The 144179-nt window shown below is 39.4% G+C and overlaps 3 protein-coding genes across 10 annotated transcripts in view; all 3 read right to left on the minus strand.

The window, feature by feature from the left end:
* Positions 1-3550, minus strand: part of lbr (lamin B receptor) — a 63181-nt gene extending 59631 nt beyond the window's left edge. For 2 of the 4 annotated variants that reach the window (XM_062044421.1, XM_062044419.1), the window contains exon 1: positions 2742-2770. In XM_062044421.1, coding sequence (XP_061900405.1) covers positions 2742-2755 — 14 coding nt within the window. In that variant the 5' untranslated portion in view covers positions 2756-2770. Of the gene's footprint in view, positions 1-2741; positions 2771-2852; positions 3036-3401 lie in introns of those variants that run through there. The other 2 variants (XM_062044422.1, XM_062044420.1) reach the window with 2 other exon arrangements.
* Positions 3551-21216: 17666 nt separating this feature from the next.
* LOC133647775 (zinc finger and SCAN domain-containing protein 12-like) lies at positions 21217-28753 on the minus strand. Of its 3 annotated transcripts, XM_062043466.1 has the most exons (3): positions 28323-28745; positions 22722-23013; positions 21217-22064 (listed from the first exon to the last, which is right to left on the minus strand). In XM_062043466.1, the coding sequence occupies exons 1-3, from the start codon at positions 28513-28515 to the stop codon at positions 22031-22033; spliced, it is 519 nt and encodes a 172-aa protein (XP_061899450.1). In that variant the 5' UTR covers positions 28516-28745; the 3' UTR covers positions 21217-22030. The 3 variants fall into 3 exon arrangements, 2 of the variants coding, with proteins under 2 accessions (XP_061899450.1, XP_061899448.1); XR_009825774.1 differs by having other exon boundaries at positions 21217-23013; positions 28678-28753; XM_062043464.1 differs by having other exon boundaries at positions 21217-23013.
* A 16298-nt stretch (positions 28754-45051) lies between these two features.
* Positions 45052-113354, minus strand: map3k7 (mitogen-activated protein kinase kinase kinase 7). 3 transcript variants are annotated; one of them, XM_062044427.1, is made up of 18 exons: positions 113124-113354; positions 111633-111739; positions 111451-111561; positions 86850-86915; positions 86627-86672; positions 84337-84475; positions 80491-80615; positions 79480-79608; positions 79256-79386; positions 77081-77162; positions 66567-66685; positions 66331-66478; positions 65791-65871; positions 58669-58736; positions 51262-51307; positions 51028-51089; positions 50545-50660; positions 45052-45832 (listed from the first exon to the last, which is right to left on the minus strand). In XM_062044427.1, exons 2-18 carry the CDS (start codon positions 111714-111716, stop codon positions 45652-45654), a joined length of 1734 nt encoding a protein of 577 aa, XP_061900411.1. In that variant the 5' UTR covers positions 111717-111739; positions 113124-113354; the 3' UTR covers positions 45052-45651. The 3 variants fall into 3 exon arrangements, with proteins under 3 accessions (XP_061900411.1, XP_061900410.1, XP_061900412.1); XM_062044426.1 differs by having other exon boundaries at positions 113105-113354; XM_062044428.1 differs by lacking the exon at positions 65791-65871 and having other exon boundaries at positions 113105-113353.
* Positions 113355-144179: the final 30825 nt, after the last annotated feature.

The following is a 144179-nucleotide window of genomic DNA, read 5'->3' on the forward strand; positions in this document are numbered from 1 at the left end:
GACATGAACTTCATCAAGAACAAACACAGAACACGCCTCACTGATGCACATCTGCAAGACTCACTCAGAGTTGCAGTGTCAAGTTACACACCAGAGTACAACTCACTAGTTAACAGCATGCAATGCCAGGCTTCCCACTAACTGACAAAGAAACAGATAACAGATTTGGTGTCCAGTTCAAAGTGTGACATGATTTAAAAATTTGAGAGTTTACTTTTGTATTTTACATGAGTTATTATTTGTACAAACATGGTGCAAAGTAATTCATGATTTGTTAAAAAAATGTTAGTGGCTAGCTAGTTAAAATGGGATATTGTGATTTCCCAAGACTGTCTTAGAAGTGATCATTTGAAAATGTTCAATTTGAAAAATGTGCACTTAGAGAAAATATAAAAATAAAGTGTTGCATATTGATATTTATCTGTTTCTATATATATTTATTGTGAGAAATCATTAAGATGATCAGTGTTTCCACAAAGATAAATATCATTAATTATTAATAATAACAGAGTTAAAGGTAAATTGAGCAAATTGGCTACTTCTGGCAATTTATTTAAGTGTATATCTAACTGGTAGCCCTTCGCAGTAATCAGTACCCAAGAAGTAGCCCTTGGTTTCAAAAAGGTTGGTGACCCCTGCTTTAGCATATCCATGTGGAATTAAATTATGGAATGGATTAACCAAATAAATCAAACAAAGCACCAATATAATTCAGTTTAAGAGACTGTTCAAACAGCAAGCGTTAACAAAGTACACAGAACAAGAATTTTGATGAACATCTTGAACCCTTTTTTTCTTAGATAAAGATTATTTATGTATCTAATACTTATTTACTTACTATGGTATATCATTTAATATTTATTAACTGTTCTGGCAACACTAAATTCGCCCTAGTGTGTGAATGCGAGTGTGAATGTTGTCTGTCTATCTGTGTTGGCCCTGCGACGAGGTTGTGACTTGGTGACTCCGCCTTACGCCCAAATTCAGCTGAGATAGGCACCCCCGCAACCCCGAATGGGACAAGCGGTAGAAAATGGATGAAAGGATGTTCTGTTACAGAGAACAAGGAAATGGGATACAATTGCTATGGTATGAAAAGGGGTAGAATTATTAAATAAGCTCTGCTTCTTCCTACTCTTTTTCGGACGTGCTGTAATGAAACAACTGGAAATATGTGATGCATGTTCGAAATAAGATAAAACTGAACTGAACTAAACAACACATCTTTCACCTGATCTGAGAACATAAAATAAAATCGCCACTGATTTTAAAATACTCACAACACCTTGGATAACTACGATGGCTGAACTCGGCAGGGAGAACTAAACATGGGTACACAGCCAAATTGACAATTCTAAAAATGACAGGACACACGGAAAAATTGGTCGCCTGTAATCTGCTCCAGGCTTATGTCCTGGTCAATGTGGGCTGTCAGGGAAGGATCGGGAATGCGGTTCCCCATCGGATCCGACCGTGCTAATGAATAGTTTGGGTGTCTATGTGTTGGCTTTAAACACACACAAAGCTTTACCTAGAATGCAGGGCCCCTTACAAATCCACCATGTGAATCAGATGAAATGGTCCCACTATAGCAGTGTTTTTCAACCCCTGTGCCGCGAGATACAGTCTGGTGTGCCGTGGGAGATGATGTAATTTCATCTAATTGGGTTAAAAATATTTTCTGCAAATCAGTAATTATAATCCGCAAATGTGCCGTTGTTGAGTGTCTGTGCTGTCTAGAGCTCGGCAGAGTAACCGTGATATACTCTTCCATATCAGTAAGTGGCAGCAGGTAGCTGGTTGCTTTGTAGATGTCGGGAACATGGTTTGTCGTGATCACAATATGCGGGAGGCAACGTGTAGGTAAAAAGGTATCTAACACTTAAACCAAAAACAAATAAAAGGCGAGTGCCACCAAGAAAAGGCATTGAAGCTTAGACATGGCTATGCAAAACGAAACTAAAACTGTACTGGCTGCAAAGTAAATAAAAACAGAATGCTGTAGGACAGCAAAGACTTACAGCGTGTGGAGCAGACGGCGTCCACAAAGTTCATCCATACATGACAATCAACAATGTCCCCACAAAGAAGGATAGCGTCCACACAACTTAAATAGTCTTGATTGTGAAAAAAAGCAGGTGCGGGGAATAGCGTTCAAGAAGACATGAAACCGCTACAGGAAAATACCAACAAAAGAGGAAAAGCCACCAAAATAGGAGCGCAAGACAAGAACAAAACACTACACACCCGAAAACACTGTGACATGTGACAGGTCGTGACAGTACACCTACTTTGAGACAAGAGTTATAGTGATGCATGCTTATGGCTTGAATTAATATCCAACAATTGTGAGAACAACTTTTTATTGTCAATATCGGCTACTGAGTTTCATTTTTCAATTATTTCTGCCGGTTGTGTGCCTCTGGAGTTTTTCAAAGATAAACAAATGTGCCTTGGCTCAGAAAAGGTTGAAAAACACTGCACTATAGCTCTCATAACTTAAGAGTAGTTACCATGACAACTCTTTATGAGTCTTTTATGTACTTTGCAGTCTTTTGCCAATAGTGTTATAGTCACAATAACAGCAATTACATTACATAACGACTCAAAACAAACAAAAGAGATCGTGAACAATAACTCAGAGAAAAAACAATATTAACTGCTCGCCCCATAACGAATGTGTAAATGTTCAAATAACATCGAACCAACATCAACATAATACATGTAACAGCACGCTGTACCTGGTATATCTCATTCTTAGTAGCCAAAACGCAGCAACTTAAGTTGTCTTCTTGTAAAAAAAAAACCAAATACAGTAAACCTCCTCGTCTGTTACTTTAACGTTAGCTTACCTCATGTGGATAGCGTGGATCGCCCCACTCAGCTACAAGCGAGAGAAAGGAGGGAAAACGTCACGCATTCAAATGGCGTTCGAGAAAACCAAAAAAACTTTTCTGTCGAGTACCCACCCATTCGCGCCGTGGACAAACAACAATCCCTCGCGTGTACACTTTACAACCCGTGACTCGCTAGCAACACAGAAACCATTCGAGCTGTTATCGGCCATTTTCGATGCGGTGTAATCTGTATTTATTTGACTCAACCGCCGCCGTCTAATTCCTGAAATGTGTACGAACGTTATAACAGGGGTGACGCTACAAAGTTGGACTCACGCGACGGGCGCCAGAACACCGAGAGGAAACACGTTCAATACAAGTAAAAAAAATAAAAAACGTTTAAGAATGTTTCTTTCACAGCTTCAGGTTAAGAAAGTACCGCTCCAGGAAATAGTCCGAGACTAAGCTCGTTGCGCCAAGCTAACGTCAGCTAAAGCCAACAAAGAGAAACAGGAAGTAGTTTGTTTTTCGTATTACAAACATGTGTAGGACATCGGTGCTTACCTTATTGATGCAACAAATCCAATTTGGGAAATAAGTGATTACAAACTCCTCGCAGCAAAGTTCCGATACGACAAATCAATCCTAACGTCTGACGCAGACGTGCATCTCCCGCCCTCTCAACAAAAGTCACTGAAGGCGCGAATGCCTGTGATTGGCCAGTTGGACGTCATTTCAAACTGTTCTGTGATATTATTGGTTGACACTTTATTTTAACTGTTAGGAGGCGCGCGCCGACTGAACTGAACTGACCTGAAAGTCAAAATTGTTGTTGATCATGATTATAATTAGAGTAAAATAAACTGTTGAAAAGGGACGGTTTTCTCGTTAACTTGTTTAAACCAGAGGCCCCCAAACTACGGCACTTGTGAAATCCCAAGTAAAAAAAAAAGTTTTTATTATTTTTTTAAATCTGCCTTTCTAATCCATTTTCTACCGCTTGTTACTCTCGGTGTCTCCTAGCCGCTCAGGCAAATCATGTTGTCTAAAAATGCATTTTCCCATCGATAACGTAACATAACGCTCGGAATGCCCGGCCGCCGGTCAAATTTTTTTAACCCAAAGTTTGGGGACCCCTGGTTTAAACCAAAAACACATAAAACCACCGACCAGCTTATTGGTCTCCGAACTACAGATGTGTTTAACGCTGCCCCGTCCAGCCACTTAGGCAAATCAAATTGTTGATGCAAAACAATAACAGTGAAATACTTTTTCATAACATGGTCACTACTGCCTAGTTTCTCTTGTTATATTCTTATTTTACTGTTATATTTTTATTCTCATCGTTGCTTTTTATTTTTATTCTATTGTAATATTTTTCTATTTTGTCTCCATTTATACCCCCATTATTTACTTTTTACAATTTTGTACACTGTTGCTGGAATTTAAATTTTCCTGAGGGAACTCTCCTGAAGGAATCAATAAAGTACTCTCTATCTATAGATGCCCTTATCTTCTGTACAGATTTACTTTACAACAGAGAAGTGTGGGATAGTCTCTTGTTGCTTATTTGTATTTGACTTTATTAAATGTTTGTTGAAAGCTTGTTTTTGGAAGAGGGGGATGGAAAAAAGAAGAAAAGGAAATGAAAAAAATAATACTTAAGTAAAAGTTACTTTTCAAAAATCCAATCCATCCATCCATCCATCTTCTTCCGCTTATCCGAGGTCGGGTCGCGGGGGCAGCAGCCTAAGCAGGGAAGCCCAGACTTCCCTCTCCCCAGCCAGTTCGTCCAGCTCCTCCCGGGGGATCCCGAGGCGTTCCCAGGCCAGCCGGGAGAGATAGTCTTCCCAACATGTCCTGGGTCTTCCCCGTGGCCTCCTACCGGTCGGACGTGCCCAAAACGCCTCCCTAGGGAGGCGTTTGGGTGGCATCCTGACCAGATGCCTGAACCAATTCATCTGGCTCCTCTCGATGTGGAGGAGCAGCGGCTTTACTTTGAGCTCCTCCCGGAGGACAGAGCTTCTCACCCTATCTCTAAGGGAGAGCCCCGCCACCAAAATCCAATCCAATCCACTTTATTTATATAGCACATTTAAACAACAAAAATGTTTCCAAAGTGCTGCACAAAAATATTAAAAACAAGATTCAAATATTATTCTTAGCTCCACTAATGACTGAATAAAAACAAAATAAATACATATAAATAAATAAAAGTTACTAAAGTAACTGTCAGAGTACCGTAGTTTTAATGTACACTGAACAAAAAAACCCCCCCAAAAAAAAATATATATATATATATATATATATATATATATATATATATATATATATATATATATATATATATATATATATATATATATATATATATATATATATATATATATACACACATACATGTATATACTGTACACACACACTTTTGTTTTGAACTCAAAGATCTAAAACTCACTCTATACCCAAAATACCTATTCCTCTCAAATATTGTTCACAAATCTGTCTAAATCTGTGTTAGTGAGCATTTCTTCTTTGCCTTGCATGCCGCTACCGTAGCGGTGGTTGTGACGTCATCGGGCCGTGCCGCCACACTTTCCTCAGAGGTGGCGTGACGTCACCATGGTGCGATGGGTAAGCCCTTTGACCGCACTAGAAGACCCAAGCTGTGTGATCTGAAATGAGGGAGGCCTCACATATACCGGCCTGCGGGAAAAGCGCAGAGGAAGACTTTTGAGTGGTTTGTGATTGGGAAAAGTAGTGGTTTTCTGCCTCCGTCACCTTCGCCATAAGCTGCCACCATCGCGTCGGGAAGGAGGTCTTCTTCGGACAGCTCCACTTTGTCATCGCACTCCCATGGCTGTGTGTCCGCTTTAAGCTCCCAGAAGATCCCCTGCTTGTCCTTCTCGGAGAGGAACACTTCATTACGCTGGGCCAATCTGTTACACTTTAAATGTATGAAACCAAAAGTAAACAAAAAGAAAGAGGGTAGAGCACGGAAACAGACTAAAACATAGAAAAACAGCTTTTAAACTTAAAACGGATCAGGACAACTTGACTGTTTTTGTGAAGAAGGAACTCTACTTTTACTCTGTTACACTGAGTTTCAATCCGGTCGCTACATTTATTTACAAAACCCAAAACCAGCGAAGCGGGCACGTTGTGTAATTCATAAATAAAAACAAAATACAACGATTTGCAAATCCTTTTCAACTTGTATTCAATTGAATAGACTGCAAAGACAAGATATTTAATGTTCGAACTGAGAAACATTAAATATGCCCGTTAAAAAAAAGAAAAAAGGGAGGGGGGGGGACCAGTACTTTTTAGAGGCGGTATATTATACTAGTATATTATACTAGTATACCGTACAACCCTAGTGTCTATATATTTTAGTTTTGTTTAAAAAGTTTTTTGAACACATTCCACAATACTGGGATAATAATGATGATAACCTTGTTAATTGTGGTCGCAATAACCGTAATATGAAATTCTTATATTCCATCTAGATCTTACAATCCTACTGTATTATAACACACATTATTTCAATATGTCTTCTACACCTGGAAAAAAGACAAGCTATATGGAGACATTTTACGGTAGACAACAAGATACGTTGTAAACAATGTGGCTCGATTTTCTCCGGTAAAAATACAACCGACTTGAAGAGCCGTCTGCAGGCTAATAATCAGGACATCTACGCAACAATAAGTAGCAAATGACTCATACTGTACTGAATTACTGTTACTAGTACTGAATTACTGTTACTATTAAAGACAGTAGAGAAGGAGCAAGACTGCTTACTCAACCACTACTTTTGTAGTACCCATGGGCAAGCTTGCCCGCCAATCTAGAATAAAACTGGTTTGTTTCTTCATGTGACCATTTTAGTCATAAATTATTCAAAATTAGAAAAAAAATGGTTAATTTCAGATAAAATAACACACAATAGGGTTAGTGTAACATGTACTTATTGAAATATTTAAGGAATGCAGGTCTTGTTGTGAATTTAGTTTTTGAGATGCTCTGCAATAATAAATAATTAATAAAAATGCTTTCAAAACACGGTGGGACAGGGGTTAGTGCATGTGCCTCACAATACGAAGGTCCTGAGCAGTCCTGGGTTCAATCCCGGGCTCGGGATCTTTCTGTGTGGAGTTTGCATGTTCTCCCCGTGACTGCGTGGGTTCTCTCCGGGTACTCCGGCTTCCTCCCACCGCCAAAAACATGCACCTGGGTATAGGTTGATTGGCAACACTAAATTGGCCCCAGTGTGTGAATGTGAGTGTGAATGTTGTCTGTCTATCTGTGTTGGCCCTGCGATGAGGTGGCAACTTGTCCAGGGTGTACCCCGCCTTCCGCCCGATTGTAGCTGAGATAGGCTCCAGCACCCCCGCGACCCCGAATGGGACAAGCGGTAGAAAATGGATGGATGGCTTTCACAACAACTTCAAATATGCCTTTTCTGTTATACTTTATATTGTAATTGACCACATTTACTGTAATTATAGTCAACTAAAATGTTGAGGAATTTAGTCGACTAAAACTAGAGTAAAACTAAATCAATTTACATGACTAAAATATGACTAAAAACGAAAACACATTTTTGTCAAACGACTATGACTAAATTAAAAACTGCTGACAAAATTGACACTGGCAGATGGTATGATAAAATAAACCTACTTGTTTAACAAGTGTCAGAATGTTCCCAAAATAACAACCGGTAAGCACAGTTGACTATAAAAGCAATCTTTTCAGGCTAATAATCAGGGACATCTACGCAACAATAAGTAGTAAATGACTCGTACTGTACTGAATTACTGTTACTAGTACTGAATTACTGTTACTATTAAAGACACTAGAGAAGGAGCAAGACTGCTTACTCAACCACTACTTGTTTCTTCATGTGACCATTTTAGTAATAAATTATTCAAAATTAGAAAAAAGAAAGGTTAATTTCAGATAAAATAACACACAATAGGGTTAGTGTAAAATGTACTTACTGAAATATTTAAGGAATGCAGGTCTTGTTGTGAATTTAGTTTTTGAGATGACCAAATTGTCTCTAATGACCCTAATAACCACAAGTGTCACTGAAACACATTAAAACATTACCAACAACGCTAAATAGCAGTGGAAATGTGTACCGTATTTTTCGGACTATAAGGCACACTTAAAATCCTTTCATTTTCTCAAAAATTGACAGTGCGCCTAATGTACGGAATAATTCTGGTTGTGCTTACCGACCTCAAATCAATTTTTTTTGGTACATGATGTAATCATAAATGTGACCAGTAGATAGTAGTCACACATAAGAGATATGTGTAGGCTGTAATATGACGCCAGTAAAAAACACCAAAACATTACATGTTCCATCCATCCATCCATTTTCTACCGCTTATTCCCTTTGGGGTAGCGGGGGTTGCTGGAGCCTATCTCAGCTACAATCGGGCTGAAGGCGGGGTACACCCTGGACAAGTCGCCACCTCATTGCAGGGCCAACACAGATAGACAGACAACATTCATACTCACATTCACACACTAGGGCCAATTTAGTGTTGCCAATGTTCCATTGAAAATAAAGAACATTACACATGGCACTCAAAAATCTGTCAAAATGTTTTAGTATGACTTTGAAGCTGCGCCACTTGATGGATTGTCGGCCCTTTACGGGGTGTGTATAAGGACCACACCCTTTAGCAGACATTATCTGGCGTTTTTTCAATATTATGCAAAACCAACTTTTCGTACCTGCTGATGTGTATTTGAGATCGCATACGTCCTGAAAATTGTTGTTATTGCACTAGGGCGGTATGGCTCGGTTGGTAGAGTGGCCGTGCCATCAACCTGAGGGTTTCAGGTTCGATCCCCGCTTCCGCCATCCTAGTCACTGCCGTTGTGTCCTTGGGCAAGACACTTTACCCACCTGCTCCCAGTGCCACCCACACTGGTTTAAAAGCCTACTGAAATGACTTTTTTTTAATTTAAACGGGGATAGCAGATCCATTCTATGTGTCATACTTGATCATTTCGCGATACTGCCATATTTTTGCTGAAAGGATTTAGTAGAGAACATCGACGATAAAGTTGCAACTTTTGGTCACTGATAAAAAAAGCCTTGTCTGTACCGAAAGTAACGTGACGTCAAAGGTTGAAAGGCTCCTCACATTTCCCCATTGTTTTCAATGCAGCGAGAGCGATTCGGACCGAGAAAGCGACGATTACCCCATTAATTTGAGCGAGGATGAAAGATTTGTGGATGAGGAACGTGAGAGTGAAGGATTAGAGTGCAGTGCAGGACGCATCTTTTTTCGCTCTGACCGTAATTAGGTACCAGCTGGCTCATTGGGTTCCACACTCTCTCCTTTTTCTATTGTGGATCACGGATTTGTATTTTAAACCACCTCGGATACTATATCCTCTTGAAAATGAGAGTCAAGAACGCGAAATGGACATTCACAGTGACTTTTATCTCCACGACAATACATCGGCAAAGCACTTTAGCTACGGAGCTAACGTGACAGCATCGTGCTTAACTGCAGATAGAAACAAAAGAAAATAAACCCCTGACTGAAAGGATAGACAGAAAATCAACAATACTATTAAACCATGGACCTGTAAATACACGGTTAAGGCTTTCCAGCTTGGCGAAGCTTAACAATGCTGTTGCTAACGACGCCATTGAAGCTAACTTAGCAACCGGAACTCACACAGCTATGCTAAAAACATTAGCTATCCGCCTACGCCAGCCAGCCCTCATCTGCTCATCAACACCCGTGCTCACCTGCGTTCCAGCGATGGACGGCGCAACAAAGTACTTCACCCGATCACAGATGCGGTCGGCAGCCCGGAGACGGAGGAAGTCAAGGTGAGGTCGGCGGCTAGCGCGTCTGCTATCCATCTCAAAGTCCTCCTGGTTGTGTTGCTGTAGTCCGCCGCTAATACACCGATCCCACCTACAACTTTCTTCTTTGTTAATTAAACAAATTGCAAAAGATTCACCAACACAGATGTCCAGAATACTGTGGAATTTTGAGATGAAACTAGAGCTTTTTGTATTGGATTCAATGTGTCCGAATACTTCAGTTTCAACGATTGACGTCACGCGCATACGTCATCATACATAGACGTTTTCAACCGGAAGTTTAGTGGGAAATTTAAAATTGCACTTTATAAGTTAACCTGGCCGTATTGGCATGTGTTGCAATGTTAAGATTTCATCATTGATATATAAACTATCAGACTGCGTGGTCGGTAGTAGTGGGTTTCAGTAGGCCTTAAATGTAACATAGATATTAGGTTTTTACTATGTAAAGCGCTTTGAGCCACTAGAGAAAAGTGCTATATAAATATAATTCACTTCACTGCGTGGCGAAGTTGATAGAGTGGCTGTGCCAGCAATCGGAGTGTTGCTGGTTACTGGGGTTCAATTCCCACCTTCTACCTTCCTAGTCACGTCCGTTGTGTCCTTGGGCAAGACACTTCACCTTTTGCCTCTGATGGCTGCTGGTTAGCGCCTTGCATGGCAGCTCCCGCCATCAGTGTGTGAATGTGTGTGTGAATGGGTAAATGTGGAAATACTGTCAAAGCGCTTTGAGTACCTTGAAGGTAGAAAAGCGCTATACAAGTATAACCCATTTATCATTTATCATTCACTAGTGAGCCACGGATGAGGAGATGTTGCTCCGTTGTTGATTTAAATAAAGTCTGAATGTCATTAAAACAGTTAGCTCCATCTTTTGACACTTCTTCCACTCCCGTCCTTGCACGCTACACCGCTACAACAAAGATGACGGAAAAAAGAAGCTGTTGAGGGTGAGCCACGTAAATAAGACGGCCCACAAAACGGCGCATCCCGAAGCGACTGTCAGAAAGCGATTTGAAGATGATTTGTAAAACATAATCTATGCAACATTTTGACCAAGGAACCACCATTATATGTTATGTAGACCACAAGGAAGTTTTACATTTAGAAAAAAATCATAATATGACCCCTTTAATGCGTGTTATAATCCGGTGCGCCTTTTGTATGAAAAAAGACCTGAATAGACCCGCTCATCGGCAGTGCGCCTTATAATCCGGTGCGCCCTATGGTCCAATAAGGTAGTTAGCCGTTGTATACGGAGCTTGAAAGTTACTCGCGCTAACTTTTTAGCATGTAGCATTCTCTCTCCTACGGTGTTTACGTTATAACATAACTAAACAAACTGAAATGACTACAATCGTCCAAAGTGTAGGAGATGCACACTGCGTATGACCATCAGTCCATCCATCCAACAATCCATTTTCTACCGCTTATCCCTTTCGGGGTCGCGGGGGGTGCTGGAGCCTATCTCAGCTGCATTCTGGCACTGATAGACAACATTCACACACTAGGGACCATTTTGAGTGTTGCCAATCAACCTATCTCCGGGTGCATGTTTTTGGAAGTGGGAGGAAGCCAGAGTACCCGGAGAGAACCCACACAGTCATGGGGAGAACATGCAAACTGCACACAGAGAGATCCCGAGCGCAGGATCGAACCCAGGACCTTTGTATTGTGAGGCAGACGCACTCCCCTCTTCCACCGTGCTGCCTACCCCTACCAGCAGTCACATTAGAGATAAAAGCATGGAAAATACAACTCCACATGTAGGTGTGTAAATAGAAGAAACTGAATTATTTGACAAATCAGATTAGTGTATAGAAACATACTGACAGTAAAAAAAGACATGACATTAGAAAAACCAGCACAAAGCTTCAATCATTAATTTCAAACTAGTAAAAATAACATTTTTATCATGCGCTGTCATCTGTGTCAGTAGAAATTTTAACATTTTAGCCTACAACCATTCCACTTTCGACTTCCGAAAACATTTTGCAACATCCATCCATTTTCTACTGCTTGTCCCTTTCGGGGTCGTATTGTATATAGCAGATCTGGGCATTCTGCGGTCCGCGGGCCGCATCCGGCCCTTTGTACGTCCCTGTCCGGCCCGCATGAGGCCAATCATAAATTACAAAATAAATTCAAAAAAGTATCTATTTCGAGTGTGCAACACAACGGTGCTGCTTTTGTTTTGAAAAGTGTTATTTGTATTACTTCCGTGTGGACGTATGCTCGTGTGCGATTGTGAGTGAATGTGAACAGCGGCAATCACAAATTACAAAATAAATTTTAAAAAAACATCTATGTCGTGCGTGCAATACAACTGTGCTGCTTTTATTTTGAAAAGTGTTAATTATGGACGTATGTCCGTGTGTAACCTGTGAGTGAAGGTGCACAGAGACAAGTGATGCCCGGTTATCCCCGAGACGCTGAAAAAAGAAAAGTTGATGACGAATGGCGTGTTTTCAACAAGACATGGACTGCCAAGTATTTCTTTACATAAATTAAAGGTAAAGCCGTGTGCTTATTTGTGGTACACATGTTGCTGTGTTTAAAGAATATAGTGTAACGACCTGCTGAAGTTGATGTTGTGTTCTTGAGTTGCGGAAATGAGGAGTGAGGATAGACTTGCGTGTGGAAGAAACGAGATAAGTTGAGCTGTGTTAGTATAGGTTGCTCAATAAAAGTTTAAAAAGAGCGTCAGACTTGGTGTGTACTTCTTCTGGACGCTACAATTGGTGTCAGAAGTAAAACTTTGCGCATACTGCCGCTGCTTGTGTGCGCATACTGCGCTGCTTGTGTGCTCAGCCTGCTATGTCATCGGGAGGTACGTGCCACAATGTTTCCTGGCGACTTTGTCAAGATGGAACTTAATGCACCCCCGGCGTAGAATGCACCCTCTGACGGGAGTGTTATGTCAACTAAAGGCCACACTTAAAGTTTCCACGTGCAAGATTGAATCTATTTAAAAAAGTTATTTAATAAGAAGCCAAAAGTGCAAAAACAATAATGTTCGTGTTGGAGGAGTTGTGAATGAATGAAATATGAAATCCGTGCTGCAGTCGCTGCTGGGCCACAACATTAGGTACACCTGCAGACTGCAGCACGGATTTCATATTTCATTCATTCACAACTCCTCCAACACGAACATTATTGTTTTTGCACTTTTGGCTTCTTATTAAATAACTTTTTTAAATAGATTCAATCTTGCACGTGGAAACTTTAAGTGTGGGCTTTAGTTGATATAACACTCCCGTCAGGGGGTGCATTCTATGCCGGGGGTGCATTATCCGGCACAACACCGGACGTGAGGAGCTCGTCGCAAAGAGAGAGAGAGAGGGAGGAAGGAGAGAGGCAGCGTCTACAGGTGCAGCACACGCTGCTTGGCATGGGGGAATTCCGCCCTCAATGAAGACTCCCAGGTTTGATGGCAAGGCGAACTGGGAGGCATTTCATCCCACTTCTGACACCAATTGTAGCATCCAGAAGAAGTGCACACCAAGTCTGACGCTCTTTTTAAACTTTTATTGAGCAACCTATACTAACACAGCTCAACGTATCCCGTTCTTTCCACACGCACGTCTATCCTCACTCCTCATTTCCGCAACAGCAATGCTTCCTCCTTCTTCGCCAATCACCTTACAGGCGTGCTACGTTCACAACAAAGACGATGCGGGATAAAGTGACAGAAATCGACATTTTTGCATTGTATTATACATCAGGAAGTGTTGTGTAAGAAAGTGTTAAAAATAAACCATCAAAAGCCATCTGCTTTTGTACAAAGTTAAGTTAGGTTAAATGAAAATATTATTATTATTATTATTTATCTTATGGTATATCAAAAATAATTTGAGCAAAATTTAATTGAAATATTGTCGGTGTGGCCCTCCAGCAGTTCTCGGGTTGCTCATGCGGCCCCCGGTAAAAATTAATTGCCCACCCCTGGTATATAGTTTATTATGTTTTACACATGCATGCTCACATCAATTAAAAGTGTAGTCCAAGACCCATTAACAAATAGCTACTAAATAAATCAGAAGTTATTCACAAGTTACTCACTACTGGAGTATTTTTTTCATGGAATACTTACTTACTCTTACTCAAGTAATTATTTTGATGACTACTTTTTAGTTGTACTCGAGTCATTATATTCTAAAGTAACAATACTCTTACTTGAGTACAATTTTTGGGTACTGTGCCCACCTCTGGTAACAATGCGATTCAGAATCGATTCTCGATTCAAAAAGGATTCATATTTCAAAATCCATACTTTTTAATAACTTACAATTTGCAGTAAAATTTGGCAGTACATCTAACCGGCCTAATAACCGCAGACCATGTGTAACCACACAAGCCCAGGATCTCCACATCCAGCAGGTGCACCTCCATGATCGTCTGAGACCAGCATGGTTTGCATAACCAAAGAATTTCTGCACCAACTGTGAGAAACCGTCTCAGGGAAGCTCATCTGCATGCTCGCCGTCCTCATTGGGGTCTACATCTGACTGCAGTTCAGTTAATGTTTTGTCATAAACATCTACAGCGCTAAATATATATTGTGGCGTACCCCAGGGATCAATACTGGGACCAAAATTGTTCACTCTCTATATTAACGACATTTGTAAAACTACAATGGACTTAATGTTAGTATTATTTGCAGTCGACACAACTGCATTTTGTTCAGGGGAGAACACACACAAGCTAATACAAATAATTCATCCATCCATCTTCTACCGCTTGTCCCTTTTGGGGTCGCGGGGGGTGCTGGAGCCTATCTCAGCTGCATTCGGGCGGAAGGCGGGGTACACCCTGGACAAGTCGCCACCTCATCACAGGGCCAACACAGATGGACAGACAACATTCACACACTAGAGCCAATTTAGTGTTGCCAATCAACCTATTCCCAGGTGCATGTCTTTCGAGGTGTGAGGAAGCCGGAGTACCCGGAGGGAAATAACAGAGGAAATGAACAAATCAAAGGGATGGTTTGAATCTCAGTAAAACAAAAATAATGCTATTCGGTAACAGCAGAGCAGAGGAGAAAAGGCAAGTCTCAATACACCCCTTCGCCCTACTTTTTAGCCCTATCCCTACATTTTGCACGTTCCCTTGATCAATAGATTATACATAATTATGATATACAAACCCCAAAACCAGTGAATTTGGCACGTTGTGTAAATCGTAAATAAAAACAGAATACAATGATTTGCAAATCCTTTTCAACTTGTATTTAATTGAATAGACTGCAAAGACAAGATATTTAATGTTCGAATTGAGAAACAAAATAATCATTAACTTAGAATTTAATGGCAGCAACACATTGCAAAAAGTTGGCACAGGCGCATTTTTACCACTGTGTTACATGGCCTTTCCTTTTAACAACACTCAGTAAACGTTTGGGAACTGAGACCAATTACAATAACTCCTAACAGTAGCTCCTTGAATTCCTTCTAAGTCTATAACAAAATCTGATAGCTCAGTTACAGCTCTTTTTATTACCAAATATGTGTTATATGTGTTTTATGTTGCACGATTGCACCAAGAAAAATTCCTAGTTTGTAAACCCGTTCTCAAACAATGGGAATAAAACTATTCTGATTCTGATTAATCTAAGTAATAATCGACAGATTAATCGATTATCAAATTTGTTAGTTGCAGCCCTAATACACACACACACACATATATATATATATATATATATATATATATATATATATATATATATATATATATATATATATATATATATATATATATATATATATATATATATATATATATATATATATATATATATATATATATATATATATATATATATATATATATATATATATATATATATTGTGGAGTCTGGCTAGAAACCCCCGATCAAGTAAGAGTTCCCACAGGGCCAGCAGCCACAGTGACAGCAGAGCTCAACACAGCAGTAGGAGGCGGGGCCTGGGCAGTGTCATTGATATGTTGTATGTCCCAAATTTCCTCCTCAATCAGCATGATTCGTCAGCTCCTGCTCAGAGCACACCTGCTCTTAGTCTGGCAATCCAAATGTTTGCTACTTAAGCTCAGAGCTCTGCCTCACTGTGTCGCTGGCTCTCCTCAGAGAAGGAACTCCTGCATTGGACGATAAGCTAAACTCCACTATGTTCACCTCTGTCCAACATTTGCCATTATTTGACAATCTTACTAATAGTCGTCTCTCTGTCTCCTTTGTAGGCAAACTAGCCCTGCATGTGAGTGCAGGAAGAGCACTCCCATGTGCTATTGGAAATCAGTGGGTAAAGTGAAACTACTGTGTGATTTTGTTTTGAAAGCCCTGATTGGGAAGAAACTTTATTTCCCATTCAAGAGGAACGCCCCCTTGAATAAAAGGCGCCGAGTGCATTTTGTACCTGCAACCCCTGCTTCTCTGTGTGTGTGTGCTCATTATTTATCCATAGATGTCCCTGTTGTTCAGCAATGTTTGCTAGCATTATAAAGATTCAGTCTATGCTGTGGAGCCTACAAGAGATTTATTCATCTAGTCCAGGGGTGTCCAACTCAAATACAGAGTGGGCCAAAATTTAAAACTGAACAAAGCCGCGGGCCAAGGTTGAACAAATTAACCTTTTAACAGGGACCCAAACAAGTTTTGCATTGAATATTGAACAAGCAAAATTGACTTTCAAATAATAATAATTAAAAAATATAACAAATACAATTTAAATACAAATTGAATGCCTTATTTGCAGCCTTCTGAGGTAAATACCAATACTAACTTTTTCCACAGGCTAATAAATTTGAAAATAAAATAACAATGAATAAACCAACCATTCAGGACTTTAAACTGCTCAGTTTGCAACACACTGATCTAATCTGATGTGCCCAAGCCAGATACCTGGCATCTTTTCTTGGATGCTAGTTCATTAATGTCGGGGCTCAGGCTTTGAGCTGAGGCAACCTTCATTATCGAACGAAAGTGTTCATCAGTCATTATATATAGTTGTTTATACGGACACCCTCAGTGTAACCTGCATCGCTGTTGATCAAGTATGCGTTGCGTTCACTTGTGTGTGCGTGCAGAAGCCGCACATATTATGTGACTGGGCCAGCACTCGTTGGACTGGATGAAAAGCGGACGTGACGATTTTCGGGAGGGGCACTGAAATTTGTGAGTCTCCCGGGAGGGTTGGCAAGTATGAGAATTAGCTGTGAATGCGGTGTTACCGCGGCACCGCCGCTGTATATAATCGGCGGTCCAGCTCTAGTGTTAATTTGATATCGCCTCAAGGGCCAGAGTTTGACACCCATGATCTAGTTTATTAATATTATTAAGGACATTTTCATGATCCTAACAAATATCACCAAAGACATTATAATGTGGTCATCTGTGTAGAATAAAACACTTAACTTTCCTGCACAACAAGAACTAAGCCTTCAGTTTCTGTTAAGAAAATCGACAACAAAAATACGGTGGATTGGACCAAAAATGACAATATTTATTACTCGGACTAAACATGACATTAGTTTATTTGCACAACCAGGTCTTCGTAGTAATAGTTAGACATAGCAACCACAAAAGAACAAAAAATGAATGCGATTGTCATTTCTTTACGTTTAGTTCTGCTATCAAACTGACTAACACCTTTATGGGCCACTTCTTTCGGGACTCTATGAAAGGTATTTCCTATCTCTCCATTTGAACGACTGTAACCCCAAGGACAGAACAGCAATACGGCATTTTCTGATCTCACTTGTTTTAATGCTACGCTCAAGATGCTTTACCATCGTGTCAATTGAGACGTCAAGAAGAAAAACGGATGTGACGTCACATGCAACCTTCCTTATGAACATATGCAAATTTTTTTGAAAAACATCCAAACAATGCAGGTTAAGTTTTGTCTTTATTTCGAAAGCTTTTTTAAAACACAAACAAACTTCAGTTACATAGATTAACTGAAGTTTTTTTGTGTTTGAATTTTGTGAACTGATTTTTTTTTTTACATTAATATTGACAAATTCATTTGAAAATATTGGCACAGGCACATTTATAATATATTTTGCTCATTTTCAGTATTACAATGTTCGCTCTTTCCCTAAAAACAACTTCATGAGAACTAACAAATTTGCGAAAAATGGGGGATCCAGAAACTTATATTTTTGAGCCTGAATATACAGAGGATGAGCAACAAGTTTTCGAAACTGAGTAATAAACAGATCGAGCTGCAGTATACTGAAACACTAAGCATTAGGCCCTTTTCACACGGGGGTAACTTTATTTACCCGGATAAGTGGTAAAGTTACCACTTATCCGGGTAAATAAAGTTACCCCCGTGTTTCCACCAAAAACTACCTGGGTACATTTAGTTCTTCAGGAATCTTTCGGAGATCCTCCGAGCCAGGTGGGAGCTTTCGAAGCTACCCTGAACATTTTCGGGGGCTGGCTGTCTTGTCGAACGCTGATTGGTTGAACACTTTTGGGGTCGTTCCTGAAATTTTTTTTCAAACGCATGACTGCCAATGTGGAGTATGCGTGAACAAATTGTTTATTCCTTATTTCTTGTGTGTTTCTATTACAACAAACTTGACAATGGAGAGAAAGAAGAACAAAAGGAGCTTTTAAAATGCAGGAACTTTTGTGGGGCATCTGTGTGCTGGTTTATGTTGTTTATTATTTTTACAAACTTCATTTCGATACGCAAAACTATGAGAAGTGGACAGACTCTTTTAAACGTATTTACAGAGGATTATGAAGACGTCCTCGAAGCAACGACCTCAGCTACTACTCTGACTTTGTTGGATAAATGTGTAATAAAGGCAGCAGCACATAAGTGGATCAAAGGTAAATGGCATTAATTATTAACCATTTACTTTATTACATGTTGTAAAAGTAGTCAGTGACACTCCATTTGTGTTCTTATTAGCCTCCACCTGAGTAAACACATTGCTAATGCTAACAAGTTAACATTAAACCCGGTCGGTGTGAGATAAACTCTGACATTTATTATTTATGTATTGTTATTTACAGCTGAAATGGACCAGAAGGAATCACCTGACCTTCATGAATTCATCATATTTACCAAGAGGACGACTTTTAGACGTTGCGGACAAAAGACTGACTTTTTATAAACAATTCGGTACATTTTTTTTTTTTAAATCATATCGTTTTTTAAATTATTGCTTTGTAATCAATTGATTGCTATTTCCTTCAAAAACAACTAATACTAATTGTGACAGACTTTATGAACGCCAAGAAAGACTCACTCACTGCGATGAAGAAGCAGCCAGTCTGCGTCAGTTCCCACTGTCCTGGCTCTGGAGTCGACAGGTCCGTCCATGTCTTGATATTGTCTGGCCAGGATTTCCGTGGTCTTCCTTGCTTCCTTCCACCCTCTAGTGACAAAGACTACTTTGGGACAAAAGATGATCCAGAATCTTATACTTTTGAGCATGAATATAAGGAGGATGACTCTGAGCTACAAGTTTTAGAAGTTGAGTGATAAGCAGATCCAGCTCTAGTGAAGCACGAAGCCTTACATAGCACTATTGGTAAGTGCTAAACAAGAAATACAAAATATAAACAATCACTTACTGTACAATGTCTGCTCTCACTGGGATGCCGACTGATGGGATCTATCTTACTTTCTGGCAAGACTTGTGTTCCCCCGTAAAAATGTGTCATTATATTTATTCCTGTAAAAAAAAAAGGTGGGGGCAAACGTGCATCTTGTCGCATGATCCTTGCGACGTCTTCGGGTCTAAATTAAATTCTACATGTCACCAATTTCTGGGCTTATGGCAACAAAGTGTGATCATTTTGGAATAAAGCCGTAACATAACAAAATTGAGGGCAGCACGGTGGCAGAGGGGTTAGTGCATCTGCCTCACAATACGAAGGTCCTGAGTAGTCCTGGGTTCAATCCCGGGCTCGGGATTTTTCTGTGTGGAGTTTGCATGTTCTCCCCGTGACTGTGTGGGTTCCCTCCGGGTACTCCGGCTTCCTCCCACCTCCAAAGACATGCACCTGGGGATAGGTTGATTGGCAACACTAAATTGGCCCTAGTGTGTCAATGTGAGTGTGAATGTTGTCTGTCTATCTGTGTTGGCCCTGCAATGAGATGGCGACTTGTCCAGGGTGTACCCCGCCTTCCGCCCGATTGTAGCTGAGATAGGCTCCAGCGCCCCCCGCGACCCCAAAAGGGATAAACGGTAGAAAATGGATGGATGGATGGATAACAAAATTGAAGCGCTGCGAACACTTTTCGGATGCACTCTACTTTTAGTTACCCTGCAGATAGATTTAACTGAAGTATCTCAGTTAAAAAAATTACATTTATTAAAAGTACTCGTTGGGGGTTCCGTAACCCCCCCACGCCCATGCGTTATTCAGTGCAAAAATAGTGGAGTGAAATTGTGGTGATAAACAGCCTGATTTATTTTAAATCTAGTCATTGTTTATTTTACTATTGTTTTTCTTTTACCATATGGATGTTTTTTTTTTTAATACAAAACATGAATAAAACATTCCAAATGTCACAGCATGTGACACCATAGAAGCTCCTTTGTAAAAATTTCGAGAAAGGAAGTGACAAAGATTTTTTTGCATGCGTGGGCTGTTGGTGTCTCCCAGTAACGACTGTATAGGGACAAGGAACATGCCCATGCCGTGGAAGGAAGAGAGGATCCTTTTTGAAGGGGAACTGCACTTTTTTAAATTGATTTTGTATATATTTCACAATCTTTATGAGACAAAAACACATGCTTTTTTTGTTTTTTGTTAACTCGTAAATAAACAATAAAAGTGTGCTTACAATGGAGTCAATGGGAGGTCCTCTCTTCCGCCCAAAAGCCACCAACAGTACTCTATTTACATTTTGTGACCTAATATAAACCAAGTATTAGTGATATTGTTATTATAAGCGCTAACGCAGACTATCTATTTCTAGAGAGTTTAATTCCTTATGCTGCCATGTTGACATCATCAACTAGTGAGCTGCTTCCTCGCCTCGGAGCTCATGAAAGTTTATTCTAGATTATAAATCATGCCTATCACCTGGATAGTAAAAGGATGAGGACATTATCCGAGAGGTTGGTACACTTTGATAGCCATCTCAGACCAAAAAGACGTTTGGTTCCACCCCCTTTTTTCTTCGCGAGGATTATGGTCATCCTTCATCTAAACGGGAATATATGAACATCCTATCAGTCGGCGACCCAGTGGGAGCAGACATTGTACAGTAGGTGATGTTTTATTATGTTTGTTGGCTCTCATGAAGTCTGAAGTGAGTAGTAATCAACAGTGATGTTGTTGAAGGAAACCGCGATCGCTGTGATGCATTTTTAAAATGAATGCTTATTGTAAATATTACATGTTATTGGAAATGTGCCTCTTACTACATAACATATATACTTACAGTGTGTATATAAAACCTTGACGGAAGGGTGGTTTTAAAGCTCTTTATAGGCGCCATTTATTTACTAATTAGAATGCATAAAAAAAAAAAACATGTGTTCTTTTCTTACATAACTGGATTTATGAATGATAGGCAACATTCCAAAAAAAAAAGAGCAGTTCCCCTTCAAGCCCCAACCAACGTGATTTTAATGGTCGGGCCTTCCCCAGTCACAGCTCATACTCTGGACATAATCATGTGTCACTTTTCAGGAAATGTAGGATGACTTTCTTTTATCGGACTTGAATGACACAACATAGTTTTAATTCAACAACATGATTGGTGTACTGTACTTTATCTCCAGGACTCCACTGTTGTTGGAGCCGCCCCATTCTCCCTGCTTGTGATCAAGATTCAACCTTTGGTACGTATGAACGGTGCCAGACAGAAGTGCAAGCTAAAATGTTATGACCCTCCCTTGGAGTGACAATGACTTCTTTTCCATTTACAATAACACACAAAGTCTCTTTATAGTCAGTTACAACCACCATCATACATTGACACAGGAGTACAGTCAATAACGTTGGCAGAGCTGTTGGCATCTTTTCTTTTCACGTTCCTTGAAGTGAAGTGAATTATATTTATATAGCGCTTTTCTCTAGTGACTCAAAGCGCTTTTACATAGTGAAACCCAATATCTAAGTTACATTTAAACCAGTATGGGTGGCACTGGGAGCAGGTGGGTAAAGTGTCTTGCCGAAGGACACAAGGGCAGCGACGAGAATGGCGTATGGGTGGCACTGGGAGCAGGTGGGTAAAGTGTCTTGCCGAAGGACACAAGGGCAGCGACGAGAATGGCGTATGGGTGGCACTGGGAGCAGGTGGGTAAAGTGTCTTGTCGAAGGACACAAGGGCAGCGACGAGGATGGCGGAAGCAGGGATCAAACCTGGAACCCTCAAGTTGCTGGCACAGCCACTCTACCAACCGAGCTATACCGCCAAACAAAAATTTAAATTGGCCTTTCATGATGAAAAAAATAACACTTTTGTAGGACATGTAAATGTTACAAGCAAATGAACAACAGTTGCAGTATTTTATACGCACAGCAATGATATTACAATTGTTATCAAAGTATATTTCATTTACGGCTGCTGTTCTCATGAGCACACTTGTGATTGTTAATCTGGTACTTATAAAAGAATCTTTCATTGCACACGTTGCAACTGAACACTTTCTCACCAGTGTGTCTTCTCATGTGTACTACAAGTGCTGTTCGCTCACAAAAGCTTTTGTTGCAGCTTACACAAGAATATGTGTTTTCTCCGGTGTGTATTCTCATGTGTCTTTTCAAATGTTGAGAACGTACAAAACCTGCACCACAGACTGAACATGGAAACGGTTTCTCTCCAGTGTGTATTCTTGTGTGTATTTTAAAATCGGCCTTCTGATAGAACGTTTTGCCACAAATTGAGCACACAAATGGTTTTTCTCCTGTGTGTGTTTTCGTGTGTCTTTTCAGACTACAACGGTGATTAAACGTTTTGTCGCACTGAGAGCATTTGAAGTATGTGTGGTCAGTGCGATATGTCATGCCAGCTTTAGGGTCTTCATCATCAGTGTCAGGAGCGTTGGATGTTGGGTCGTACCTATCTGATAGTGGAGCTAAGAGATTGTCTGCCTGTGATCCTCCATCAGCTTCTGTTGTCATGTGTTGTGTTGAGCTGCTGCTTGAAGGCTGCACCTCTAGCTTCTCCTCACGTTCATCTTTGTCTCCATCATCTTCATTTTTTACAGTGACACTAATCTCTGGGAACTTCTCCAGGTCCTCTGGGCTGTGACGCTGGTCTTCTTCTTTAATGTGGCGAGGTTGTGGCGGCTCCTGCTCCACCCTGGCGATGAACTCCTGCTGCTCAGGCGAAAGATGTTCTTCATAAACATCTGCAGGACATAAGAACAACCACAAATACGTGCTTTAGGAAAGTCAAGCTTTGCTCTGTCACATTCGTAAATAAACATGAATAAAAGCGTGCTTACAATGGAATCAATGGGAGGTCCTCTATTCCACCCAAAAGCCACCAACAATACTCCATTTACATTTTGTGACCTAATATTAACCAAGTATTAGTAATATTATTATTGTAGGTGCTAACGCAGACTAACTATTTTTAGCAGTGCATTGTCACAGAGAGCTTACTTCCTTATGCTGCTTTTTTGACATCACCAGCTAGTGAGCTGCTTCCTCGCCTTGGAGCTCATGAAAGTTTATTCTAGATTATAAATCATGCCAAAAAGATGTTTGTTTCCACCCCCTTTTTTCTTCGCGAGGATTATGAGTCATTCGTCATCTAAACAGGAATATATGAATATCCTATCAGTCGGCATCCCAGTGAGAGCAGACATTGCACAGTAAGTGATGTTTTATTATGTTTGTTGGCTCTCATGAAGAGTAATCAGTGATGTTGTCGAAGGAAATAACGATCATTGTGATGTGTTTTTGAAATTAATGTGGCGCTGTATGCTTACAATGTACAAAATATGTACATTGTAAAATGAGGCATTTGGTCAGGTTGACACGGTGTGCGTGCACGGTCTGTGCGCTCCACTTTTTATCTTTTTATTCCCCCCCACCCCCGTTTTTGCTCTTCCGATAGACAAGGCCATATTTAGTACGGAAAGGATGAATTGTTGGATGTTAGAAATTAGTTTGGACTTTATGCACACCCACAACTAAATGTTTTTCCACTAGAGATTCAGCGGACTACCAAAGCCTCCATTATCCCATCTGAGGCGCTAGAGACATAGAAGACACCATAAATAAAAGCTGGGTTGCAGGAAGGGCCTGCAGGCTTGGCGACAAGCTAAGACACACAGACGGCATTTCCCAGGTTTTTTCTCCCCAACGTCCGGTCACTTGTCATTAGGTTGCACACAATTAGATAGAAAATCGCCTGAAGGACCCCAATTACCTGTAGAAGGCCCATAAAGCAGCCTACTAAACTGCCTGTTTTAAAAGCATTATAACTAGCTCATTGGTCAAAAGTACATCAAACAGTCAAATGGAACCAATCACCCAAGGATAACCAATTTTCCCTCTTATAGTGTGGAGGAGTGTATCCAATCAGAAAATGATTAGAGGTTGAGTGAGTACTCATTGACCATCCTTTGAAATAAGACCCATTCATTTGAAATGGAGTAAATAATCGCACAAAATATGGGTATGTTATAGGTTCCCAACGTGTCTGGAAAAGCTAAACATTTGGTCTTTGATCGTTGTAAATCAGTTGAGAAATGTGCGAGGAGAAGAGAGATGTGGCAATGTTGAAATTGTGTTTTTGTTTTGTTGTTTGTCTATGTATGCTAAATGTTTTTGTTTTTGATTGTGTTTTACTGTTGTAGCTGTATGAAAAATAGTGCTTTGAAGTGGCCGCTGGTCGCATCCGCTCTGTTCTCCTTTAATGTTTCCCACTTGTTTTCATACCAAGATGGCGTCACATAGGCCGCCACAGGACTGTGCTTTTTGATATTTGTTGCATTTTTGTTTGTTTTTACCAAGTTAAATTCCTTGTGTGTTAAACATACTTGGCCAATAAATTGGATTTTGTTATTGTAAATTACATGCACACAGGTGGAAGACTGTTGTGTCAGTCATGGCTTTCGTTCCAGAGACGCGAACAACAATTTTCATAGTACAAAATTATCTCCTGTTTTAAACATTATTTAACGACAAAACAAGAAGTTATTCATTTACGAATGTTTGTTTTATTTCGTACATTACCTTATGGCACACATGGGCGACTAAAACAACATTTCCTCTATGTAATCGTTCTTTGATTTTAAATATGATATACACATCATTGTAAATGTAAAATATTACTGTATATTGATGCACAGATGATTTATGTTGGGCATTTTTGGGCAATACACATCCGAAAATGACGCCATTTCTCCATAGGTCATGTAATAAGTAGATGCACGTTTTGCAAAACAAAACAAAAAAAAAACATTGTCTACACTAAAAACAAGAACACACTCATACTTATACAAACCATAATCTCACTTTTGACATATATTTAAGTTTCTCAATAACATTTTACACTACCCCCACTATTTGACTATGCCAAGTCTCATGGCAGAGTGAGACATCCATTCCACCTTGACTACATATTATCTTTGTGCTTGTCATGTCTGTGTGATCATGTTTTGTTTGGCTATGTGCTTTTTTGAATTTTGTCAGTTCCTGTTTTTTCACTCCCTGTTTTGTTTCCATGACAACCCATTAGTTTTCACCTGTCCTCATGTCACACACCTGATTCATTTGCACTCACGCACCTGTTGTTAATCATGTCTGTGTTATTTAAGCTTTTTATTTTCTGTTGGTCGGCCTGGCGACATTAACTCTGTGACCCCTGTTTACCTCTGATGACTTCTGCTACCCATGTTTCCATAGTTCCATGCCAAGTAAGTTTTTGTTATTAATGCCACAGTTAGTGACGTTTTGCTTCATGTTCATAGTTTCTGCCTTTGTGCAAGTTTTTGTTTCATTAGCCAAGTTTTTGTACTTCCGCCTTGTGTGCGCCTTTTGTTCCTTTTTTATAGTAATAATTAAAAGATGACCTTAACCTCACGCCTTGCCCGCACCAACTTTCCTTTGCATTCTGGGAAAACAAACCCCATAGTCTACGTCTTGACAGTGCTCATGTTGCTGCAGTCGTCTTTTGCTAGCTAGTCCTACGTCTTATAGAACATGGACAATCTAATATTATCGAAATTGTCCCTTATTATTATCGGAGAAAATTTATTTTGCGATATATATTGATATTGTTTTATCACCCACCCCTAATCACAGATTGTTTTTGCTACGTCTTCTTCTCTGGCAATTTGAGGCAAACCACACATGTATGAGGTGTGTTCAGCCGACTGACACTGCACCTTTAGTAATGATTCACTGCCACACTTCCATTAGAATTCGTTTATGAGCGAGGGCAAACTGGAAGCGTCAAATCCGCATTGTAACAGGCTTCTAGGAATAAAGAAATACATTGGAGACACTGGCTATTTTTTTTAAAGACCGTTGGCATTCGGACTGCACGATCAGTGTGGCTAGAGTGGCCGTGCCAGACACCTGAGGGTTGCAGGTTAGCTCCCCGCCTCTTGCCATCCAAATCACTGCCTTTGTGTCCTTGGGCAGGACACTTCACCCTTGCCCCACTCACACTGGTGAGATGAATGATGGGTGGTGGTCGGAGGGGCCGTAGGCGCGAACTGGCAGCCACGCTTCAGTTAGTCTACCCCAGGGCAGCTGTGGCTACAAATGTAGCTTACCACCATCAGGTGTGAATGAATGATGCACTTCTCTGAAGCGCTTTGAGTGTCTAGAAAAGTAAAATATATAAATCTAATCCATTATTATTATCAACATGTTTTCCAAGGTGTAAGAATGTTTGTTATCGTTATCGCTAGCGTCCAAAAAAATTAGGTCAAAAACACATGGAAACAAGAGGGAAACAATTAAGAACACAAAGGGCAAAAAATACATAAAAAGAGCAGAGCTGATGCACCCAGCTGCCACTTAAGCACCACCATTTCTATATACAACTACAAAGTAAAACCAAACCAAAAAAGTTGCAGTAAATACTACATACTGTGCACATACACTTGCACCATGCATAGACAAACTAAACTAAAACATAATTTTAACACCCACATAGTCTCTGGTGTTCTCCATGTCATTGTCTGCTGGGGTGGGGGGTGGGGTTGGGGGAGATAATGAGCGAGGAATATTGTTTTAATATAAAATGTCTAAAATAATAATTGTAGTATTATTTTTCATTTAAACAGAGCGTACCAAGCAGTTTCTTGAATCCAACACTACTTTTTAAAATGTTTCGAATAGTTACTTTTAGTGGATGTATACAACTACCTGACTCATTTTTTGCAGTCATAGGGATTTTCTACACTACATTTGTTACAAACACCTGGAAGGTTTCCTGTTGATGGTCATCATTTATTTATTGCAATTCTCTGTTCCAGGCAGCATTATTTGTAAATTTTTCACAAGAACACACTCATACTTATACAAAAACCATAATCTCACTTTTGACATATATTTAAGTTTCTGAAGAACATTTTACACTACCCCCACTATTTGACTATGCCAGGTCTCATTTCAAATCGGAAATGTTGAAGTAGTAACATTTTTAATTGAGAAGTGGTAAATAAGGAATTCCTGGAATTTTGGGAAAAACGGGAATTTTTGGAATGTCTGGACGGTGGAACGGTTGAAGTGGGTTGAAAAATGTGGAAAGAGTATTCGACATCAAAAAAAGAGTGAAAATAAGGTTTGAAAAAAAGCGATGGTTTGAATCGGTTGAAAAATGGCCAACTCATTTTGAATGGGAAAAATGTCCACTACAACCGGGAATTCTGGAAAATCTGGGAATTTTTGGAATTAGTTAAGGGAAAGCCCGCGATTCCCGAATAGGCCTAAAAGTTTGAAGTTGGAACGGTTTGAATCAGATAAAAAAATGTGGAAGGTAGACCGCATTTATGTATGCTAGGGAGAGATGGAAGATTCCAGATGAAGGCACTTTTGTGCGTGCCACACAGCAATGCATCATCAGAGAGGGTGTTCAGCATGGTTAGAAAGATAGTGACAGAGAATAGAACGAGGATGGACAATTCAACCCTAAACTCACTCCTTTCCTGCAAATTAAATTTCACAGATGCTGCCCATACCTATGCTCCTTCAAAGGCTGTGCTACTGTCTGCAAAGCATTGCACTTTCAAATACAACAATGAGTAGAGGAGTGTTATGTGTGTGTATATGTGTAAATAAATGAACACTGAAATTCAAGTATTTCTTATATATATATATATATAAGAAATACTTGACTTTCCGTGAATTCTAGCTATAAATATAGTCCTCCCCCCTTAAGATTTAAAAAAATAATATTTTTTTAAAAATGCTAATGGAGGTCCTTCAGGCATTTGCAGGGCAGCTCATTACTTGTTTATTACGAATATTTACCTCCTACGAGTTCGCTCAAACACGCAACTTCATTTTCCTTGGCTTTCACCCATCTCTGGCTTCTTCGCAGTCTTACCCCTAACGCACCACAGATGCCACACTGACCTCTAGTGGAGTTTTCTCGGAACTACATTATAAAATCCCTTTTTTCCCACCTGGCTACACTGTTATTGATCAAATATAAATGTAGTAAGCACTTGAGAGTAAGAATGAAACAAACCTGCTCTCTGTAACACAACCTGATTGTTGAAAACAGCGTCGAGTAGTTGACGTTGTCGCTCGTTGTCCTCTTTTGTTCGAGAAAGTTCCTTCTCGAACTCTGCTATCGTTCTTTCTAATACTATAAATATTTCATCGACAGCCACATTTAGTCGCTGATTCACCAACGTCCGCAGCATTTGTGTCTTGCACATGTTCACGCAGCCACGACACTACACTCACACGGAGCAATGAGCTGAAAACCCCCGGTTCTCTTTGTTGGCAGTTAACAAGCTAACCAAGCCTGAGAAGGTTCATTAAGTGGACTGAGACAACTTTATCCTGACATTAAGAATACAAACGTAGAGACGAATTACCCGGAAATTCCCGTTGCCGTTTAACTACTTCCGGTAACACACAGCTACTGCGTTACAGCGCATTACTGCCTTCTTTAGGTGTGGAGATGTCATTACCTCCTTGATCTATTAAGTATGTGGTGAGATAAGAGTTCTTGTCAACACAAATTAACAATGGACAACAATCATTCAGTTCAAAGTAAAAGCGGTGGCTGGCAGACATAAAAAAATAATACATTAGCACGAAATGCACTTTGTTTGTGCCAGTACAGTTTTAAAGTTATTATTATTATTATTATTTTTAAACCTTTATTTATAAATTTCAACATTAACAAACAGTCGACAAACAATAATCAAAATAAGTATGAAAACAGTACAAACAGTACAAAACAGCGCCAGGGGGTTGTAAATTCAAAGTACCTAAAGTGGAATGCAATATATATATATATATATATATATTAGGGATGCCCGATAATGACTTTTTTGCCGATATCCCGATATTGTCCAACTCTTAATTAACGATACCGATATCAACCGATACCGATATATACAGTCGTGGAATTAACACATTATTATGCCTAATTTGGACAACCAGGTATGGTGAAGACAAGGTCCTTTAAAAAAAATTTTATGAAATAAATTAAGATAAATTAAAAACATTTTCTTGAATAAAAAAGAAAGTAAAACAATATAAAAACAGTTACATAGAAACTAGTAAGGAATGAAAATTACTCAAATTAACTGTTAAAGGTTAGTGCTATTAGTAGTAGTAGCAGCACGCACAATCATGTGTGCTTACGGACTTATCCCTTGCAGACTGTATTGATCTATATTGATATATAATGTAGGAACCAGAATATTAATAACAGAAAGAAACAACCCTTTTGTGTGAAAGAGTGTGAATGAGTGTAAATGGGGGAGGGAGTTTTTTTAGTTGGTGCACTAATTGTAAGTGTATCTTGTGTTTTTATGTTGATTTAATAAAAAAAATAAAAATAAAATAAAAATAAAAACGATACCGATAATAAAAAAAACGATACCGATAATTTCCGATATTACATTTTCAAGCATTTATCGGCATAAACAAAGTGCAAAGCCATAGGTTCACTCAATTTCAGTAAATAACTTAAATTTGGAACATAGCATCATCGTTTTCACAGCTTTTTGGTTGTTAGAGGTAGAGAGTGTTTTAATGTAGAGTTCTTAATCTTTTTTAAAGGCACAAAAAACAGGTCGGGTATTGAGAAACTTACATTTATGAATATAAAACTTAGCCAATAGTATAATGAGGTTGCAAAGATAAAATTCCTTTTCAATTTTTTTTTCATACAGTGTAAATCCAAATAGCACCTCTTTAAAACAAAGCATAAATTTGTCATGAATATTGTCCAGGATGAAGCGACAGATGCCCTGCCTAACCTAACCTAACCCTAACCCTAACCCAGTTTTAAAGTTATTATAAAATACATGTTCTGACTGATGACGTCATCCAGTCCCCCGCCTCCTTTCCAAATCACCCCAAACTTGTTCCAGAATTCGTTTGTGCAGCAATTTTCGTTCGTCTATTATATTTTTTGTAATTATTGTTTTATTATTCATAACCACTGAAGCTTAAGGGTAATCCCTCTTACAACCATGATAGTTTAGGATGCCCCATGTTGCTCTCATATTGTTTTTGTTCCTGTGTGATATTATTCCCTGCATGTAACTTTATTTTTTCCTACCTTTCGTACTTATTGTCAGCCGCTATAGACCTTTGTGTTTTAAATCAAAGACTTCAAACGTTTTCTATATTCATTGTATTTTCTTGTTACAAGCATTTCTCAATCCTTTGGTACATGGGCTTCACATTGTGGTGCGCCAAATAAATACTCAATTAAATATTGTAATGACGTGACTCGAACTGTTATCAAAGCCTTCAATGGAAGTCGTTACAATCCAACTACTATAGGCCGTAGACGATGACAAAACAAGACACAAACAGACTTGATTTGATTCATTATTTAAGTAGAGTGTTTTGTTTCCCTATATTCAAACACAGTGTTACTGTGTGTACAGTTACAGTGGCCAAAAAAATTAAATGCACTTGTTAAATAATACATCTGCCTTGTTTTAATGAATTAAAACCTACTTTTATTGTTGGTTATTGTGGTACTAGGAGAGCAGAGTGTTTTCTGAGGTGGTACTTGGTGAAAAAAAAGTTCATGGCAACCTTCATATCAGCTTGGCATTGTCTTGCTAAAATAAGCGGGGGTGTCCATGAAAAAGACATTGCTTGGATGGCAACATAAGTTGCTCCAAAACCTGCATGTACCTTTCAGCATTAATGGTGCCTTCACAGAGGTGTAAGTTACCCATGCCTTGGGCACTAATACAGCCCCATACATCACAGTTATATAAATAAATGGGTTATACTTGTATAGCGCTTTTCTACCTTCAAGGTACTCAAAGCGCTTTGACAGTATTTCCACATTTACCCATTCACACACACATTCACACACTGATGGCGGGAGCTGCCATGCAAGGCGCTAACCAGCAGCCATCAGGAGCAAGGGTGAAGTGTCTTGCCCAAGGACACAACGGACGTGACTAGGATGGTAGAAGGTCGGGATTGAACCCCAGTAACCAGCAACACTCCGATTGCTGGCACAGCCACTCTACCAACTTCGCCACGCCTTCCAGTTGCTGGCTTTTGAACTTTGCGCCTAGAACAATACGGATGGTTCTTTTCCTCTTTGGTCCAGAGGACACAACGTCCACAGTTTTCAAAAACAATTTGGAAATGTGGACTCGTCAGACCACAGAACACTTTGCATCAGTCCATCTTAGACGAGCTCGGGCCCAGCAAAGCCGGCTGCGTTTCTGGATGTTGTTGATAAACGGCTTCCGCTTTGCATAGTAGAGTTTTAACTTGCACTTACAGATGTAACGACAAACTGTGGTTACTGACAGTGGTTTTCTGAAGTGTTCCTGAGTCCACGTGGTGATATCCTTTACACACTGATGTTGCTTTTTTGATGCAGTACCGCCTGAGGGATCGAAGGTCACAAGCATTCAATGTTGGTTTTCGGCCTTGCTGCTTACGTGCAGTGATTTCTCCAGATTCTCTGAACCTTTTGATGATATTACAGACCTTAGATGGTGAAATCCCTAAATTCCCTGCAATAGCTGGTTGAGAAATGTTGTTCTTAAAGGCCTACTGAAACCCACTACTACCAACCACGCAGTCTGATAGTTTATATATCAATGATGAAATCTTAACATTGCAACACATGCCAATACGGCCGGGTTAACTTATAAAGTGCAATTTTAAAATTCCCGCCACACTTCCGGTTGAAAAACTCTTTTGGATATGATTTATGCGCATGACGTCACAAAAGCAACGGAAGTGGTTGGACCCCATCGGACCCGATAGAAAAGCCTCTTGTTTTGTTCGACAAAATTCCACAGTATTCTGGACATCTGTGTTGGTGAATCTTTTGCAATTTGTTTAATGAACAATGGAGACTGCAAAGAAGAACGTTGTAGGTGGGATCGATCGGTGTCTTAGCGGCTAAGTACAATACTGTAATATCTGTGATATTTGCATTAGTGTACTGTGTCTTTAAGGGTTTGGGGAACGCGCATGCGCGAGTGAGTTGGCGGAGAACTTGAGTGTGTGTGAGCGTGACTTTTGGCTAACAGCAGCTCGTGTATGTGTGTGCATTACTTTTTGAACTACAACCAGTTACCGCTTGTTAATAAAGCGATTGAGCAATTTGTTTAATGGACAATGGAGACTGCAAATAAGAAAGTTGTAGGTGCGATCGGTGGAGCGGCGGACTACAGCAACACCAACACCAGGAGGTTGTGTTGTGTTTTGAGCAGGATAACAGACGCACTACGGTGAGTCTAGCTTTGGATTCCAAACATTTGATCGCTTGCCCGTACGTGCGTGTCGATATGTGCATGTGACGTACGTAACTTTGGGGAAATATATGTTTCTTGCCGACTCTGATGGCGGCCGGGGTGTCGTCAAAAGCGTATAACGCCCGCCGCCGCATCTAAGTTAGCTACGCAGTTAGGTTAGCTTCTGTTTTTTTAGCTTCGCCAAGCGGAATATTATTAATCGTGTATTTACATGTTCATGGTTTAATAGTATTATTGATCTTCTGTCTATCCATCCAGTCAGGGTTTTTTTTAATTTAGTTTCTATCTGCATTTGAGACTGCTATGCTATCCGTTGGCAACGCAGCTAGGTTAGCTTCTGTTTTTTTTAGCTTCGCCAAGCGGAATATTATTAATCGTGTATTTACATGTTCATGGTTTAATAGTATTATTGATCTTCTGTCTATCCATCCAGTCAGGTTTTTTTTTAATTTAGTTTCTATCTGCATTTGAGACTGCTGCTATCACGTTGGCTACGTAGCTAGGTTAGCTTCTATTTTTTTAGCTTCGCAAAGCTGAATTATTAATCGTGTATTTACATGTTCAGTCACTGTGAATGTCCATTTCGCGTTCTCGACTCTCATTTTCAAGAGGATATAGTATCTGAGATGGTTTAAAATACAAATCTGTGATACACAATAGAAAAAGGAGAGAGTGTGGAATCCAATGAGCCAGCTTGTACCTAAGTTACGGTCAGAGCGAAAAAAGATACGTCCATCACTGCCTCTCAAGTCCTTCACTGTAACGTTCCTCATCTACGAATCTTTCATCCTCGCTCAAACTAATGGGGTAATCGTCACTTTCTCGGTCCGAATCTCTCTCGCTCCATTGTAAACAACGGGGAATTGTGAGCAGCACTACCGCTTGTGACGTCACGCTACTTCCGGTACAGGCAAGGCTTTTTTTTTATCAGCGAGCAAAAGTTGCGAACTTTATCGTCGATTTTCTCTACTAAATCCTTTCAGCAAAAATATGGCAATATCGCGAAATGATCAAGTATGACACATAGAATGGATCTGCTATTCCCGTTTAAATAAAAAAATTTCATTTCAGTAGGCCTTTAAACTATTTGCTCACACATTTGTTCACAAAGTGGTGACCCTCGCTCCATCGTTGTTTGTGAATGACTGAGCATTTCATGGAAGCTGCTTTTATACCCAATCATGGCACCCACCTGTTCCCAATAAGCCTGTTCACCTGTGGGATGCATATCAACCGGGGAACAGACTGACTTTTCCTTCTGATTTAAAACTCCTTCCATCAATCCACAGAGCCTTTTAAATGATTTGAACTTTGAGACTGTGACGGTCTCAAGCCGTCGTGTGGGTTCCAAAGACCATCAAGGACAGACATGACTTCGAGCAGTTTGACTTTGTTTATTTTTTCAATAAACCCTCAGTCCACGTCGGGTCGCTTTTCAGCTTCTCTTCGCTGCTCGCTCGTCGGTTCGCTTTTCAGCCTGCCGCGTCTTCTTATTCTGCCTCTCACTGTCTGGCTCTTCCGCGCTGCATGGGTTGCTGCTTGCTCTCCAACTCCTTCTGCCCCGTCGTTCTCGGCTGCCGCACTTTTACACACTGAGAGGGGATTACTCAATTGTGCCCAGGTGCGCGATCCACGCACCTGATCTTGTTTGCGGCGTCGAACCCGGCGCGCCCCGCCTCGCTCGCCGCCCACGCCTCCTCGCCGCCATCTTGGAGCTGGCTCCGGTGTGCCCTGCCTCGCTGTCGGACTGCCGGCCCCGCCTCTCCACAGTCTTCCATCGCCGAACGCAAGCCGGGACTCCGACCGGCTGAGCCTACTCCACCTCCCTTTTTTGAGGGAGCGGGAAGTGAAGACGGCCACAGCCACGACCATCTGTGCCCCCGGTCTTCTCCTTTTTCGCCTGTTCTTCTTTTTGTCCTTCTACTTGTTCTTCTTTTTCTTCTTCTTCATTTTCTTCTTCTCTGTCTTCTTCCATTTCGTCTTCCTTTCGCTCTCGTCTTCCGTCGCTCTCGCTCTCTCCCCTCCTTCTGCCTCGTCGTTCTCGGCTGACGCCCTTTTACACATCGACAGAGGATTATAGAATTGCGCCCAGCTGCGCGATCCACGCACTTGCCATCCATTTCGACGCTGATCCCGGCGCGCCCCGCCTCGCTGCAGGTCCGCCGGCCACGCCTCCTCGCTGCCATCTCGGAGTCGGTCCTGGCGTGCCACGCCTCCCCACAGAGACATTCAACATTATGTTAACATGATTCTTCATCCGAATAATTCCTTCGAAAAAACCCTTCTTTCTTTGCTTTGGACCTGCATCCGCCCCAATACACTCTTGGTAGTAGTGTCATGTTCGTAGCACAATCCAAGATAATTTCTTCATGCTGTCTGCTATTTAACATCAGCATAGCCATTAGAGACATAATATTTGTCATCAGTTAGAACAAGTCGTAAGGATCCACAGATGACTAGTGTGACGTCATAGGTCACAGGTGTCAAACTCAAGGCCCAGATGTGGCCCGCCACTTAATTTTGTTTGGCCCTCGAAAGCCTGGAAATAATATGTATCAATAAAGTACTGTAACTTTTCTTACTAAACGTACTCTTTCTTTCTATTTTGGCAGAAAAAAAAAAAAAGTACTCCAAATTATGTTAACTTAAATAATGTCTAATTATGCAAAAATATATTATTAAACCATTTTTTAAATAGAAATAAATACTACTAATAATGATTTCAAAGCAAGTTATCCATCAGATTGTGCAATGTAAAAGTAGCAATAGATTTCATGGTAAAATTGTTAAATTTACTGTGGTTTGTACAGCATTTGTCTGTAAATGAAAACGACAGTGCTTTTTTTACTGCAATAAACTGTGGTGCCGTTTTGGCATTTACAGTAATACACCGAAAAATCTACAGTTGTTGATTTGCGGTATTAAAAAACCCCAAAAACTGGCAGCTCAGGTGCCAAAATTTTACTGTAAAATTTCATTTTTTTTAAATTTACAGTAAAAAAACCAAATGTAAATTTTACAGTAACATTCTGGCAACTGAGCTTTTTTTTTTTTTTTTTACCATAAAAACAACAGTACTGTTTTTCCATTTACAGTAATATACACTAAATTTTCAGGTGAAATTATTGCAACTTACCATATTTTTTTTACATTTTAGTTAAAAAAAAATCTATTGATAAAATGCATTAAAAAATGGTGTAATAATAGTATTCTCTGTTAGAAGCGGCCCTCTGGGGCCAAACATAACTGCGAAAACGACTTTGACACCTCTGTCATAGGTCAACCGGAAAAGGAATTCATTTAACTGCGCTAAAATGAAATAAACGCCAGTCTACGTGAGGCACACGGCGTATGACTAATAGTCGCATTAGAGAGTGCACTGACACTTGGACTTCACACGTAGGCGTGAACATACAAAGAAAACGAACCATTTGAGAAATCAGACTAATTTAGTGCATGGACACGTAGTGACTATGTTTGCAGTAAAAAAAACACAACCCAAAAACACCTTACTTTGATCAAGTGATTCTTTGGCATAACACTATGGAGCCCAAGTACTACTAGTGGTACATGTACCACAGTTTAATAATCAGAATAATAATGGATTCGATTTCTATAAATAAATAAATAAATAAATGATAAATGGGTTATACTTGTATAGCGCTTTTCTACCTTCAAGGTACTCAAAGCGCTTTGACAGTATTTCCACATCCACCCATTCACACACTGATGGCGGGAGCTGCCATGCAAGGCGCTAACCAGCAGCCATCAGGAGCAAGGGTGAAGTGTCTTGCCCAAGGACACAACGGACGTGACTAGGATGGTAGAAGGTGGGGATTGAACCCCAGTAACCAGCAACTCTCCAATTACTGACACGGTCACTCTACCAACTTCGCCACGCTATAGCTTTTTTTCTATCAACTAAATCAGGGGTGTCGAACTTGTTTTCATCGAGGGCCACATCGCAGTCATGGCTGCCCTCTCAGGGCCGCTTGTAACAGTGAATGTAAGAATATAAAAGTATAATCGCCTCATTATATTATTGCCTATGCATTTGGTTATTTGATTTTCAGTTCAGTTCAGTTTCAGTTTATTTCGAACATGCATACGATACAATGTAATGCATCACACAATTCCAGTTGTTTTATTACAGCACGTCCGAAAAGGAGTAGGAAAAAGCAGCGCTTATTTAATCCAACCCCTTTTCATACCATAGCAATTTTATCCAATTTCCTTGTTGTCTGTAACAGAACAGTGAACAAATAATAATAAATAAATAATATACCATATTAAGCGAACAAATATTAAATACATAAATAATCTTTGTCTCAATAAAAAAAAAGGAAAAAAAAAAGGGTTCAAGATGTTCAATATAATTCTTGTTCTATGTACTTTTTCTGTGTTTTTCTACGTACAAATTGATGGATAACTTGCTCTGAAATCGTAAGTCAAGGTGACAAGCAGATATTTAAGTATTTATTGTTATTTTTACAAATATCATACGGTATATAATAATTAGAATCGGAATCTAACGGCGAGGTGCCCTAAGATTCACACCAATAATAATTGAATATTTGTTGCATGAGCAGATAATATCAAAGTTTAAAACATATTAAATTTAATTTAACATACATTTTTTTCTGTCAAAATGGAAACATTGAAAACATTTAGTAAGAAAGATTAAGTATGCACATTATTTCAAGGCTTTCGCATCCCACTTTAAATGAAGTGTCGGGGCGGATCTGGCCTTGAGTTTGACACGTGAACAAGATACTCAGTTTGAGAATCACTGATCTACATAATTTTCACTGTACACATTGTCCCGATTTTGTTCTCTCAGATCATTCTTAAAATAAAAGCATTCATACATTTTTCTGAAATGTGTTTTTGTCATCCACGTTCCTCCTCCGGTAGTTAGCATCACAGATTGTGAAACCTGGTTGTCAAAATCATTGTTAAATATATTATCAATGAGCGTAGCACAGGTCTTGTAATTTTAGGATATGAACTCATGCTATACATTTGATCTATGGTCTTAAAGTGGTTCTCGAGGTCCATTTTGAAGTCCCTACATAAAAAAACACTGAGGTTGCCTTGACCCAGGCCTCAAACTCAAATAACCTTATTGACCTCATTAAATGAATCTAACGTGGTACATGATTTGTTTGTGATAAATTGAGTACAGGAAATGAACAAACACATTTGTTAGAAATTGCTACGAAATGGAAAAGGGGTAGGATTAAATAAACTCTGCTAATTTTTACTCCTTTTCGGAAATTGAAAATATGTGATGTATCATATTGTAACTGTGTGCGTGTTAAAAAACATTTACACATGTATTTTTTGTTTCCTTACAGCATTTAAGAGAATTGCACTTTTTTTTGCAGTGTTGTCTATTGATCACAATCATTTGAGAGACAAGAACAAGGATTTTAAAGATGATTTAAAAAAAAAAAACGCTTAAAAAATGCAGCTAATGGTAGCCTTCAAAACCCTCTAAATAATTTCAAATCCCTCCCTAAATATGTTCAATATTTACTTTATTTTGGTCATTTTAAGCATTACCGGAACTTATTTTCCTCAGCACATTTATTTCCATTTCCATTGCAGCACACTTCCAAGTTCCGTAAACAAACGCGAATGCGCTCTAGTCAAAGCAGACTAGTTAACAGACAACAAAGACGACTGCAACACGTTTCAAAAAAGGTGCCACACGTGGCAAAAAAAGACTGAGGAAGTTGAGGAATGCTCATCAAACACTTTTTGGAACATCCCACAGGTGAACAGGCTAATTGGGAACAGGTGGGTGCCATGATTGAGTATAAAAGCTGCTTCCATGAAATGCTCAGTCATTCACAAACAAGGATGGAGCGAGGGTCACCACTTTGTGAACAAATGCGTGAGCAAATTGTCAAACAGTTTAAGAACAACATTTCTCAACGAGCTATTGCAAGGAATTTAGGGATTTCACCATCTACGGTCCGTAATATCATCCAAAGGTTCAGAGAATCTGGAGAAATCACTGCACATAAGCGATGATATTACGGACCTTCGATCCCTCATGTGGTACTGCATCAAAAAGCGACATCAGTGTGTAAAGGATATCACCACGTGGGCTCAGGAACACTTCAGAAAACCACAGTCAGCAACTATAGTTTGTGGCTACATCTGTAAGTGCAAGTTAAAACTCTACTATGCAAAGCGAAAGCCATTAATCAACAACACCCAGAAACGCTGCCGGCTTTGCTGGGCCCGAGCTCATCTAAGATGAGTGTTCTGTGGTCTGACGAGTCCACATTTCAAATTGTTTTTGGTAATTGTGGACGTCGTGTCCTGCGGACCAAAGAGGAAAAGAACCATCCGGACTGTTATAGGCACAAAGTTCAAAACCCAGCATCTGTGTTGGTATGGGGGTGTATTAGTGCCATAGACATGGGTAACTTACGCATCTGACACCATTAATGCTAATACAGGTTTTGGAGCAACAAATGTTGCCATCCAAGCAACGTCTTTTTCATGGACGCCCCTGCTTATTTCAGCAAGACAATGCCAAGCCACATTCTGCATGTGGCTTTGTAGTAAAAGAGTGCGGGGACTAGACTGACCTGCCTGTAGTCCAGACCTGCCTCCTGTAGAAAATGTGTGGCGCAATATAATAAATAAATGATAAATGGGTTATACTTGTATAGCGCTTTTCTACCTTCAAGGTACTCAAAGCACTTTGACAGTATTTCCACATTCATCCATTCACACAGACATTTACACACTGATGGCGGGAGCTGCCATGCAAGGCGCTAACCAGCAGCCATCAGGAGCAAGGGTGAAGTGTCTTGCCCAAGGACACAACGGACGTGACTAGGATGGTAGAAGGTGGGGATTGAACCCCAGTAACCAGCAACCCTCCGATTGCTGGCACGGCCACTCTACCAACTTCGCCACGCCGTCCCCAATATGAAGCCTAAAATACCACAATGGAGACCCCATACTGCTGAACAACTTAAGCTGTACATCAAGCAAGAATAGGAAATAGTACCACCTGAAAAGCTTAAAAAATTGGTCTCCTCAGTTCCCAAACGTTTACTGAGTGTTGTTAAAAGGAAAGGCCATGTAACACAGTGGTAAAAATGCCCCTGTGACAACTTTTCTGCAACGCGTTGCTGCCATTAAATTCTAAGTTAATGATTATTTGCAAAAAAAAAATTTAGTTTCTCAGTTCGAACATTAAATATCTTGTCTTTGCAGTTTTAGTTACGATTTACACAACGTGCCAACTTCACTGCTTTTGTACATTTATATTTACAGAATATACATTTACTGTTACAACTAAGTGGCCCTCAGAGGTCTGCACTTACTGCTAAGTGGCCCTAAATGAAAACAAGTTTAACACCCCTTGTTTAATTAAGCAGAAGCAGCATCACATGAATAATATACATATTATTTGCACCAGTGGTGTTTTTGTCTATTGTGTCCATATTGCCTGTGTGTCTTACTGTATGTTTGTTTTTCTACCTGCCTTAGGCCAATGGATGCAATTTAGCTTTTGGGCTAATTCCAGCATATTTATGTTGAAGCTATTTTTGCTGACACATTGATTAATATGTACTGTCCTAATTCAAATAAATACACAACATACTTCACCAGACTGTCATGTAGCTCACCTTTGGACCTACTTTTCATCTTAGTTTATATTGCAATCATTTTAAAGTAAATACAATTTGAGAACCATTTTGTAAAAAAAAAAAAAAACTGATCTGCCTCCATTACCTTATTAAACATTACAACTATAGTTAAATAGGTGGACTAGGATTTGAGTTATTTTTTTTGTTTAAGGAAATGTCGGAGCAGTTTTCAGCGCCTCTTTGATTTAGCTCCAAATAATGTCAAAGGATTGCACATTGTTATTATTAATCTGTCTGATGCCGGAGGTAAGAGGTGCTATAATCAAAACATATTAAGGGATAATGGATGACAGAGAGAATACATTTTAGTTTTAAATTAATGAAAAAAAGGGCTCCAGCATAAGAGGAACTTTTCTTATGCTTGAGCTTGTGCCTGCACAATTACCAAGTACAGTGACGTCCTGTAGCAGCCTCGACACCAGTTTATACAATTACATTTGAGGTTCTACATCATGCCCCTTTAGTTAAAATGTTATGGTTAAATGTACCCTTTCAGTATTTTAAATGCCGAGTTGTGCACTTTGTGATAAACCAGACATCCCATTGCACTTTTGAAGATTTATGGAATCACAAGTAAACTTAATCTCTGGGAGCGTAACACTCTACTAAATTTATAAGCCATCACAAGTACAGCTGACCAGTTAGTGCTGAAGGTGAAAATTATAATTTAAAGCTTATATGTAAGACAGAACAGTAACTCAAAACTCAACTCAGCTCAATTGCCACTAAGTCAGTACGCGTCCATGCACTAAATTAGTCCAATTTTGTTTTTCCATCCTGTTACGTTCTAGCGTGGCGTCGTTGGTCTGGACCTCAGGATGCAGATAGGGCAATGTATTTATTAACACAAATACAGATGTAGTGCAGCAGGGAAGTGCACAGGAAGCATGGGGAAACTGCAGCATGGAACCAAACAAAGCAAAAAGCAAAATGATCCAGCCAAGTCCAGAGGACAGGGCTGGCATAAGATACAGCCTGATTGGCAACTTGGGACAGTTGTATCCTGGTTGCCAATCAGGGACAGGTAGGGATCTCAGATTAAAGAAGTGGTGGCAAAATGAAGGAAAACAGGAAGAGCGCTGGAAAGGAAGTAAAACGAATTACAATAAACTAAAAATAATTGTCATGTGAGATCATGACAGGAACAGCACGCTTAAGGAACAAAATCTCAGACCTGGAAGGTGGAACTGTTCCGACTCCCTGCTGCAAGCGAGGAAGAGTCAGAATGCGGCGGCGGGTGGAACGCTACTAGGGCTGGCAATAAGAAAGACGACGACCGCGAGTTAATTGCATCATGAGCGGCAAAAGTCCACGCCAAAGTCCTTGCTACTGTTTGTGCAGAGAGCACCTGTGGGGAAGGCAACTACAGGGTTAAAATAAGCACGCTGGGCAGGAAATAAAATAAAATATAGAAAACTAATAATAACTCATGTGGGATCATGACAATTAAGATGCTTTTAAATTAGGTGTTAATAATTAATCAGATTTCAAACAAAAATAATACATTCAAACAGATTTGATTTAAGAATACAACAACTAAATACTCACCAAAATTAGTTTTCTAGCTCAGCCCGAATGAAATTTTAACAGACCATAGGTCAAATTCATGAATAATCGGGGCAGATGAGAAAAGCAATTAAAGATTTTTGACAATTTTGTTTATTTGTGATGTCTTGCTCAAGGTCAAATGAAGCCACACATTAAGTTTGTTACCACGTGTATGCCAATTGAATACGTCACCAGAAAATGTCTGAGACAATTTGTGACCATTCATAGCCGTGCGTTAACTAAGCAATTTAAAAGAACAAATCTTCTAGTAAAACTAGAAATGCTAAAGTGGGAGATAAAATGTTTACTTCACCAGGCAGAACATCTGTTGTGTAAAAATGTTTCTGGAATACTACATTCCAGAATTAAACCAATTACCGTATTTTCCGTACTACAAGCAGCTACATTATTCCTACGCTTTGTACCCTGTGGCTTCTAAAACGGTGCGGCTAATTTATGGATTTTTCTTTCCCAATGACCATAATGTTTTGTGTTCGACAAATAGTTTTCACATTACACAGACATGTTTGAGCAATGGTGTTGTCTTTTGGACAAGTTTTCCTAGACCTAGACAAGTCGTTAATATACAGTTGCAAGAAAAAGTATGTGAACCTTTGGGATTTCCTGGATTTCTGCATAAATTGGTGATAAAATGCCTTCAGCTTTTCATCAAAATCACAATAGACACAAACAGTCTGCTTAAACTAATACTACACAAAAATGTAGGTTTTCATCTTTTTATTGAACACAAAATGTAAACATTCACAGTGCAGGGTGGAAAAAGTATGTGAACTCTTGGATTTAATAACTGGTTGACTCACCTTTAGCAGCAGTAACCTCAACTAAACGTTTCCTGTAGTTGCAGATCAGACCTGCCAACGGTCAGGAGGAATTTTGGACCATTCCTCTTCACAAAACTGTGTCAGTGCAGCAATATTCTTGGGATGTCTGGTGTGAATCGCTCTCTTGAGGTCATGCCACAGCATCTCAATCGGGTTGAGGTCAGGACTCTGGTTGGGCCACTCCAGAAGGCGTATTTTCTTCTGTTGAAGCCATTCTGTTGTTGATTTACCTCTATACTTGGGGTCGTTGTCCTGTTGCATTACCCATCCTCTGTTGAGCTTCAGTTGGCGGACAGATGGTCTTAAACTTGGGAATTTGTTTTTCCATTGATGAAAGCAATCCGTCCAGGTCCTGAGCCAGCAAAGCAGCCCCAAACCATGATGCCACCTCCACCATATTTCACAGTTGGGATGAGGTTTTGATGCTGGTGTGCTGTGCCTGTTTTCTTCCACACATAGCGTTGTGTGTTCCTTCCAAACAACTCCATTTTGGTTTCATCTGTCCACAGGATATTTTGCCAGTAGTGCTGTGGAACATCCAGGTGCTCTTTTGCAAACTTCAAACGCGCAGCAATGTTTTTTTGGACAACAGTGGCTTCCACCGTGGTATCCTCCCATGAACGCCATTCTTGTTCAATGTTTTACGTATTGTAGATTCGTCAACAATAATGTCAGCATGTGCCGGAGATTTCTGTAAGTCTGTAGCTGACACTCTAGGATTCTTCTTCACCTCACTGAGCCTTCTGCGCTGTGCTCTAACAGTCATATTTACAGGTCGACCACGCCGAGGGAGACTAGCAACAGTGCTGAACTTTCTCCATTTGTAGACAGTCTGTCTTACCGTGGACATCAAGGTTTTTTGAGATACTTTTGTAACCCTTTCCAGTTTCATGCAAGTGAACAATTCTGAATCATAGATCTTCTGTGAGCTCTTCTGTGAGAGGCATGGTTCACAACAGGCAATGCTTCTTGAGAACAGCACACTTATCACAAGTGTGTTTTTTATAGGGCAGGGCAGCTTTAACCAACACATATGATCTCATCACATTGATTAGACTCCATGTTGTCTGAGTTCTGGCTCCAATCAGCTCTTGGAGAAGTCTTTAGTCTAGGGGTTCACATACTTTTTCCACCCAGCACTGTGAATGTTTACATGTTGTGTTCAATAAAAAGATGAACACCTATAATATTTTGTTCGGTACTAGTTTAAGCAGACTGTGTTTTTCTATTGTTGTGGCTTTGATGAAGATCCAAACACATGTTATGACCAATTTATGCAGAAATCAAAGTAATCCCAAAGGGTTCACATACTTTTTCTTGCAACTGTATGTAAAACTATTTTTTTCTTCTACAATTTGGGGGGTGCGGCTTGAATAGCGATGCGCTCTATAGCCCGGAAAATTCGGTACAACTGCTTTGGGTATAAATGATTCTTACTTACATGAGACGATAAACCTGTTTCATTCAATGTAAATCGCATTAACACTACGCTTTTGTCATACATTTCCATTAAATGTCTACAATGCAAGTCAAGCGGGCGACTCCTAAGGCAACATGTGAACTAAAAACAATGTACTGTATACAAGGTACAGGCTCTCTATTATTTCCACACCCCCATAAAGTATGTCCAAAAGAAAAAGGTCAACTACTGAATAAAAAAGGACTAAAAAATGTACAATAAAAAAACCAACACTGGCATACACTCAAATTATTTTTGTGGAATCCACAGCTTGTCTAATTTGCGATGAAAGCTTATTTTTGTGTTTTTGCTGTGTGTATATATATATATATATATATATATATATATATACATACATACATATATATATATATATATATATATATATATATATATATATATATATATATATATATATATATATATATATATATATATATATATATATATATATATATATATATATATATACACACACACACACAGAGTACAGGCCAAAAGTTCTCATTCAATTGGTTTTCAATAGGCATCGAGACTGTGAATGAACACATGTGGAGTTATGTACTTAACAAAGAAAGGTGAAATAACTGAAAACATGTTTTATATTCTAGTTTCTTCAAAATAACCACCCTTTGTTCTGATTACTGTTTTGTACACTCTTGGAATTCTCTCGATGAGCTTCAAGAGGTAGTCACTTGAAAGGGTTTTCACTTCACAGGTGTCATAGTTTTGATGCCTTCAGTGACAATCTACAATGTAAATAGTCATGAAAATAAAGAAAACACATTGAAATGAGAATGTGTGTCCAAACGTTTGGCCTGTACTATATATATATATATATATATATATATATATATATATATATATATATATATATATATATATATATATATATATATATATATATATATATATATATATATATATATATATATATATATATATATATATATATATATATATATATACAGTACATGGTAATAAAGTCATTTCTAGAATAAAGATACATGAGAGGAAAATGTGTTCGTACAGGAGGTGGAAGATGAAATACTATGTGATACAGGGTGCATCTTTTGCACAACAGACATCCCCCATATTCTCAGAATTCTGCAATAGAACTTGTTGCTGAACTTCTTGCTTTTTTCACATATTGAGGACAGCGTGTCCATTGGCTGCTAAACTGTTACTGAGTCCCCCAGAGGATGCTGAGGAATGAAAAAAACATCAACTGGTCATCCAAGAGGCCCTGAGAGCAACATGTAGAAATACACAATCCAGCCTTCAGCAGCCTGCCATTTTACAAGGCCGCAATAGAAGCAAAGCTCCATTCTGAAACCCAGCAGGCCAGTGATTGTTTGGTCGACAATCACAGAATACACTGTGAGGATGTGCAATATATGTACAGAAGATACCTTCCTGTTGGACAGAGGCAAAGCGACTACAGTGTGCGACATGCAAGGCACATCAGCACTGGACTGGGAACTGTTATGAGTTTGTTTATATACTTGTTTGAGTTGAATGGCAGGAGTTCATATCACGTCTATGATGGGAAATGTCATCACGATGTCCCCTGTCTCTTCTGCTGCTGGACCCGGATTAGCTCCAGCTGTTTTTTGCACTTTTGGTAGTATGTGGATAGACTCTTGTTTTCTTCCAGTAGTTTTTTGTGCTCTTGCACCAGACGGGATGTGTTCTGCTGGTCCTTCTCATCTTGGTCCAGTTCAGCAATTAGTTCTTTTCTGCACAAATAGGTGATAAAAATGTAAAAAATTGTTATTCTATTACTCAGTCCCATCTGGATTTCGCAGGCTTTCTTTTGATTATTGCGGCCTTAAATGCCTTGAATTTGTGACAGCTTTTTCAGAAAGTTGCAGCAAAAGTTGTAATATTTTAGGATGATTAAAAAAAAAAATAACAGAGTCAATTTTGGGTTTTATGAATTTTTTTAAGTGTTCATTGTGACCTTAGCCTAAAAAAAAGTGGATTGCATCTGTAAAGTGCATGCAATCCACTTTGCGTCACTCAAATATATGCTAATCATTAAAACGTCCACATCTTCTCCTCCTTTGGGAGGAGAAGATGCAAATATAATTTAGCACACGCAATGTGATTTATGAACACGCATCACGGTGAACAATGTTTAGCGTTTTATTTAGCATAGCACGTGTCAGAAGTACGTGCAAACTGACAGTTGCACACACGGCTGCAGGATCAGTGCTCGCGCTGCAAAACAGATGATGGCCAGATTATTCAATTGATGCATTTCGGTGTCCTATAGTATTTAAAAAGTATTTGTATTTGTCTTTTTCACATATAATATATATTATGAAAATATTTCTTATATGAAAACAACTTCTTGAAGTACGCATTTTTGCATTTTGAGCGCAGTAAGTGCAGCCTAACTCCCATGCACCTTCAGTGGCAAAAAAAAGGTGATATCAATGTAGATGCACCATAGGACTACTTGTAAAATATGCTCATAAAAAGTAGTGTATGTCTCCTGTTTGTTTGAAAACATAACACAACACCACAGCTAAGAGAATGATAAAATGAATGTGCAGTAAATAAGAGTACACGCAAAATCCTCATTTAAATAAAGCGGTTTACACCGTACAATTGCACACGTAATCTTAGTAGACCACACGCAACACGCCCACTAATAGTACACACCATTTTATCTTTTTGCACACGCTGCTTATTGTGTGGTGTTTGGATCTTAGTATATCAGGCCCTTGATATTTTGTTACATGTTCCTGCTTTGTCTACACAAGAAACTAAATTAGTTTAACTAAACAGTTCACATTGCCGTTTGAGCACTGCTCAAAGGCAAATTCGATTGGCAAAAATGACGCAGGTTAGCAAAAATGCGCAAGGAATGTTGCTGGTTTTGAACAAAGTTGTGAGGCGGGCATAATTCGCTGGGATTGGTTGAATTTACATGAATTGGTGTGATCGCGAAATCCTAGAGTAGGGGTGTCAAACTCCTTTTAGCTCAGGGGCCGCATGGAGGAAAATCTGTTTCCAAGTGAGCCGTAATGGTAAAATCATGGCATGATAATTTAAAAATAAACACAACTACAGGTTGTTTTCTTTGGCCAAAAATAGAACAAGCACATTATAAAAACGTACAAATCACAACTAATCCTCTGGACAAAACACTTCAAGTTTGTTGAAAATTCTGAAGAAATTGGTGCAGCTTCCAAAACGCAATGAGCTTAGACTTTGTCTCAGTGTATCTGCAAAGCCAGGATTAAACTTTAAGTCACAGTCTTTCTGGGATTGAACAAAAAACACAACATTAAACTCTTCTAGGTATCAAATACCTCCTTTGTCATGTCCATGTATCAATCCAGTGCTAACTCAATAAACCGTAAGAAACGGAGGTAAACGGAGGTTCACTTTTCTTGTGTTTGACAGAGACATTTTGGGGCAACGAGGATGCCAAATGACGATGTGTTCGAAGCAGACGACATAAAACAGCAGGTTTTAAGTTTCATGTGGATTGAGGAGGAGAAGCCACAGTCCCCCTTTACTGTGTACCTCTCGCTTGGCCCCGGTATAAACCGTTTGCTTGCCTAACAGAATTGCTATTGTGGCATCCAGTGGACACATTAAGAACGGCAGTTTGTTTTGTTAAAAAAAAAAGCAGGTCATTTTTATACTTGGCAAACTCATCACGAGGGCCGGAAAAAACCTGTTAGCAGGCCGGGCCGTACGTTTGACACCCTTGTCCAAGAGGGACTGGTTACTTCTTATTAACAGATACATGTAAAATTGCTCAAAACTACGTTTGTACAAACCATTCAAAATTGTTGGGGTGTAACAATTCATCTACATGTTTTTTTTCTCAGTGTGATTAAACATGAAAAATGTATTTGAATACAATTGTTTGAAAAATTAATGGATACACTTCACCAAATCCCCTTCCTATTGCTGCCGCTTTCACTATACAGTGGTACGTCAGACTTAAATTGGTTCTGTGATGGGGCTCCTAACCCAAAATACATGTCTCTCCAATTAATGTCACAGATTAAAATGTATTGAAATTTAATTATTCCGTTTTGGGACACCAATTACACCAAAATTTAAACATGTAACGTGCTTTTAAATAAATAAAAAATAAATTTAGATAATGAATATTGTGAAAAAATAATACAATATAATGTACTACAAAAAAACTACATTTGTTTTATTAATTAATGTAGTAATAATGGACAGCATTTTCCTCTGGGAGTGGACTTCTCTATATTTCATAGGAAATAAATTGTCCTGCCCTTGGCTGGCGTTGTAGACCCACGCTGCTTCAATATCAGGGCTGCCAAGTTTCAGAAAATGACAAGAGTGATACTTTAAACTTTTTGACATGTTATTATGAATGTGCTTGTTAGTACATTTGTGTTCCAAAAAGTTCTTAATATTGTTGTAGTTTGCATACAAGCTTCTGCTATTAAAATGAATAATTGACAATTTGTTATCACATTTAATGTTGCTATTATATTGATCATCTGTATAATAAAAACAATTATTACTGATGTGGGATAAAAATGTTGTATCTGGATCTATATCATTTTCCAAATCCTGGTTTTTGTGATCTTTGTTGCAGAAATTTTTTTAGTTCCATATTTTCTTGTTCAACAATCTTTGATGTTGTTTCAATAAGCTCTATAAGTGTAGGTGGATGCAATCCTGAATGTAGGTCCTCTTGTTTAGTCGTCCCTTGGAACATAGTAGTGTCGATGCTGAATTTAGGTGCTTGTTTTCTGTCAGAGTCCATTATTGGCTCCATGCAAAGCTACATTTTTGATGATTTATTTTTTTAATTCACTGAATAGTTGAAATATATCCTTTTCAGCACTGTCCTTCACTCTCAATTTCTTCCGACCCATGGTTTGAAAAACAAAGTCATGTCTTGCTAACAACTAGCTAATGCTAGCGAGACACCCAACATCTATTAGGGGATTCATTGGGACATTTACGACGGCAAGGGACTGTGGGAAAGTTCGTAACACAAATTTTTGCTTGCAAACAATAGCGTAACAATTAGCTGAGACACATCAGATACATTTGTAAGCTTTACTAGAAATGTGCTTTTGTAAGGTTTGCAAACACAAAAATGTGTTTTATTCAATATGACAGCAATGTTCTTAGAATTCTGAGATAATGCGAAAAAAGCAATAAAAATCTATTGAAGCATAACTGCTAAACCAAACATGCAGTATGTCTAATAATGCCTGTATTGATGTATCTTTGTGAGTTTTACTAGAGTCATGTGCTTTTGTAAGGTTTGCAAACACAAAAATTAGTTTTTTACTCGATATGACAGTAATGTTCTTAGAAACCTGAGAAAATGTGTTGAAGCAATTCAAAATTGTTTCAAGCATAACTCTAAACCAGGGGTGTCAAACTCAAATACAGAGTGGGCCAAAATTTAAAACTGAACAAAGCCGCGGGCCAAGGTTGAACAAATCAACCTAAAATGTACTCTATGAGCTATCCTCACGTCCGCTTTTCATCCATTCTAACAACGTTCAGACCCAGTCACAAGATATGTGCGGCTTCTTTACGCACACACAAGCGAATGCAACGCATGACTTCATCAACAGCGATACAGGTTACACTGAGTGTGCTAGTATAAAAAGCTTTAACACTGTTAGAAATATACGCAACACTGTGAATCCACACCAAACAAGAATGACAAACACATTTCGGGAGAACATCCGCACCGTAACACAACATAAACATAACAGAACAAATACCCAGAATCCTTTGCAGCACTAACTCTTCCGGGACGCTACAAAATACACCCCCGCTACCACCAACCCCCCCACACACACACACACCTTGTAGCGTCCCGGAAGAGTTAGTGCTGCAATGGGTTCTGGTTTGGTGTGGGTTCACAGTGTGGCGTATATTTCTAACAGTGTTAAAGTTTTTTATTCGGCTACCCTCAGTGTAACCTGTATCGCTGTTGATGAAGTATGTGTTGCATTCTAATGTGTGTGCGTGCAGAAGCCGCACATGTTATGTGACTGGGCCGGCACTCGTTTGCCTGGCTGGCTGGCGTTTGGAAGACTCCCGGGAGTATCAGCGGGCCAGCTTTAGTGTTAATTTGATATTGCCTCAAGGGCCAAGTGAAATCACACGGCGGGCCAAATTTGGCCCGCGGGCCAGAGTTTGACACCCATGGTCTAAACCATACAAATATCTAAAAATGCCTGGATTAATGCATCTTTGTGAGTTTTACTAGAAACATGTGCTTTTGTAAGGTTTGCAAACACAAAAAATAGTTTTTTACTCAATATGACAGTAATGTTCTTAGAATATTAATGTGTCAGATGTGTCTGAGACACAGCTGTGGCACCCCTGTATCCTTTTTGTTTTGGGTCTTTTTCTTTTGTCAGAGTTAAACTTTTCGGGAAAACATGGTCTCTTTTAGTGTGACTTTACTTACTTTCTCTGGATCAGCAGAGCAATCTCTGTCTGCACTTTCAGATATTCTTGAGCCATTTTGCAGTGTTGCTCAAAAACAGCCATGGATTCTTTTGAGTTGGGGAAAGGAGCTAAGGGCTAGAAATATAAAGTTGCCGTTTACCACTTATGCATTTCACTTTTTAAATTGCATGACTGTATTACTTTTGCTATTTGCAACATATCTCAGTTGTCTTTATAGGAAAACCAAATGACAGCAGTACCAAAAAAAAATCAAATGTAAGAATTACAATCATGTAACATTAGCAGAAATATAAAGTTGCCGTTTACCACTTATGCATTTCACTTTTTAAATTGTATGACGGTAGTACTTTTGCTATTTGCAACATACTGTATCTCAGTTGTCTTTATAGGAAAACCAAATGACAGCAGCACCACAAAAAAATCAAATGTAAGAATTACAATCATGTAACATTAGCAGTAGTAGCTAATGCAGCATGTTTACCTGAAGCTGATGATCAAGCGTGAGGTAAGCCATGGGAATGGAATTGTCTGAGCCGTTGGTGTCTAAGAAAGACAATATGCATGTCATGACTGATAGGACTGATGTCTCAAAGTATCAATTTGTTGTTCCACAATATTACATGACAGTATAGCCATCCATCCATCCATCCATTTTCTACCGCTTGTCCCTCTCAGGGTCGCTTGCAATATATATACAATATTTCAACTAAAATACCTTTGGGCTCATCAGGCGAGATGTAACCTCTGCTGTTTCTGCATCCCTGCAATAGGAAAAACTATATCAGTAATGACAACTGCCAATAGACAGATAAGAACAGTGGAGTGAAGATAAACACATTGCATTAATTCTGCAAATAAAGCCATGGAAATACATGTTATGTATTTTTTCTTTAGAGTTTGCTTGCATTTATACTTTTTTTCTTTTGGGTTTGCTTGCATTTATACTACAGAGAGGGCTGGGCGACATGGACCAAAACTGATACCGCTGTACTTTTAGTTTGAATACTGGTATTCGATATACAGTACAGGCCAAAAGTTTGGAGACACCATCTCATTTAAATGGGGTTTCTTTATTTTCATGACTATTTACATTGTAGATTGTCACTGAAGGCATCAAAACTATGACACCTCTGAAGTGAAAACCCTTTCAGGACTACCTCTTGAAGCTCATCGAGAGAATGCTGAGAGTGTGCAAAACAGTAATCAAAGCAAAGGGTGGCTTTTTTGAAGAAACTAGAAGATAAAACACGCTTTCAGTTATTTCACCTTTTTTTGTTAAGTCCATAACTCCCACATGTGTTCATTCATAGTTTTGATGCCTTCAGTGACAATCTACAATGTAAATAGTCATGAAAATAAAGAAAACCCATTGAATGAGAAGGTGTGTCCAAACTTTTGGCCTGTACTGTATACCGGTATATTAAAAAAAAACGTTCAAAGTGCTTAAGATTGCCTCAGTGTTTTATGGCTAGATAGCAGGTGTTGAGAGCATTCAGGTTATATTTGTTGTAAGTAGAAACGTAATATGTTGTTTATTCTTTAAAAAGTAATAAGTTACCCGTTACTATGTCAGAGCAATTTTCGTCCGTTTTGTTTATGAATGTGAGTTTTATATCCTCACACTTGTGCGCAGTCTTGGCCAATCTGCCTTATCCATCCATCCATTTCCTACTGCTTGTCAGGGTCGCAGGGGGGAGTGTATTTCAGCTGCATTCGGGCGGAAAGCTGGGTACACCTCATCGCAGGACTAACACAGATGGACAGACAACATTGACACACTAGGCCCAATTTAGTGTGACCAATCAGCCAGCAATCAGCAAAGAAGAAAGTTGTCGGTGCGAAATGGACGTATTTTTCGAACGTAGTCAGCAACAACAGTACACAGCCGGCGCTTCTTTGTTTACATTCCCGAAAGATGCAGTCAAGATGGAAGAACTCGGATAACAGAGACTCTAACCAGGAGGACTTTTGACTTCGATACACAGACGCCTGTAGAGAACTGGGACAACACAGACTCTTACCAGGATTACTTTGATTTGGATGACAAAGACGCAGACGTGCTACTGTGAGTATGCAGCTTTGGCTTCTAAACATTTGATCGCTTGACCGTATGTGCGCAACTTTTTTTTGCGTATGTACGTAACTTTTTTAAAATATATAAGCTTTATGAACCTTGGGTTAGGTGAACGGTCTTTTGGGCTGAGTGATTGTGTGTGTTGATCAGGTGTTTGAATTGTATTGGCGTGTTCTATGGAGCTAGGAGCTAGCATAGGAGCTAGGAGCTAGCATAACAAACACGCAGGTGTTTTTATGCAGGATTAATTTGTGGCATATTAAATATAAGCCTGGTTGTGTTGTGGCTAATAGAGTATATATATGTCTTGTGTTTATTTACTGTTGTAGTCATTCCCAGCTGAATATCAGGTACCGTGAGTATGCAGCCTTGGCTGCTAAACATTTGATAGCTTGACCGTATGTGCGCGTCACGTACGTAACTTTTTAAAAATATTAATAATAATAATAATAATAATAATAATAATACAATTCATTTCAGTAGGCCTTTAAAGACCTTATATATATATAAATATAAAACAATATACATGAATACATATATAGGTATACATATACAGTATATATATATACACACATACATATATACATACATACATATATAGATATACATACATATATAGATATACATATATATATATATATATATATATATATATATATATATATATATATATATATATATATATATATATATATATATATATATATATATATACATATACTGTACATACATACAAGTTCCTAACATGTATGTATGTATATGTTATATCCATGGATGTATATATCCATCCATGGATGAATCCATCCATCATCTACCGCTTTTTCTCTTTCGGGGTCACGGGGGGTGCTGGAGCCTATCTCAACTGCATTCGGGCGGTAGGCGGGGTACACCCTGAACAAGTCGCCACCTCATCGCAAGGCCAACACAGATAGACAGACAACATACACTACCATTCAAAAGTTTGGGGTCACATTGAAATGTCCTTATTTTTGAAGGAAAAGCACTGTACATTTCAATGAACATAACTTTAAACTAGTTTTAACTTTAAAGAAATACACTCTATACATTGCTAATGTGGTAAATGACTATTCTAGCTGCAAATGTCTGGTTTTTGGTGCAATATCTACATAGGTGTATAGAGGCCCATTTCTAGCAACTATCACTCCAGTGTTCTAATGGTACAATGTGTTTGCTCATTGGCTCAGAAGGCTAATTGATGATTAGAAAACCCTTGTGCAATCATGTTCACACATCTGAAAACAGTTGAGCTCGTTACAGAAGCTACAAAACTGACCTTCCTTTGAGCAGATTGAGTTTCTGGAGCATCACATTTGTGGGGTCAATTAAACGCTCAAAATGGCCAGAAAAAGAGAACTTTCATCTGAAACTCTACAGTCTATTCTCGTTCTTAGAAATGAAGGCTATTCCACAAAATTGTTTGGGTGACCCCAAACTTTTGAACGGTAGTGTATACATATATATTATATATATATATATACACACACACACAATAGGAGATGAATTTCAGAAGGCGGGGCCTTGTAAAAAATCATTGTATGTGATTGGATAAACCACTTGTCTGTTATCTTGAAAGACGTGCTACTTCAACCACTCACATCGAAATCAACCCGTGACGCTGATGAGAGCGACGCTGGGAAATCCAAACCCGGTCGGAAGAAGAGCAAAAACATCCTTGCCACCAAAAAATGCCTTCAAAACCATTCTCTAATTCATCTTTTAAAGAATTAATATTCGATAGATTCAACAAAACAGTTGTAATAGTTGATTCTGCTATTAAACGACGCAGCCATTGTTGTTTGAATCAAACAGTCGCTTCGGCGCTACGTCACATCTATGAAATCCCGCCCGTCGATCCTGATTGGTTCATTATATTTTGCTATCTTGAAGGAGTTTGAATGCCTTCGAGCCCAGACCCTTGTGTGGAGCTCAGCGAACTAGAAGGATCAGGCGAGAGTCAGGTTAAGCATTTCCTTTCTTTGATGAAACATCCACTTTGCAAGTATTGCAAGTTGCCCTGTTGTTATTCTTGAAATACACAGTAACTCTCGAACGTTTATGACACATGGGTGCTATGCGTGGTGATATCATGTGCCGCCACAGGAATCATTAGTTTTATAAACAATTCCCTGATAACCAAAACACTTCTCAACAAGAACCGTTTGTAAAACTAGCTAACAAAGCATATATACAACTCACGGTTGTATATATCGAACGCTTAGTGGCCCATTGTTCCCCTGCAACCATGCCAAAACGCGGATCAAAGGAATCTAAACGTGTCTGTGATCATTTGTCCTCTAGTGATTTTGGACGAAAATGCAACGTTTACTCCGGACGATCGAAAAATGTTGCAAGTGATGGTTGAAAAACTTGAAAAAAATGGACATTTTGGATGAACTAAAAACTGACGTTTCAGAGCTGAAAAGATCAGTCGAGTACAATCACGCTGAAATGGACGAGATAAAAAGGGAACAGACAACGTTGAAAGTAGAGGTAACAAGCCTGAAACTCGAAACCACTAGACTGACAACGGAGAACGAGAAGTTAAAGGTGGACTTGTTGGAACTCCGCTGCAGGAGCATGCAGGACAACATGCTGATCATAGGGGATTAGCGAAGATGTAGGAGAAACGTACAGCATCGCGGAAAACCTGGTCAGAGCCTTTCTGCAGGAGCGACTCGGCATTCCGGAGGAAGAAGTCAAGAGGATCCAAATGGAACGAGCACACAGGGACGCAGGGAGAATGCTAGACCGAGACCTATGGTTGTAAAGTTTACTAACTCCAAATGCAAAGACGGAGTGCTTGCACTCTCCAGAAGACTGAAAGGCACTACATTCTTCATAACCAGCCAATACCCAACCCAAGTGGTGGAGAAACGACGTAAGTTAATTCCAATTATGAAGTTTAGGCAGAGAGGACAACAAGCTCGTCTTTTTGTCGATAAACTGTACGTTAACGGTGAGCTGTACAGACCTGGGGAAACGTGAGGAACAATAACAAAGTCGCACAGCGATTGCATCATCGCAACATCGCCATGGTGACGACTTGACGGATATGATTTGGACATTTTGTTTGGAGCTCTTCAGTTTATTCTGGGATCGGACAATGTAGTTAGATTTTGGGAAACGGTCAGCAAATAATTTATTTTGGGGGGTATGTGTTTGTCTTGTGTGCTGTGGGTTTGCCTGTGGTGTGAATGGTGTGTCTGTGGGTTTATTAGAGGGGATATTGGTTTCCTTGGAAATAGCAGGTGATACTGCAGTTTTTAGTTACAAGATTTTCATGTTTATGAAACTTATGGTATTAAGAGAACCAATAAAATATATAATGAATCTACTCAGGTACCATGGTTTATAAGAACGATAATGAAGTTGGAATAATTACGGTAGTCATAATTGCAATGGTCTTGCAGACAACAGAAAAAGAAAACTTATATTTATGTGGCTGAAGGAAAAAAAACAAGATATTTTTTGTCTTTAAGAAACGCATTCAACAAATTTAGATGAATAAAAATGGAGAAAAGAATGGGATGGTCCGATTTTCTTTTCACATGGTCACAGAAATTAAAAAAGTGTTATGATTTTGATAAAAAAACAATTACATTTTCAATTTAACTCTATGGAAAAAGACTCACAAGGACGCTGGTTAATAATAAATATGATTATTCATGGTCAAAAGATGTGTGTTTTGAATCTGTATGGGCCAAATGTTGATGAACCTTCTTTTTTTGAAGAAATAAGTGATATGTTGCAAGAACAACAAGGGGACATTTTAACTGTGGGGGACTTTAATGTTGCCTTGGATAAAGTTCTGGACCGAAAAGGGAATTCTTCATTGGATTATCATCCTCACTCTTTACAAAAGATTCAAAATGTTATGGATGCATTTGATTTAATTGATATCTGGAGATTCAAAAACCCTAGGTTAGTACGGTATACATGAATGGAGAAGACAAAACCAGGCAAGTCGTATTGACTATTTTTTTATATAATTTTCATTGCTAAATAAAGTGACTGCAATATCAATCGATGACAAATTGCGTTCTGATCATAATTGTATAGGATTAAATATTGCAATTGAAGTTAATACATGTGGGATATTGGAAGTTTAATCGAATGCTTCTACAGGATGATGAATTTATTGAAAAAACAAAGCAATTTATTACTGACTTTCTCAAAAATAATGTAGGATCATCAAATCCCCAAATAGTCTGGGAAGCCTTCAAATGTTTTAGGGGATATGCCATTACGTACACCTCATGGAAAAAAAACAACTTAAAATGGCAGAACAGGAATTAAAGAAAGAAATTGAGGATTTACAAAAAAATCATTGATAGTAATGATAATACAACTAATGAGCAACTGAATTCCTTTACAGCCAAACAAGTGGAGTTAGCAGACTTAGTTGAAAAACACTTATTGAAAAGTTATGACTGCAACAGAGCAATCTGGATGAAAAAAGGTGAGAAATGTTCAAAATTATTTTTAAATATCCAAACAAAAAATATTTCTAAAAAGAACATTTCCAAGTTTATGAAAACAAATGGAAAGGTATTGGCTACACACACCACATTGTTGAAAGAAATGGAAAATTACTTTAAAAATATTTTTTCAAATCCGGTGATCCCTCCTGAAACTACACTTTTTTTTCCAGAAAATTATGAAAGAAAATTGAATTCAGAAGAAAGCCATTTATGTGAAGGCCTCATTAGGGAATGCCTGTTGCCGTGGTATGCAATATTCAAGCTAATCTACAAAACTACTATCGATGTGCAAAATCGTTATTTTCAAATTAATATTATTTATAACGTCTTACCCACGGGAAAAATGTTAAAACTATGGAATATGACAGAGTCAGATGATTGCCGATGTTATTGTCAGGAGTCTGAATCCACCCTGCATTTGTTGTGGTATTGTCATATTGTGTCTTCGTTTTAGGTGGAAGTTGAAAAAATGTGTTTAAGGATTGGTTTGTTTATGAAGCTTGATGTGGTTTCTGTTATTTTAGGAGAGTTCATTGACAGTCATGATTTAGTTAATTTAATTATAGTACTCTGTAAAAGGTTTGTATTTAAGGCCAAAAACAGATATTCACTTAGTTATTACTTTCTTTAAAACATTTATTCAGTATTCTTTTACTTTAGAAAGTTATATGGTTGAAACTGATAATGATGCCAAAAAACATAAAACAAGATGGGAAGTCCTCAAATGTTTATTTTGAAAATGTAATTTTGTTTATAGATTATATGCTAACTGTTGTTGTGTTCCCAAATTTGAGTGTACATAAATGAATATGTGTGTTGCTGAATCCGACCTGGACGTAATCTGGACTGTACATAAATGCTTATTTTGAAAATGTAATTTTGTCTATAGATTATATGCAATCTGTTGTTGTGTTCCCTAATTTTGAGTATACATAAATGAAGGTGTGTGTTGCTGAGCCCGACCTGGACATAATCAAGACTGGACCTGGTTTTAAGAACTCTTTAAACAATCAAATTTCATTGATAACCTGGTCTGGTGAAGATAATGTCCCTTAGTTTTTTTTAAATAAAAAAATTAAAATACATTTTTTGAACAAAAAATTAACTAAAATAAAATAAAAACAGTTACATAGAAACTAGTAATTAATGAAAATGAGTACAATTAACTGTTAAAGGTTAGTACTATTAGTGGACCAGCAGCACACAATCATGTGTGCTTCACGGACTGTATCCCTTGCAGACTGTATCGATATATATTGTAGGAACCAGAATATTAATAACAGAAGAAAACAACCCTTTTGTGTGAATGAGTGACAATGAGTGAGGGATGGTTTTTGGGTTGGTGCACTAATTGCAAGTGTATCTTGTGTTTTTTATGATGATTTAATAAAAATTAAAAAAAATATATATATAAAAAACGGACAACAAATCCACATCTAAACTGAAGGTGCCAATACCTGCAATTTACACTTTGGAGGGGGAATATACAAGCACATACATTTTTTTCTATACATGTAAAGTTTGGATAAATTCCTGACTGTCTTACCTGGGAGGACTCTGTGCCAATGCCTGGCAAATCCTGTACGGAGCGACGTCTCTGAGGCTCACATGTGGCTATGAGCATGGTGGAAAAACAAGAAAGAACATAACAATTAATGAAAACATGCCTTTTTAACTAGTACAAATTATTTGATCAGGCTGAAAATCGAATCAGTTGTATTTTGGACATTTCTTAAAAGAAAAAAACAGAAAAACCCCGGGAATTGCATAACCTCCTGGCGGATTAAATAAAGCACTGCAATTTACTCTGTAAGATTTGGCCACTATGAGGGAGACTACAATGCCAGTTTGGGTGGTGGTGGAAACATACCACCTGCTATACCGCCAGGAGGTTAACATGCCCCAAAACACCAAAACCTTGTATTTGCAACCTCAGGGCAGAACACTCACTAAAGGGAAACTGCACTTTGTTTTGGAATGTTGCTTATAATTCACAATCCTTATAAGAGACAAGAACACATAGTTGTTTTTTTTAGTACATTCTAACTCGTAAATAAAAATCTGCTTACAATGGAGCCAATAGGTGCCATGACATCATTGTGTCTATTCGGACCATAAAACCCAATAAATAACCATCCAAAAAGCCCCAACAATACTACATTTACATTTCGTGACCTGAATATTAACTAAGTATTAGCGATATTGTTACTATAAGCACTAACGTTAAAGACCTTTTTTTAGCGAGTCCCATAGCCTCGATTGTAAGCAGACTTTTGCTCGCATTTTAGTTAGAATGCATAAAAAAGAGAAAAACATATGTGTTCTTGTCTTACATTAGGATTGTGAACGATAGGCAAAATAAAAATAAACAGTTCAGTTCCCTTTCTAAACCTTAATTAAAAATAAAACTCAAGTACGGCAGGTACTCACTCTCGTTAACTATCCAACATACCTGGAAGTGGTTAAGTGAATACAGAGAGTCAAGATTTGCTGGGATTTTCATGGGGGAAAAAACATGAGATACCGGTGAAGCACAACACAGATGGTCATAGAGGGGCAGGGCCCCCCTAAATCAGAGACTATCTCTATAAAGACATATCGGCACTGAAGATTCCGTAATTGTTCATAGCAGTATATAGTGAGATAATGACTCAGGTTTGAAAGATAACTTCTTTTTTTTTAACGTAAGTCATTTGATGTATGTGACAGTAGTATTCATATTTAATTTAACAAATGAAGATGCAGAGAACATGTGCTAATTTTGTGTAATGTGTAATGACAGAAACAAATGTAAATTATATTCATATTTTCCTCAATTAACTGTAACTCCCAGAGGACCGGCAGCACTCATATAAATCAAGACACTCTTGCCACCATGCTTGAGCAGACTCGCTTGTCTTTGCACTCGTTGCCTGGTTGACACCACACCAACTTGACACTCGCTGAATCAATACGTTTACTTCGGTCTCATCAGACCAGAGTACATGGTTGTTTTAACTATGTCTGCTTTAGTGTGTAGGGAATAAGAATGGAAATTAAAACTCTGTGTTTTGACTGTTGGTCCCCACTTTTAGTAAGAAATCCACGCAACTCTTAGAACAGGAGGCCCCTGCTCTCTATTTACACCTGAAACTGTAACACTATTAAGTCAAATGACATTGGGGAGGAAAAATTGCTTGATTGGCTCAAAGTGTTTAAAGAACACTTGCAGACTTCCCTGTTAGTTTGAAATTGACGTTTTCCATGAATTTTGGAAAACCTAAAGTGTCGTAATTGCAATAAAAGTTTGACTCATTATTATTAGGTTCATACTAACTTCAGTTGCCAGCTCACTAGCAAAAAAATGAATGCACACTTGAGGTTTAAGCCCAAAATAATACTTACTACATGTACACACTTTACATTTTAAAGGATAAAGTGTATAGGTATTGTGGAGTCTCACTCAAGCACCGCCTGACAGGTAGGCCCCTCACAGGGGAGGAGCCAGGGAATGGAGGCAGAGTGGAACACGGACATGGAACGCCCCAGCATAGGCCGCATCATCGAGGGGCGGTACATTCCCCTGTACCTACTCAATCATCCCCTGTACCTGCTCAATCAGCCTGAAGTGGCACCAGCTCTGCGGCCAGGTGGGGCCTAGCTACAAACCTCTCTTAACTCTGCCTCATTCAGGTCTGGCTCTCCTCTGTGTCAAGGCAGGTGCATCAGGCGGTAAGTTGAGACATCCACTATTTCACCACTAAGGACATTACTAGTGAAATGTTTTACTTATGTTGGGTTTCTCTTGTGTTATAGGCAATTACCTACGACAAATAGAGAAGTGTGCTGTGTGAAGGATTGAGAGCCCCGGATGGAAGATATTTATGTTTGTTAATGTAAACTTTAAGTTTGATACTTCCACACCCTGCCCTTTCTACAAAGACTTGTGCAATAAATGCCCTTTTCGGCTTTCTGCAAACCCAATCCTGTGTCTTGGTGAGAATCAGGTGCCACAGTATTTACCACTAATGATAATGGCTCTTACATCTATTGCGAGCCTCTGAAGTGGCAAGCTGTGGTACACTATATAAACTGCATGAAACACTGCTTGCCTGTTGTAATTCCAGTAAAGACTTTCAATCCTGTAACTTGTGTTCACCTCACTGGAAGATTTTGTCAAAGTTGACTATCAATTCCACACTAGCCCTAGCTAGCAACACACATGAGGCTGGATTTTAAGAAAGACTGACTGTCACTGTAGAGTAGACGGTAACTGCTACCGTGGTGACAAATAAAACACCTGCCGCCATCTTCCACTGACGTCACGTTATTACACTAAATAAGAAAGGCTTTCTGTCTTGCCTCTGGTGAGGGTGGTCGCATTTTTCTAAGCTCCCTCCTACCATGCTTGCTCTCTTCGTTTTTGTCTTGTCTGAACTTCTTTTGAAGCCTCTTTCTTTGCGCTGTCCTCAAATCTAAACATCAAACATGGATATGATCAGCTGGACTCTCGACGCAATTGACAAAGTCTTTTCGACAAGAAAAAGAGGTTCGGGGGAGCCTGGCTGCCCTGATGGAACCATTGCTGCGGGGTACGTGACAGACTCCTGGGATAAATGGAGAATCATGTGCCTCTCAGTCCTTTCCATGAGGACGTGGAAGATATCTACCTATTTGGAACCGTGATCGCGGGGCACCTGCTGATTGGGCTGGGCATTGCTCTGGTGTATCGTCAAATTCGGAAGACGATGACAGCCACTCAAGGAGCCCAACGGCTGTTCGTCGCAATGGACGGATTGGGCCGGGCTGTGGGAACACAGACTGTGGCGATTTCTGAACTGAATCGCAAGATGGATCACATCATGGAGAAATTTGCTGAGAAGGAGAATTTAATTGAATTTGACAGAAACCAGCATGGACAAATAGAGCAGGCAAGTCATTGTTTTTGACTGCTCGAGGAAAACAACATCCTAATCTACGATTTGACTCCCTCGAATGGCCTTGACGTTATCAGGAACAGGCTGTTCTGAAAAACACCCCCGAGGACACCTCAACGATGGACGCTTTTGACCTCTATTTTTCTCAACACCTGGTGTCGAACTTTGAGATCGGCCCCAGTCCACAGAAACATTTCAACATCACACCCAAGTTAATTGGGCATACATGCACGCACCCGCCCCTTCCTCAACCAACGCCTTTCACCACTGCTTAATTCAGGGGTTATGGATGGCTAGTAGCGCTTTATAGCAGCAGGCCGGCCTCCAGGCCCCAATACCCCCCCCCGTCTGTTGCGAGTTGTTGTGATTATATGTAACATGTTTGTGTGCTATGCTATGTGAGGTTTTTTTCCCTTGGACTCAGTCTGGACCCCCTCCCGAGGGTCCAGCCTTAGACTGATATTTTTTACTCTTCCCCCCTTTCCCAATATCACCTTTTTCCCACCTTTTTTTAAGGAGCGCCGTAAGTGGCTGATCCGTTGGCGGTCCCGTCTTGTCTCCCTGTAACGTATGTCTGCTCTTAGTGCAGGGGTCGGCAACCTTTACCACTCAAAGAGCCATTTTGACCAGTTTCCCAAATTAAAGAAAACAATGGGAGCCACAACATTTTTTTGTAAATTTATAATGAAAAAACACTGCATCCAAAGCTTAATTTGCTTTGTGCTATGTTAACCAGGGGTCTCAGACATACGCCCCGGTCAGCACCTTAATATGAAAATTTAATGATATTGTGGCCTGCGAGTTTAGAATGAACGCCGCTTGATTGCGTCATTCTTGCCAACTATCCCAATTTTTCCGGGAGACCCCCCGAATTTCAGGGTGCGATAGCACTGCTTATAGCGCCCTCTACAGTCTGCTCAGACGGCGTACCTGCTCGGCCACATGTTGAATGCAGCTTCTGCTTGCACACGTAAATGACAGCAAGGCATACTTGTTCAACAACCACACAGCCTACACTGACGGTGGCTGTATAAAACAACTTTAACACTGTTACGTTACAAATATGCGCCACACTGTGAACCCACACCAAAAAAGAATGACAAACACATTTCTGGAGAACATCCGCACTGTAACACAACACAACACAACAAATACCCAGAATCCCATGCAGCCCTAACTCTTCCGCTCAACCGACGCATGGAGGGGGGGGGCTGATGTGTGGGGGGGTTTGGTGGTAGCGGGGGTGTATAATGTAGACCTGAAGAGTTAGGGCTGCATGGGATTCTGGGTATTTGTTGTGTTGTGTTTATGTTGTGTTACAGTGCGGATGTTCTCCAGAAATGTGTTTGTCATTCTTTTTTGGTGTGGGTTCACAGTGTGGCGCATATTTGTAACGTAACAGTGTTAAAGTTGTTTTATACATCCACCGTCAGTGTAAGCTGTGTGGCTGTTGACCAAGTATGCCTTGCTGTCTCCTACGTGTGCAAGTAAAAGCTACATACAACATGTGGCCGGGCTGGCACGCTGTTTGTGCAGGCTATAGAGGACAATAAATGTAGTGCCATTACGGCACGCCTTTTATTTAGTAGCTAGTGTAAAAATTGGATAATTTTTTGCCCTGGGAGATTTCTAGGAGAGGCACTGAGATCCGTAAGTCTCCTGGGAAAATCGGGAGCGTCGGCAAGTATGCTGGGAAAATCGGGAGGGTTGGCTAATATGCAGCTGAGCCGCATCAGAGTGGTCAAAGAGCCGCATGCGGCTCCGGAGCCGCGGGTTGCCGACCCCTGTCTTAGTGGGACTGTGCCGAAAATTTAATTTCAGTTCTTATGTGTCTTGTACATGTTAAAGAATGGACAATAATAAAGCATCATCATCTATCATCATCTTCTTAAATGTAGCTACTGTTTCAATTCATAATTAATTATCACATATTTAATTATTACCCACTTAGTGTGTTGGTCAAGTGAAAAACGGCCTATTTTTAAATTTTTTATTAATTTTTGAATATGCCTTTTCTTGCTGTTTGAGGAAACACAAACGAGGGTGGAAAAAAATATTTTCATATGTTGGCATACGCATTATTACAACAATGTGCAGCATGTAGTGACGTAAATGTGAATAAAAGTTTTGTTTTTATGCAGCTCTTTATCGATCGGAGAGTGTGCTGGTGTACATCATGTTGTGACAGGGTAAATTTATATGGAATAGAGTAGAATCGAAGCTGTTTTGTTATCAAACATGAAAGCATGACAAAAAGACAGGTGGTTATTCTGTTAGGTGCAGTTGAAATACAATATAAATAACATGGAAAAAAAAAAACGCTAATGTTCATCTTCAAGACATACAGTACAGGCCAAAAGTTTGGACACACCTTTTCATTCAATGTGTTTTCTTTATTTTCATGACTATTTACATTGTAGATTTGTCACTGATGGCATCAACAATTATGACTGAACACATGTGGAGTTATGTACTTAAAAAAAAAGGTGAAATAACTGAAAACATGTTTTATATTCTAGTTTCTTTACTCTGATTACTGCTTTGCACACTCTTGGCATTTTCTCGAACTTCAAGAGATAGTCACCTGAAATGGTATTCACTTCACATAGTTTTGATGCCTTCAGTGACAATCTACAATGTAAATAGTCATGAAAATAAAGAAACACATTGAAACGAGAAGGTGTCTAAACTTTTGGCCTGTACAGTATATCTAAATGTACATTTCCAGGAGAAAATGTATGATTCTTTTGGAGAGGGTGGGGCGTGGTTGCCTTTGTAATCTGGGAACGCCTCGACAAATTAAAATCTTGCAGACTTACTCAGAAACATGTCAACATTTGCATTTCACAATATGGAAAATCTATCCATCCTTCCATTTTCTATACCACCTATCCTCACTATGGCCTCAGGTAAACTGGAGCCTATCCCAGCTGACTTCGGGCGAGAGGCGGGGTTCATCCTAAATTGGCCGCCAGCCAATCACAAGGCACAGAGACAAATAACCATTCACACTCAAATTTAGAGCCTTCAATTAACCCAACATGCATATTTTTGGACGGTGGGAAGAAGACGGAGTACCCAGAGAAAACTCATGCAAACTCCGTACAGGTATGTCCAAACTGAAATCTCCCCGATTTCCTGACTGTGTGGCCTATTGATTAAAAATATGAATAAAAATACTACGTGCATTACGCTGAATTTGAACCTATGCCCCTTGAATTGCATAACATGCCAAGCCAGTCAGAAGAGAGAAAATGCAGACAATGAGTTAGGAGCAACAGAAACAAGATGTTTTCATGTTAGATAAAGAGTTTTGTTTTAACTATAGGATAACTATCAATGGATGTTCTCATTCATCCAAGTCATTGTAATCTCAGGGCATTTAATCGATTGCAACTGGACTGTTTGGTTTTTCTTACAAGACTATTCACCCTGGATGAGAGGCGAAACGACTGAATGCCCTCAGATTATAGAATACCTAGAAAAAATTAAGATGTATTTTGGATGAGATGTGAGAAAGCGAAGATTCTAACTCATGTTCTGTTTAAAATAATTTTAAAAAAGGAAAACAAAGCTGCTCTGTGCGTATAAATCCAAGACAAGATCACTTTGCATAAAATAATCTGTTGCAAATTCTGTAGCTGTTATTCCCTGGAGTGACACAGTAGATGGATGTGTAAGAGAAAAGCTAGCCAAGATCTTGAGCAGAACAAACTCATCCGTGTCAGCAGGCGGCCCAAGTCCAGTGATACCTGTGACGACGATCTTGGGAATGTCCAGGATGGTGCCATATGACGCTGTTTTACGATGGCCTCGTTTATACTGGGGACGTGCTGCAAAAACACATACACATGCATACAGCGGCATACACAAACAGCATGCAGACTTTGCAAGATTTAAAGCCAACAACTGTACTGGAGAAAGGCAGGCCATAAACACATATGCATCGTTTTAGTGCGAGGGCAGCATGCATTACATTAATTCAAGCTCATGCATGGGTTAAGTGTTAATGTGGAGTTGACTGGCCATCCCTAAATTCCTGAGCACTTGAACAGACATGCAGTATGCAGACAATTACAGCTAGATTTGTTGTCCTAAAAAAAGTCTGGCATTGTAGATCATATCAGATCAATCAAAGAGTGCCACAATTCAGAAACACATACAGTATGTGGACCTTCCATGAACACTGAGCATGGTAATAACTCAAGCCTAACCTCAAATATGTTAAAATACAAATAAATACTTTTAAATGTTACTGTTTAAATGCTTTGGTTTGTTATGGCTGATGTTACCTGCTGGTGTGAATCCCATGTTGGGCTCCAGTTCTGAAAGGTCAGCACTCATTCGTTTACTGTCGGATGGTGTCAAGCCTTGTGTTCGCACAGACAGACTTTCAAAACTGCCTCCTCTCGAAAGAGGCAGAGTCCTCATTGGCTCACACTGAAAGATCAAACAAAGAGTCAGGTGAGCTTTACCTACACAAACTGATCTGTTTATTTATATAGAAATTAAAACAAAGTGGGTTTGCCTTTGGCTTGAAGTGAGACGGAAACTGCGGTGTGATCTTAATGGTGTCGCTGCTCCCTTGAGAATCACTGTGCTCAATGTTTGCATCACTTTTGTTGCTGGTGCTGTCCACATATGAAGCTGTTCCCAAAGAAAACAAGACATAATTTGAACACATTAAAATATTTTCACCCAAAAATGTGCAGTGTGTTGTTTTTGCCAACATACCGTATTTTCCAGACTATAAGGCGCACTTAAAATACTTTTTTTTCCCTCAAAACTCGACAATGCACTTTATAACCCGGCGCGTCTAATGTAAAGAATAATTCTGGTTTTGCTTTCCGACCTCGGAGCTATTTTATTTGGTACATGGTGTAATGATAAGTGTGACCAGTAGATGGCAGTCAAACATAAGAGATACGTGTAGACTGCAATATGACTCAAGTAAACAACACCAACATTTTATATGTTCCATTGAAAATATAGAACATTACACACGGCGCTCAAAAACCTTTCAAAATGTTTTAGTATGACTTTGGTAAGCAAAGAAGCCGCACCGCCTGATGGATTGTACCGGCGGATGAGGAGATGCTGCTCTGTTGTTGATTTAAGTAAAGTCTGAATGTCATTAGTGTTAGCTCCATCTTTTGACACTTCTTCCACTCCCATCAGTACAACAAAGATGACTGAGAAAAGACGCTGCCGAAGATGAGCCACGTAAATAAGACCGCCCACAAAACGACGCATCCTGAAGCGACTGTCAGAAAGCGACTTGAAGATGATCTGTAAAACATAATCTATGCAACATTTTGACCAAATAACCACCATTACATGTTATGTAGACCAAAAGGGAGTGTTTTCAGTTGAGAAAAAAAATAAAAATTATATGACTCCTTTAACGCGCCTTATAATCCGTCCATCCATCCATCCATCTTCTTCCGCTTATCCGAGGTCGGGTCGCGGGGGCAGCAGCCTAAGCAGGGAAGCCCAGACTTCCCTCTCCCCAGCCACTTCGTCTAGCTCTTCCCGGGGGATCCCGAGGCGTTCCCAGGCCAGCCGGGAGACATAGTCTTCCCAACGTGTCCTGGGTCTTCCCCGTGGCCTCCTACCGGTCGGACGTGCCCTAAACACCTCCCTAGGGAGGCGTTCGGGTGGCATCCTGACCAGATGCCCGAACCACCTCATCTGGCTCCTCTCGATGTGGAGGAGCAGTGGCTTTACTTTGAGCTCCTCCCGGATGACAGAGCTTCTCACCCTATCTCTAAGGGAGAGACCCGCCACCCGGCGGAGGAAACTCATTTCGGCCGCTTGTACCCGTGATCTTGTCCTTTCGGTCATAACCCAAAGCTCATGACCATAGGTGAGGATGGGAACGTAGATCGACCGGTAAATTGAGAGCTTTGCCTTGCGGCTCAGCTCCTTCTTCACCACAACGGACCGATACAGCGCCCGCATTACTGAAGACGCCGCACCGATCCGCCTGTCGATCTCACAAACCACTCTTCCCTCACTCGTGAACAAGACTCCGAGGTACTTGAACTCCTCCACTTGGGGCAAGATCTCCTCCCCAACCCGGAGATGGCACTCCACCCTTTTCCGGGCGAGAACCATGGACTCGGACTTGGAGGTGCTGATTCTCATCCCAGTCGCTTCACACTCAGCTGCGAACCGATCCAGTGAGAGCTGAAGATCCTGGCCAGATGAAGCCATCAGGACCACATCATCTGCAAAAAGCAGAGACCTAATCCCGCAGCCACCAAACCGGATCCCCTCAACGCATTGACTGCGCCTAGAAATTCTGTCCATAAAAGTTATGAACAGAATCGGTGACAAAGGGCAGCCTTGGCGGAGTCCAACCCTCACTGGAAACGTGTCCGACTTACTGCCGGCAATGCGGAACAAGCTCTGACACTGATCATACAGGGAGCGGACCGCCACAATCAGACAGTCCGATACCCCATACTCTCTGAGCACTCCCCACAGGACTTCCCGAGGGACACGGTCGAATGCCTTTTCCAAGTCCACAAAGCACATGTAGACTGGTTGGGCAAACTCCCATGCACCCTCAAGGACCCTGCCGAGAGTATAGAGCTGGTCCACAGTTCCACGACCAGGACGAAAACCACACTGTTCCTCCTGAATCCGAGGTCCGACTATCCGGCGTAGCCTCCTCTCCAGTACACCTGAATAGACCTTACCGGGAAGGCTGAGGAGTGTGATCCCCCCGATAGTTAGAACACACCCTCCGGTTCCCCTTTTTAAAGAGAGGAACCACCACCCCGGTCTGCCAATCCAGAGGTACCGCCCCCGATGTCCACGCGATGCTGCAGAGTCTTGTCAACCAAGACAGCCCCACAGCATCCAGAGCCTTAAGGAACTCCGGGTGGATCTCATCCACCCCCGGGGCCCTGCCACCGAGGAGCTTTTTAACTACCTCAGCAACCTCATCCCCAGAAATAGGAGAGCCCACCACAGATTCCCCAGGCACTGCTGCCTCATAGGAAGACGTGTTGGTGGGATTGAGGAGGTCTTCGAAGTATTCCCTCCACCGATCCACAACATCCGCAGTCGAGGTCAGCAGAACACCATCCTCACTATACACGGTGTTGATAGTGCACTGCTTCCCCTTCCTGAGGCGGCGGATGGTGGTCCAGAATCGCTTCGAAGCCGTCCGGAAGTCGTTTTCCATGGCTTCCCCGAACTCCTCCCATGTCCGAGTTTTTGCCTCCGCGACCGCTGAAGCCGCACACCGCTTGGCCTGTCGGTACCTGTCCGCTGCCTCAGGAGTCCTATGAGCCAAAAGAACCCGATAGGACTCCTTCTTCAGCTTGACGGCATCCCTCACCGCCGGTGTCCACCAACGGGTTCAAGGATTACCGCCACGACAGGCACCAACTACTTTGCGGCCACAGCTCCAATCAGCCGCCTCGACAATAGAGGTGCGGAACATGGTCCACTCGGACTCAATGTCCAGCACCTCCCTCGCGACATGTTCAAAGTTCTTCCGGAGGTGGGAATTGAAACTCTCCCTGACAGGAGACTCTGCCAGACGTTCCCAGCAAACCCTCACAATGCGTTTGGGCCTGCCAGGTCTGTCCGGCATCCTCCCCCACCATCGCAGCCAACTCACCACCAGGTGGTGATCGGTAGAAAGCTCCGCCCCTCTCTTCACCCGAGTGTCCAAAACATGAGGCCGCAAATCCGATGACACAACTACAAAGTCGATCATGGAACTGCGGCCCAGGGTGTCCTGGTGCCAAGTGCACATATGGACACCCTTATGCTTGAACATGGTGTTCGTTATGGACAATCCGTGACGGGCACAAAAGTCCAATAACAACACACCACTCGGGTTCAGATCCGGGCGGCCATTCTTACCAATCACGCCTCTCCAGGTTTCACTGTCGTTGCCAATATGAGCGTTGAAGTCCCCCAGTAGAACGAGGGAATCACCCGGGGGAGCACCCTCAAGTACTCCCTCGAGTGAATCCAAAAAGGGTGGGTACTCTGAGCTGCTGCTTGGCGCGTAAGCGCAAACCACAGTCAGGACCCGTCCCCCCATCCGAAGGCGGAGGGAAGCTACCCTCTCGTCCACCGGGTTGAACTCCAACATGCAGGTTCTGAGCCGGGGGGCAACAAGAATTGCCACCCCAGCCCGTCGCCTCTCACTGCCGGCAACGCCAGAGTGGAAGAGAGTCCATCCCCTCTCGAGAGAACTGGTTCCAGAGCCCTTGCTGTGCGTCGAAGTGAGTCCGACTATGTCTAGCCGGAACTTCTCCACCTCGCGCACTAGCTCAGGCTCCTTCCCCCCCAGCGAGGTGACGTTCCACGTCCCAAGAGCTAGCTTCTGTAGCCGAGGATCGGACCGCCAAGTGCCCTGCCTTCGGCTGCCGCCCAGCTCACATTGCACCCGACCTCTATGGCCACTGCTATGGGTGGTGAGCCCATTGGAGGGGGGACCCACGTTGCCTCTTCGGGCTGTGCCCGGCCGGGCCCCATGGGGACAGGCCCGGCCACCAGGCGCTCGCCGTCGTGCCCCAACTCCGGGCCTGGCTCCAGGGGGGGCCCCGGTGACCCGCGTCCGGGCGAGGGAAATCTGAGTCTCGGTTCTTGTATTTCCATAGAAGTCTTCGAGCTGCTCTTTGTCTGATCCCTCACCTAGGACCTGTTTGTCTTGGGAGACCCTACCAGGGGGCATGGAAGCCCCCGGACAACATAGCTCCTAGGATCATTGAGACACGCAAACTCCTCTACCACGGTAAGGTGGCAGCTCAGAGAGGAGCCTTATAATCCGGTGCGCTTTATATATGAAAAAAGATCGCAAATAGACCATTCATTGGCAGTGCCCCCTATAATCTGGTGCTATGGTCCGGAAAATATGGTACTTAAAGAAAGGAACAGATAATATATGATGCTGCCACCAATATTTCACACTGGGCAAAGTGTTTTTCTTTTTGTGCTTAACACACCTTTTCAAAAACATTGTTTTATTCAGAACATCACACAAGTTTTGGGGCTCTGATGAATGTTTACCACAGAACTGCAATTTATTTCTGCAGGTGGGTGAAAAGGACGTCATTGTTCAATTAGCATAATTGACCATAGAGATGTTATCGGCCGATAAATGCTTTAAAATGTAATATCAGAAATGATCGGTATCGGTTTCAAAAAGTAAAATTTATGACTTTTTAAACGCCGCTGTACGGAGCGGTACATATCCCAGTCAGCAGCCCCTCCCCTCTCCCCTCTCCCACACACAACAAAGGAGTTTGCGACTGCAGCATGAGAGGTTTACTGGCGACGCTTGATGACCTCATCAAACAGCCGCGAGCGCAGCATAACAACAACAAGAGTGTGTTGTTGCCGGTGCTGTAGCCGTGGCTAACAAGCCAGCGAGCTCGGTGACTGACTAACGACACCATGTCTATGGTTTGGGATTATTTTAAAGTGTGTCTGACAGATAAAAAACTGGCAATTTGCAATGACTGCAAAAAGTTGGTTATGCGAGGAGGAACCAAGACGTCTTCCTTTAATACGAGCAATTAGATCTCCCACCTCTTCAAGAATCATAAGGAGATACACGATGAATACAAGCGGAAGATGGACGAAAAGCAAACACCGAAAAAAAGTAGTACCACACAGTTGTCGCTTAAAGACTCCGCCGAGAAAAAACAAAAATACAGCAAAAACCACCCCAGGGCGAAAGCTCACGTTGCGGTCAGGGACAACGCACGCAGTATGGCTAAAGATACGATGGAGTTTGGTATGGCTAGTCTGCCCTGCATGGCGCACACTTTGCAACTTACAGTAAATGGAGCTGCCCTGTCTCAACGCAGCATTTCAGAAGCTCTGACTGACTGGTAGGCCACTTCAAGCACTCACCATTAGCTTGCAGCACATTTGTGTTACTCATACAAATACGATAGAGCAGGGCAGATTGAGCCCAGTTTATAATTTCCTGTTATACAGTATACCAGGCAGCCTTGCACTAAAGGAGGACTATTTTATGGTTTACTTTATTACTCTAGTATACTCTGGACAGAAACTGTGTGCCTTCATTGTTTTTGTAGCTGTTGTTTTGAGGCATGTTTAAAAACATTTAAAAATAATGCACTTTGTGAAAGTCAAAGTATAGTATTTCCCATAGTTGTAGTGGGTATCAGGATTATCTCAGGGAGAGCATGTCCCAAATTCCAAGCTGCTGTTTTGAGGCATGTTAAAAAAAATAATGCACTTTGTGACTAAAATAATAAATATGGCAGTGCCATGTTGGCACTTTTTTCCATAACTTGAGTTGAAGTTGTTCTCTTATTTTGGAAAACCTTGTTACATTGTTTAATGCATCCAGCAGGGCATCACAACAAAATTAGGCATAATAATGTGTTAATTCCACGACTGTATATATCGGTATCGGTTGATATCGGAATCGGTAATTAAGAGTTGGACAATATCGGAATATCGGATATCGGCAAAAAAGCCATTATCGGACATCTCTAATTGACCATGGCGCATACGCATGGACACATTTTAAGAGACAGGGTGAGGAACTTGGTCATCCAGGAGAAGCTCAGAGCTGCAAATCCTTTGTATAGAGAGGAGCCAGTTGAGGCGGCTTGAGCATCTCCTAGAAGTCTCCCTAGTGAGGTGTTCCGGCTGGAACGGGGCTAATATTATGAATTTTTATGTATCTGATTTAGCTGTTGCGCGTGTACAGAGATGCAAACACTGCACTATGACATAGATCATGGGTGTCCAAACTACGGCCCGCGGGCAAAGTGCAGACCACCAGAATCATCAGAGTGGCCCACAAGACATCACAATTTTAGCAAGAAGATTGAGCCGAGGAATGTTTTTGCCTAAACATTGTCCCATTGTGAAATGAAGCGCAGCGATCTTGTGGGGATTATGACTGAACACCTCTAAGTCAGAAGTCTAGAAGGAATAATACCCGAACGATCTTGTCGCCTCTAAGAAAGGAACTTGAGCACAGCATCAATTTATATGACCCAGTCCAAACAACTTTTTCCACTCATGGTATAAATTAACTATAACCAACAAATAAAGTCAACATACGGTCACATATAACACACCTTCTGCTCACTGAACATTGTGGACATTATAAAACACGTTCAATCATTACATATAATTTAAAATTACACATACCATATATTCCGGACCATAGGGCGCACCGGATTATAAGGCGCACTGCCGATCAGCGGGTCTTGTCAGGTCTATTTTCATATAAAAGGAGCACCGGATTATAGGGCGCATTAAAGGGGTCATATTATTATTTATTTTTTTCTAAATTGAAAACACTTCCTTGTAGTGTACATAACATGTAATGGTGGTTCTTTGGTCAAAATATTGCATGGATTTACAGATAATCTTCAAGCCGCTTTCTGACAGTCGCATTTAGGATGCGCCGTTTTGTGGGCAGTCTTATTTACGTCGCTCATCTTCGGCAGCGTCTTTTCTCCGTCATCTTTGTTGTACCGGTGTAGCGTGCAAGGACGGGAGTGGAAGAATTGTCAAAAGATGGCGCTTACTGTTTTAATGACATTCAGACTTTACATAAATCAATAACAGAGCAGCATCTCTTCATCCGTGGCTCACTAGTGCAACAACAACGCCGGAAATGTGTCCCGTGAAAAACCGTCCGACCGGAACTCTCTAATAACTAAAGATCCTTGGGTGAATGATGTAAACTCACTACACCGGTATGTTTTAGAGCTTTCTTTACTGACAGATATAAGTAAGAACTTTACACTACTTTATATTAGAAATGGCAACAGCAGAGGATGAATGTCCCATAACAAGAAGATTGCGAAAAATAAGAAGCTTGTCGACTACAAAGGCGGACACGCACAAATTTTCATGACTTATGCAGATCCTAAATACAGATCAGCAGGTACCAGAAGGTAAAGAATATACGATATTACGAAACAAAACACCAGATATGTCTTACCTTATACACACACCATAATAATACTTGTATGTTGAAGCACAGTACAATCCATAAAGCGGTGCGGCTTCATAGCTTACCAAAGTCGTAGTAAAACATTGATAGATTTTTGAGCGCCGCGTGTAATGTTCTACGTTTGTATATTTTCAATGGAACATATACCATTTTGGTGTTGTTTACTTGAGTCAGATTGCAGTCTACACATATATCTTATGTGTGACTGCTATCTACTGGCCACACTTATCATTTCACCATGTACCAAATAAAATAGCTTCGAGGTCGGTAAGCACAACCAAAATTTTTCCGTACATTAGGCTATAAGGGTTATAAGGCGCACTGTCGAGTTTTGAAAATGAAAGGATTTTAAGTGTGCCTTATAGTTCCAAAAATACGGTATACAAGTCCATTACACTGCATGATGGGTGATATGCAAAAAACTCTCTCCATTTCCCATGTTTAGCGCATTTTAGCTGCTTGATATTTCTGATTGATTACAAAACTTTATGGATGTCGTCAGGGAAAGAAACAAGGTAGGAGTCAAATTTGTATATACTCTTAATATTCAATGTGAGGGTCTGATGCTTTAGTCAATGCAAACTGAAGTGTTATTTTTGTACAAATGATTGTTGTGACGTCACAATCAACGCTCCGCTGTGTGGCGAAAAAAAGTGTTGTAATGTGTGTATTTGTGTATGCGTGTCTATGTGTGTGTGCGCATCCACATAACAGCATGTTGGAGATTACCATCGAAAATATGGCTTTACCACAAGTTGTACTGTATTCTTACAGGTTTAGCAAACTTCTCTGTTCATTCATAGTTTTGATGCCTTCAGTGACAATCTACAATGTAAATAGTCATGAAAATAAAGAAAACGCATTATATGAGAAGTGTGTCCAAACTTTTGGCTTGTACTGTATATTTAATATCTAAATGAGTACACTAACTTTATAAGTGTAGATAGAACATGTTAAAATAGAAAGTAAGCAAATATTAACAGTAAATGAACAAGTAGATAAATATTCTTTCTATTTTCTACCGCTTGTCCCTCATAATTTTGACAAAATAAATAGAATAAGTTACTGTATACTTCAGCAGCCAAATTAGGAGCCTTTTTAACCCGTTTACTTACCACTAACAGAGACTTTTTCAAGTATGTTCACTATGTTATTTAATGACAAAATTGTTCTTTGATTAAAAAAAAAACATGTTTTAATGTATCATAAGATTTTATTATAAAATAAAGCCAATAATTAAATTTTTTGTGGTTCCCTTTATTTTGAAAAGTATCGAAATACATTTTAGTACTAAAACCAAATTATTGGTAAAGGCACAAGCCTAATTCTGACTCATCTTTGCACTGGCTTATGCTTTGACCTGGGGTCACATTTATAAAAGGTTGCTGCGCACAAAAAAGTTGCGTCAAACAGAGTGAAATTTGCGTAAGTAACGCAGGTATTAATAGAAATATTTAATGCGGAAAGGGTGGCGTATGTCTACGCACCCTTTTGACCAAGCATAGAGCTCACGTAAAGTTTTTCAGACACTGGACTCACCGAGGCCGAATGGTGTTGCCACAATATAAAGCTCATATTCACATGAAAATACATAGAAAGAATACATTACATTGTGAATGCATTTTTTATTTTTAGAGCCTAAAATGAAAATATTTATTGTTGTTTGTTTTGATCATTTCTAATAAAATTATGCACATTTATAAATATGTCAGGAGGGGCATTTTTGACCCATTGAAAAGTATTTATTTAGGACTAAAAAACTAAAATATGGATTGCAGCACAATTTTTTTGTTTGATTTTAGATTAATTTATTCTATTTATTTAGAAAATGTTTACATTTGACTTTTTTCAATACATTTAGACTTTGGGAGTTTATAACACTTTTGGAGTGCAAATGTTTGGATCTCACGCAGCCATGCTGCATACCGTACACAGCCACTATGTAATCTTTTATTATTACCATTCAAATATTTTACAGGATAAACACCTGTACAAAAACCCATCTGTTGTATCAATAATATATTGAAATCATCTTGATTGCGTGCCAATTGCCCAAAAGAGCTTTAAATATTGCTCATGATGACTAATTGTGTCATGAAACGGAATGTCTGCTTTGCATTACTTAACAAAATGAAGACATGTGAATAATAAAAACATTATTTGGACAAAAACAGAAGGCTAAACGTGAACATGTTTTCTTCATCTCAGTAACAATTCTCAGTCACAGTGGATCTGACACTATGATTGGGCAAGTAGTGACATTCAAATTCCAATTATTTTTATGAAATATGGTGCTACTTTACCCTCCAAAAATAATATTTTTATGGTGCTTGACGTAATAAGAAGCAAACTGAAAACATCGGCTTCTTTTTTGGAGTTGCCGTCTCGGCCTTCCGTCATTGACAGTCCAACAAGTGATATTTATACTCACCATATTCATGAGCTGATTAGCATGACCATTTAAGGATGATTATGGGATGAGTATTGGAGGACATCAAGGAGGAAATCTTCTGCACAGAATTCACTGCAGGTGCAATTTATAAGGAAACGAGAGCATACAAGTGTGCTCAGCATGGTTTTATAAATCGGAGTTGCACACGTACATTCTGAGGTTTTCGCTTACATAATCTTTTAGGCGCAGTTTTATAAATTAGAGCCCTGATCCCTGGCCGTATACCAACCCACGCCGGCTTTCAGGTCACCATCCATGGTTAAGGTAAAGGAGCATGTGTGGTCAAAATAAATTGCGTGATTAATCTGCCTCGAAACGGAATTCGTTCATAACCAAAGGACCACTTTTATTCACTGTTTAATTTAAAACAATTTTATACTACAAATATAAGTAGTGGGGTCCCTGCTCCATCTCTACTTCTGTTTGAGGGTCTTTGGACCAGAAAATATTGAATATTCATCAATGTTCATTGTATATGTTCAATATTCATTTGTTACCTTTCTTTTTTTTTTTTTTTTTTTACTTTGTGCCCAATCTTACAATTTAAAAAAAAATTCTGAAAAAACTGGATGAGTTGTAGTTGTAAATTGTGAAGGTGACCAAGTACCTGTACTAGTTGCAGAGCTGCTCTGTCCATCATCTGAATACTGGTACGGACATTGCAGGGGTTCTTCAGATCCAGGAAAGTACTGCAAGAAAACATTAGAAAAGGATCAACATTGCTGAATCTAAAAGATTGCGGTTGCCTTTATTTTTTTTCAGCCATATCTTTAATCGGAAGTATTACAATGTACAAAACTTTTGGGCAGTGGTTTTACATAAATACTACAGTATCTGATGACCCTTTTTACCGGACTATAAGCCGCTACTTTTATCCCAAGCTTTGAACCCTTCAGTTTTATACAAAGGTGTGGCTAATAAAAAAAAAAAAAATATATATATATATATATATAGGGCCATTGTCCTGTTGGAACACCCAATTGCGGCCAAGACCCAACCTAGAGGCTGAAGATTTTAGGTTGTCCTGAAGAATTTGGAGGTAATCTTCCTTTTTTATTGTCCCATTTACTCTCTGTAAAGCACCAGTTCCATTGGCAGCAAAACAAGCCCAGAACATAATACTACCACCACCATGCATGACGGTAGGCATAGACTTAGACTTAGACAAACTTTAATGATCCACAAGGGAAATTGTTCCTGGGATTAAAGGCCTCACATTTTCTCCTCCAAACATATTGCTGGGTATTGTGGCCAAACAGCTACATTTTTGTTTCATCTGACCAAAGAACTTTCCTCCAGAAGGTCTTATCTTTGTCCATGTGATCAGCAGCAAACTTTAGACGAGGCTTAAGGTGTCGCTTCTGGAGCAAGGGCATCTTTCTTGCATGGTAGCCTCTCAGTCCATGGCGATGCAAAACACGCTTGACTGTTGACACTGACACCTGTGTTCCAGCATCTTCCAATTCATTGCAGACCTTCTTTTTGGTGGTTCCTGGTTGACTCTTAATCATCCTGACCAATTTTCTCTCAGCAGCAGGTGCTAGCTTGCGTTTTCTTCCTGATCGTGGCAGTGACAAAACTGTGTCATGCACTTTATACTTACGAACAATTGTCTGCACACTTGCTCTTGGGACCTTAAGCTGCTTCGAAATGGCTCCAAGTGACTTTCCTGACTTGTTCGAGTCCATGATTCGTTTTTTTCAGATCTGTGCTGAGTTCCTTTGACTTTCCCATTGTCGCGTTTGTAACCGAGTCTAATGACTGCATCACATGAGCCCTATTTAAATGGGCTCAGAGAAGTCAACTGGCGTCGTCAATCATAATCACTCACATGAAGTTAAGAGGCCATGCCATGAAGCTAATTTGATTTGATTGTAACTTTTCTATATCACCAAAATTGATAATGTATGTTGCTGTATGTATACTTTTGACCCAGCAGATTAGGTCACATTTTCAGTAGACCCATAATAAATTCATAAAAGAACCAAACTTCATGAATGTTTTTTGTGACAAACAAGTATGTGCTCCAAAGTAAAAAATATTGTAAACTCAAAGACAGCCATGACATTATGTTCTTTACAAGTGCATGTATATATATATATATATATATATTAGACTAGACTTAGACTTCCTTTCAAATTTGAACTTTACAGTACAGATAAGAACGACATTTCGTTGCATTAGCTCATGGTAGTGCAGGATAAAATAGCATTAAGGTGCAGATATAAATAAATAAATTACTGTACAGTTAAATATATTGCACTTTTGCATATGCATCCACGTTTATGGATGTATGTTATATTGTCTTAATATTCCAGTGAGTTAATCAATTTTTGGTGGCGAATTGAGGGGATTATTATGATATATATATATATATATATATATATATATATATATATATATATATATATATATATATATATATATATATATATATATATATATATATATATATTTATATATATAGTATATATATGATGGGATAGGATGGATATAGGATGGATGGATGGATGGATATATTTGTATATGTGTGTGTGTGTGTGTGTCGATATAGTTACTTTACAAGCAGTCGGCTTTCAGACCCCAGTCAAATTCTTTTAACCCAATGGGCCCCCAAATCAAAAAATTGGGACACCCCTGTTCTACATGCATGTTTAAATGTAATTGGCCTGTCTTGGTTGAGTGAATAAAATGCCCAAAAATCTAACTGTACCAGCACTGGCAGTAAATAGTTGTAATTTAATGCATAAAAAAATATTTTTATTGGAATAATCCAGATTACCCTCATAAGATGAGTCATGATCTTCACAATCTCTTCCATGGAAGGCCTCTGAGAGGGGTCTTTTGACCAACAGCGGGTCATCAAACTCTCAATTGGCTTGGGCAAATTTGTGATTAACGGTGGTCTTGTGCCTAAAAAAATATATAATTTCTCATTATTAAGCTCTGTATTAATGTACTTACAGGAGTTGCAAATATATTCTTTATTCAAGCCCTCTCACTCACCATTGTGCACTGCCCACATAATACGGAAAGCCGGTCCTCCAATTTCATCAAAGGGCTTCCTGCGTGTGATCACTTCCCAGAGAATTATCCCCCAGCTGAATACATCACACTTCTCACTGTAATTGCTACCTGGAAGTTAAAAGGAATATCGTTATTTAAAAGGATAGTTGTGATCAATTGCTTATTACAGTAATTGAGTATTGCTAACAATGACACTAAATGTGTTTGTGAGTGTGTGTGTGCAAGTGTACATATATTTATATATGTATATATATTTACATACAGTACAGGCCAAAAGTTTGGACACACCTCATTCAATGCGTTTTCTTTATTTTCATTACTATTTACATTGTAGATTGTCACTGAAAGCATCAAAACTATGTATGAACACGTGGAGTTAACAAAAAAGGTGAAATAACTGAAAACATGTTTTATGTTCTAGTTTCTTCAAAGTAGCCACCCTTTGCGCTGATTACTGCTTTGCACACACTTGGCATTCTCTCGATGAGCTTCAAGCACATACATCTTGAAGCTCATCGAGAGAATGCCAAGAGTGTGCAAAGCAGTAATCAGAGCAAAGGGAGTTTCTAAGATGGTCAGGTTGGCAATTAGCTGCTTTTGCTCCTCACCTGCAAAAGCTGCGGTACTGTTACCCTGTGCTCCCAATATCACATCTCCTTCACTGACTAATGCCCCCTCTTGACTTTTCCGTTTAACTGTTAATAGTGTGCTTGATTTGATATGCAGAGACAGCTTTTTAAATGTTATCGCCAACGATCATCGTCATTTAATCGGAGCAGCCACAATTGTGATCGTGATTTCAATTATAACAATTGTGTAGCCCTATTAGATGGTATATCCAACTTTAAGAGTATCGTAATCTGCCTCATCGTCTCAAAATCACCTGAAAAATCCCATTTCACATAAATATGTCAGATTTATAGCAGGAAGTAATCATGCAGTAAGAATGCACATCTACAAAAGGTATAGGAAACCCAAATAAATACTTGCCTTCAAATACCTCTGGAGCCATCCATGCTGCACTTCCTTTGTTGTTCGTCATATGAGTCTGAATGTCACATGCCGTTCCAAAGTCACATATCTTAAGCACAGTGCCGCCAGCCACAAGCAGCAAACTAAAATCACAAAAAGTAAATTAGAGCATGAAAAGGTGTTAAAATGTTTTTATTGCACATAAAAAATCTTGCAAACTTGTCAACATTAACATGTTAATAGGGAACCTGGCTTAATCACCCATCATCTTTATCACACCGTATCACTTCAGCAGGACTAATTTTGTGGGAAAATACTAGTTTTAGTGTGGTATAGCATTTTGTATAGCATTCATGTAGGTATAAAAAATGCAACCAAACAGTTTTGCAGAACAATAAGAGTTCAGAAAGAATATGGCAACTCAACAAACGACTACCCTGAGCATTAAAATCCCTCAAAACACGGAAGTGACACAATACATTACCGTATTAGTCAGCAGCCAAAGAAGTTGCTTTTGTAACCTGTAACCATACGTAAATAGTTTTGGGGACCACATTTCTGGAAAACTAAGGACCGGGAAGGCTGGAGTTTTTTCTTCACTATTACTAGTTTCCAGGTCAAGATGGTATAGCAAGGTCATGCACAGACAGCCGGCCACAGGGTCATTACGGAAGACACCTGTTTTAATTATTGCACAATTTAGACATTTCGTTGACCATATAAGTCATCAGGGCAAGAGAAACTTCTATTAAGTATTGTCTGTTAAGAGCTAATTATTTAAGTTGTTTTCTTTTATATTTTATTTATTTACATTTTCAGAGTGGTTTGGTTGCTGCTAATATATGCCAATGTTTAGTCATTTATAGAGAGATCTAGATTGCAGATGTACAAACCCCAAAACCAGTAAAGTTGGCACGTTATGTAATTCGTAAATAAAAACAGAATACAATGATTTGAAAATCCTTTTCAACTTATATTCAATTGAATACACTGCAAAGACAAGATATTACATTTTAGAACTGAGAAACGTAACGTTGCAAAAAAGTTGGCACAGGGGCATTTTTACCACTGTGTTACATGGCATTTCCTTTTAACAACACTCAGTAAACGTTTGGGAACTGAGGAGACCAATTTTTGAAGCTTTTCAGGTGGAATTCTTTCCCATTCTTGCTTGATGTACAGCTTAAGTTGTTCAACAGTCCGGGGTCTCCGTTGTCATATTTTACGCTTCATAATGCGCCACACATTTTCAATGGGAGACAGGTCTGGACTACAGACAGGCCAGTCTAGTACCCGCACTCTTTTACTCACAGCCACGCTGTTGTAACACGTGGCTTGGCATTGTCTTGGCATTGTCCATGATAAAGTTGCTTGGATGGCGACATACGTTGCTCCAAAACCTGTATGTACCTTTCAGCATTAATGGTGCCTTCACAGATGTGTCATTTACCCATGCCTTGGGTATAATACACCCCCATACCATCACAAATGCTGGCTTTTGAACTTTGCGCCTAGAAAAGTCAAGATGGTTATTTTCCTCTTTGTTCCGGAGGACACGATGTCCACAGTTTCCAAAAACAATTTGAAATGTGGACTCGTCAGACCACAGAACACTTTTCCACTTTGCATCAGTTCATCTTAGACGAGCTTGGGCCCAGCGAAGCCGGCGGCGTTTCTGGGTGTGGTTGATAAATGGCTTTCGCTTTGCATAGTACAGTTTTAACTTGCACTTGCAGATGTAGCAACAAATTGCAGTTACTGACAGTGGTTTTCTGAAGTGTTCTTGAGTCCATGTGGTGATATCCTTTACACACTGATGTCGCTTTTTGATGCAGTACCGCCTGAGGGATCAAAGGTCCGTAATATCATCACTTATGTGCAGTGATTTCTCCAGATTCTCTGAACCTTTTGATGATATTACGGATGGTGAAATCTCTAAATTCCTTGCAATAGCTCGTTGAGAAATGTTGTTCTTAAACTGTTCGACAACTTGCTCACGCATTTGTTCACAAAGTGGTGACCCTCGCCCCATTTTTGTTTGTGAATGACTGAGCATTTCAGGGAAGCTGCTTTTATACCCAATCATGGCACCCACCTGTTCCCAATTAGCCTGTTCACCGGTGGGATGTTCCAAATAAGTGTTTGATGAGCATTCCTCAACTTTCCCAGTCTTTTTGAAACATGTTGGAGGCATCAAATTCCAAATGAGCTAATATTTGACAAAAATACCAATGTTTTCCAGTTCGAACGTTAAGTATCTTGTCTTTGCAGTCTATTCAATTGAATATAAGTTGAAAAGGATTTGCAAATCAGTGGATTTTGTTATTATTTACGATTTACACAACGTGCCAACTTCATTGGTTTTGGGTTTTGTACTTCAAATAACGGTAGAAATAGTTCAAATATTAAAATAAACTGTGGTAATACAGCAGAATGAAATGTATTGTTTAATTAATGTGAGCGCCCCTCTTGCAAATAATTAATGACGGTGGCAACCGTCCACGTCCAAAAAATAATTAATAACAACTCAAAACAAGGATGGAACATTTTCACAAAGTCAGTGAAATTGTAGTAATACACAGAAGACAAGTGAGTGGACAAGAAAACGAGCATAGGCATACACGAAGACCCAATGTGACCCCAAGGCAGAGGAGATTAAAAGAATGAGAGTGAGAATTGTGCTTAAATCCAGCACAGTACAATTGCCTGGTCTGAGTATGCCCTCTCAGAACCAGTGGTTTTGACATTAATGGCTGGGAGTTTAGTTATTTTGAGACAACAGTAACTTTACATTGTCATACAAGCTGTTTAATGTTCCACTGAAAATACGTAATAAAATACTTCCATAAATTTGCGGTGTGCAGTCACTTTTTGTGAGGTACTGTGTTAGAGATGGGACGGTTTAAGAAAGAAATCACAACCGTTGGGATAACTTGACACGCTTCGGAGTATGTGTCCCCATCAGATTCAGTGATACTACATAAGATGAGAAACATCGCTGCTAAAACAGAGGATTATTGTTTTGTTACTTAGACCAATTTACATTGCAGCGCACATTTGCATGTCACACCAATGGTGCGTTCAAGTTGTACACGTATGTCAGAATTTTAATGGGTACTAAAAAGGAACTTGTTGTTCATTGAACACCTCTTTTGTGGACAAGGATAGATGCAGCCACCAAAGCACATTCATTCCCATTATTCACCAGCGCTAACATTATGCATTCAACATCGGTTGGCAAAATCTTGTAGTTTGAGCCACTCCAGCAGATTGCAGCAAACGTCACTTAGCGACTCAGATCTCATGAAACATCTTCCAACGATATACACGCCAACTTTTTACTTCTGTATTATTATTACTACCTCTGTCTTTTAAAATGTATAAACTTAGAAAAGTTAAAAACTCATCTACAATATCCCAACGTTTATATTGTTTTTGTTTTGATTTAGACAAAGAAAACTTTAATGCGGATAAAGTTCGTACTTCACTTTATGTTAATAGTATAATAATGTGATTACAAAGATTGTAGTTTTTTTTTTTTTGGTTTACATAAAATTAAGGGTCGGAGCTTCAGGGACCATGTTTAAGTTGTATTTCATAAGATATTTTTTGTAACAACCACAACCAATAAATGTTAATGGTACTAATAATGGATATATGGTATTCTGGGGTGTGAACAACAAAGAACACCAAACACCAACCAAAAACCATAAGATCCGAACCATTGACTTTGTGAACCATTCCACCCCTATATTGTATGTATTATTGATTACATACTTTAGTTTGTAGTTATACTAACTGTATAACTAAAGTATAAAATACAATTACACGGGTGACAACATGTCAGGTGACAAGGGGGCATACTTGGGTGGCTTGAGGTCCCTGTGGATGAGAGCCTTTGGTTTCATGCCATGGAGGTAGGCCACACCCTGGGAGCACTGTAAACACCAGCTCATGGCATGGGAAGCAGTGTAACAGGGGAGGGGTTCAGCACCATGCAGCACTACAAACAAGAAAGTGTAGTCACAACGACGACAATGACAAAATACAAAACTCTGGAGGAATAATTCACATGCATCGGTTTGTCAAAAGACTTCTGTTGTACAGTAGTACCTATGTTCATTCTAGGAAAACAACGTGATTATAAATGAAAAGCAACCTGGTTGCAGGCTGTTCGTGTAACTGATTTTTATTGGCTTAAACCAGGGCCAAACCTTTTAATAATAATCAATCCCAAGTAGGTCAGTATATGCTAAGCCATTTAAAGTTAATATGATTATTTTAGACTATCTACCCCGGCTGGCCTGGGAACGCCTCGGGATCCCCCGGGAGGAGCTGGACAAAGTGGCTGGGGAGAGGGAAGTCTGGGCTTCCCTGCTTAGGCTGCTGCCCCCGTGACCCGACCTCGGCTAAGCGGAAGAAGAAGATGGATGGATGGATGATTATTTTAGTTGTTATACTAAAAGTGATAAAGCAAATAGGTATTTGTGTTATATTCAATAATACTTCTAAATAATGACTTAATTTAATTTCACTATGCCAATGAAAAACATACTGCGAGCCAAAAATGGCCCTCTTGCTGCACATTGGACACCCCTGGACCTGTCAAACTTGACATTTGTCCTGGGTATCTTCTTGTTCCCGTATTATTGGCATAAATAAAAATCAATTTTTTTCCCCAAAAAATTGCTACAGTATATTGAATATGCAAATGTTGACAGGTATGTCCTGGCTTAAACTGTTACATTTGAGGACTTTTTAGCTGAAGTCGCACTCAAAGTAAATCATGTCCTTTAACCACTACACATTACAGATATGAAATCTCTTTAATGTGATCACTCATCTTGCAAGTAATTAATGGCAATGACAACATTGCACAAAAATGAAGTTACAAATGAGGATTTGTAGAAAAAAGTTACATCTGACGATAATAATGAAAGCCTACAAAGCTTATACTTTTTGCTATAAGACGGTATTTTTTTCCCAAGAATATGGAAAAGAAAAATTGTCTAGTTAGAAGGTAGCAAGATCATGCTGTAAGAGAAGAGTCTTCCATAAATATTTAAAATAGATGGAAGCCAGTCAAAAATGATTTTATAAGATTAATTTATATTTCAGCAACACTTTATCAACGAGTTTACTGCAACTCTTGACTTAGTTATAGTTGCACTCAAAAATATACAACCTCCATAAGTGCATTTCTTTTCAAAATGTACAACTTTTTATCTGTTGGCCAATTTAGCATTATAGTAAATGTGTTGAGCTATTTAAATTGTTTCTGTTTTGTTGGTTTATTGCATACTAGCAGTGTTTCCCACACATTCATTTATTTGTGGCGGCCCGCCACGAAATAATTAAGGCCGCCACAAAAAATGTATATATATATTTTTTTGTCCTGTCCAGCTTCTCAGGCAAATCATATAGTTGATGTAGATGCCCACATCGGCTGTTCAGATTTACTTTACAAAAGAGAAGTGTAGGATCAAGATTTTTGGAGCTCTTTGTTCAGTGGATCAGATGTTTGATGAAGCTTTGTGTCTATCTACCACCACTACTGTTTTCTGTTTATTTGTTACCGACTGTGGCAGGACACCTCTGCCTCTGTTTCACTTTATGTTGCTGGTAAATAATATGGTTGTAGTAGTAGGCTAAAGTTAAATTATTTAGTATGCTCTAATTAAAGGGGCAGAGCTTTAAGAGACATTTTAGCTTTTATATTTTTATAAGATATATTTTTTGTAAGAACCAAAATTAAAAAATATATTTCAGTGAATAACTTATTGTTCAAATCTGTATATAAATATGTACATAAAGTGTTGTAATTATATTGTAAAATGGATGGATGGATGGATGGATGGACGTTTAAAACAAAACTGTTATTATTAATTAGTAAGTATACATTTTTTGAGCCTTTTTAGAGAAAATCATATCATTGTAGTAAATTATGCAAATTACACGATGATGTCATGGTGACCACGCCCATAGCCACGCCCCCACCGCCACAGGTATCTTGGCAGTTTATGGGACACACTGACTAGAGCCAGTATACAGACTTTGCAAAAAAATATAATTATAAAACTCCAATCAGTTTGAATACAACTGCACAAATGCAGATCTTTGGTCAATTAACAATGTTGTTTAAGTGTAAACTCACCATTGTAGAGTGATCCACCTTCTGCATATTCCATCACAAGGCAGACCTAAACATAATAAAAAAAAAGAATCCCTTATTACACTAGTACGTATTATGAGTTTCATTGTAGCTAAAGCAATACAATGCACAGTCAAATAATATTTAGCATTATATATTTTCAACACAATGATGTGACAATATCTACATACCACAATGTTCTGTAGATTTTTATTTTTTTACTTACTGGATTATTGCACGAGCCATACAACTTCACAATATTAGGGTGATTCACACGTGAAAGCTGCCGGAGCTGGAGAAAAAGGCACACATAAATGCACAATAATACAGTTGAGCATCTGATGTAGACGGTAGGCCATGATTTTTCAGCTAGACTGACAGTGGTTTACATTTTTTATCAAATCTGTCCAAAGACAAAAGTGAAGTGAATTATATTTATATAGCGCTTTTCTTGACTGACTCAAAACTCTTTAAATAGTGAAACCCATTATCTAAGTTATATTTCAACCAGTGTGGCTGGCACTGGGGGCAGGTGGGTAGAGTTTATTGCCCAAGGACGGTGGAAGCAGGGATCAAACCTGGAACCTGGAACCTTTAAGTTGCTGGCACGGCCGCTCTACCAACCGAGCCACGCCACCCCAAAACAAAGTGACAATGCTTTGGGTCAAGATCCTGTAAATCTAAAAGGGGTCATACTATGATTGTTATTCAACATTTAAAACACTTCCTTGCTGTCCACACAACAAGTAATGGTGGTTCTTCGGTCAAAATTTTGCAGAGATTATGTTTTACAGACCATCTTTAAGCCGCTTTCCGACCGTCTCTTCAGAATGCGCCATTTTGTTGGCGGTCTTATTTACATGGATCCACTTCGACTGCGTCTTCTCCTCGCAGTAGTTTTTAGCGCTTCCATATTGACTAATGTTAAGTTCGAAGAATACGTTACTTTGTATTAGAAATGAGGATACATGTGTATGTACGAGCCAGTTTGCCCCACAACAAGAGGATAGAAAAAAAGAAGGAGCGCCAGACTACAATGGCGGACTTGTGCAAAGCACTTTGGGTAACTATCTACAATATATTGCGACATCAGCTGACGTCACAACTGGGAAAAACGTCACAAATTGGGCAAACTCCAAAGCGCTCATTTGGAGGAAGTATGAAAGAAGGCAGCATTATTTTATAAATATCTTCGTCTACATGGTTTGATTTCACATTTTCAGGATTTATGCAGATAACAAATATACACAATACAGGTAACAAGAGGTAATAAAAGTTGGTTTTGCATAATATGTACCCTTTAAGGGTGAGAGAGATATTTTACTTATTTTCACTCAAGTGTGTGTACCAAAACGTACAAAAGTCAGTTTAGGTGATCTTTGTGTTACAATGTTTCATTGTTAAATACCACTATCAATTGTATACAAAAAGAAAAAAACAATTGTTAAGTGTAAAGGGGAATAGATCTCCGGAAGTCACATTACTAGTTTTGCTAAGCCCTCCATTTTCGTTGGGTAAAAAGAAGCTAAAATGGATCCTAAAATGAGCATCCTTTACTAGACATTTTAATCACATGGATACTGAACAATAGAACACGCAACTTTATAGATTAAACATAACCCGACCCATATAATGCCCCTGTGTGCTTTTATGTTTATCGAGTCAGCTATAAAGAAAGACAAAGTTCTACAGTATCCTAACATACAGTATACACATATTAGGGGTGCCGCGGTACTTTCTAAAATACCAGAGCATTCTGTCCGCCTTGCATGGAACAATCCATCCCTGTGGACCACAGTTTTTTTGGTTTTGTAATGAATTTTGCTGTGTGTGCGTGTGTGTGTGTGTGTGTGTGTGTGTGTGTGTGTGTGTCTGCATATATAGCCCGCCTCTCGCCCGTCATAGGCCCCAGCTTAACCGCGACACTAATGAGGATAAGGAGTATAGAAAATGAATGGATAAATATCTAGTTGGGTTAATAAACGTCTGCAATTTGGGTCACTACTTGCCAACAAGGTGTCATGGTGCATCTTGCTGCCAAACCACAGGTAAGAAGCACATGTGTGTATGAGTAGTCAAGGAATAAGATACAATTTACCATTTGAAAGTGTTGTGTTTCATTAGTTACCTGAAGAAAAGTCTTAATTTATTCAGTACACCAGTGATACTTTATTTACTGCCAAATGCAGGTTTTGCTGACATGGAAAAAAAAGGGTAATTTTTCGTTGGAAAAAAAGTTGTTACAAAAGTGAACCGAGGTACAAACCATACCGTGGGTTAACTGTATTGTTGCACCTACCTAACACCTATCTCATTACCTTTCTGTTCTCCCCCTATCCTTAACGGATCACATACTGTATTGCCTCCTTTTTCCCTGTAAGATAAAATAACTTGCAGGAGTCTAGCATTAGTGCAATCATTTAATGTCACTTTTATTTTCTGCTTCAAAGGAGAACTGCTCTTTTTTTAAAATTTTGCCTATAGTTCACAATTCTTATATGAGCAAAACAATTTTTTTAAGATTTTAAAGATGATAAAAAATGCTTGCAAGATGCGGCTAATGGGAGCGACCATTGTAGCCTTCAAATGCCTGTAAAAACTTCAAAACAATCCAACATTTTATATACATGCAAGTGTATAATATATATATATATATATATATATATATATATATATATATATATATATATATATATATATATATATATATATATATATATATATATATATATATATATATATATATATATATATATAACATAGTAACAGACACATTCCTAACAATGTAATATGTACGATATTTACCATATTTTGGTCATTTTAAGCAATACCATATTTTCTCAGCACATTTAATTCCGTTTCCAGCGTACTTCTGACTTCCAGCGACAGAAGTGTGCTCCTACTTCTGGAAACAAATGCAAGTGCGTTTTAATCATGGCAGACTTGACTATTTTTGGACAAATGATTTACAACATTATATTTTTTAAACTGAATATATGGAGGAACTACTGGTTATAGAAGCAAGCATGAAGATAGGCTGATACGTTGGAGCAGACAGAAAATGAGGTGTAAATGTGGAACTTGAAGCTAAGCTATGCCGACATAAATGGCGTGCTTACCCAAAATCAATTGGTAACGTCCCTGGCCAGCTGGACCAAACAGACAACTGTCCATGGAATGACTCACTATAATATTGATGATAATACATGAAGCACGTCATGCTTGTTACTAGAGGTGGGAATCTTTGGCCATCTCACGATTCGATTACGATTAAAATTCAGGAGTTACGATTCGATTAAGAATCGATAATTGGTGCATTTTTAATTTATGTATATGGATGCAGTTTCACATTTCTTTTCGTTTCACAAGATAAGCGATAATCACTTGCAATTTTTAAATCAGTGCATTTGTAAATTCCCATCAGTGTTGACTTTAACACTTTTTGTGTCTTTTTACGCTGAAATCAGAAAGGAAGCGGATTTTTGGAAGTTTTTTTCTTTTTTTTACCGCCGGTTTGCTTTTTGTTTTTTATCGATTATCACTTTCCGCCAGTGTTTTGTTTATATTTGCCGGGTCAACTTATTAATTATTATTAATGATTAGTTATTGGTCGACTTCAAAGTAATGCACTTTCTGGCACACAGGGACGGCGTGGCGAAGTTGGGAGAGTGGCCATGCCAGCAATCTGAGGGTTACTGGTTCAACCCCCACCTTCTACCATCCTAGTCACGTCCGTTGTGTCCTTGAGCAAGACACTTCACCCTTGCTCCTGATGGGCCTGGTTAGCGCCGTGCATAGCAGCTCCCGCTATCAGTGTGTGATTGTGTGTGTGTGAATGGGTGAATGTGGAAATAGTGTCAAAGTGCTTTGAGTTCCTTAAAAAAAAAGGTAGAAAAGCGCTATACAAGTACAACCCATTTACTATTTACAATTTCTTAAATTTTGACTCGCCGAAAGTTTTATCGATCACAAATACTGCATTTCCGGTATTAGGACTCCCGCGTGTTATTGTTTTCGTCATGGCGAGCAATAAACCCAAGAAGCGAAGCTTCAATGAATAGTGGCTTCAGGAGCCACTTTTCAGCAAATGGCTCACTTATGACGATGGAAAGATGTTTTGCACGCCATGTAAACGGGCTAAGAAAAAGAACACCTTTACAACCGGGTGCACTGATTTTCAAAGATCCAGCCTCACTAGGCACCAAGAAACATCATGTTACACCTTTCCTGCTCGTCTGCTCCCAGACCGTGGTCGAGGAGCGCGGGGGAGACGTTCCCTCCAGGGCCGATATATTGTCGGGGGTAACACCCTCCACTGGGTCCCTACAGTTCTGCTCTTTGGTCGGAATGACAAGGCCGTCGATTTAGACTTAGACTCAGACTTCCTTTTTATTGTCATTCAAACTTGAACTTTACAGTACAGATAAGAACAAAATTTTGTTGCATTAGCTCATGGTAGTGCAGGATAAAAAAGCAGTAAGGTGCAGATATAAATAAATAGATTACTGTACAGAAAAATATATTGCACTTTTGCATATGCATCCACGTTTATGGATGTATGTTATATTGTCTTTATATTCCAGCGAGTTAATCCATTTTTGGGGGGAATTGAGGGGATTATTTTATTATTTTAATGCATTTTGTTTTGTTTCAACTCTTTATTTATAAAGCCAACCAAACATCCACCATGCTATTAACACTCCTGAACATGATAGCGCTCCTTCTCCTAACTTGCCCATTAACTTACACATGTCACTCACCCCACATTCCGTCATTCTTAAAGGGGAACACACAGCTTATGGCCATCACAAAGCCAGAGATGAAATGCTAGAGGCATTGAGTGCCACTGTATTAAATGACATTGAAACTAACTTGCCAAATTCTAAGTTTGTAGGCAGTATTTGCCATGAAAGTGTAGATGTGGCAGTTTTTAAATGACTGATGATCTACATACACTACCGTTCAAAAGTTTGGGGTCACCCAAACAATTTTGTGGAATAGCCTTCATTTCTAAGAACAAGAATAGACTGTCGAGTTTCAGATGAAAGTTCTCTTTTTCTGGCCATTTTGAGCGTTTAATTGACCCCACAAATGTGATGCTCCAGAAACTCAATCTGCTCAAAGGAAGGTCAGTTTTGTAGCTTCTGTAACGAGCTAAACTGTTTTCAGATGTGTGAACATGATTGCACAAGGGTTTTCTAATCATCAATTAGCCTTCTGAGCCAATGAGCAAACACATTGTACCATTAGAACACTGGAGTGATAGTTGCTGGAAATGGGCCTCTATACACCTATGTAGATATTGCACCACAAACCAGACATTTGCAGCTAGAATAGTCATTTACCACATTAGCAATGTATAGAGTGTATTTCTTTAAAGTTAAGACTAGTTTAAAGTTATCTTCATTGAAAAGTACAGTGCTTTTCCTTCAAAAATAAGGAAATTTCAATGTGACCCCAAACTTTTGAACGGTAGTGTACAGGTGAGAATAATCAACTAAATTTGTCATATGCATAAATGCCCTGGCACACCATTATCATCATTTCATGACTGGAAGCAATAAATACACCAACAATTTATTAAATGAGAATATAGAAAAAAATAACAGCAGCGGTAAAGTTTAGATCCATGAAGGAAAGAAGAAAGTGAATCAATGTTTATAACTGAAAAAATTAACATACAGTATGCATAAAAATGTGTTTTCTTTAGTATTTTTATTTTTATTTTTATGGATTAAGTAATGTTTATGACAACCTTTTTCCAAAACACAATACAGAATGTGAGATATAATAGGATAATGCATACATTTATCATTTGTTTTCAAAACGGTTACAAAAAAGTGGGACCCCAAAAATTTACTCTGGGACCCCATTTTTATGACTTGATGGGGTCCGTCGGGCCCCTTTTTGAAAATTCCTACTGCCAACACTGTATCACATTAATTTAATTAATGGAAACTGGAATATAAGTGCCCAACAATATATAACCGAGCTATACCGGGTGGAATAGCTCGCTTGGTAGAGTGGCCGTGCCAGCAACTTGAGGGTTCCAGTTTCGATCCCCGCTTCCGCCATCCTAGTCACTGCCGTTGTGTCCTTGGGCAAGACACTTTACCCACCTGCTCCCAGTGCCATCCACACTGGTTTAAATGTAACTTATATATCGGGTTTCACTATGTAAAGCGCTTTGAGTCACTAGAGAAAAAGCGCTATATAAATATAATTCACTTCACTTCACAATAATAAAGGAGCTGGTTGGGTATCTCGGTGAGGTGGCTCGCTGCAGTCAGCCAAATTTTCAAACTGTTTGCATTATTTAATTTCCGATACATGAATCAATTATCGATTATTGACATTTACTAATACATTTTATAATCGTCCACGTCCAAATTGCGATGCATCTAAAAAATGTATTATTTCCCCCACCTCTACTTACTACAACAACACCGTTGAGCTAGCTGTGTACAAACAAAACATGAAATGTGGGCAAATACTTTACAGATACTGCAATATGATAGCTCATGTTTTTCAGTAAGTACAGATTGGTGTCCTATGGCATTGTGTTTTTAATTACAAACTCAAAAGCCATTCAGCTGTTGACGCAGAAGCTAGCTTACCTCATGCCGTAGCCAGCTTACAGCTCATGCCGTAGCATGCCGTTGCAAGGCAATGTGTTACTACGCTAGAAAAATAGTTCCTCAGTGTTCGCTTTTATAATAACAATGTTTCTACAACTTGGTTGTTATACAGGTTACGAATAAATTAAGTATTGTTGGCGGTCTTTGGATGCATTTTCAAAGTGATTTAGAGACAGAATAGATTGAATCCATTAGCTGTATTGCTAGCCACCTAGAAAAAAGTTGATTATAACACATTAGAATGCAAAAAACCCCAAAAACGTTTGTCTTCTTGTCTCTTTTAGAGATTGTGAACAATAGGCAAAATTTCAAAAAAGTGCAGTGACTCTTTAAACTCAAGCTGACAAAAAAATGCGCACCACCGGGTAACATCCATACGGTCTCCCCAGCGCAATGGCAATCCGAAACAATGCCTTCTTTACACACCACTGAGGAAGTCAGTGATCACGGTGTCCGTTGTCAACAAGTCATCCATTGTGGGGAAAAACCGCGCTTGAAGTCGGTCACCTTAAAGTACCAAGTTGGAGTAGCGCGTAGTGTAACCTTCAACGCCTAAAAAAGCTCTATAAAATCAATCAATCAATCAATCAATCCAGAGTTGAGCCCACATTTAGTCATCTAATTATATATACAGTATATATATTTTATTGCCGATATTTGTTGTCAATTTCGACGAATCATTGCCCCCTTGTGGAATTACTTTGTTGAATCCTGGGTAATTCCTCCAGTGAAGTTGGCACTTTGTGTAAATCGTAAATAAAAACAGAATACAATGATTTGCAAATCCTTTTTAACTTATATTCAATTGAATAGACTGCAAAGACAAGATACTTAATGTTCGAACTGGAAAACTTTGTTATTTTTTGCAAATATTAGCTCATTTGGAATTTGATGCCTGCAACATGTTTCAAAAAATCTGGCACAAGTGGCAAAAAAGACTGAGAAAGTTGAGGAATGCTCATCAAACACTTATTTTGAACATCCCACCGGTGAACAGGATAATTGGGAACAGGTGGGTGCCATGATTGGGTTTAAAAGCAGCTTCCCTGAAAGGCTCAGTCATTAACAAACAAGGATGGGGCGAGGGTCACCACTTTGTGAACAAATGCGTGAGCAAATTGTCGAACAGTTAAAGAAAAACATTTCTCAACGAGCTATTGCAAGGAATACAGGGATTTTGTAGTAGAATTTCTGACCTTTGACCTATAGTTCATGTCTGTCAAAAATGTATGCTCATTTTGATTTCTCTTCCTCTTCTGGGGACAAAAGTGAATTTTAAGTCATGCCAACCTATCTACAGAATGTGTTGACTGTCTAAAGGATTCGAGTTGTTATGGAACAGATAGGGAAAACAACAAGACATTGACGCACTCGATAAGGAACAATGACGCACAAAAGACATATAAAAAATGGCAGAAGACCGGAACTCGACAGTGATTTTGGCTTGTGTGTGTCTTGTTTTCTCCGGAGTAACATGTGGTCTGTCTGCACGGCCAACTTAATTCAACCTGCACTTCTGATAATGGGTAAATAAATTTGTTGTACTAAACTACTTTTGTTGCCTGTTTAAGCTTCGGACAATCCACTACACAAATTGGCGTCACGAACAGGATGGTTTAGAAGCTACAGGTCGACAGCCGCTCCCGCTCTCTCAGTCAGGCAGACAGTGTGCTGCACGCGCGCATAACAAGGTAAGCGTTTTGCTTAAAGTGTAAACATTTTCTGCCTGGAGAGAGCCGGATCGATAAGACTAATTGCTGAATCTATTTTTGATAAAAGATAGGTTTAGTCAGGTTCTCCGAAAACAACCTGGACTGGGGTAAATTATGGTTGGATTGAGTTGTTTTATATGTGATCATTTGTCTGTGTGTTTGTTGAAAACTTGTGATCTCTTGTTTTTAACAAAAGGGGATTGTTGATAGAATTTTGGTGGTTTGGAGTGTAGAAGCATAGACGATGTGAGACGAAAAATTTATTTTAACCTCTTCATCCTCTGTCGTTGTTGGCAGAGGATGCTTTTTTCTGCAAGTACATTAGGTTAGCCGGAGTTGGATACAGCTAAATTATAGGCAAGAGTTGCTAAACTGGTGTGACATTTGGCCCATACAAATTGATGACGTCTATGAAGGTGCGACATATCTGTTTATGTGGAAACTGCAGCGGTGGGAAAAGCCTCTTATAGGTGACCGCTCATTGACTCCGGTAAAGGAGATCAACTGAGCGTATAGCTGTCACGACAAATTTGGAAATTTGCTGCAAATAGACAGGTATTGATCGGGCTGCATATGGTAGAGCTTTGGTGAAACTTGGTGAAACTGTATGGACTGACCAGACACGAGTCTGTAGGATTGCTGGGTGATTTCCAGTGGTCCTATTGGGCGTTAGGCCAGGTTTTTCCGTGTTGGTCAGGGATAACGCAGGTGTTGCTCCAATGAAACGGGTTAATCGCCGTTTTATGAGCAATGATGGAACCTGGTTTTTGTGATATGAGACGGCCGATTCCACAAAAGCACGCGTGCATTAGTTGTTTATATTGGTCCGGACCAGGGGGGCGTGGGCTGTGGGAAAAATGTGTGTGTTTTTTAAATTTATATATATATATATATCTGCGTATTGTAATAACATTTGTGTACCACCTGGTTTCTTATCTGTTTTAATTCCCCTCTGAAAAAATCAACCTCTCCTCCTCACCTCCCCCCCTCATGCTTTTGTGAGAGTTCCCTCACGCTTTTTTCGCACCCACGCTGATCTGCAAGAGCTGGGAAATTGTCGGTTATGTGTGTGCGTGTGAGAAAATAGACAAAGTTATGTACAGAAAACACATGAGTGAATGATCCATCCATATAATTATTTTCTTCCGCTTATCAAGAGGTTGGATCGCGGAGGCAGCAGCCTAAGCAGGGAGGCTCCCCCTCTTTGGCGCTGCGAGCGAATTCCAGTCATTTGAATTTGTTTTAAACTATACTGGTGATTGTGACTGTGCGATATTACAGTTGTTTTACACACTGAGATTTTGAGTACGGGAAAAAAGGCTCTTGCTCGCTGGTAAATTCTCTCTGTGTGAGTGACTGTGTGACGCATATAAAGGAAAAAAAAAAAAGAAAAAAAAAGGAGTCTCAGCTGGGAGACATTTTGAGATAAGAGTGTGCGTGTGACAAGGCTGTGTGAGTGTCAGCTGTACGAGGCATTGGTTTGAAGAGGAGTGACACTGTTAGCATAGCATTGAGCTAGGTTAGCATTGTGTTAGCATAGCATTGAGCTAGGTTAGCATTGTGTTAGCATAGCATTGGGCTAGGTTAGCAAAAGTTTGCTTACTGAGGCATAGTAAGGCTAAGTTAGCATCTAGCTTGGCATTACTAAGTGTGGTTGAACAGTTATTCTCTGTCTGTAGAGTGTGCTAGTAGTAGGTGCTTGCTAAGTCCAGTAAAATAATAGATATATGGAAAATTACACATTTAAATATCAATAAATAAATACGGATTGTGGGACATTGAAACATTGTTTAATTCATCATTCATTTATATGTCTAGTATACTTTTTTTGGTACAGCCTTGTTGCTTATCTGATCCATCCAGTTTCTGTGTGGAAGTTGAGACAAACACACACGCACGGACATCATAGATTAGGACACATTGTAACTTTGAATTAATAGTTATACAACAAATAAATTAATAATATTGAATTTAAATTTGATAAAGATAAATTGATCATACATTGACATTTTAATTTTTTTTTAGGAATAAACACACAATAAAATAAAAGTTAAATTTATATTCTAAAACATCTAAGGGCAACTGTGCAAACTGTGAAACATAGAGTCTGAAGAAGTACAGATAAGAGCCACTCAGCGCCATTGTCAAAACAAAACGTAGAGAAGCGTTAAACAAATTCTAATCAGAAGGAAGACAGACCAAAATATGAGAACTTAAGTAAACAGACAGCAAGTAAACCAGAAATAATAATGTAAATAAATAACAAAGAAAGCAAATTTCTATGTGACATTGGTGCATGTAGAATTACAAATAGAGAATAAAACTAAATGGAAATAACTGTCTGCAAGATGAGCATGACGTCATGAATTGTGCTCGGGTTAGTAATAGATAGATAGATAGACAGATAAAACGTTATTGATTCCTTCAAGAGAGTTCCCTCAGGAAGAAGAACTAAAAAGTAAACAGTAACTAATAAGGGTATAAATGGAAACAAAATAGAAAAATATTACAAGGAGAATAAAAATAGAACAGTAAAATAAGAGAAACTAGGCATTAACGACCATGATATAAAAAAGTATTGCACTGTTATTGTTTTGCATTCCCTGTCATCCTAGCCCCCCCAAAGAGGAGTTGTACAGTGTAATGATGTATGAGACAAAGGATTTTTTATAGGCTAAACCAGTAGTTCTCAAAGGAGGGTATGGTGTTTCCGCCCGGATAAAAAAGGGAGGTACTTGAAGGTATGCCAAGGGGTACCTGAGATTTTAAATATTTTAAAATAGCGACAATTCAAAATCCTTTATAAATATAATTATAGAAGAATAATTCTTCAACAAAATAAATATTTAGAATTAAGTTCACGAGCCCAGATGGATCTCTATTACAATATCCAAAGAAGGTTGATGATTGATTATATGTATAGAAATCTTTATTATAATTTAATCACTTGTTTAATTTTTAAAACGTTTAGTTATTCTCATTTTTTTTGTTTGTCCAAATAAGTCAAGTAAGACCACAACAAATGAGCAATATGGTTATACAATCTAATAAATCACAAAATAATGACATTATGCTGTATTTTATTTCTTTATTTAACTGGGAAAAAAGGTTGAAAACCACTGCCCTAAATCATATCTAAAACTAAAATTATTTTATAAGACTGATTATTGTGGATTATTGTGTTTGTATTGTGAGAGAAGGAGAGAAAGTGAGAGAGAGAGGAAGAGAGAGCAGGTGAAAAAACAGAATGAGGGTGAAGAGGATGGTTTGAGAAAATATGGGACAAGGATGTTTATAACCTTACGTTATGTGAATGGTTTCTAGGAGAACAGAAAATAGAAACATTGTGTGAAGTGTAAGGAAGAGATGGATACAGGATGTTGTTTGTAAAAGAAAACGAAAGTGAAGAAAAGATGAGAAAGTGACAAATGAAGGTATTCGTAAATGGTATGCTGTTGATTGTGGTTAGCTGCAAGTTTGTTTGTTTGTTTGTTTGTTTAGTTGTTTGAGTGAAATGGGAAGAAATCAATAGGAATAATTACATGCAAAATGGAATAAAACTATGAGTGCGATAGATAATGAATGAATAAATGAAATGAGTTTATTTTGGTCATATAATCAACCATCAACCAATTTGTGTGAGCAGTTTAACAGTAAATTAGACATATTAACAGTCATACACATTTACACACAGAACAGAAAAGAAAAAGAATGACCGAAAAAAAAAAAAAAGAATAGGCGGAAGCCAAAGCTTATATTGGCCTATGATATACAATTACTGAACATTAAATTACCTGGAACATCAACGTTAAAAGATTAAAGTAATTGTTACTATATTTTATAATGTTAAAAAAAACTTTACTTTTCAAGGGTCTCCAAAACCATAACAAAAAACTACATGTGTTCAGCCCATCACTGAGGATGGTACATCATTTAACTCCTAAAACTGAAATACATTTGTGTTTTTATTTTATTTTACTTGACCTATTTCAAAAATCAATATCCCCCGTAAATGATAGTTTTCTCCTCATAATGTAAACAAGCTAAGAATACAAACATGAAGGCTGTTGTTCTTTACTTGGAAACATAATTGCCATTGTTTTAAAATTAAATTATCTGAACATTTAACACATTATGACTTAAAAAATGGATTGATATGATCATAATAATAATGCTTTGTGTATTATTGAAATCAGCCTCTTAATTTTAAGTATTGGGTCTATATTTCTTCTATAAACATTTCCCCAAACTTCAAAACAATATTACATATGGAAAAATAAATGAATAATATAACATGTGCAGACATTTCTTATTCAGCATGTGTTTTACTTTATACCGAATAGCAATGGATTTGGATATTTTTCTTTAATATGTTCAATATGCGGCTTCCAACATATTAATGATCAATTACTATTCTCAAGAATGCAGTTCATATACTCTGTCAATTTCCACTTGATTCAACTTTAATTTTTGTTTCACAATTTGACTTTGCACCCTGGACAGGTCGCCACCTCATCACAGGGCCAACACAGATAGATAGACAGACAACATTCACACACTAGGGCAAATTTAGTCTTATTAATTTCTACATATTGAGATCTATTACTTAAAATAACTACTTAACCACTGTTGTGAAACACCTTTCTAATTTATGGGAGTATTGGGATAGGATTGAGGAAGATGTCTGCTGTGGTGGTGGTTAGTTTGGAAATTAATTTAATAAAAGTAACTTTAAAGTGCAGTCTGACATTTTAGTTTGGAGTAATTTATAGTTTTATTTAGACATTGCAGTACACCATACCATACGCCCGGGAATCGTTTTTGGTGATTTGGCTCCCAAAAATTTTTGTAGTCTTTGGTATGACTCGGCCGGGGTTTTGGGCTTGCGACCTGCCGATCTCAGGGCGGACACTCTAACCACTAGGCCACTGAGATGAAGGAGGCAAACCAAATCTCAACAGCTTTCAGTTAGCTACAGATTTTGAGAGTATAATGCGAATAACTATAACTTTACAACTGTTTGCTGTGAATAGTGTTGAATAATAATTACAAATAACAGCCTACATTAATAAATACAATAAGAGCCGATATGTAGGGTGTTAAAAAGAGGAGAAGTGTGATTAGGGCTGGCGCCTAGAGCATGGCCTTGTGTGGTTGTTGTGACTAGGTTGGAGACGGGCAAGGCAAGGATATGCAGCTTTGTTTGTGTGGCGTTTTTCATGCAACAAAGTGAAATGAAAGAAAATAAAAGCAAAATTAAAATGCAGACAATAAAAATAAACACAGTGCGGACGTTAAAAGTTAAAAGATTAAAAGATTTAGCTGAAAGATAAGGAGAAACGTGAATAAATACATTCTTTTGTTTTGGAGAATATCACGTACAGCAGGAGGTCAGAGTGCAAGCATGACAGCTTGCTCGCGCCTACTGATAGACAAATGATAGTTTAAATTAACTTATAGATAATCTTTAGGTGAATTAAAAGGGTACTTAAATACACATGAAGTAGTACGTATAATCTTTGAATTAAGGTTATTGATTAGCAATTAATGGGATAGTTAAGACTGTAATTTTAAAACGTGATATGCAAAATTGAACTAACCGAGAGGATATGAAAACGATGGGTGTACATGTTTTGAGTTCCAAATTCTGGAGGAAAAAACCTCAACAAAACGTAAAACCATACAGACGGACTTGGGTGGTAGCCACGGTTGTGCTAGGTCAAGCGAGGGTGGAAAGAATATGCAGCCGGGGGACTGCCAGCTTCTCTGAACAAGACAAGCTCCAAGGTGTAGCCAGAACATGCTCACAAAAAATACAGGTGTGACAGCAGGACGAACAGCAGGATACAAACAGACCCCTGCTGGACATAAGTGTCAACGGACAAAGTTCAACACAATCTTTGAAGCATTCCTTTGTGGTCAACCTGCACACACCTTGTAATGACCTGCTTACGAACTGTGCCCTGAAAATTCAATACCGCACAGAAGGAACTTCCTGATGTTGCCTGACAGCACGACATCAGCTGACAACTACTGGGGACGCCTCCCAGGAAGGAGTGGAAGACGGGGACTGCTCCAACTGTCCTAGCACTAGCTGACTGAGGTGCGTCCGTGTGCCCTGCCACCCAAGCCGCCAAAGTGTATGATCACCAATTAGACGACTCATAATAGGAGCCTTTTGACTCTCATATATGGTGGGACTCAAGGTATGGCCGCTCATGTGAACTATCCTTACAACAATTAGAATGGTGTAAGATGGACAACTAATGACCCACATTGTTCCTTCTGTCCTGCCTACGAAACCAAAAATGTAGGTCAAATGATAAAACAGGGCGTAGCTGCCACTGATTGAACCGATACGCAAATACCACATTTTCAATTATTTCGGTTGTCTGTTAAAAACATAGCTATTGGTTGCAATTTGGACACTCCTGCTGTAGGCTACAATGAGCTAGCAGCTACACAACAGCTGAGCTAAAATAAAATTTAAGCATATCAAATAATTGTAGTTGCTTACACAAAGTCGCTTAGAGACAGAAGTCTGTAGAAAGTATTCAGTAACAAACGTGTCCGCATTATTAAACTTTCTACCACAGGAAACATACTTAACAAATCCAGCAGTTACTGTCAGACTCTAATCTGGGATACCTTGTCTATCAGAGACATGGTTAAAACCCACAACACCTTTACGTTCTAATTAATGTCCCGGGGGACAAGATTACAGAAAAGACAGATCGAGTGACAAAGGGGGGAGGAATTATGATTTATGAAAGGGAAAACATTAAAAGTAGTTCAATTTGAGAATGTTGAAATTAAAATTACATTTTCCTCAGAAATGTATTTCAAGGTAATTGTAGTATACCGACCGACCACAGCTAAAGACATTTTTCTTGATTCATTTTCAGACATCCTCAAACAGCATAGTATGAAAGAAGTAACGTCATGGAGGACGTTAATCTGGACTGGTTAAATAAAACACGTAGAAAGAAACTTAAGGATATTATAAACGGCTTCTATATGATACAAATGATAAGCAGCCCTACTAGAATTACAATTGGATGACAAAAATTAAAGAGAACATCTGTAAATACACGAATACAAAACCAGAAAGAAGAGTGCTAAAATAAAAATACCATTGGATTAATAAAACAATTTGGATTCTAATAAAGACATCGGGACTCAGCTCTCATAAGAGCAATTATAACAGGTCTAAATACAGATCGTATGATTTAAAAGTTTGGAGGAACAAAGTTACAATGTTTATGCGGAAGTCTAAGGCTGACTTTCACTTAGAATTAATCAAAACTGCAAAAGGGAACATTAGAAAGTATGGAAAACCAAAAATTAAAAAAAAACTTACGGAAAGAGAGCAAACAAGAAACAACACTATAACATTAAATATCAATGGCGCTACTATCGCAGACAGTCTGGACATAAGTAATACTTTTAATGAACATTTCATCCAGTCTGTACAAACCCTGAATAAAAAGTCCCTCAAAATCAGTGCAAATAATTGTCATTTATTCAGGATGGACTAATTTTAGAATTAACAAATGAAACAAAGTTAAACAAAATCTTCACTGCATTATCAGACTCACGATCTAGAGATATATATATATGGGTTGGACACTATCTTCCTAAAAACATATAAGGATTGTATTATTGTTCGTATAACAACGATTGATAAATAAATCAATAACGGAAAACACTTTCCCTACCACATCGAGAAACTGCTACTATGATTAAATCCATAAAGCAGGAAATAAAGAAGACCAGAACATGTACAGACCAAATAGCCTTCTCCACGTTATAACAAAAGGAATAGAAAATTTGAAATTAAAAAGTGCCTTTGGAGCAATCAAGGCTGCTCAGACGGTCACTAAGAGGGGCATTATGTTGACACATCAATTTAATGAGTATTATATTTATCTATGAGAGCATTTCTGTTGTAAATTGTGAGGTATGGCTGTTAAAATCTTGGTTGTTGTTATGAATGATGACAGATGTGAACAAGAGCATGTATTGTCTTTGTGTGATGATGTAAATAAGGTGTGGTTGTATTGTATATTAAGAATGTGTCCATGAAGGGGCATTTTAGGACTTCTCTTAATCTGATTACATGCTACAGTATGATTATTTTTTGATTAATTATTGATTACTATGAATGTATATATTTATTATGATTAATTAGTGTCATAATGTCACTGCTTGATTTTGGATCCCTTTAATTTAGGTAGCCAGGGACTACAGATGGAAAGTAGCTATTTAGAAATAATCTGGTACAGAACATATCTGTTTCTGAACTTAATGTTTCTGTGCATTGTCCCATCATAGATAGACAAAATAAATACAACTATTTAGTGAATTATTGAGGCCACAATAATTCACTAGGTGTTGTAAAATATCAAAGTACTATTGCAAAAGCGAACAGTGACCTCAAACATGACCTGTCCTCCGCCTCTGTTCTTGTTGCGCTTGACTATCAGCTGTCTTTTCTTTTTCTTGGATGTTTCTGAAACTACTAATACTACTACTACTATTACTATTACTATTACTACGACTAACACTGTCCCTGTGAGAGGGACAGAGGGGGGAGGTGAGTTTGGATTGGGTCAAGTTTGAGCGTGTTGAGGTTTTATTTAATCGATATGATCAATCCGGTACAAGGATAAAGGAACGTAATGATTTAGATTGACAATTGCAGTGGTTGGCAGAAGCAACCCCAAACTCAAAGGAGGGTGCCAATTCAGTAATTAAATGTTTTGTGAATGATCTAATATCCCGACATGGTTTCCCCAAAAAGATTAGGTCAAACAACGTCACCTATTTTAAGAAAACAGGTTAATCTTCTTCAGTCACAAGATCAGCACTTCTCAGGACCAGCAGCTTCCTAGGAAGGTGGAAAGACCATGAGACCAAAATGGTAAGTTTGCAAAATGTAGAATTTGTGTGCCAGTTCCTCTGTGCATATTTGAGGATGAAAGCAGCCACTCCAGATTCCCTTGCATTCGCTAAAGTATTTTGGTATTACGTTACTAAATCAAAGGGTAGGCCACTAATTGTGTTCTGTGAGATGGTTTTACTGCAGGCTGGTAACAGCGATCGCTCTGAAAGAGGGTCATAGACGGAATTTTTTCCTCGTATAAAAACATTGAGGTTTTTGCCTCTATCTGCGGTAGAGATTTAATTTAGTGGTCTATATCAGAAATTGTTTTGGTTCTGTCAAAAATGTATGCTCATTTTGATTTCTCTTCCTCTTCTGTGGGACAAAAGTGAATTTTAAGTCATGCCAACCTGTCTACAGAATGTGTTGACTGTCTAAAGGATTCGAGTTGTTATGGAACAGATAGGGAAAACAACAAGACATTGACGCACTCGATAAGGAACAATGACGCACAAAAGACATATAAAAAATGGCAGAAGACTCGACAGTGATTTTGGCTTGTGTGTGTCTTGTTTGCTCCGGAGTAACATGTGGTCTGTCTGCACGGCCAACTTAATTCAACCTGCACTTCTGATAATGGGTAAATAAATTTGTTGTACTAAACTACTTTTGTTGCCTGTTTAAGCTTCGGACAATCCACTACAATTTCACCGTCTACGGTCCGTAATATCATCAAAAGGTTCAGAAAATTTGGAGAAATCACTGCAAGTAAGCGATGATATTACGGACCTTCGATCCCTCAGGCGGTACTGCATCAAAAAGCGACATCAGTGTGTAAAGGATATCACCACATGGGCTCAGTAACACTTCAGAAAACCACTGTCAGTAACTACAGTTTGTCGCTACATCTGTAAGTGCAAGTTAAAATTCTACTATACAAAGCGAAAGCTATTAATCAACAACACCCAGAAACGCCGCCGGATTCACTCGGCCCGAGCTCATCTAAGATGGATTGATTCAAAGTGGAAAAGTGTTCTGTGGTCTGACGAGTCCACATTTCAAATTGTTTTTGGAAACTGTGGACATCGTATGCTCCGGAACAAAGAGGAAAAGAACCATCCGGATTGTTATAGGCGCAAACTTACACATCTGTGAAGGCACCATTAATCCTGAAAGGTACATACAGGTTTTGGAGCAACATATGTTGCCATCCAAGCAACGTTATCATGGACGCCCCTGCTTATTTCAGCAAGACTATGAAGCCTAAAATACCACCCCGGACTGTTGAACAACTTGAGCTGTACATCAAGCAAAAAAAGAATTCTACATGAAAAGCTTAAAAAAAAATTATCCTGAGTTCCCAAACGTTTACTGAGTGTTAAAAGGAAAGGCCATGTAACACAGTGGTAAAAATGCCCCTATGCCAACTTTTTTGCAATGTGTTGCTGCCATTAAATTCTAAGTTAATGATTATTTGCAGTTTCTCAGTTCGAACATTAAATATCTTGTTTTTGCAGTATATTCAATTCTATATAAGTTGAAAAGGATTTGCAAATCATTGTATTCTGTTTTTATTTCTGAATTACACAACGTGCCAACTTCACTGGTTTTGGGTTTTGCAGATCTGGGCCTTCATGTGTTGAAACGACGCCAGTAAATTGCTGCAAAAACTTGTCTACATTTGCAGCTACCATTGTAATGGCCACAGGGATCAATAGATAAATATTGCCAGTCACAATTACCTTGTACTTATGCCATTAATTTATGAATCGTTATGAACGGTCACAGGCATATCCAATAATAACTGTAATATAAAAAATTTAAATTAAATGGCATCGGGTACTATCACACGGGCGGAGGCGGAAACTGACGTTAGACACCACCTGGACCACCTGTCAGCCAGATCGTTTTGCTGCGGAACCACTACTTGGAGCAAATTTACCATTGCCCTGTGGAGAACTGGGACAAAAAGAGACAATTACCAGGAAGATTTGAGTTGGATGCGCGGTACCGCGAGTACGCTGCGGCTTCCAACGTTTAAGCGCTCGCCTGTACATGCATGCCGCTACTTGTATGGCGCGTATGTAACTTTGGGGACTTTGGGTAATATAGTTGCTGTATAAACTTTGGGTGGTGAACTGCACTTCGGGCTATGGGGTTGAGTATGTTGTGCAGATGTTGGCATTGTATTGGCGGGTTACATGGACAGAAGGGGGAGATATTTGTTATGCAGGATTAATTTGAAGGGTATTAAGAATAAGCCTGATAATGTTGTGGCTAATGGTCATATGTCTTTTGTTTATTTATTGTTCAACACATTCCCTGCTGAATATCAGGTCCTACCCTGTCACTCCTTAGCGTAGTGGCAGCGACACCCGGAGAACCTGGGTGCGTATGTTACACAATCAATAGGCTTGATGTGAGCATTCCGTGTTAGCACTCAGTAAATATCTTAATCGATTGCCACAACATAAAAATAGCAAATAAGACAAATACTGCACTATAATATATACAAGATATGTATAAGACTTAATTCAACACTAAATTTAAACCGGACATAGCTAGAATATGCATTATGTACTATAGTGTGATATAGCAAGGGCCGATCGTACTGAAACAAATATCGACGTATTCCAGCACTATATCTGTTTATCTCAGCTCTATATGTATCTTAACTTTTTGGTGGAGGAAACAGTACACTTCCTTCTGGTTTTGTCTTCTTCGCTTGTAAATTATTGCTGATCCTCAACCAAAAAGAACACATGCGTAGAACGCTCGCTCTATTTTAAGTATAGATGCAAGAGTGAACTGGTTTCCAAACACATAATTTAGGTACCGTATTTTCCGTACTATAAGGCGCCATTAAAAATCTTTTTTTTTCTCAAAACTCAACTGTGCACCTTATACCCGGTGCGCCTAATGTATGGAATAATTCTGGTTTTGCTTACTGACCTCGAAGCTATTTTATTTTGGTACATTGTGTAATGATAAGTGTGACCAGTAGATGGCAGTCACACACAAGACATACGTGTAGACTGCAATATGACTCAAGTAAACAACATCAACATTTTATATGTTCCATTGAAAATATAGAACGTTACACGTGGCGCTCAAAAATCTATCAAAATGTTTTATTACAACTTTGGTAAGCTATGAAGCCGCACCGCTTGATGGATTGTACTGTGCTTCAAGATACGAGTATTATTATGGTGTGTGTATAAGGTAAGACATATTATCTGGCGTTTTGTTTCGCAATATTATGCAAAAGCAACTTTTCTTGCCTTCTGGTACCTGCTGATCTGTATTTGGGATCTGCATAAGTCCTGAAAAATTGCACGCGTCCGCGCCAACAACATAGTGAAGTGAAGTGAATTATACTTATATATAACGCTTTTCTCTAGTGACTCAAAGCGCTTTACATAGTGAAACCCAATATCTAAGTTACATTTAAACCAGTGTGGGTGGCACTGGGAACAGGTGGGTAAAGTGTCTTGCCCAAGGACACAACGGCAGTGACTAGGATGGCGGATGCGGGAATCGAACCTGGAACCCTGAAGTTGCTGGCACGGCCACTCTACCAACCGAGCTATGCCGCCCCACATAGTCGATAAGCTTCTTGTTTTTCTCTATCTTCTAGTTATGGGACATTCATCCTCCGCTGTTGCCATTTCTAATAAAAAGTAGTGTAAAGTTCTTACTTAGATCAGCCATGAAAGCGCTAAAACATACCGGTTTTACATACATATATTATTCACTCAAGGAACTTTAGTTATTAGAGAAATCCGGTCAGACGGTTTTTCACCGGACACATTTCCGGCGGATGAGGAGATGCTGCTCCGCTATCGATTTAAGTAAAGCCTGAATGTCATTAAAACAGTTAGCTCCATCTTTTGACACTTCTTCCACTACCCTCCTTGCACGCTACACCACTACAACAAAGATGACAGGGAGAAGACGCTGTCGAAGGTGAGCCACGTAAATAAGACCGCCCACAAAATGGCGTATCCTGAAGAGACTGTCAGAAAGCGACTTGAAGATGGTCTGTAAAACATAATCTATCCAATACAAGGAAATGTTTTAAAGACGGCGTGGCGAAGTTGGTAGAGTGGCTGTGCCAGCAATCGGAGTGTTGCTGGTTACTAGGGTTCAATCCCCACCTTCCACCATCCTAGTCACGTCCGTTGTGTCTTTGGGCAAGACACTTCACCCTTGCTCCTGATGGCTGCTGGTTAGCGCCTTGCATGGCAGCTCCCGCAATCAGTGTGTGAATGTGTGTGTGAATGGGTGAATGTGGAAATACTGTCAAAGCTTTTTTGAGTACCTTGAAGGTAGAAAAGCGCTATACAAGTATAACCCATTTAAATGTAGAAAAAAATCATAACATGACCCCTTTAATGCACCCTATAATGTGTGCCTTTCGTATGAAAAAAGTCCTGAATAGACCCGCTTATCGGCAGTGCGCCTTATAATACGGTGCACCATATGGTCCAGAAAATACGGTGCTCTCATTTTAATAAACATGGAACATCATACAGATGTAACAGAAGCGACAGAAGACAAGTTTCAGCGACAGACGGACCAAATGGCCGAGGGAAAGTTGGAAAAGTAAGTGAAGTGTGACCACTTTTTCATTTATAAATTTTGTTTTTGTACTTTTTCAACGATATTAGTATCGTTGAAAAAGTACAAAAAAAAAATACTATGTTAATTACATTGTTTTTATCTGTCTCAACCTGATCCATCGCCCGTAACTTGCTCTGCTATCACTTCCGTTTTGTCCGCCACATGTTTTGTGGCTATAAATTATTGTGTTGTCTCGTTTGTATTTGTTGGGGCTTTTGCAATCGTGCTGTAGCTGAAAGTTGTTGTGTCGTAATTTATCATATTGTCTTACGGCGTTTGCATTTATGACCTTTCTCAACCATCTTTTTGGGCAGACAGACTTAATGTTTAACATTTAATGTTTTTCTTTATTCTACTATCGATTACATTTACATATTGCCTTTTAAAACGATGTTGGATCGATACCTATCTTCCGAAAGGTCTACTTTCAGAGCACAGATCGATATACTTGAAATTTCTATCAATCAATCTTTAGACCCCTAATTTACATGCATTTCAAAAATTCTATAACTCATAACTATTATATGGGATCCCATGATTAGACTGTGCTAGTGTAAGTTATGAAGCATATTAACTAAGGGTGGAACACTTAATCGATATACGGATTTTTATTAATTAGAATCAATCGATCTGTGCTATTGCAAGATTGCCTTCCAGAAGATAGATATCGATACAACATTGTTTTAAAAAGAAATCGATTGGTTTTATCGATACTAGAAAAAGGAAAACAATGAATGTCAGAACGGCAGAGTTGACATGAAGTTTAGCACTTGTAATGATAAGGACGTTGAACGTTAAAACTATTTGCCCGTCTTTGGCGTCGTCAAAACAAAAATGGCGGACAGCTACGAGAAATGTCAGAACAAAATGCCACAAGACAATAGCATTAATTACAACACAAAAACTTTCAGGTACAGCATGTTTGCAAAAGCCACAACAAAGACAAACGACAACACAATAATATGAATTAGCAACACAACTTCCACACATCATCGCCAACGCTAGGGCTTAGAACAGATACTGAATGGCCTGGTCAGTAAATCTACTAGTAAAATGTTGGTTACAGTAGTTTTATTAGAAATGTTTTGAATGTTGAAAATGTGAGTAAAACGTGTTTCCCCTTGGAATTCAACATAAAGTTTTGGTTGCACTATATTCAAATGAGATGTAAATGCATTGGCCGTTATTTGTTGTTTACCCGCTTGTTTGTATCCGTAATTCATTCATACCTAATTCTCTTACAAGAAATAACAGGAATATAAGAAACCTCACCTACAGTGAGTGTCCAGTATCCAGTATTTACAAAACCCAAAACCAGTGAAGTTGGCACGTTGTGTAATTTGTAAATAAAAACAGAATACAATGATTTGCGAATCCTTTTCAACTTATATTCAATTGAATAGACTGCAAAGACAAGATATTTAATGTTTGAACTGAAAAACTTAATGTATTTTTTTGCAAATATTCATTAACTTAGAATTTAATGGCAGCAACACATTGCAAAAAAGTTGGCACAGGGGCATTTTTTCCACTGTGTTATATGGCCTTGCCTTTTAACAACACTCAGTAAACATTTGGGAACTGAGGAGAACAACTTTTTAAGCTTTTCAGGTGGAATTATTTCCCATTCTTGCTTGATGTACAGCTTAAGTTGTTCAACAATCCAGGATCTCCGTTGTGGTATTTTAGGATTAATTTGTTTACAAAGTGGTGACCCTCGCCCCATCCTTGTTTTTGAATGACTGAGCATTTCATGGAAGTTGCTTTTATACCTAATCACGGCACCCACCTGTTCCCAATTAGCCTGTTCACCTGTGGGATATTCCAAATAAGTGTTTGATGAGCATTCCTCAACGTTCTGTCTTTTTTGACACTTGTGCCAGCTTTTTTGAAAAATGTTGCAGGCATCAAATTCCAAATGAGCAAATATTTGCAAAACATAACAAAGTTCTACAGTTCGCAAGTTAAGTATCATGTTTTTGCAGTCTATTCAATTGAATATAGGTTGAAAAGGATTTGCAAATCATTGTATTTTGTTTTTTATTTACGAATTTATACAACTTCACTGGTTTTGTGATTTGTATTTTACAGTCACACTGGTTGAATTTTTGTTGCAAAATAGTTACTGAATCGAGTTTAAGTTTATTTCGAACATGCATGCATACAACATGATACATCACATTTCCAGTTTCTCTATTAACATGTTCGAAAAGGAGTAGAAAGAAGAAGAGCTTATTTAAACCCTTTTCTTTTACATAGCAGTTACTAAAACTTTTGTTCACTTCCTGTTCTCAATTTATACACAATATACTCCATAAGTAATAACAATAAAAATAAATAATTGGTGAAGTAAGTTATATTTCATATGGTGAGATGAGTAAGATTATCTAGAAAATGAATGGATGGATGAAATAAATTCAGAATGTTTATCATGGTTTTTGTTTTTTGTACTTTGTAAACACTTTAAGTTTGAAGAGTTTCTTGAAGTGGTTATATTAATACATTGTTTGATTTCTTTGCTTAATCCATTCCATAATTTAATTCTACATACTGATTTACTGAAGGTCTTAAGTGTTGTACATGCATACAAATGTTTTAAATTACATTTTTCTCTAAGATTATATTTCTCCTCTTTTGCTGAGAAGTATTGTTGTTGTTTGCTTTGTGTATAATTTTATCTGTTTGCAAATTCACTATGTCGTGGAATTTCAACTCACCGATTAATTTCAGATCGTGTTGTTCCAAAAAAATTAATATTGTCCCTGAATCGTATCGGCAACCACACATTCTGAATCAAATCAAATCGTTGTTAAAACGAATCGTTAAAACCCTAACGTAAACATTTTAGTGCCATTATAAACTTAACACCCATAATTAAACGGTGCTGGTATAAGTTATGACGCATATTAACAATATATTAAGCCATTGTCAGTCTGAGCCTATAAAGCAGCACTCTGGTTGTGTGAATACCTCAACAATAAATGCTTTTCTTTCCGATTCACTTTCAATAGTCTTGATTGCAACATCTTTGCCTTTCCACTTGGCTTTGCAAACCACCCCAAAAGCTCCTCGTCCCACTACCTGAAAATATAACGGCAACAAATGTGGGTGTAAGCTTCTGGTAAATGACAACAAAAAAATATACAGCCTACCTCCTCCACGTCAATGTCTTCATAATTAATCTCCTCAAATGGATATCCAGGGGGTGTCTCGAGCATATCGGTGGACAGAGACATTACTAGCTCACGTCAGCCAGCAACTGCAAAAGGAAAAGCATACATGAAACAGAACATATATTAGTCCAGTGTTTTCCAACCTTTTTTGAGCCAAGGCACATTTTTTTCATTGAAAAAATCCTGAGGCACACCACAAGCAGAAATCATTAAAAGACGAAACTCAGTAGTTGACAATAAAAAGTTGTTCTCACAATTGTTGGATATGAATTCAACCCATAACCAAGCATGCAGGGGTGATCAAGGGTGATGGGTCAAATGCAGAGAATAATTTCACCACACCTAGTGTGTGTGTGACAATCATTGGTACTTTAACTTTAATGACTATAGCTCTTGTCTCAAAGTAGGTGTACTGTCACGACCTGTCACATCACGCCGTGACTTATTTTGAGTTTGTTGGTGTTTTCCTGTGTGTAGTGTTTTAGTCCTTGTCGTGCGCTCCAATTTTGGTGTGTTTCCCCTGTTTTGTTGGTATTTTCCTGTTGCAGTTTTATGTCTTCCTTGAGCGCTATTCTCCACACCTGCTTTGTTTTCTCAATCCAGACTATTTAAGTTGTGCGGACGCTTTCCTTCTTTGTGGGGACATTATTGATTGTCATGTCATGTACGGATATACTTTGTGGACGCCGCCTCTGGTCCACACGCTGTAAGTCTTTGCTGTCGTCCAGCATTTTGTGTTTTGTTTACTTTGCAGCCAGTTCAGTTTTAGTTTCGTTTTGCATAGCCATGCCTTAGCTTCAATGTATGTTGTTTATTTTAGGTTTAAGCATAAGATACCTTATTACCTGCACGCTGTCTCCCAGCACATTGTGATCATGCACGACGTGTTCCCGACATCTACAAAGCAATTAGCTACCTGCTGCCACCTACTGATATGGAAGAGTATAACATGGTTACTCTGCCGAGCTCTAGACAGTACAGACACTCAACAACGGCACATTATATATGGATTATAATTACTTCGGTGCAAAAAATATTTTTAACCCAATTAAGTGAAATTACATAATCTCCCACGGCACACCAGACTAGTGTGCCGCGGCACAGTGGTTGAAAAACACTATTAGTCAGTGTAACGACACAGTATTATAGATACGTTAAACAATTTCAGGGCGTTACTTTATACAGTATATCAAATGGAGACAGATAGTTGGTGTTTAACGCAGTAAAAAGATTATAAGCTAGTGATCGACGAGGGCTACTAGCTTTAACTGCAAGTAAACTAGCAGTTATTTCAAACGATCATTTGACAACAAACGAAGCTAACGCACCACTATGATCATACTTGACTTATTAGCATATGGAAAGCTGTAATAAACATGAGTGAATTGAGGCCTACAGTTGTTATTAAGTAAGGTTTAGCTGACCGGCCTGCTAACACCACACGGACATACCGGGGCTTTTTTAGCTCACCAGCACCGGCTCTCTGGACGTGGCGATGTCTTTTATTCATGAACAAAAACTCCATCAACAACGTCCTTTAAACAAAAGTGGCGTTTCGCTCTCACGTCGACAGTCGAACATAACTGGTCTAGCAGGATGGGTAAATGTGTATTTTTATTCTTCGCAACAACTCCATCAGGAAGTGAGTGCGCACTTCTATTTCGTCCCCCGGCTCATTGAACACAATTTATTGTAACATGGAAGGAAGCGCGGCTAAATGTTCAAGTTAATTCAACTATTGTTTGGGGGAAATAGAAAAAGCCTGACCGCTTAACGCTTACATTTTCCCGAAATACAAAAAAAAAGAACTGTTTTTGGATCCGAAATGACGTCACTGAGGACGCATAGGGGCGGCAATATTGCAGATTTTAAAATGATCTGATACCAAGTATATATATATATATATATATATATATATATATATATATATATATGAAATTGTACATGGAAACAATTAAGTACGAAGGTATTGAAATAATATATGATTTCAATGTTTATTTGTATTATTTATTTGATTTATTTTTGCCATGTACAATCCATAATTAATTGGCTGTTGATTTTATTGAATTTATAATTTCACATATATATATATATATATATATATATATATATATATATATATATATATATATATATATATATATATATATATATATATATATATATATATATATATATATATATATATATATGTGTGTGTGTGTGTGTGTGTGTGTGTGTGTGTGTGTGTGTGTGTGTGAGTGTGTGTGTGTGTGTGTGTGTAATTAACTTACAAATCAAGGATTTTTCAATACAACACGATTCAATACTTCCTTCAATACTCCACAAAGCAATACAAAATAAAAATATTTAGATGCAATCCTCATACAATTAAAACCTGTTAAAGTAAATCTGAGAGACAATACAAATGAGATTAAAATAAGATATATGTAAATCAATTATTTACAGAAAACACTGGGCTTATATAAAATAACTTTCCCCAAAAATAGATAATAATTTAAGGGCTTTTCTACGATACAAAGTAAAAACTGATGCATAAACGTATACTTACTTATATTTATACAGATACATATATGTATGTATTTATATATATACAGTATATATATACATATGTGTATGTATGTATGTATATAGTATAAAACGTGATAAAATATATGTACATGTACAATGTTATTTTTAGTTATTCTCCAGTGTGGATACCTCAAAGGTGGCGTTTTACCTCCAATCCTCAGTTCCATGCCATGTTTTGTTTTTTGCCTTGTTATTGTCAATATTGCCATATGTGTGTGCTTGTATGTGCTGTGTGTGAATGTGTTATTGTTTTGTTTTTTGTCTGTTTTTTTGTTTTGTTTCGTTTTGTTTTGTACAGCACTTTGGGCTTGCCACTTGCCTGTGCACGAAAAGTAATAAAGTGATTTGATTTGATTTGATAAAAGCTTGAAACGGTTTGCTGTCACTAAGCAGTACATTGTGTATAAGTTATGGTCAAGCAGGTCAAAAATCGACAATTTCTGTTATCTAACCTCACACCAGCTATTGTTGTCATTGGCATTCCAGCCTTCCTGGCGACCCTTCACTTCCCATACTTGTATCTTTTCTGGGTTGCAGGGAAAGCTTTTGATACCAATGGTATTAAAATATGGCAATCTATACATTTGAGTAACATCATTTATACAACTGTTTAATTTGAAAATTGTATGCACTAGTTTGTAGTATATTTTCCAAGCCAACTTTTATCTGATCATAACGATGTCTTGCTTTTGCTGACATAAAAGCACTGTTGTTGATATTAGGTCACACTTTCAAAGTGTTCTCTATCCCCTGTGCAGGAAAAGAACATTCTTTGAGTGAAACATCTTTAACCCTCACAGGAATAATTTAAAATTGTGTGGATGTATGCTCTGTTGGCTCTGTGAGTTCAGCTCAAACACTCAATAAATATTAGATGAAGCTCTTTGAACTGCCTTTTTACAAGTCCTTGGGAAAAAATATTAATCTAACAAAAGTGCAAAAATCCAAAGCACTCTCTTATCGTGTCAAAATGACTTTATTATTCACGGCAGGACTTAATGGACCTTACTCAGACCCAATGCGTTTTAGCCATCTGACCTTCATCAAGGGGGAAAACAGATTTCAAAATACTCCATTAAACCTTAAAAAGGTGTTCTACTACTGAGGCTTTGCCACCTGTAACCCTTAGAAAACAAAATAAATCTGGTTGATTTTCAGAATAAAAACTCCATGTGTTTAATGATAGGTTGCTTATCAATGTTAAAACCAAACAATTCTGTAAAAACAAACCAACCCATTCATCTTTCTTCTCTTTCTTCAGTTTAATTGTCTGTCTGTTTATTGTTGAATTATAGTTTTGAACTAGAAAATCTGTGCCCTGGACCTCAGGCTGAGGGTTGCCGGAAGCCGCTGTACTTATTTGATGGTGCTGAGTGTCTGAATCTGTGAGTTTTAGGTGTAACTGTACAAAATGAGCCACTGAGCTAGCCTAAAACAGTAGCATGTTTACATAAAAATGCTAACGATAGCATGATAACAGTCAGCATGTTCCATATACCAAGTTATGTGACTCAAAGGTGTATGGCTGGGAAAATAGAAAACAAAAGTGTAAAATTAGATGAAAAAGTTAGCATGCTTAAATTAGCTTGCTAACATGCTATCGTTTGCATGCTGACAGTTAACAAGTGTCACAGACGTAAGCGGTGCGCTCGGAAGCAGAAGCGGGGATGTCGGGCGGGGCTAACAACAACGCTAAAGGCGTTGTTGTTAGCGGGGCTAACGAAAAAGCTAAATGCTAATCCACAAAGAAGCGCTAATAAGGAGTCTGTTAAGATAGAACTAGCCAGTGCCAGGCTGGATAATCCCTGCACACATAGCAATTCTCTTAGAATAATATACAACTCACATAATGTTTTTTCTGCGTCAGAGGTGGACATGCATTTTACTGAGGTGGCAAACAATCTAAAAATTCCTGTCATATCAATTCCTAGATATGGTCGAAATTATTTAAAGTGCACTACGCATAATAAACGTAACATTATTAATATTGCTACTACGGATACTTTCAACAAAAACTCCTCAAAACAGCCCACTACCTATAATATGGGCTTTTTAAACATAAGGTCATTGTCTTCCAAAACGTTATTAGTTAATGAAGTCATTAGAGACAACAATCTTGATGTCGTTGGTCTAGCCGAGACCTGGCTCAAACCAGACAAATTTTTTGTGCTGGGTGAGGCGCCTCCTCCTGGCTATACGGGAACGCATATTGCCCGTCCCATTAAAAGGGGTGGGGGTGTTGCACTAATATACAACAAAAACTTCAGCCTTACCTCGGACCTAAATAATAAATATAACTCGTTTGAGGTGCTTACTACGAGGTTTGTCACACCGCTGCCTCTGCACCTGGCTGTCATCTACCGCCCCCCAGGGCCCTATTCGGACATTATCAATGAATTTTCAGAGTTCGTTGCTGATCCAGTGATGCACGCCGACAATATAATCATAATGGGAGACTTTAACATCCATATGAATACCCCATCGGACCCTCCATGCGTGGTGCTCCAGACTATAATTGATAGCTGTGGTCTTACACAAATAATAAATGAACCCACGCATCGCAACAATAATACAATAGATCTAGTGCTTGTCAGGGGTGTCACCACCTCCAAAGTTACGATACTCCCGTACACTAAAGTAATGTCCGATCATTACCTTATAAAATTTGAAGTTCTGACTCATTGTCAACAAACTAATAATAATAATAGTAACTACTATAGCAGCCGCAACATTAATGCTGCCACAACGACGACTCTTACTGACCTACTGCCTTCGGTAATGGCACCATTCCCAAATTATGTGGGCTCTATTGATAACCTCACTAATCCAATCCAATCCAATCCACTTTATTTATATAGCACATTTACACAACAAGAATGTTTCCAAAGTGCTGCACAGCCATGTTAAAAACAATATTAAAAACAATATTAAAAACTATATTAAAAACAATATTAACACTAACAACTTTAACGACGCCCTGCGCGACACCATTGATAGTGTAGCACCGCTAAAGCTAAAAAGGGCCCCTAAAAGGCGTACCCCATGGTTTACAGAAGAAACTAAAGCCCAGAAATGATCATGTAGAAAGCTGGAATGCAAATGGCGTGTGACTAAACTTGAGGTTTTCCATCAAGCATGGAGTGATAGTTTAATAACTTATAAACGCATGCTTACCTCAGCTAAAGCTAAATATTACTCAAATCTCATCCACCTCAACAAAAATGATCCTAAATTTATTTTAGTACAGTAACATCGCTAACCCAACAAGGGACTCCTCCCAGTAGCTCCACCCACTCAGCAGATGACTTTATGAATTTCTTTAATAAGAAAATTGAAGTCATTAGAAAAGAGATTAAAGACAATGCATCTCAGCTACGACTGGGTTCTATTAACACAGATACGACTGTATATACGACGGACACTGCCCTCCAAAATAGTTTCTCTCTCTTTGATGAAATAACATTGGAGGAATTGTTAAAATGTGTAAATGGGACAAAACAAACAACATGTTTACTTGACCCAATTCCTGGGAAACTTATCAAGGAGCTTTTTGTTTTATTAGGTCCATCAGTGTTAAATATTATAAACTTATCACTTTCCTCTGGCACTGTTCCCCTAGCATTCAAAAAAGCGGTTATTCATCCTCTACTCAAAAGACCTAACCTCAATCCTGACCTCATGGTAAACTACCGGCCGGTGTCCCACCTTCCGTTTATCTCGAAAATCCTCGAAAAAATTGTCGCACAGCAGCTAAATGAACACTTAGCGTCTAACAATCTCTGTGAACCTTTTCAATCCGGTTTCAGGGCAAATCACTCTACGGAGACAGCCCTCGCAAAAATGACTAATGATCTATTGCTAACGATGGATTCTGATGCGTCATCTATGTTGCTGCTTCTTGATCTTAGCGCCGCTTTCGATACTGTTGATCATAATATTTTATTAGAGCGTATCAAAACGCGTATTGGGATGTCAGACTTAGCCTTGTCTTGGTTTAACTCTTATCTTACTGACAGGATGCAGTGTGTCTCCCATAACAATGTGACCTCGGACTATGTTAAGGTAACGTGCGGAGTTCCCCAGGGTTCGGTTCTTGGCCCTGCACTCTTTAGTATTTACATGCTGCCGCTAGGTGACATCATACGCAAATACGGTGTTAGCTTTCACTGTTATGCTGATGACACCCAACTCTACATGCCCCTAAAGCTGACCAACACAGCTGGAGGCGTGTCTTAATGAAATTAAACAATGGATGTCCGCTAACTTTTTGCAACTCAACGCTAAGAAAACGGAAATGCTGATTATCGGTCCTGCTCAACACCGACATCTATTTAATAATACCACCTTAACATTTGACAACCAAACAATTAAACAAGGCGACTAGGTAAAGAATCTAGGTATTATCTTCGACCCAACTCTCTCGTTTGAGTCACACATTAAGAGTGTTACTAAAACGGCCTTCTTTCATCTCCGTAATATCGCTAAAATTCGTTCCATTTTGTCCACAAGCGACGCTGAGATCATTATCCATGCGTTCGTTACATCTCGTCTCGATTACTGTAACGTTTTATTTTCGGGCCTCCCTATGTCTAGCATTAAAAGATTACAGATGGTACAAAATACGGCTGCTAGACTTTTGACAAAAACAAGAACGTTAGATCATATTACGCCTATACTGGCTCACCTGCACTGGCTTCCTGTGCACCTAAGATGCGACTTTAAGGTTTTACTACTTACGTAAAAAATACTACACGGTCAAGCTCCTGCCTATTTTGCCGATTGTATTGTACCATATGTCCCGGCAAGAAATCTGCGTTCAAAGAACTCCGGCTTATTAGTGATTCCCAGAGCCCAAAAAAAGTCTGCGGGCTATAGAGTGTTTTCTATTCGGGCTCCAATACTATGGAATGCCCTCCCGGTAAAAGTTAGAGATGCTACCTCAGTAGAAGCATTTAAGTCTCATCTTAAAACTCATTTGTATATATATATATATTGTTAATTACCAACACAAACTTTAAACAGTCTATAAAAATACAGTTCATGTCCTGATTTAATTCAGAAAATTTTGTGGCTTGAATGTTTCATGTTGTTTCAATTATTTAATCCATTTCCTTTCCATATAGTGTGCAGTATATGCAAAATATTTCACAAAAAATATCTTCACAGGATATCTTAGAGCACAGGTGTCAAACTCAAAGGCCCGATCTGGCCCGCCACATCCTTTTATGTGGCCCGTGAAAGCCTGGACATATTATGCATCATAAAGTACTTCATCTTTCTTGCTAAACATATTCCTTCCTTCCATTTTCACATAAAAAATGCATGTATTTTTAACTTGCAAATGGTCTGACCAAGCTAAAAAAACATTATATTAAAACAGGGGTGTCCAATGTGCGGCCTGCAGCTCCAGTTTTGTTAGCCCGCAGCATATTTTTGCATGAAATACAGTAAACATGTAAAAAAACAACTAGCTAAAATGTCAGATGTAATGAGAAAAAAGCTGACAATTTGATCCATCCATCCATCTTCAACCGCTTATCCGGAATTGGGTCGTGGGGACAACAGCTCCAGCAGACCCCCAGACTTCCCTCTCCAGAGCAACATTAGCAACTTCCTCCTGGGGGATCCCGAAGCGTTCCCAGGCCAGAGAGGAGATGTAATCCCCCCATATGGTCCTTGGCCTGTCCCGGGGTCTCCTCCCAGTGGGACGTGCAACGAGGACCTCCCTAGGGAGACGCCCAAACCACCTAAGCTGGCTCCTTTCGAAGCGAAGGAGCAGCGGCTCTACTCCGAGTCTCTCTCGGGTGACTGAACTTCTCACCCTATCTCTAAGGGAGATGCCAGCCACCCTTCTGAAGAAACTAATTTTGGCCGCTTGTATCCGCGATCTTATTCTTTCGGTCATGACCCACACTTCATGACCATAGGTGAGAGTAGGAATGTAGATAGCTCAGTAGACCGAAAGCTTTGCCTTCTGGCTCAGCTCTCGTTTCGTCACAACAGTGCGGCAGAGAGACTGCAATACTGCCCCAGCTGCTCCGATTCTCCAGTTGATTTCCTTCTCCATCTTTCCCTCACTCGTGAATAAGACCCCGAGATACTTAAACTCCTCCACCTGGGACAGAGTCTCGTTTTCTACCTGGACTGTACAAACCATCGGTTTCCTGCTGAGAACCATGGCCTCAGATTTGGAGATGCTGATTCTCATTCCAGCCGCTGAACACTCGGCTGCAAACCGATCCAGTGAGAGCTGAAGCTCATGAACCGATGGTGCCATCAGGACCATCTGCAAACAGCAGTGATGCAACCTTTAGCCCCCCGAGACGTATACCCGCTCCACCATGGCCACGACTCTGCCTAAAAATCCTGTCCATGAAAATCACAAACAGAATAGGTGACAGAGCGCAGCCCTGGCGGAGATCAACCCCCACTGGAAACAAATCCGACCTACATCCAAGCAACCGGACACAACTCTCGCTTAGGTTGTACAGCGATTGGATGGCCTTTAGCAGGGTCCCCTAACCCCGTACTCTCTCAGCACCTCCCACAGGATCTCCCGGGGGACCCGGTCATACGCCTTCTCCAAATCCACAAAGCACATGTGATAGGCATACTCCCAGGCCTTCTCCAGGATTCCCGCAAGAATAAAGAGCTGGTCAGTTGTTCCACAACCAGGACGGAATCCACATTGCTCCTCTTGAATCTGAGGAACTTTCCCAGGGAGGCTGAGTAGTGTGATACCCCTGTAATTAGCACACACACACCCTCTGGTCCCCCTTTTTGAATAGGAGTACCACCACCCCAGTCTGCCACTCCCTCGGCACTGTCCCAGACTTCCACGCAATGTTGAAAAGGCGTATCAACCAAGACAGCCCCTCAACACCCAGAGCCTTCAGCATTTCTGGACGGATCTCATCAACCCCCGGAGCTTTGCCACTGTGGAGTTGTTTAACTACCTCAGTGACTTCATTACGAGAGATCGATGTCGATCCCCCATTATCCAGGCTACGCTCTTGTCAGGGAGGGTGTGTCTGATGTAGTTGGGTTGAGAAGTTCCTCAAAGTGCTCTTTCCAACACCCTACGACTTTCTCACTTGAAGTCAGCAGAGTTCCATCCTTGCTGTACGCAGCTTGGATGGTTCCCTGCTTCCCCGTCCTGAGGTGCCGTATGGTCGTCCAGAACAGCTCTGGTGCTGCCCGATAGTCCTTCTCCATGGATTCCCCGAACTGCTCTCACACCCCAGGAGATCGCAAAACGCCGCTGTCTGACCAGGGCTCAGAAAATCTGCAGAGACTCCTCCCACCCCCACCAAGGACTGTTTTCCCTGCTGGACTCTAGAAAGAGGTTCCGCAGCCTCCGAAGCAGAACCTCCAGGTTCTGTAACAGCTTCTTCCCTCAGGCCATAAGACTCTTGAACGCATCATAATAATCAATCAATCAATCAGTCAATGTTTATTTATATAGCCCTAAATCACAAGTGTCTCAAAGGGCTGTCCCCTCAATTCCCCCCAAAAATAGGATTAACTCGCTGGAATATAAAGACATTATAACATACATCCATAAATGTGGCTGCATATGCAAAAGTGCAATATCTTTATCTGTACAGTAATCTATTTATTTATATCTGCACCTTATTGCTCTTTTATCCTGCACTACCATGAGCTAATGCTACAAAATGTTGTTCTTATCTGTACTGTAAAGTTCAAATTTGAATGACAATAAAAAGGAAGTCTAAGTCTAAGTCTGGACAAGTTGCCACCTCATCACAGAGCCAACACAGATAGACAGACAACACACAGAAAGACCCCGAGCCCGGGGATCGAACCCAGGACCTCCGTATTGTGAGGCACATGCACTAACCCCTGTTCCACCGTGCTGCCCTTAATATAAATGTTGTTAAATCTAAATATTAATGTTAGATCTAATAGTCTCACCAAATGTAAAGTCGAATGTAAACAAGCCCACATTTGTGACTGCCATGCTGTCGAAGCTGGTGTGCAATGAGGAATGGAAACAAAGTAAGACATCAAAGAAGGAGGCATTTTGGCAACTATTAGATTTGAACCTGTGGCAAAATTATGATTTTACACTCACTATGCTCTTTTTTCTATCTATATCACAGGTCAATATCACAGGTCTATATCTATATCTACAGTATATCACATGTGTCAAACTCAAGGCCCAGGGGCATCATTTTGAATGGCCTGTGAAAGCTTAGTAATAATATGCATCAATAAAGTAAAAATAAAGTAGTTTATCTTTCATTCTTTTTCTATTTTGATAGAAAAAAAGACATGTCCTGCATGCAGTTGTATATCTTTAAACTTTATCTATCTAATAATGCAACAGACATTATATTATCATACATTTGAAACATTTTTGGGGTAAAAATATCTACTTAGCCTTATGATTTCAAAGCAAGTCATCCATCAAATCATACACTGTAAACATGAAAATAGTTTTTTTTTTTAAACAGCTCGATCTTCAGAATCCTACCGTAAGAAAAAAAATGTGGTACCATTTTTACATTTACAGTAATACAACTGTGAAAACAGCAACCATATTTTTCATGCAAAAAAACACAAAAAAACTGGCAGCTCAATCACTAGAACTTTACAGTAAAATAGAGTGTGTACCATTTTACTGTACATTTTATGGTAAAAAACTGCAATTTTTTTGACTGCAAAATACACTTTTTTTTTTCTTACAGTGTAGGTAAAATATACATCTACTAATCAAAAGTGTGACAATATCATGCGGCTAATCCTTAGTCATGTATGTTTTTTTTATTAATGTGACAAACGGCCGGCCCTCTGAGGGCAACCAAAACTGCAAGGTGGCCCTCTGTGAAAACACGTTTGACACCCCTGATCTTTATATAGTCTGTTTGGATCCGCTCTAAAGTGCATGCATCAACTAGCTGCAGGAAGCAACTTGAACATGATTGCATTGTTTTTAATAAATTAAAGTTTATATTTGACACCACCTTTAAGTAAAGTTCTCACAGTTGTTTGATCGCAGTCTTTTCAACGTTTCCATGTCTTTATGCAACACACCATGCACACTCACACGTTTGGAGCTACACATTTCAACACGCACTGTTAATGGCACGATTCATCTGTCATGTTTCCCACCTCGGCCTTCAGTGATGTCCGACTTCAATGATTACCCCTCAAAATACCATCATTTATGTCACCACATGACCATTGCTGGAGAAATACTATACAGCAGTGTTTTTCAACCTTTTTTGAGCCAAGGCACATTTTTTTCTTTGAAAAAATCCAAAGGCACACCACCAGCAGAAATAATAAAATAATGAATTCAGTAGACAATAAAAAGTCGTTGTCGCAATTGTTGGATATGAATTCAAACCACAACCAACCATGCAACACTATAGCTCTTGTCTCAAAGTAGGTGTACTGTCACGACCTGTCACATCACACTGTGACTTGTTTTGAGTTTTCCTGTTGCAATTTCATGAATTCCTTTGAGCGCTATTCCCCACACCTGCTTTGTTTTAGCAATCAAGAATATTTAAGTCGTTGCTATCTTTTTTTGTGTGGACATTGTTGATTGTCATGTCATGTACGGATGTACTTTGTGGACGCTGTCTCTGCTCCACACACTGTAAGTCTTTGCTGTCGTCCAGCATTTTGTTTTTGTTTACTTTGTACTTTACAGCACCGACACTCAACAACGGCACACTATTTGCAGATTATAATTACTGGTTTGCAAAAAATATTTTTAACCCAAATAGGTGAAACTGCATAATCTCCCACGGCACACCAGACTGTATCTCACGGCACACTAGTGTGCCGCGGCACAGTGGTTGAAAAACACTGCTATACAGAAACACATTTACTGTGCATTAAATCACCTCAACAGTGTTTGTTTGATTGATTGAGACTTTTATTAGTAGGTTGCACAGTGAAGTACATATTCCGTACAATTGACCACTAAATGGTAACACCCGAATAAGTTTTTCAACTTGTTTAAGTCGGGGTCCACTAAAATTGATTCATGATACAGATATATACTATCATATATACTATCATCATAATACAGTCATCACACAAGATAATCACATTGAATTATTTACATTATTTACAATCAGGGGTGTGGAGGGGGGGGGGGTAGGATATGGACAGCAAGTAGTGGACAAAACAGGCTATATTTCGGCACATTTAAAAATCAATAAACCCGCATCAAACATACTGTATCTTACGTGGTACTGTCAAAATTAAAATAATTGTAAAAAAACAAACATATTAAACGTGAAAAAATTAAGAAATAAAATATACACCATATAAGCCGGTGGTACCACTCGTAGTCGGTTGATTCAAGTAGCTTAGCTAGCTTCCGTGGTCGGCTGACCTCGTCTCACAAGATCTAGTTTCTCTTTAAATATCCCATTTCAACCCTTCTTTGTGGGTTATGTCGTGGTATGGGTTGTAATGATCAGACGGTTTATGCAAGCAATGTGTTTTATTCCGACCAGCCTCAGTCTAGCATAGGATTCAGTGTGTCACAACATCAAGCGTCATTACCTAACATCCGGTCGGGGACATCCGTATGCTATTTCAAAATAAAGGCATACCAGATAACACCACATCTCCCTTTCTAGAAAACTAAATAGGCTGTAACAATTACTGCTGTATGTCAGATAATGTAAAAATCTGTAAACCTTTGCATGAAATATAACATGTATTCACTCAGAATGGAATAATGCACTCCTAAGACTTCTGAAGAAAAATAACAAAAGCATCCAAAGGCAATATCTTTGGAGGCAAATAGTGTAACCATCAGAACACAAACATTCACCAGTCTTACTTGTTTCACATAGTTTTTTTTCTTTTCACTTTCTTTTCACATTTGTTTCTCTCTGCCCCTCTCACAGTTCACAAGTCCAGTCTGTGAGGTTTTCTCACCACTCTGCCACACCTAGTGGTAGGACCATGTGTGTGTGTATGGACGGGTGTAAATGCCTTGGGAGTCTGTGTTGAAGGTGACTTGGGGCGTTCTGGAGAACCCAGTGTGGGATCACCTGGTTGGGGTGGAGTGCTGGGTGTCAGTGTGTGAGGTGTGTGCGGAACAGTCTCTGGAAAAGGGACAAAGTGGTGTCTATTCTTTCTGATGGTGCCTGTAGGGCAGTCCACAATGTATGAACGTGGGGCAGGGTGGGATGAAACCACTGTGCTTTGAGACTTTGTATTTGTAATCCACACTGGTTGACCTGGAGTGAGTTGACTCAGATCTCTCACACGGTGTCTTTTGTTGAAACTTGCAGTGTCCTTTACTCTCCTCTCCCTTTCTCTAGCTGCGACGACGGTGCTGTCTGGAAGCTCTGGAGTTAGGAGAGATGGATGCTGGGGCAGTGGAGTGCGCAGTCTTCTGCCCATGAGGAGTTGAGCAGGACTGTAGCCATTAGCGAGTGGTGTAGCTCTACAAGCCAACAGAGCTAGATATGGATCTTTAGCCTTCTTTAGCAGGTTTTTCACGGTCTGCACGTGACGTTCCGCCTCTCCATTACTATTAGCGAACCTAGGGCTACTGGTGGAATGAGTGAACCCATAAACTGCTGCAAAGTTTTTGAATTCTTGACTGGAGTATTGAGCTCCGTTATCACTGAAAAAATGGACCGGAACACCATGCTTGGAGAAGATCGACTTGAGATGCACAATAACATCCTCAGATCGTGTGGAAGTTAGCTTGGCGATCTCTACAAACCTAGAGTAGTAGTCCACTACAAGTAGGTAGGTGTCTTGGTTGAGCGAGAATAAATCAGAACCTACTTTTTGCCATGGTCTCTCTGGGAGCTCACTGGACATTAATGGCTCCATCGGATTGGCTCGTTCTTTGATGCATGTATTGCAATTTCTCACCAGCTCGTTTAGTTGGCTGCTCCAGCCTGGCCACCATACAGCCTCTCTGGCTTGCTCTCTGCATCTGGTCATCCCCTGATGTCCCTCGTGAAGTGTGTCGAGGACAGAGTTGCGCATTGCTGTGGGAATAACTAGTCTAGAGCCCCTGAGCAGTAGTCCATCGTGTACTGTAAGTATGGTTCTATCAGGCCAGTAAGCCTTCACTGGACCTGTGAGCTTGCTGCGGTCAGGCCATCTTTTCTGACAGTATGACATGACCTCTGAGCACACACTGTCTTGCTGCAGTTGTCCTCTCAGTTGAGCCAAGTATGTTGAGCTGGCGGGCATGTTGGTGACGACTTCATCTGCGTAGATGTTTGTGTCTTCCATTAAGTCTCTGTTTGTCAGTTTCGTGCTTGGGTTTTGGCTGACAGGCGAGCGTGAGAGAGTGTCAGCTGTAAACAAATCTTTGCCAGGGGTGTGTGAGATAGTGTAACCGTACCTCATGAGTCTGAGTCGGAACCGCTGGATTCTGGGAGGAAGCTCAGTGAGTGCCTGGTGACCTAGCAGGCTGACAAGTGGCTTGTGGTCAGTTTCCATGGCAAAATGCCTCCCAATAAGGAAGTCCCGGAAACGCTCGCAACCCCATGTCAATCCTAGCACCTCCTTCTCCACCTGGGCATATTCTGTTCGGTCTCTGTCATGGAGCGTGATGCGTACGCGACTGGTTTCCGCAGCGATCCCTCCTTCTGTAGGAGGACTGCCCCCAATCCGTATGAAGAGGCATCCGCCGACTGTTCCAGCTCTTTGTTGGGGTTGTACAGTGTCAGTACTGGAGGTGATGTGAGATCATTTTTCAGCCGATCAAACGCTCTCTGTTGTGCACATCCCCAGACCCACTGATACTTCTTTCAGAGAAGGTCTCTCAACGGCTTGTCCTTTTCAGCCAGACCTGGAATGTACTTTCCGAGCTGGTTTAACATTCCCAGGAAACTGCGAACCTCTCCTGTGTTGGACGGCTCTCTCATTGACATGACAGCCTTTACTTTGTCTGGGTCAGGTTGCACACCTTCAGCTGACAGAATGTGGCCTAAGAACTTGACTTCACTTCTGCTCAGTTCACATTTCTCCATGTTTAGTGTGACCCCCGCTTCCTGGAGTTTGTTGAGAACAGTGTGTAGTCTGATGTCGTGCTCTTGTTGGTCTCTTCCCCAGATGAGAACATCATCCATGTGGCATACGACTCCCTGCAGCCCATCGATGATCATAGACATACGCCGCTGAAAATGTTCTGGGGCTGACGCTATGCCGAAGGGCAGCCTGTTAAAGTAGAAACGGCCAAAGGGAGTTATGAACATGGTGTACAGTGACGACTCGGGGGATAATGGGATTTGCCAAAATCCTCTGTTGGCATCTAACTTGCTGAAGACCTTCGCTCCTGCTAGAGAACCAATAGTCTGCTCCACTGAAGGCAGTATGTATTTCTCTCTGCAAACCGCTTTGTTGAGGCGAGTGAGGTCAACGCAGATGCGCACTGAGCCATTCTTTGTAGGCACTGGAACCATGCCCGAACACCAGTCAGTCGGCTCTTCCACTCTGGATATGACTCCAATGTCCTCCATTTTCTTGAGCTCCTCTTTTACTTTGCCTAGTAAAGGGATGGGGACCCGTCTTGGTGTGGCCAGGGAATGGGGAATGGCGTCTGGCCTGAGCTTTATAGTGTATGGCTGCTGCATCATTCCTAAACTCTGACACAGTTTTGGGTAGGACTCTTCCATTTCAGACTTGTCTATGCTGTCTGCTCTGTAGACTAGTTTAAGCTTAATGCTTGCTGGTCTGCTTAACAAGGCTACATTTAGGTCATTGACAACATAAATATCTTCCTGTATCACCTGCTCTCCTTTGTATAATGACTCTCTGTATTTGCCTAAAACAAATAGAGGCATGCGGCCTGGGCCAAACAGTGGTCTGTCGGGTTTGGCTAGCTGTGTGTTGCCCTCTGTAATAGCATAGTAAATCTTAGCTGGGATAACAGAGACATCGGCTCCTGTGTCGATCTTAAACCTGACTTTGTGGTTTCTCACAATTAAATCAGCATACCATGGGTCTAAACCTGCATCTACTGAGCCTAGGAACAAGGGAGTGTCATCGTTACATTCTGTCTCTACAACATGTACTGTTTTGGTAGATTTAAACACTTTGTTGTAATGGCCTCTCTTTCCACATGTGTGACATGTGACATCTCTGGCTGGGCGCTGTGCTTTGGCATGACCAGGGGACTTTCCACATCTGTAGCATGTCTGGCGATCAAATGATGGCTGTGGCTTTGCTGCTGAGTGCTTTGGGTGATGAGGGATCTTGGGTGTAAATGGTTTTTGTCTTCTGCCTTTTGTTATTGCATCAATGTCCATCCTACCCCCTCCCCTGAGGTCTGTTTGCTGCCTCTTGATCACTTCGGACTGTCTTGCCATGTTGACTGCTTTTTCCAGCGTCAAATCTGGATCTAACTGCAACCTCTCGGATAGACTGACGTCTCTCAGCCCCACCACAATACGATCTGTTATTAACTCGTCGTGGAGTGCTCCATATTTGCAGTTTTCTGCCAGGCATGCAATGCAGTAATAAAAACATCAATAGCCTCGTTTGATTGTTGCACTCTTTGGTTGAATCTAGCCCTCTCATATATCACATTCTTCCTAGGCACAAAGTACCTTTCAAGCGTGGCTTTCACTGAGGTGTACTGCTGTCTCTGTACGTCGGTTAAATCATGACCGCGCAGGATGTCATCTGCTTCATCCCCCATGCAGTAGATCAGAGTGTTCACCTGGTTAGCTTCGGTGCTAAGATGGAGGTTGCTGGCTAGCCGGAATCTCTCGAACCTGCGTATCCATCGTTCCCAGTCCTGAGGCTTTGAAAAGTTGAACGCTTCAGGTGGTTGTATGGAGAATGTAGCGCTCGGAGGAGCGTTAGCATTAGCCGCTAGCTGGGAAGGTTGTTGTTGCCGCGCTGCCGGTACAGCCGCTGCGTTGCCGCCTTCGGACATCTTGTCTCTCCTGACGTTATAAAACTCTCCTTTCAGCTGTTAAAGTTGCTCTTTTTACCGCTGCCGAACTTCTGACACCATGTCGTGGTATGGGTTGTAATGATCAGACGGTTTATGCAAGCAATGTGTTTTATTCCGACCAGCCTCAGTCTAGCATAGGATTCAGTGTGTCACAACATCAAGCGTCATTACCTAACATCCGGTCGGGGACATCCTGTATGCTATTTCAAAATAAAGGCATACCAGATAACACCACAGGTTATAATGAAATAAAATTAAAATTTCTCTGCTCCGGTGCCACTTCCTCCTTTCGCAAATCACAATTTGTGATTGTCACGTTTAACGTAAGGCGACCTAGATGGGCTACTCGTGATCTGATTGGCTATCGCAACTGCCTATCAACTGTATGTCCTCCCTTCGTTTACACAGCTGCTGCTAATGTTGATTTCATACAACAAGCTAGCTGAATTCTGAGATATGAGCGTGTCTGTGCACATTGAGAGGCTCTTGATAACTGTGGTATATTTGCACATTTTCTAAATATTTATCTTTGCTCTTGGAGAGATTTAGATTTAACCTCTAGATTTAACATCTACATTTACCATTAAGGTTTTGAGCTAAATGTTGGAGAAAAAACATATCTAAAATATATCAGCTAGAAATGTGTGATTGATTTTTTACATTTGTACAGATTTTCTTCAGTCCGAACTCCACCCCTGAATCCCTGAATCATAAACCCTGAATATAATTAAATTAGATAAAATATTAAACTCAATTATTAAACTATGACATTGATTTTACAGTCTGTTTATTGACTGTTTTACTTTCTTAAAATTGTTTTTTTGTGTTTGTGGTCAACACTACCATCTGGTGGTCACATTTTGAAACATGTCTGACTAATGAAGACCAATGACTTAAACGTTTGGTGCTGAAAAAGGTCAATTTAGACACGAAGCAATAGGAATTTTAATAAGATAAGAGAGAACTTTGATTTTTATTTTGCAGTTTTGATCATTTTGTGTTTCTTCCAAAAAGCACTTTCGACCAGGGTCTTGGCAGCGTGCCTTTTTTGTTTTTTGTTTTTTAGATATTATTTTAAATTGTTTGGCCAAAACTAAGCAAATGAGATACATAAGTACATCTATATATTTTTTTCTTCCACAAACTGGTAAGTAATGGTTATTGATATATCAGTAAATCTTTGCATACAGTAGGGCACATGTGTCAAACTCAAGGCCCGGGGGCTAGATCTGGCCCACCACATCAATTTGTGTGGCCCCATAAAGCATGGAAATAATATGTGTAAATAAAATACCTTATCTTTTCATAATACATGTATTACAAAAATAAATGTACTGCGTACAATTACAAATATTTACACTTTAGTCATCTTTAATAATAAAACAAAATATTATATCATCATACATTTCAAAACAATGTTATTGTTCAAATAAAGATACATACTTAAACATGCTGCCAAGGCGGGGTACACCCTGGACAAGTCGCCACCTCATCGTAGAGCCAACACAGATAGACAGACAACATTCACACATTAGGGCCAATTTAGTGTTGCCAATCAATCTATCCCCAGGTGCATGTCTTTAAATGAGGCAATACACTATTATATTTGAAATACTTATATATCTCAAATCAATGTTGTCCACATGAATTGAAATTCCATTATTCCCACAAACCCCCCCCCCGCCCCCCAAAAATTAAAAAAAAAAAAAAACACTTAACATGCTATTTAATAATAATATGTATATATATTTAATAATATTATGTAATAGTAATATGTCGTGTCCTGGGAGAGTGGCACGACCAACCAGTATACAACAATTGTCAACGAGTGTCATGGTTGCTGACTGAGGTGATTTAACACTGGCCCTCGCGAGAATTCCACAACACACGCTCAACCCTAGGGCATGGATGGGAGGGAGCACACGTACCCAGAGACAACATTTTGATTTCGGTTGTGTGTTTGTGAGACATAATTGGCTGGAGTACAGGGATGGTTGGCTTGAAAGGATTAATGTTTTGTAATACATGGGAAACAAATTGTTCAGTAATTTTTTTTAATGAACAAAATAAACAATTCAACACAAAAAAAATCGCATGATTATTTGGTTTAATGTTTGCCTCATAAGTACTGGCTGAGTATCAAATAATCGTTCTCTGCAATAAGCTCTATTTTGGCAACATAGCCACCTTCAAGTAAAGAACAAAGCTTCTTTTCTTATTATTATTTTTTGTCCATATTGCCATTTAGAGGCCATTTCTTGTCTCCACCTGCATTCAACTACCCATCGGCACATGATCGCGTTGTCAGTTATTGTGGTGTCACTAGCAAGAAACCGCAGGGCCACAGAGCCAATCAATGAGCTTGTCTGGAGTCAAAAGGAAAACAGGTTTTCAGCTTGAAGTGACTTTTTCCACTTGGTGCTTGACTCTTTTCCATTCAATATGGTGTAAGATTATTTTGGGGCGGTAAAAAGTGCCTTTTGAAAAATATTCTCCCCTGGTTTCCTGCCAAATTACGTCCCTGAGCATGCTGATTACGCCAGAGGTGTCAAAGTCGTTTTCACTGAGGGCCACATGCAGTTATACTTCTAACAGTGAATACTATTATTACACAATTTTTAATGCATTTTATTAGTTTTTTTTAAACTAAAATGTAAAATTATATGTAATTATTTAATTTTTAATTTAATTATCAAATTAATGTAAAAAGTATGTTGCAATAATTTCACCTCAAAATGTAGTGTATATTACTGTAAATGGAAAAACAATACTGCTGTTTTTATGGTAAAAAAAAGGCCGCTCAGTTATTTTTTTCCCTTGTTTTTTTACTGTAAATAAAAAAAAAAGCAATTTTACAGTAACATATTTGCACCTGAGCTTTGTTTTTTTTGTTGTTGTTTTTTTTTTTTTAACCGCAGATCAACAACTGTAGATTTTTCAGTGTATTACTGTAAATACCAAAACGGCACCACAGTTTATTACACTAAAAAAAAGTACAGTTTTTTTTCATTTAGAGAAAACTGCTGTAAAAACCACAGTAAAATTAAAAAATTTCAGTAAATTTACCATGAAATCTATTGCTAATTTCACATTGCACAATCTGATGGATAACTTGCTTTGAAATCATTATTATTAGTATTTACTTCTATTTAAAAAAATGGTTTGAATGTTTGATATATTTTTGCATAACTAGACAATATTTAAGTTAACATAATTTGCAAATACATGGAGTACTTTTTTTTTTTCTTCTTCCAAAATACAAAGAAATAATACATTTAGTAAGAAAAGTTACAGTACTTTATTGACACATATTATTTCCAGGCTTTCGAGGGCCAAATAAAATAAAGTGGCGGGCTACATCTGGCCCCCGGGCCTTGAGTTTGACACCTGTGGATTACGCTGATGCATAAACCACCAATAAGCACAATGAAAGGCATAAAGAGCTGTGTAAAAAAAGTAGTATATGCCACAGGCCAAGACAAACCAAGCTATGGACCACAACATCAATGCAATTTATTAATACAACTTTATTTGTACTCAGTGTGCAATTAAGGGAACATATAGCAGCAAATTAATAATAAACAGTGTAACAACTGTAAACACGGGACAAGAAAAGTCCTGGGGATTAGCCTACTAGGTGCAAATTGGCAAATTAAAGTAGCTTGAGGTAGGTATACTGTATTACAGGGGTCAATGACATTAGACATGTACAAATAGGTATTAGAAAGCGTACATATTATGGATGTTTTGAATTGAGGAACAGCACAGCTTTGGGCACAAAGGTGCCAGAAAGGATAAATGGTTCACAGTCTGGATTTGCTGTATTTGTGTGCGACAATATTCATAGCACTGTTTATTATTCATTCCTGAATTGATTTTTGTAATTTTAGTTCAGAAAGTAAATGGTGGAGGGCTGTGCCGTAACATGACCAAAATAGCAAACCCTCCAAAACACAAGAAACTTTTAGGTAAAATGCAGAAGTTTCCAATCTTGCTTAATGTTTTGTTAATGTCAGCAATCCATGTCCCGGGTTAGATAATGGGATTTACATGCTTCTGCTCCAGACAAGCGCAACCAAGTCTTGCAAAGAGTCTGTTTTTTCACCTACCCAAGTGCATGGCATTAATAATGCCTTAGGGATTATTTCAGTCCTGCAAAAATGGTTGTATGTGGGTAGAGAAATATCTGTGCTCATATTTTCAACAGTCTATACTAGGGTTGTACGGTATACTGGTACTAGTATAGTATCGCGGTACTAATGAATCAAAAACGGTACTATACTCTGTTTGAAAAGTACCGATTCCCGGGTATGACGGTGCGTGTCACTTCATGACAATGATGATTTTACAAGCAGAGGAGCATGTTCGGCAGTGCACAATCACCGAGTACTTACAAGCCAACACAGTGTGTGGACAGAAAAGGGAACCGACGCATTTGACCTGAAAACTAACGACAAAGGTGAAGCTATAGACTAAAACGCCCCCAGGAAAAGGTGCTTTAAGACATGGCTAGCTAACTAGCAGCAAATATCCATCCACAATCGGCAGTGTTTTAGCTTCTTCTAAATCACAAATCTTCGCCTCCATGGTGACAAATAAAGTACATTTCTTACAAGTATCATCCCTGCAGGACGAGGAATGGCTAAACATGCTTCACTACACACCGTAGGAAGATACAACAGCTCACCGGCGTCACCGCTAACAAAAGCTAGCGCGCCTGAATGTAAACAAATGCCATGGGTGGATCTACACTTGACATCCACTGTAATGATACCAAGTACATTAGCATATCTAGTCGATACTACTATGATTACATCGATATTTTTTATCATCACAAAATCTTTTTTCCTTTTTAAAAAAATCATATTATGTTTATAAACTCAGGAAATACGTCCCTGGACACATGAGGACTTTGAATATGACCAATGTATGATCCTGTAACTACTTGGTATCGGATCAATACCTAAATTTGTGGTATCATCCAAAACGAATGTAAAGTACCAAGCAACAGAAGAATAAGTGATTATTACATTTTAACAGAAGTGTAGATAGAACATGTTGAAACAGAAAATAAGCAGATATTAACAGTAAATACCGATAAATACTTCATACCGACAGCCATCAGACTGTATAATGCATATGTTCCCCTTGACTGTACATGTACTGTAAATGTATAATGTATTTATATTATTCACATGTGAATAATGCTGTATAAAAAACTGTATTTTATTGATTGGCGGCGCATGGCTATGGCTATGCTGCGGCTCGCTAATGCTCTTGGGAGTGTAGAGCGATTTGGCAAAAAACACCCGTCATTTCTGTCAATTTCATGGCTGGCTCAAAGCGTGAACACTCTGTGATCACATACGACCGACAGACAATTCTGGATGTGGATGGATCGGGTCGTTATAGACTGAAAGATGCATGTACGGTGGACCTCCTCGCTAGCATGGGAATACTTCGCGGACTACATCGAGCGGCCTTTGTAGCAGCGGAGTCAAGTGCTAGCGGTGACCGCCAATGGAGGCGACGTAAGCGGTGCGAGCGGAAGCAGAAGCGGGGTTGCCGAGCGGGGCTAACAACAAAGAGAAAAGCTAACCAAAGAAGCGTGGAGTCTCCGGGTAAGAAGCCATTTAAACTACAACTAGCCGGCATCAGGCTGGATAATCCCTGCACACATAGCAATTCTCTTAGAATAAAACACAACTCACATAATGTTTTTTCTTTTGTGACCGTGTCAGAGGCAGACATACATTGTACTGAGGTAGCTAACTATGATGCGTTCAGTTTATCGCAACATCAAGCAAACAATCTGAATATCCCCGTCGTATCAATTCCTAGATATGGTCGAAACTATTTAAAGTGCAATACGCATAATAAACGCAACATTATTAATATTGCTACTTCGGATAATTTCAACAAACAATCCTCAAAACAGCCCACTACCTATAATATGGGCTTTTTAAGCATAAGATCATTATCTTCCAAAACGTTATTAGTTAATGAAGTCATTAGAGACAACAAACTTGACGTCGTTGGTCTCGCCGAGACCTGGCTCAAACCAGACGATTTTTTTGCGCTAAATGAGGCATCTCCTCCTAACTATACCAATACACATGTTGCCCGACCTCTTAAAAGGGGAGGGGGTGTCGCACTAATATACAATGAAAACTATAATCTTACACCTAACCTAAATAATAAATATAACTCGTTTGAGGTGCTCACTTTGAGGTTTGTCACACCGCTGCCTCTCCACCTGGCTGTTATCTACCGCCCCCCTGGGCCCTATTCGGACTTCATCAGTGAATTCTCAGAGTTTGTTGCTGATCTAGTGACGCACGCCGACAATATAATCATAATGGGGGACTTTAATATCCATATGAATACCCCATCGGACCCTCCTTGCGTGGCGCTCCAGACTATAATTGATAGCTGTGGTCTTACACAAATAATAAATGAACCCACGCATCGCAACGGTAATACGATAGATCTGGTGCTTGTCAGGGGTGTCACCACCTCTAAAGTTACGATACTCCCGTACACTAAAGTAATGTCCGATCATTACCTTATACAATTTGAAGTTCTGACTCATTGTCAACAAACTAATAATAATAATAGTAACTACTATAGCAGCCGCAACATTAATGCTGCCACAACGACGACTCTTACTGACCTACTGCCTTCGGTAATGGCACCATTCCCAAATTATGTGGGCTCTATTGATAACCTCACTAACAACTTTAATGACGCCATTGATAGTGTAGCACCGCTAAAGCTAAAAAGGGCCCCTAAAAGGCGTACCCCATGGTTTACAGAAGAAACTAAAGCCCAGAAATTATCATGTAGAAAGCTGGAACGCAAATGGCGTGCGACTAAACTTGAGGTTTTCCATCAAGCATGGCGTGATAGTTTAATAACTTATAAACGCATGCTTACCTCAGCTAAAGCTAAATATTACTCAAATCTCATCCACCTCAACAAAAATGATCCTACATTTCTGTTTAGTACAGTAGCATCGCTAACCCAACAAGGGACTCCTCCCAGTAGCTCCACCCACACAGCAGATGACTTTATGAATTTCTTTAATAAGAAAATTGAAGTAATTAGAAAATAGATTAAAGACAATGCATCTCAGCTACAATTGGGTTCTATTAACACAAATACGACTGTATATACAACGGACACTGCCCTCCAAAATAGTTTCTCTCTCTTTGATGAAATAACATTGGAGGAATTGTCAAAATGTGTAAATGGGACAAAACAAACAACATGTTTACTTGACACAATTCCTGGGAAACTTATCAAGGAGCTTTTTGTATTATTAGGTCCATCAGTGTTAAATATTATAAACTTATCACTTTCCTCTGGCACTGTTCCCCTAGCATTCAAAAAAGCGGTTATTCATCCTCTACTCAAAAGACCTAACCTCGATCCTGATCTCCTGGTAAACTACCGGCCGGTGTCCCACCTTCCGTTTATCTCGAAAATCCTCGAAAAAATTGTAGCGCAGCAGCTAAATGAACACTTAGCGTCTAACAATCTCTGTGAACCTTTCCAGTCCGGTTTCAGGGCAAATCACTCTACGGAGACAGCCCTCGCAAAAATGACTAATGATCTATTGCTAACGATGGATTCTGATGCGTCATCTATGTTGCTGCTTCTTGATCTTAGCGCCGCTTTCGATACTGTTGATCATAATATTTTATTAGAGCGTATCAAAACGCGTATTGGGATGACAGACTTAGCCTTGTCTTGGTTTAACTCTTATCTTACTGACAGGATGCAGTGTGTCTCCCATAACAATGTGACCTCGGACTATGTTAAGGTAACGTGCGGAGTTCCCCAGGGTTCGGTTCTTGGCCCTGCACTCTTTAGTATTTACATGCTGCCGCTAGGTGACATCATACGCAAATACGGTGTTAGCTTTCACTGTTATGCTGATGACACCCAACTCTACATGCCCCTAAAGCTGACCAACACGCCGGATTGTAGTCAGCTGGAGGCATGTCTTAATGAAATTAAACAATGGATGTCTGCTAACTTTTTGCAACTCAACGCTAAGAAAACGGAAATGCTGATTATCGGTCCTGCTCAGCACCGACATCTATTTAATAATACCACCTTAACATTTGACAACCAAACAATTAAACAAGGCGACTCGGTAAAGAATCTGGGTATTATCTTCGACCCAACTCTCTTGTTTGAGTCACACATTAAGAGTGTTACTAAAACGGCCTTCTTTCATCTCCGTAATGTCGCTAAAATTTGTTCCATTTTGTCCACAAGCGATGCTGAGATCATTATCCATGCGTTCGTTACATCTCGTCTCGATTACTGTAACGTTTTGTTTTCGGGCTTCCCTATGTCTAGCATTAAAAGATTACAGATGGTACAAAATGCGGCTACTAGACTTTTGACAAAAACAAGAAAGTTTGATCATATTACGCCTATACTGGCTCACTTGCACTGGCTTCCTGTGCACCTAAGATGCGACTTTAAGGTTTTACTACTTACGTATAAAATACTACACGGTCAAGCTCCTGCCTATCTTGACGATTGTATTGTACCATATGTCCCGGCAAGAAATATGCGTTCAAAGAACTCCGGCTTATTAGTGATTCCCAGAGCCCAAAAAAAGTCTGCGGGCTATAGAGCGTTTTCTATTCGGGCTCCAATACTATGGAATGCCCTCCCGGTAAAAGTTAGAGATGCTACCTCAGTAGAAGCATTTAAGTCTCATCTTAAAACTCATTTGTATACTCTAGCCTTTAAATAGACTCCCTTTTTAGACCAGTTGATCTGCCGTTTCTTTTCTTTTCTTTTCTACTCTGCTCCCAACCCGGGGTGGACCGCTAGCCTGTCCATCAGATGGGGACATCTCTACGCTGCTGACCCGTCTCCACTCGGGATGGTTCCTGCTGGCCGCACTATGGACTGGACTTTCGCTGATGTGTTGGACTTTCACAATATTATGTCGGACCCACTCAACATCCATTGCTTTCGGTCTCCCCTAGAGGGGGGGGGGGGTTACCCACATATGCGGTCCTCTCCAAGGTTTCTCATAGTCATTCACATTGACGTCCCACTGGGGTGAGTTTTCCTTGCCCGTATGTGGGCTCTGTACCGAGGATCTCGTTGTGGCTTGTACAGCCCTTTGAGACACTTGTGATTCAGGGCTATATAAATAAACATTGATTGATTGATTGATTGATTTATGTTATTCACATGTGAATAATGCTGTATAATAGACTGTATTAATGTTATTCACATGTGAATAATGCTGTATAATAGACTGTATTTATATTATTCACATGTGAATAATGCTGTATAATAGACTGTATTAATGTTATTCACATGTGAATAATGCTGTATAATAGACACTGTCCTGGGCATGACGTTAAAGTGCATCCGGCAGTGGAGGCTCCTCTATGGGGTCTTGGGGCACTAGGAGGTTAACCCCTTTACTACTGTTACCCCAGGTGGCCCTTGGCAAAGGCCTAGTACCTGACTGCCCCCTAGCCAGGGATACGGTGAATCAGAATCAGAATCAGAATCAGGATACGGTGAATCAGAATCAGAATCAGAAATACTTTACTAAAGACCTCAACGGCGGAGCAGGCGGAAGACGGTAGATGTAAGAACTACCGCAACGGCTGCGATGGCGGAAGAAGGCACCCTCACATCCATGTGGGCCCAGTTATGGGGAAATAACAACCCAAGACCTCAAAGGTGGAACAGGCGGAGGATGATTGCTAACCCTATGGAGCATCACAATGGCTGGGATGGCGGATGAAGGCTGCAGCAGAAAAGGGTCCCCAGTCGTCTTGGACTCCATGCCACTGGACCTTGACCCGGATCTGTCAAGGATCATGTGGTGACTGTTTGTGCACCAGTCTCCCCACGTTAAACAAAGTCACGCACATGCATCCTCCATAAAGGGATACCCCCCTACCAGGAGGACCGTCATACTCGCTTCGAGTGACCGCCGATGATGATGATGATGATGATGATGATGATGATAATAATAGACAGTATTTATATTATTCACATGTGAATAATGCTGTATAATAGACTGTATTTATATTATTCACATGTAAAGAATATCTAAGTGTTTATTGTCTATCGTGAGCGAACTGTGGTGCTGAATTTCCCCCAGGGATCAATAAAGTACTTTCTATTCTATTCTATTCTATTCTAAATGAACAAGTGGATTAATAAGTAATTTTTACAGCTTGTCCCTTATAATTTTTACAAACTAATAGAATATGAAATGACCCAATATGTTACTGCATACATCAGCAGACTAATTAGGAGCCTTTGTTTGCTTATTTACTACTAAAAGACAAGTTGTCTAGTATGTTCACTATTTTCTTTAAGGACAAAATTGTTCTTCGATTGCAATAAGCAACATATGTTTAATGTACCCTACGATTTTTTGTTAAAATAAAGCCAATAATGCCATTTTTTGTGGTCCCCCTTAATTAAAAAGGTATCGAAAAGTATCGAAATCTCACAGGACCTGCAGTGGACCTCACACAGAGACACAATCCGAAAAAAGGCACATCATGATGTACTTCCTGCGTCAGCTCAAGAAGTTCAACCTGTTTCAGTAACTGCTGATCATGTTCTACACCTCCATCACTGTCTGACTTAGATATGCAACCAAGCTGAATAGACACAGACTGCAAAAGACAATTAGAAAAAAAGATAAATCTGTGCAGCAGAAATGGGAATCTACATCAACAAGATGATTTCCCTGAGTGGCTGGACAGGACAGGAAAAAAAAAAATATATATATATAATAATTTTTTCAGCCTATAGGCTGATTTGCAACACTAAATTGGCCCTAGTGTGTGAATGTGAGTGTAAATATTGTCTGTCTATCTGTGTTGGCCCTGTGATGAGGTGGCAACTTGTCCACCTTCCGCCTGAATGCAGCTAAGATAGGCTCCAGCAACCCCCACGACCCCAAAAGGGACAAGCGGTAGAAAATGGATGGATGGATGGATTATTTTTTCAAATAAATGTTTTAATGTTTTTTTTATTGATTACGCAACATTACAAATAACAATCGCAATTTATTTTTTTTAGACCACCCTAATTACTTTATTAGCCTTGCACATATTAGTTGTTTTTAAGTACTTGATTATATGTTTAGTTAATCGTCAATATTTATTGTTCACATTGAAAAAAGCGAGCACAGTCATATTGCTTTTGTGTTAAACATATGTATGTATTGAAGTGAATTATTTAACTCATATTATGTTCTACATGTGGTAAATGTTTATATTCAACTTGGAGAAAGCGACCCACCAGGTTTAAGTAAATAATGGTTGAGCCCATAATAAATTAAGGAGACTTAGTTGGACATTCGTATGTGGACTAGGTTAACTTTCTCACGAGAAGAGGCAATAAATTCATACTTTGGAATGCAAAAGTGATAGCTCTATCCTGGAGGACAGACTCCATGTTTATCTTATACGTCAACCTACAAGTTATGATATACATCTGTTGTCTTCCCAGTCATTAACACACAAAAAACTCCTTACATGGAGTTGTACTCTCCTGAATTAACACACACCCAGACAGAGAAAGAAGGAATATAAGACTGTGGTTTGGCTCCTCCAAGTTAGGAGTGCCTCATTTTTTGACCTGACCTCCTCCAGGAAGTGTAGTCCTGTATAATGACGCTCGCTTGTAATAAAGCAACTTTTGGTTCAGTAAAGCGTCTTCGACGTCTCTTTTGATCCAGCCACACTGCCGTGTCACCTTTCTGTCCGGACGAGGATGACAAGACCAGAAATACACATCAGTATTGATACAACAGAATCGATGTGCCCATCAGTTGCCCAAAGAAAAAGTCAAAAAGAGACAGATGAGTTCCCAGGTCAGTGAAATATGAGAAGATAAACACAAAATAAATCTGAATAACTGTTTGTTGGGGGTTGGAGAGGTCGTTTAGTTGAATTGGCAGCTACGTTTCCATCACCCAAGGGCAACTGAGCATACTGTATGTAGCTTACAACTACCAGTGTAAGATTGTGAAGTTAATGAATGATGGATTTCAGTCTGAAGTGTTTTGGGTCTCTGGAAAAAGGCGCTTGCCATATAAATCCAATCCATTAATATTGTTATTGTTATTAACTAGTTTTAAAATTGTTACACAGTTTTAAAATAACCTTTAATGGAAAAAGATAAGCTCACTGTCACATAACAACTACACCAAAATGTTTTGTGTTCGTCACTTAGGGACTAAATTAATTAAAGTCAAGCAGAGGACTGTGTAAATTTAAAGTGTTTGGGTTCTTATGGGTTAAAATAGCCAAGTCTTTTTCTGCATAATACACTTTACAATTTATGTTGATCAAATGGAGTACCGTATTTTTCGGAATATAAGGCACACTTAAAGGTCTACTGAAATGAATTGTTTTAATTTAAACGGGGATAGCAGATCCATTCTATGTGTCATACTTGATCATTTCGCGATATTGCCATATTTTGCTGAAAGGATTTAGTATAGAACAACGACAATAAACTTTTGGTCTCTGATAAAAAAAAGCCTTGCCCCTACCGGAAGTAGCGTGACGTAGTCAGTTGTTCACCTCCTCATATTTTCCTATTGTTTTCAATGCAGCTAGAGCGATTCGGACCGAGAAAGCGACGATTACCCCATTAATTTGAGCGAGGATGAAAGATTCGTGGATGAGGAACGTTAGAGTGACGGACTAGAATGCAGTGAAAGACATATCTTTTTTCGCTCTGACCGTAACTTAGGTACAAGCTGGCTCATTGGATTCCACACTCTCTCCTTTTTCTATTGTGGATCACGGATTTGTATTTTAAACCACCTCGGATACTATATCCTCTTGAAAATGAGAGTCGAGAACGCGAAATGGACATTCACAGTGACTTTTATCTCCACGACAATACATCGACGAAGCCTTTTAGCTACTGAGCTAACGTGATAGCATCTGGCTCGAATGCAGATAGAAACAAAATAAATAAATCCCTGACTGGAAGGATAGACAGAAGATCAACAATACTATTAAACCATGGACATGTAACTACACGGTTAATAATTTTAAGCCTGGCAAAACTTAACAATGCTGTTGCTAACGACGCTGAAGCTAACTTAGAAACTTAGCAACCGGACCTCACAGAGCTATGATAAAAACATTAGCGCTCCACCTACGCCAGCCAGCCCTCATCTGCTCATCAACACCCGTGCTCACCTGCGTTCCAGCGATCGACGGCGCGACGAAGGACTTCACCCGATCACAGATGCGGTTGACGGCTAGCATCGGTTGGTGGCTAGCATCGGCTAGAGCGTCTGCTATCCAAGTAAGTCCTCTTGTTGTGTTGCTACAGCCAGCCGCTAATACACCGATCCCACCTACAACTTTCTTCTTTGCAATCTCCATTGTTCATTAAACAAATTGCAAAAGATTCACCAACACAGATGTCCAGAATACTGTGGAATTATGAAATGAAAACAGAGCTTTTTGTATTGGCCTCAATGGGGGAGCCATACCTCTGTTCTACTGGCTACGTCATACGTCATATCCAAAGGAGTTTTTCAACCGGAAGTTCAGCGGGAAATTTAAAATTGCACTTTATAAGTTAACCCGGCCGTATTGGCATGTGTTGCAATGTTAAGATTTCATCATTGATATATAAACTATCAGACTGCGTGGTCGGTAGTAGTGGGTTTCAGTAGGCCTTTAAAATCTTTTGATTTTCTCAAAAATCAACAGTGCGCCTTATAACTCGGTGCTCCTAATGTACGGAATAATTCTGGTTGTGCTTACTGACCTCGAAGCAATTTTATTTGGTACATGTTGTAATGATAAGTGTGACCAGTAGAGGGTAGTCACACATAAGAGATACGGGTAGACTGCAATATGACGCCAGTAAACAACACCAAAACTTTAAATGTTCCATTGAAAATAAAGAACATTACACACGGCACTCCAAAATCTGTCAAAATGTTTTAGTATGACTTTGAAGCCACACCGCTTGATGGATTGTCGGCCCATTACGGCTACCATAGTCAGAGATACAAGTATTACTATGGTGTGTGTATAAGGACCGCAAAATGGCACCAATTAGCAGACATATTATCTGGTGTTTTGTTTCACAATATTATGCAAAAACAACTTTTGTTTATCTTCTGGTATCTGCTGATGTGTATTTGAGATCTGCATAAGTTTTGAAATTTTGCGCATGTCCGCCACTGGTAGTCGATAAGCTTCTTCTTTTTCTCTATCTTCTTGTTATGGGGCATTCACCCTCTCCTGTTGCCATTTCTAATATAAAGTAGTGTAAATTTATATTTTATATCTCGCTATGGAAGTGCTAAAAACTACCAGTGTAGTGAGTTTACACTATTCACCCATGGAAATTTAGTTATTAGAGAGTTCCGGTCGGACGGTTTTTCACGGGACACATTTCCGGCATTGTTGTTGCACTAGTGAGCCACGGATGAGAAGATGCTGCTCCGTAATTGATTTAAGTAAAGTCTGAATGTCATTAAAACAGTTAGCTCCATCTTTTGACACTTCTTCCACTCCCGTCCTTGCACGCTACACCGCTACAACAAAGATGACGGTGAAGATCTATGCAACATTTTGACCAAATAACCACCATTACATGTTATGTAGACCACAAGGAAGTGTTTTACATTTAGAAAAAAAATCATAATATGACCCTTTTAATGTACCTTGTAATCCGGTGCGCCTTTTGTATGAAAAAAGACCTGAATAGACCCGCTGATCGGCAGTGCGCCTTATAATCCGGTGCGCCATATGGTCCGGAAAAAATGGTATTTATCTCTGATAAAACGGCAAATGACAATGTTTAAAAAATGCCTTATTGTTGGAGTATTATACAAAAATAGCAGCACTTATTCTATCTGTAGAAAAAAAGCCAGTGAAAATCAATGCTCGTTCAGAGATGAAAGTATTGTCTTTAAAATGGCTAATCTGTGTGCTCTACAGCCATTTACTCCATCACCGTTGAAATCCCCACAG

Source organism: Entelurus aequoreus, linkage group LG04 (genome assembly GCF_033978785.1).
Source record: "Entelurus aequoreus isolate RoL-2023_Sb linkage group LG04, RoL_Eaeq_v1.1, whole genome shotgun sequence".
In the NCBI taxonomy this organism is placed as follows: Eukaryota; Metazoa; Chordata; class Actinopteri; order Syngnathiformes; family Syngnathidae; genus Entelurus; species Entelurus aequoreus.

What these genes read in the sequence shown, in the direction of transcription:
- map3k7 (XM_062044427.1), bottom strand. Translation starts at nt 111,716, where the DNA reads ATGTCTCTGTCCACCGATATGCTCGAGACACCCCCTGGATATCCATTT. An exon ending in GAAAAGCATTTATTGTTGAG is followed by an intron (nt 86,916 to 111,450) that starts GTATTCACACAA and finishes CTTTTTCTCCAG; the next exon opens with CTCCGGCAGCTTTCACGTGT. An exon ending in TATGTGGGCAGTGCACAATG is followed by an intron (nt 79,387 to 79,479) that starts GTGAGTGAGAGG and finishes ATATTTTTTTAG; the next exon opens with GCACAAGACCACCGTTAATC.
- LOC133647775 (XM_062043464.1), bottom strand. Translation starts at nt 28,515, where the DNA reads ATGTGCAAGACACAAATGCTGCGGACGTTGGTGAATCAGCGACTAAAT. An exon ending in GGTTGTGTTACAGAGAGCAG is followed by an intron (nt 23,014 to 28,322) that starts GTTTGTTTCATT and finishes TATGTCCTGCAG; the next exon opens with ATGTTTATGAAGAACATCTT.